General features: G+C 43.3%; 1 protein-coding gene and 1 pseudogene across 1 annotated transcript; both read right to left on the bottom strand.

Annotated features, from left to right (window-relative positions):
- LOC102185126 lies at positions 29,821–30,175 on the bottom strand (annotated as a pseudogene).
- Positions 73,283–142,745, bottom strand: MREG (melanoregulin). Its single transcript, XM_005676924.3, has 5 exons — positions 142,271–142,745; positions 123,264–123,423; positions 77,602–77,692; positions 76,322–76,485; positions 73,283–75,072 (listed from the first exon to the last, which is right to left on the bottom strand). The coding sequence occupies exons 1-5, from the start codon at positions 142,363–142,365 to the stop codon at positions 74,938–74,940; spliced, it is 645 nt and encodes a 214-aa protein (XP_005676981.2). The 5' UTR covers positions 142,366–142,745; the 3' UTR covers positions 73,283–74,937.

The following is a 144,179-nucleotide window of genomic DNA, read 5'->3' as shown; positions in this document are numbered from 1 at the left end:
AATATGTCAGACAGAGAAAGACAAATACCATATGACTTGTGAATCTAAAAAAAAAGCAAATGAAAAACATAAAAAGAAAAAGTCACAGATACAGAGAATAGACTGTGGTTGCAGAGGAAATGGGAAGAGGGGGATGAGTGAAATAAGTGAAGGAGATTAAAATATGCAAACATCCAGTTATAAAATAACTAAGTCACAGGGGTATAATGTACATCATAGGGAATATAGTCAATAATATTGTAATAACTTTTGTGACAGTGGTAACTAGACTTATAGTGGTCTAGTTTTGTAAGGTACAGAAATAGAAAATCACTATTTTGTATACCTGACACTAATATAATATTGTAAGTCACTTATACTTTGCTTTTTAAAAAAGACTTTAGTGGAGGAAGTAACTGCAGATGTGGTGGAAATAACAAAAGAACTAGAATTAGAAGTGGGGCCTGAACATGTGACTGAATTGCTGCAATTGTACGAAAAAGCAAGAATGAGGAATTGCTCCTTATGGATGAGAAAAGAAAGTAGCTTCTTGAGATGGAATCTACTTCTAGTGAAGACATCATAATGATTGTTGAAATGACAACAAAGGATTTAGAATATTATATAAACTTAGTTGATAAAGCAATGGTAGGGCTTGAGAGGACCAATTCCAATTTTGAAAGAAGTTCTTTGAAAGAAGTAGATAAAATACTATCAAATAGCACTGTGTGCTACAGAGAAATTGTTCATGAAAGAAAGAATCAATCCATGCAACAAATTTCACATGGTGACTTATTTTAAAAAATTGCCACAGTCATTCCCATCTTCAATAGCCACCATTCTGATTGGTCAGCAGCTATCAACGCCAAGGCAAGACTCTCCACCACCAAAATGATTATGACTCTCATATGGCTCCAGAGGGTTAGCAATTTTTTTATTAATGAAGTATTTTTTAATCAAAGTATATACATTTTAGATATAATGCTTTTGCACACTTAATTACCTACAGTACAGTGTAAACCTACGCACTGGGAAAGCAAGCAATTTGCAAAACTCACTTTATTGCAGTGGTCTGGGACCCAACCTACAATATCTTTGCACTATGGCCGCATGCTCCAGGGCAGGCAGGGGTGGAGTCCCGAGTTTTGGTACATCCTGACTCATCCACCATGGTCTTCCAGCCCCTAGGGGAATATATGCATTCCCAAGGTCATGTGTTGAACGTAGAACGACAGCCAAGGGAAATTGATGGTTTTCCATGGCAAATTCCATGACAAATATCCCTCAGACTGTAGGAGTGGGGCTGACTATAACTGCTTCACTAAGTACCTCTTTCTCAGTATATGCTGAAAACCACAAGCTCTTCTCTCATCATGACAAATAAAAACAAACCTTACTTGTTTAGTTTTCTTTTTCTAAACTGTATGGAGTCTGACCCCTTCTTTTATACAATTACTTCAGGGAAATCAAAACGAATTAGAGCACCTAGTTTTTGTGTTAACTGCATTTTAATGTCCTCAGTGAGATATGAAGAGTTCTAGCATCCTATGAAACATGAGGATGCTGTTTTCTAGCCTTCTCTTCAAATTATAGAGTTTCTGGCTCCTGTGGAGTGACTACAGTTTAAGAACCCAAAGAAAGCCAAGCATTTGACCAACACTGTTTTATAGAATAGATGAAAGTACAAAAAACATTATAGTTTCTCAACAATTCAGTTCAGTTCAGTCACTCAGTTGTGTCCAACTCTTTGCAACCGCATGGACTGCAGCACGCCAGGCCTCCCTGTCCATCACTAACTCCCGGAGTTTACCCAAACTCATGTTGATTGAGTCGGTGATGCCATCCAACCATCTCATCCTCTGTCATCTCCTTCTCCTCCTGCCCTCAATCTTTCCCAGCATCAGGGTCTTTTTCAATGAGTCAGCTCTTCGCATCAGGTGGCCAAAGTATTGGAGTTTCAGCTTCAACATCATTCCTTCCAATGAACACCCAGGACTGATCTCCTTTAGGATGGACTGGTTGGATCTCCTTGCAGTCCAAGAGACTCTCAAGAGTCTTCTCAAACACCACAGCTCAAAAGCATCAATTCTTTGGCACTCAGCTTTCTTTATAGTCCAACTCTTACATACGTATATGACTACTAGAAAAACCATAACCTTGACTAGATGGGCCTTTGCTGGCAAAGTAATGTCTCTTTGTCTTCAATCACCACCTGCAGTGATTTTGGAGCCCAAAAAATAAAGTCAGGCACTGTTTCCACTGTTTTCCCATCTATTTCCCATGAAGTGATGGAATCGGATGCCATGATCTTAGTTTTCTGAATGTTGAGCTTTAAGCCAATTTTTTCATTCTCCTCTTTCACTTTCATCAAGAGGTTCTTTAGTTCTTTACTTTCTGCCATAAGGGTGGTATCATCTGCATATCTGAGGTTATTGATATTTCTCCCAGCAATTTTGATTCCAGCTTGTGTTTCTTCCAGCCCAGCCTTTCTCATGATGTACTCTGCATATAAGTTAAATAAGCAGGGTGACAATGTACAGTCTTGATGTAATCCTTTTCCTATTTGGAACCAGTCTGTTGTTCCATTTCCAGTTCTAACTGTTGCTTCCTGACCTGCATACTTCTCAAGAGGCAGGTCAGGTGGTCTGGTATTTCCGTCTCTTTCAGAATTTTCCACAGTTTATTGTGATCTGCACAGTCAAAGGCTTTGACATAGTCAATAAAGCAGAAATAGATGTTTTTCTGGAACTCTCTTGCTTTTTCCATGATCCAGCGGATGTTGGCAATTTGATCTTTGGTTCCTCTGCCTTTTCTAAAACCAGCTTGAACATCTGGAAGTTCATGGTTCACATATTAAGTACCTGTTGATTAATTAATGCTTGATCAGTGGTAGGAAAAATGCAATTGTTTTTCAAAGAAAATTATTTCCTAATAAAGTCCTTCCATAATTAACTCCCCCTGGCTAGTGCCGAAGGCCCTTCTGACACTGAGCAGAGCAAACAGCATTTATTGAGATCCCAAAATGCTTACTCTGAGATAGCTCTGTCCTTCCATACAATTAACAGCTCTGTGCAAGGGCAGTGAGCTAACTATCTGGGTGCCCCTTGGCATTGACAGATTTAAAGGAATACTTTTTTTTTCTTTTATTCTAAAATCTACTGTGATCAAAGAAGACTCAAGGGTGTCAAGAAGAAAAACAAGCTAACACAATTTGTAATGAATTATGAAAAATCTTTCCCTGTAGCCATGGGTAACTGGATAAGAAAACACTAAACAAGTCCACTTGGGGATATTACATGATGGTATTCAATTTTATATCCTGCCTCCTGCATTGGGGATTTTTGTAAGCTACAGACAGACTCTGAGAGACAGACTTATATAAATAGAGCATTGCTCAGTGATGAGGTTACCCTTGGCTATAAAGCAAAATGACTTCTAAACAGATCATGACAAAGAAAAAGAAAGAGGAGATGGAGGGAGAGAGAGGGGAAAGTAAGGAGAGAAAAAGAGAAAGGGAGGGAAGAAAAAAGAAGGAAGGAAGGGGAAAAGGAAGGGAGGGAGGGGGGTTGACTTCTTATGTCAGCAGTATAAGAAAAAGCAGTAAGTATTTTAAAGGTTACTCATAATGCTCCAAAGAGTCACATATGAAATTATTTCAGATAAAGCAGGAAATAGTGATGATAAATATTCATTTTACTTTCCAACAGAGTAATGAAATTCCCTCCTACACTCCCTCTGCTCACTCTTACTCAGATCTAAGAGCAAAAAAGGGTAGTTTTGATTTCTTGCTTCAAGAGATATGGAAAAGAAACATTGCATGATTAGATAAAATTTTCCTTCACTGGTGAATAAGGCTCCTATGTAACTATAAAAATCAGAAAGCCTTCTGTTAGCAGACTCTCTACTTAATTAAGATCTGATGTTCAATGTCGATGCTCAATATGCTAATTATATGCTTAAGAACACCCATTATAATTTTTAATCTGTCACTCTGCTAGACATGGTACCTTCTAGATCTATAATTACATACCCAAGGAATCTTAAAATACTCTACAGTTGCCTTTTCCCAGTCGAGTCACATCATTCATGTAGTGAACATAATTTTTGGTTGTGTAACCACAAAAACATATTGGGACTTCTTCCCCATCTATGCTAGAAATTTTCAGACACATCCCTAACTCTACATCTGAAATATTCATCTCTTTTTGGTTGTTGTTGTTTCATCTAAGGAATTCTTCTTTGTCGTCAGGCAGAATAACGTCCTCAGAGACCTCAGAACTGTAAAAAAAGAGTTCCTCCTCTGATGAGGGAGGTAGAAAGGAGGACAACTAACCAGAGAGACTAGAGGGTCTTATCTCTAGTCTAAACTGTGGCTTCTGGAAATTCTAGGACGCCTGCTGTCACAGTCCCTGGGATTTAAAAACAAGTATAAATGTAAGGATGACACTCAACAGGCTCCACACCTCCCCCTGCTCCCAGTGATGCATATTTCAGAAAAGCCAGGATCCCTGTATTCATTAACCATTTCCTATCATCCCCTTTGTGGAGATCATCAATAATACAGCTTTCCGCTGGACAAGCCCCCAGCCCATATTCACAGCATCATGTGTCTGGGGAGACAACAGCATAAACCAACAATATAGTCACCTTTCCCTCTGTCGCTCTCTGAGGCTTCCAGCCCTGGATGAACATTGCACAAAGGGAAGGAGTATTCTTCTGACTCAAACAGACGCTGAAGGAGACCAGGCAGCTGGCGGAGGCAGAGAAGGCAGCACCACTCACCTCAGGCCTCCCACATCCCTTCTCCCCACATATGTGATGGCAGACAACCTCCAGGATGGTTCCAACTGAAGCTTCAGAGGGCGAGGGAGTCAGTCAGTCACCAACTGCCTGGCAGGCCACATAGCAAAATGGAGCAAGGATTTAAGAACCCAGCTATGATCCCCCATCCTGGAACTCCCAGAAAGTCTTTGAGAAGAGAAGCCTGTGAACATAGAAGGAAGAGCCCTTTGAATGGGGCACTGAGCTGAAGGTGGTTGCATTTTTCCTCAGACTGCCAAGACCTGGAACACCTGGCTCCACGAGGGTCTGTAATTGGGATGGGATCCAAACAACCAGGAAACAGAATAAATAAATGAGGTAAGGAAAACAGGGGGGTGGGGACTCAGGGAAGAAGTAGTGAGGCTTAAACTAAGGCAAGAGAAGTATGTAAGAATAGTTCATGAGGTTGACCAGGGCAAGCAGATTCCAGGAAGAGAAAACAGCATCTGCAAAGGCCCAGAAGAACATGACCATGGATGGGTTTGAAGGAGGGAAGGTGAGCAAGTATAGCTGAAGCAGTGAAGGCAGAACAGCTGGCTGGTTGGGGGCGGGGGATGCTGAAGTCATTTAATAAAACCTGGGGTTTTCTGTGAGACACAGGGAGGCGTGACTAGGTTTAGGTAGCAACTCAGCCTCTCTCAGAGATTTGCATTGGGAAAGACTGCAGTGGCAGCTTGGTGGAGGAAAGACTGCAAGAGGACGAGGTTGGAGTCAGGGAGACTGTTCAACCATCCAGGGCAGAGAGGAAGGTGATCTTTGCCAAGGTAGTGACTGCAGGGTTGGGAAAGGGGGCTGTTGAAAACTTTCTCCAAGAAAGAGGAAGCAGAATGACATCTTACCTTGGTGTCATCCTTGTTGGTTTCTGAACTCACACCCAGCTCATTAATCCTCACATAAACACACTCAGGTAAGAATCAGCAATAGAGTTTTACTTCTCTAAAAAGAAATGAAACCCTCCTACACTATGGGTGGGAATGTAAATTGGTAAAACCACTGTGGAAAACCGTATAAAGGTTCCTTGAAAAACTAAAATTATCATATGACCCAGCAATTCCACTCCTAGGCATGCACGCCTGCATATTCAGTTGCTTCAGTCATGTCCAACTCTTTGCAACCCTGTGGACTGTAGCCTGCCAGGCTCCTCTGTCCATGGGATTCTCCAGGCAAGAATACTGGAGTGGGTTGTTATGCCCTCCTCCAAGGGATCTCGCTGACCCAGAAATTGAACCTGCATCTCTTACGTTTCCTGCATTGGCAGGCAGGTTCTTTACCACTTCCTAGGCATATACCCTGTGAAAATCGTAAATTGAAAATATACCCGCACCCCAGGCTTCATTGTAGCACTATTTACAATAGCCAGGATTTGGAAGCAACCTCAATGTCCATCAACAGAGGAATGGATAAAGAAGACGTGGTACATATATACCACAGAATATTGCTCAGTCATGAAAAAAGAACAAAATAATGCCATTTGCAGCAACATGGATAGACCTAGAGATTGTAGACTGAATGAAGTAAGTCAGAAAGACAAGCATAGTATGATATCACTTACATGTAGAATCTAAAAGATAGGATGCAGATGAATGTATTTATAAAACAAATAGAATCATGGTTATAAAAAACAACTTATGGTTAACAGGGGATAAAGTGGAGGAGGGACAAACTGAGAGACTGGGGTTGACATATACACACTACTATATGTAACATAGGTAACTAACAAGAACCTGCTGTAAATCACAGGAACCTGCTCAATACTCTATAATGGTCTTTATGGGGAAAGAATCTAAAAATGATTGGATATCTATAAAGCTGATTCACTTTGCTGTACCCCTGAAACTAATACAACATTGTAAATCAACTATACTGCAATCAATTTTTAATAAATAAATAAAATATAATCAAAAGAAATGGACCCCGGTTGATTGTTTCAGGTAGGAAGTCACCTCCCAGGAAGATGGCACGTGATCAGGCCAGGCCTCTCTCCTCTGTATGACAACGCCTGCAACTAATGAGTTTATGTTTTTGAAGCTGCCAACCGTACTTGGAGAAAATATATGTGATTTGAGAGAAAGCCCACTGGCAAGGAGACCAAGTTAAGGAAGAGAAACTCTCAAGGGAAAAAACAGCTCTTTCTGTTGTTCAGAAAGCATGACCACTCTGAGAAGCATTTTTAGAAAAATTAAGTAACCAAAGAATTGTATGAGAAGTATTTATCTTGAGAATTTTCCTCAACTTTTTAAAACATTACTTTATTTTTTCTTTTCTGCATTTCAATAGCTAGGGCTTATTTTTACCTAAATATTTGATCTGAAGAATTATATGTATATCTTTTTGCCCCAAGAACATCTGCTAAATGTATGAAAGATGAATTATTCTCTTAGACTCTGTAAGGGGAAAATCTCCATAACTATATCTCTGTGGAACTAGCAATATTAAAATAGCTGAATAAATAAATGGTATATCTACCTCAACTGTGCATGCTTTGTAATGAAATAATTCTGTTTCACCAGTTAAATGACTGTCTTACTCAGAAAACATCCAGAGACAGTGTGCCGAAGAAGAGTAAACAATATAGATTCTTATCCCAAACAAATGACCTTTAAGAACAAAAGCCCTACGCCCTTGGCAGTGACCAAAAAGGAAAAGTATAGGGGTATTTCCTTCAAAGGAAACCTTCAGGTGACTGCTCAAATATAGTTAGCATGGCTCGTTTAATCCTTAAGTGTTATCCAGCTAGAATGTTTCCTTATCTGTAGTTTGATATCCTCAAACATAAAACTTATTAGCAGAAGAAAAGCAGAGGACCTAGATAATGGTTGATAAATGGTATCTGTAAGCAGCTGGTTGCTGTCAAAACTAGAACCGAATATAAGACAAGTTATTTCCCAAGAAATGACCACGTTCTTTCATCTTGCCACTGTGAAACAATCACAATATACCAAACAATTCTTAATACCCCAGTCTTCCTCTAGTCTTTCCCACTTTCATAAAAGTCCATTTGAGCAGCCTGCTGCTCATTTCTGCAAGCATTCCTTCATCTTCCTATTTCGTCTATTACCAGGTCTCCAAGCCAATCTCAAACCACTTGAATTACCCTAGTTCAATGCACCATGTCATTGTATCAACTGCAGAGCTGCAAGAACCTCCCTGCTGGTACCCTACCTCTTCTCTCCCCTTCTCTATCTTTCCCCAGCAGAGCAGCTAAAAAGATCTTTACATGCAAATCAGAAATGACAAGTCCCTCTGAGCTTCCCTTTGCTTCTGAAATGAAACCTGGTAGCACGTCCTAGGCTAAGGCATGCATGGAATCTGGCCTCAACTCTTCTCCAGCTTCACCTCACACTTTTCTCCACTTTATGAATTACTCTCCAGAGACACCATCTTTGATTCCAGAAAGTTCTTAGCTTGTGATGTTCCCTTTGTCTGAAATGTTCTGGTACCTGGTCTTCATCTGGCTAACTCCGACTTCTTACAGATCTCAACTAAAACATCCAGTTTTCCCCGACCCATCAACCTAAATTATTTTCAATTATGGTATTCTTTCTCAATGCACTTACATACTTCTTAGCACAGCAATTTGAACCTACCATCCTCATTGTGTGTTTACTTCACTGTGCGTGTTTGATGACAATGTTTTCCATTACACCATAAGCTCCATGAAGGTATGTCTCTCTAGTTCACCTCTGTTTCCCTACCACAGAGCCTAATACGCAACAGGTGTTCAAAAGCTATTTGTTAAACACTGGATGAATAAATGAGCAGAAACCAAGGCTTAGTGATATTTTTGCTCTTCCGAGAGTTTTCACTTAAAAGGTATTCCTATTTATTTCCTTTTTAAATTTTTTATTTTGATTTCATTGAAGTATAGTTGGTTTGCAAACGTGTGTTAGTTTCAGATGTATAGCAAAGTGATTCAGCTATGCATATTCATTTCATTCTTTTAAGATTAGCAGAATATACAGAAATATATAGTTGAGTTAAACAGGCTTGTGTTCAAATACTGCTCATACCAATTAACTGCTGTATAACTTGGGGAAGTTTCTTCCCTCTCTGCATCTTGGATTTTTAAACTGTATAACTGGGATAATATATTCTGTGTAACAGTGAAATAGAGCAGGACCATATGGTCCTGGACCCCCATGTCCTCTGCCTGCCTTTTGTTTGTGGAAAACTTTAGACAAATAAGTTTAATCAGGGGAGTGAAAAAAATGCAGAAACAAAGAAAACAATCAAAAGAGACCAAATAATAATAATATAGTCATTAAGAATGGTCAAAGACCTTTAGTTCCTCCTCAAAAACTATCATACCCTGTGAGCTCTTTTGCAGAAAATGAAACCCCCACCAGGTGGGAAAAGTTAACTACACGAAGACCAGACATAAACTGCCACCGAGAACTGGCCTCAAGAAAGGGAAGCAAACTGATCTTGGAGCTGAAGATTGTGCTGTAATTAGTCACTCAAGCTGGTCCGACTCTTTGTGACACATGGACTGTAGCCCACCAGGCACCTTGTCCATGGGGATTCTCCAGGCAGGAATACTGGAGTGGGTTGCCATGCTCTCTTCCAGGGGATCTTCCCAACCCAGGGGTCAAAACCAGGTCTCCTGCATTATAGGTGGATTCTTTATCATCTGAGCCACCAAGAAAGCCAGGAACTGAAGATTAACTGTACTTAAATCAATCAGGATGACATAGGTCAGACCACTGATGACCAATTTCAAAATGACTATCAGAGCCACCTGTGCTATTTCTACATGTAGCCTATCCGTCTCACCTCCTGGATGCCGGCATCCAAAATAAAGCAAACTTTCCTTTCCACCAACCTGGCCTCTTTGTTAGCTTTTGAGTGGCAAGGATCCAGACCCCACTTTCAGTTACAACAGTAGGTTGAAGATGCTTTCTATTTTTTCTTGCAGTTTTATTGTATGTTTCAATTTTTTTAATCAGAAAAGAACAATAAGTATTATTTTAGAAAATGGCTGTTTCTGCAAATTTATTGTGAACATTACTGTTTCCTACTAACTTATGAATCAGTTAGTATATTAATTATGTAGTGCTGAGTAACAACCCAGCAATCTCAAAAACGACAGAAAGATCTCTGTTCGTTTCTAAGGCAAACCATTCAATATCACAGTAATCCAAGTCTATGCCCCAACCAGTAACACTGAAGAAGCTGAAGTTGAATGGTTCTATGAAGACCTGCAAGACCTTTTGGAACTAACATTCAAAAAAGGTGTCCTTTTCATTATAGGGGACTGGAATGCAAAAGTAGGAAGTCAGGAAACACCTGGAGTAACAGGCAAATTTGGCCTTGGAATGTGGAATGAAGCAGGGCAAAGACTAATAGAGTTTTGCCAAGAAAATGCACTGGTCATAGCAAACACCCTCTTCCAACAACACAAGAGAAGACTCTACACATGGACATCACCAGATGGCCAACACCAAAATCAGATTGATTCTATTCTTTGCAGCCAAAGATGGAGAAGCTCTATACAGTCAACAAAAACAAGACCAGGAGCTGACTATGGCTCAGATCATGAACTCCTTATTGCCAAATTCAGACTTAAATTGAAGAAAGTAGGGAAAACCACTAGACCATTCAGGTATGACCTAAATCAAATCCCTTATGATTATACAGTGGAAGTGAGAAATAGATTGAAGGGCCTAGATCTGACAGATAGAGTGCCTGATGAACTATGGAATGAGGTCTGTGACATTGTACAGGAGACAGGGATCAAGACCATCCCCATGGAAAAGAAATGCAAAAAAGCAAAATGGTTGTCTGGGGAGGCCTTACAAATAGCTGTGAAAAGAAGAGAAGTGAAAAGCAAAGGAGAAAAGGAAAGATATAAGCATCTGAATGCAGAGTTCCAAAGAACAGCAAGAAGAGATAAGAAAGCCTTCCTTAGCAATCAATGCAAAGAAATAGAGGAAAACAACAGAATGGGAAAGACTAGAGATCTCTTCAAGAAAATTAGAGATAGCAAGGGAACATTTCATGCAAAGATGGGCTCGATAAAGGACAGAAATGGTATGGACCTAACAGAAGCAGAAGATATTAAGAAGAGGTGGCAAAAATACACAGAAGAACTGTACAAAAAAGATCTTCAAGACCAAGATAATCATGATGGTGTGATCACTCATCTAGAGCCAGACATCCAGGAATGTGAAGCCAAGTGGGCCTGAGAAAGCATCACTACAAACAAAGCTAGTGGAATTCCAGTTGAGCTATTTCAAATCCTGAAAGATGATGCTGTGAAAGTGTTGCACTCAATATGCCAGCAAATTTGGAAAACTCACCAGTGGACACAGGTCTGGAAAAGGTCAGTTTTCATCCCAATCCCAAAGAAAGGCAATGCCAAAAAATGCTCAAACTACCACACAATTGCACTCATCTCACACACTAGTCAAGTAATGCTCAAAATTCTCCAAGCCAGGCTTCAGCAATACTTGAACCATGAACTTCCAGATGTTCAAGCTGGTTTTAGAAAAGGCAGAGGAACCAGAGGTCAAATTGCCAACATCCGCTGGATCATGGAAAAAGCAAGAGAGTTCCAGAAAAACATCTATTTCTGCTTTATTGACTATGCCAAAGCCTTTGACTGTGTGGATCACAATAAACTGTGGAAAATTCTTCAAGAGATGGGAATACCAGACCACGTGACCTGCCTCTTGAGAAACCTATATGCAGGTCAGGAAGCAACAGTTAGGACTGGACATGAAACAATAGACTGGTTCCAAATAGGAAAAGGAGTACGTCAGGCTGTATATTGTCACTCTGCTTATTTAACTTCTATGCAGAGTACATCATGAGAAACGCTGAGCTGGAAGAAGCACAAGCTGGAATCAAGATTGCCGGGAGAAATATCAATAACCTCAGATATGCAGATGACACCACCCTTATGGCAGAAAGTGAAGAGGAACTAAAAAGCCTCTTGATGAAAGTGAAAATGGAGAGTGGAAAAGTTGGCTTAAAGCTCAACATTCAGGAAATGAAGATCATGGCATCTGGTCCCATCACTTCACAGGAAATAGATGGGAAACCAGTGGAAACAGTGTCAGATTTTATTTTGGGGAGATCCAAAATCACTGCAGATGGTGACTGCAGCCATGAAATTAAAAGACCCTTACTCCTTGGAGGAAAAGTTATGACCAACCTAGATGGCATATTCAAAAGCAGAGACATTACTTTGCCAACAAAGGTCCATCTAGTCAAGGCTATGGTTTTTCCTGTGGTCATGTATGGATGTGAGAGTTGGACTGTGAAGAAGGCTGAGTGCAGAAGAATTGATGCTTTTGAGCTGTGGTGTTGGAGAAGACTCTTGAGAGTCCCTTGGACTGCAAGGAGATCCAACCAGTCCATTCTGAAGGAGATCAACCCTGGGATTTCTTTGGAAGGAATGATGCTAAAGCTGAAACTCCAGTACTTTGGCCACCTCATGTGAAGAGTTGACTCATTGGAAAAGATTCTGATGCTGGGAGGGATTGGGGGCAGGAGGAGAAGGGGATGACAGAGAATGAGATGGCTGCATGGCATCACTGACTCGATGGATGTGAGTCTGAGTGAACTCCAGGAGTTGGCGATGGACAGGGAGGCCTGGCGTGCTGCGATTCATGGGGTCGGAAAGAGTCGGACATGACTGAGCAACTGAACTGAACTGAATTGATTGGAATACATTCTTAAATAAATGTGGTTATGTTATACATCGTATTAATATGCATTTCTCACTTTATTTTTTTTGTTAATGACTTACTATTTGCTATCTATTTTATATTTATTTTAAACTAGAGAAATGATGTTAGACAAAAAGCAAATTCAAGCAATTTTTATACCCGAGTTCAAAATAGGTCATAAAGTAGTGGAGACAACTTGCCAACATCAGCAATGATTTAGCCCGGGAACTGCTAACAAAAGTACAGTGCTTCAAGAAGTTTTGCAAAACAGATGAGAGCCTTGAAGATGAGGAGCTCAGTGCCCGGCCTTTGGAAGTTGTCAATGACCAATTGATAGGATCATCGAAGCTGATCCTCTTACATCTACACAAGAAGTTGCCAAGAACTCAATGTCAACCATTTTAAGGTCATTCAGCATTTGAAGCAAATTGGAAAGGTGAAAAAGCTCAGTAAGTGGATGCCTCATGAGCAGACCAAATCTCTTATTCTGTGCAACAATAAACCATTTTTCAGTTGGATTGTGATGTGCAATGAAAAGCGGATTTTATATGACAATTAGTGAAGACCAGTTCAGTGGCTGGACCAAGAAGAAGCGTCAAAGCACTTCCCAAAGCCAAACTTGCACCAAAAAAGGTCCTAGTCAGTGGTAATCTGCTGTCTATCCAATCCACTACAGCTTTCTGATTCCTGGCAAAATCATTATACCTGAGAAGTATGCTCAGCAAATCGATGACATGCACAGAAAATTGCAATGCCTGCAGCCAGCATCAGTCAACAGAAAGGGCCCAATTCTTCTCCACAGCAAATCCCAACCACACATCACACAGCCAACACTTTAAAATTTGAATGAGTTGGGCTACAGATGCCATATTCATGCGACTGCCTACTTCACGTGCCCAGATACTTCTTCAAGCATCTCGACAACTTTTTTGCAGGGAAAATGCTTTCACAAGCAGCAGGAGGCAGAAAATGCTTTCCAAAATTTGTCAAACCCTGAAACATGTATTTTTATGCTACAAAAAGAAACGAACTTATTTCTCATTGGCAAAAATGTGTTAATTGTAATGGTTTATATTTTGATTAATAAAGATATAGTTGAGCCTAGTTATAATGATTTTAAAATCACAGTCTGAAACCACAATTACTTTTTTACCAACCTAAATATTTAATTATGACAGATTCATGTTGCTGTACAGCAGAAACCAACACAACATTGTAAAGCAATTTTCCTCCAATTGTAATTTTTTTTTTAATTATTGGAAGGAACTCAACTGTTCATCAATAAGAAACTAGTTAAACAAGCCAGAGTCCATTCAGAAAATAATGTTTATTTAGTTCGAAAGGAACAAAGTATATCTTTGTACATAGCTATGAAATGACCTCCAGGATATTTTATTAAGTGAAAACATCAAGATATAGAAAAGTGTGCTTAGATGAAAGCATCTATATATAGATAGATGAAACTATAAGAATATATAATTATATATAATAATATTTAAATATATTAAGAAGGTGAGTATACATTTATACATATAAATATCTGTGATAATATTTTTAAATAATCAATTATCTATGGGGGAGGGAAGACTTGGGGTGAAGGTGGTAGGAATGGAAGCTAGATTTATTTGAATATTTGTAGATTTGACTTTGAAACCACAAATGTTTTGCTTAATTATAAAACAAAATTTAAATTTAGAAATCAATCCCTGAAACTTTTTAACATGAAATGGGAAAATGAGCCTGACTCTGTGTCCAGTAGGTGAGGAGCCCTACTCACATGTCACAGTGAGGAGCCCTTTTGAGTGTCATCAGGCAGAGGCATCCCCTGAGAGTGCATGGGAGCCAGCCAGCCCAGTTCTCACAAGCTGTGCACATCTCTCCCCAGATCTGCATTCAGTGGCATCAAACAGTCACCATGGATGTATTTGCACCACATGCTACGCTGTACTTAGTCACTCAGTCATGTCCAACTGTGTGCCCCATGGACTGTACCCACCAGTCTCCTCTGTCCATGGAATTTTCCAGGAAACAATACTGGAGTGGGTTGCCATTTCCTACTCCAGGGAATATCCCCAACCCAGGGATTGAACCCACACCTCTTGAGCCTTCAACATTGGCAGGCAGATTCTTTATCACTGCTGCCACCTGGGAAGCTCTCTTTGTACCATGGAAGTCAGCAAATGCTATAAATCAGGCTTTTGCTTATTTTGATTTTGTTGTCTTGTTTCTTTGTCTTCAGAATATGATTACTGAACATTTACCAGCATATCACTGAATTCAACTGTACCTACAAAAACAATTACAAAATAAACTCACCACAGATTAGTTTCACTAATCATAGTGTTTGTAGTAGTGTTGGTATTTTATTCTGAGATTGTCCTGTGTGTAGTACAGGATAAACAAATAAGTGATTATGTTGCTATTGTTAAGAACTGGGATTTTGGAGAGTGAGAGAAAGAAGGCACAAATATAAGAGATGAAGTAAAAACCATTAGTACTGAATTTCAGTTGAAATATCAGTGTGGACACATAATGAATTTTATTTTTATCTAACATCATCATTGGAGTGGAATCAGCAAAATCCAAACTGTGGAAACTCTAGGACAAACCACAGTTTCTTCAACAAAAATGATAAGATAACAACAAAATCACAAGAACAATAAAAGGAAATGGAGGAGTGTATCTGTTGATTAAAAGAGATATTTAGCCAATCTCATGGCAGGAACTTTTTTAGATCCTGATTCATTACAAAAAAAAAAAGAAAGAAAGAAAAGAGAATGCATTCCTAGGATATTAATTAAGGAAACATAAATATTGACTGAATACAGATGTTATTAAGGAATTTATCTTCTGTGTGATTATTGTGCATTATTTTGTGTGTTATGATTATGATTTAAGAGCATAGTCTTTGTCTTTTAGAAATACATTCTAAAGTATTTACATATGAAGTTGCATTACTACATGCCTAGGATTTGCTTCAGAATAATCAGGGGCAGGAATAATGAGAAGAGTTATAGAAAAGCAAGGCTGATCATAAATTGACGCTTGCTGAGTTTAGTAACAGATAACAGAACGTTAACATATTAATTGTCTGATTTTGTATTTGTTGGAAATATTGCTTCAAGTGCTTTCAGAAATTTTAAGTTCCTATACTCCTAGGTCTCCTAGACTTTGTCTTTCCCCAGTTTCTTTAAAAATATAAGCATACTTTTATTGAGATAAGTTTCTGTGGGTGTGTTTTTACTGTCATCATCTACTAAAAATTCTTTACTAAGTGCCTCATATGTGGGTCTCAATTTAACAAAATTCACATATCACCAAACATAGATGTAAAACCATGTTGAATTTGGAAAAACAATTCAACTCAATAGAGTCCATTTATAGACCAAAAGACCTTGACAGCTGTTAATGAAATGCTTAATTAGGAACCACAAACACTTTCCAAACAATAAGCAATCAGAACTTCTTACAAAGTCACACACCTTTAAGGGTTATTGCTGCTGTATAACATAGGCCCACAGAGAAAGATTCTTAAAAACATCTGGAATCCAAGAACATCTGCTACAGGTGAGCAAACAGAGGCTCCATAAAGCCACAGAACAGACAAAACAAGCTGATTGACCTGAGGGGCACTTTTATGAATAGCCCTTTAGTAAGAGGCATAGACAACACTTCTACCCACGGTGCACTTCTCAAGAAAACGAAACCACACAGAAGTACAAAGAGGCATCAGCCAAAACCATCTCCATTTGCTTTTGGTATGAAATAACCGTTCCCAGTTCAGACAGACAGCAAATATTTAACAAGGAAAGAAGAGGAGCAGGTGCAGAATTTGGGCCATCACTAAGGATTCCTTGCACCATTTTAGTCATTTAGTGGGACATTTAGGTCAATGACCTTCACACACAGATAGTGCTTTTGATGATTATAAAAAGTAGAAGGTATTTGGAGAAGAGATCCATCCCTGGCCCCTGGCCCCAGAGTTCCACCCAAATACAAAATCCACTCTCCGTGGTAAGTCAGTGGTGAGAAACCTCGGCCATCAGCCAAGGTAAGTAATTAAAGTAAACCTTCAAAGTGACCTGAGGCAGACTTAGGTGAGAATCCACAAGGTATTGACTTTTGGAACTCCTGACTGGTGTTCTGCAAGCTTCAAGTCACGAAAGGAGCAGTTTTCTGGGTGACTTCAAGCAAGTGTCCCTGCAGATATGTTTAGTGGGCATCAGAACCACCTTGAGGTGATGCTGAATACAGACCCTGTAAATCAGAATGGCAAGCATGGCTAAGGAACCTCCATTTTAACAAGCCCTCTGAGTAGCTTTTCATGACCATTATAATTTGAGAACCATTATATTAGACCAGGTTTGATCAGTGAGTGTTATTCCAGAGAGCAAAATGCCCAAGAGCAGAAGCAAAGTTTCATCACTTTTCCTTTATGAAAGTGATGCCATTTTTAATCACGTATCTCAGAGCCATAAAATTTGGTGGGAGGGTGGGAGTAAGGTTTGGGGGTTATTCAGGGACAGAGATTCTCCCTGATTCTCTGTCCTGTAGATAGACTTCTTGTCATTCTGCTCTTTGAGTCATCCAGGTTAAGAGTTCATTTTCATTGCAGGACATTCTGACCAACCATTTGTATTAATTTTCTATGGTAGAGAGTATATTCAAACAAGTATTCAAATATCCAAGAGGGCTTTCATGTTGTTTAGTATGGACAGACTTGAACCCTAGCTCAGATTAGTGAGAACTAGCAAGAATCTAGAGCAGGACACGAGTTCCACTCCTCAGCTGTGTGGCTTTAGATGGGTCACCTAACCTTTCTGAGTACGTTCTTTATGTTTAAATTGAGAGCAAGGGAAATGTTTACCAAGATGTTATGAGGATTAAGTGAGCAGTGTGTGGAAAGCCTTTTGAAATTTACTGAACATCAATTGGGATTTCCCAGGTGGCGCTGGTGATAAATAAGCTGCCTTCCAATGCAGGAAGCATAAAAGACACAAATTCAATCCCTAGGTTGGGAAGATCCCCTGCAGGAGGGCATGGCAACCCCCTCCAGTATTCTTTCCTGGAGAATCCCCTGGACAGAGGAGCCTGATGGCCTACAATTCATAGGGTTGCACAGAGTCAGATACAATGGAAGCGACTTAACATGCACACACAAATATAAATTGAGCATAAACTGTTATAATTATCCATTCATCTGACAGGATTCAGCCATGTAACTAATACAAATCATCTCCTACCTGAAGACTCTGCTGGTAGATACTGGGCTATTGTCATTCAAATAAATCAACTGTAGTACCTACATGACTGTGATAGGCAGGGAGGGATCCTCCCTCCAAAGAGGGATTTTGGAAAGGAAAATAGAAAGAATTATTGAGCTGGGAGAGGGACAAATTGAATGTTACATTTGCTCAGTACATCCCATGGGAAGGACAGTCAATACAGAATAATCAGCCCCCCAAAATTACTTATCCTCAGGACGCAGAATCCTGTGGAAAACTCTGGGTCAAGATCTCTATTTGTAGAGACCGTAGGGATCCAACTTTTAACTCAGCAAGTGACCAGAAGAAGAGAGGGTATTTTTCTCCTTAGCTCAGGGATTTAAAAGAAGGCACTCTCTTCTCATCAGTTTTCAATCAGCAGGCTTTTCTTGACTTTTCAAAAACTGCCTTGTACAGTTGACCCTTAAACAGTGCAGGAGTTGCTGCTCCTTCTCAAAGTCAAAAGTCTGAACTTACAGTCATCTCTACACTTGCTTCCTCCATATCCCCTGTCTGCATCAGTGGCTTCAAACAACCTGAGAATTGTACATACTGTGGCACATATTTATGGGGAAAAATCCATGTGTAAGTGGACCCAAGCAATCCAAACCCTTGTTCTTCAAATGTCAACTCTGTTTCAATCAGGAACCCATCTGTGTTGCTGATGTGACTTTCCTCCAGGTCTCCATTGGAAAGTGGATATAACTGAGCAGGGTAGACTCAGACAGGTTTCCTTGGTTCACTACAGTGCCTGGACCTCCCCTTTCCCCAAATCCTTTCCCACCTCTCCTTCTCCCTCTTCTCAAAGTCCTACATTCTGAATTTCTGCCTGCAAAGGGCAAAAACTGATAAATCCCTAATACGATTTTGATTTAGTTTACTGTGCTACTCCTCTTAGCTCTGTGTATGATTTAAAAGAGGAAACCAAATAATGTACAGATCTTCCTTGACTTACAATGGGTTCATGTCAGCTAAACCCTTCATAAGTAGAAAAGATCGTAAATTGAAAGCACCTTCAATGCACCTAACCTACCAAACCTCCTAGCTTAGCCTAGCCTAGCTTAAACATGCTCAGAACAATTATACTTGCCTACAGTTGGACAGAATCATTGAACAAAAAGCCAACTTTATCATAAAGTGCTGAATATCTCATGTAATTTATTGAATACTGTACTTAAAGTAAAAACCAGAATGCCTGAATGGATGCAGGATGGTTCTAAGTGTATTGGTTGCTTACCCTGATGATCACGGGGCTGACTGGGAGCTGAGTGGTAGCTGCAGCAGCTACCCTGCTCAGCATCACAAGGTGGTACCACATTGGTGGTACCACATAGCCAAGGTGGCTAACCCTGGAAAATGTCAAAATTCAAAATTTGAAGTCTGCTCTCTACCGAACGAGTCGTGCTTTTACACCACTATTAAATAGAAAACGTCAAACTATCATAAGTCGAGGACCGTCTATATTCCCCATAATGGGATTTAAGGAGGGAATGTCCAGGGATGGGGGAAGGGGAGAGATGGTCCCCAATCACATGAGTTAGTATTCTCAGACCCAGAACTCGGAGGCATGCTGTTCCGGTCTCACTCCATGGCCGTGCATGGCACTCAGTGTCCCCGCCATTCTATCCAGCCAGGCACGGCTCCGTCACTGTCAACCTCTGGTCATTTCTTCTTTCAGAAAGAGCCCACTCTCACCATCTACTCTGGAGCCTTCCCATCTCTGCCCCATCCTCTGACTGTTTCCTGAAGAAGAATTCACTTTTGGCTTCCTAAAATTACCAACAGTGACATAAATACATTTGGCTTGGTGCAGGGAAGGGAAGCACTGAAAACATAAGTCCTTACTCAGGGACTATGGCCAAATTTTCCTACTCCCTAAGAATTTCTCTAATTCCCATATCTTTTTTAAGACTTGACTCAAATCTCATCTTCTCATGGGGTCTACCCAGAGCAGTCTTACTGAAAACCACGCCTGTTCCTCACACCTTGCCCACACTCCCAATTTCTCTTTCCTTTCTGCCATAACATTTACCAATATTCAAAACACAGCAAAATCTACTTGCACGTTTTGTATACTGTTCAGCTCTTTCTTTTCCCAATGGCTGTGAGCTTTATGTGGTTTAGTCACTAAGTTGTGTTCAATTCTTGTAGACCCAATGGCAAGTAGCCTACCAGGCCCACAGGATTTCCCGGGAAAGAATACTGGAGTGGGTTGCCATTTCCTGCTTCAGGGGATCTTCCCAACCCAGGGATCGAACCCATGTCTCCTACATTGCAGGCAGTCTCCTGCATTTCAGGTGGATTCTTTCCTGACTGAGCCACCAGGGAAGCCCATAGCTTTATGAAGGCAGGAATACTTCTTTTGTTCATCAAGTGTGCCTGACACACAGGAGGCGCTCAATAAATGCTTGCAATTAATACTAATAATCTAATAATACACATGCGTGCTCAGTTGTGTCCAACTCTTTGCAACCCCATGGACTATAGCCAACCAGGCTCTCTGCTGATAGGATTTTTCAGGCAAGAATGCTGGAGTGGGTTGCCATTTCCTCTTCCAGGGAATCTTCTAAACTCAGGGATCGAACCCATATCTCCAGCGTCTCCTGCACCATCAGGACAATTCTTTGTCACTGAATTACAGCTGACCTGTGAAAAGCACAGGTTTGAACTGTGCGGGTTTACATATACACAGATTTTATTTAATAGTAAATACTATAGTACTACACCATCTATGGTGTATGGATGTGAGAGTTGGACTATAAAGAAACCTGAGTGCCGAAGAATTGATGCTTTTGAACTGTGGTGTTGGAGAAGACTCTTGAGAGTCCCTTGGACTGCAAGGAGACCCAACCAGTCCACCCTAAGCAGATCAGTCCTGGGTGTTCTTTGGAAGGAGTGATGTTGAGCTGAAACTCCAATACTCTGGCCACCTGATGCGAAGAGCTGATTCATTGGAAAAGACCCTGATCCTAGGAAAGATTGAGGGCAGGAGGAGAGGGGGACGACAGAGGATGAGATGGTTGGATGGCATCACCAACTCAATGGACATGGGTTTGGGTAGACTTCGGGAGTTGTTGATGGACAGGGAGGCCTGGCGTGCTGCAGTTCATGGGATCACAAAGAGTCAGACATGACTGAGGAACTGAACTGAACTGAACGCCATCTATGGCTGGATGAATCTATAGATATGAAACCTTGGATATGGAGGGGTGACTACAGATTATACATGGATCTTTGACTGTGTGTAGTGTTGATGACCCAACCTTGGTGTTGTTTAAGTGTCAACTGTAACGATAAAATTTAGGTTGCTAATAATAATAATGGTTGTATGTTATCGATGGGGCTTCCCTGGTAGCTCAGACTGTAAAGAATCTGCCTGCAATGCAGGAGTCCTGGGTTTGATCCTTGAGTTGGGAAGATCCTCTGAAGAATGGATTGGCTTCCCACTATACTATTCTTTCCTGGAGAATTCCATGGAGAGAGAAGCCTAGCACAGTCCATGGGGTCCCAATGGATAATGAGTAATCTTAAAAGCACAGCTGTAAACTGGAGAGCTGAAGGGGCAGGGAGGACCACCCTGTGCTGGGCACTGCACAGATGTTCTTGTTATTGTTTAGTCTGACTAAAGTTGTGTCTGACTCTTTGCGGCTTCCTTGTCTTTCACTGTCTTCAGGAGTTTGCTCAAACTTATGTCCATTCAGTCAGTGATGCCATCCAAGCAACTCATCCTTAGTCACCCCTTTCACCTCCTGCCTTCAGTCTTTCCCAGCCTCAGGGTCTTTTCCAATGAGTTGGTTCTTCCATCAGGTGGCCAAAGTATTGGAGCTTTAGCTTCAGCATCAGTGTTTTCAATAAATATTGAGGGTTGATTTCTTTTAGGACTGCATGGATATCCATGTTTACTAATACAGAGCTCCCCATCCCCACAGAATTTCTAGAACAAAGACCTTTAACTGACAAGACATAACCTAACAGGCAGTCTTAAAGTTTGGTCTGAGTGGTAGCAAACTAACATATCTTCTCCCTAACCCCCTGGAAATCTCTACAGGAATAAAGACATACTTCCCCAGTATGCTCCCCTCCACCACTGCATTCTCAGTTCATTAAGAAAACCTTCAAGGTGTTCAGAAACTCAAGCAGTTCTTGGTCAGGAAGCCCTGGGGAGCTGCTGTCTGCTCACCGAGGGCCCTGCAGCAGTCCTGGATGCCACTGGCAAGTCCATCACCACCTGCCATAACGTAAATAAATCCACTGTGGTCTGGACGATTAAAACTGCATTAAAAACAATATATATGGGCAAATGGAGCCCATGAGACAAGAGCAGGGTTGCTGGAAAATTCATTGGCTCAGAACAAGGGACTGGGTTTGGCCGTTACATCTTACCAGGCCTTCGTCAGCCCCAATCATTCAAATCCTACTTGTCTCCTAAAATCTAAAACGGCAACCTCAGCACTTAGGATCCTCCCTCCTTCTGAGATAGAAGGCAGCCTCTCCTGAAAAAAACTCTGGAAGAACACACACTCAGTCGTCAACAACAGTCGCCCCTGAGACAAGAGCTCCCAGGAGAAGCTTAGGGGCTGACTTTTTTATTTTTAACTTTTTATTTTGTACTGGGGAAGGGACAGGCTTCCCACTCCAGTATTCTGACCTCGAGAATTCCAGGGACTGTATAGTCCATGGGGACGCAACGAGTTGGACATGGCTGAGCAACTTTCCCTTTCACTTTCTTTTCATAGCCGATTAACAAACAATGTTGTAATAGTTTCAAGTGAACAGCTAAGAGACTCAGCCATACATATACATGGATCCATTCTCCCCCAAAACCCATTCCCATCCAGGCTGCCACATAACACTGAACAGAGTTCTCTGTACTGTAGAGTAGGTCCATGTTGCTTATCCATTTTCAATACAGCAGTGTGTACCTGTCTATTCCAAACCCCCTAACTAGCCCTTCCCCCTCCCCCAACCATAAGCTTGTTCTCAAGTCTGTGAGTCTATTTCTGTTTTGTAAGTTCATTTGTATCATTTCTTTTTAGGTTCCATGTATAAGGGATGTCATATAATATTCCACAGAAGGATTGCTTTTAAACTCATGTATTTCTGAATTTTACAAAGGTGTCAAAATAAGTAAATATTAGGATGGAGGCAGCAGCAGTGAGTATGAGGATTAATGGAGCAAGTCTGTATTACTTCTGTAATTTAAAAAAATCAATCGCAAGTCTCTTTTTTTAGGAGTTCTATATGGGAGGATAAAAGTGGACAGAGGTGCCATGACCATATGGAAATTCTCAGTGAGAGGCGGCTCCAGCCTGCTCCGGTGGGTAGCATGGAAAATACAAATCTCATCCACTGGGGGACCCCGGAGCCGCGTCATCCCAGGAACCAGCGTCTCACCTCTCAGATGGAGCTGCACACCTGGGATTCTCCTGTGTGTCTTTAGCCTCAACGAACCCTGTCCCCATCCACTCCTCAAACAATTCTACCCCAGAAGGCAGCCTGCTGTGTCCTCTGCCAGTCGGCCTGCCCAGGAGCGGGGCAACTCCCAGTCTATCTCAAATGATCCTTTGTTTGCAGGACACCCAGATCTGCTGAACACACTGGTTTAAGTCCTCAAGTCTTGTTCCAACGGGATATAGCAAAGCAATTTATGAGAAGTCGCGTCTGGAGGCAACAGGAAAATGTGGGTCATAGAAGCAGCCTCCTCCAGGGGCTGGCTGTGGCATGGAACTAGACGTCTGCCCTGGGGGCAGGCGGGGGACGGGGCCGGGCTACCTGGGCTCCACAGAACCACAGCAGCCCCATTCACAAAGCCACACCCCACGGCCCAGACCCTCCGTGCTGAGGGCACCTTTTCCAAAGTGTGGCAACTCAGACATGTAACCAGAAGGAGTCTGCATTTCCCTGTGGTCAGTGTCTGTGACTGAGAAGGAGGCGAGGCTGGCATTGCACAATGACCTCCAGAACTGGAGGCGACTATGAGGTGGAGTCAACGGGGGATTTCAAACTGGGCTCCACAGAGGCCCAGGGGTCAGAGCAGATATCTCAGGGGACAAGGGTGAAGCCGAGGGGTGCTCTGGGCTGCCTGGTTTGGCTTCATCAACAGCCGATCACTATTTTACCTGTTTTCTATCTGACTTCTCCCCTGTAAATGCCAGCCTGCCTTGTGGTCCAGCCTCAGCATGGAGTCATGTTCAGAGAAACAACTGTCCATCAAAATATATATATAATCCAAAGCAATCCAAAATCTCTACTCAGCCTCTAAAGAAAAGGCCAAAGGGGCAAAGTACATTCTTAACGAACACCAAGATGCGTTTAAAATCCATTATTCCTTATCTCTGCCATATTCAATATCCTCACCATCCTCAACATAGATAGCAGCTGCTTTCTGAAATCTTACTGTCTTTCCTAGTCCTAAAGGCAGGCCAAAACCTTTCCACGACACGCAGGCTGCGTGGTTCACCCACGTCTCCCCTCGCTCGTGCGGCTCAGTTCACCACTCCGCATCTCAGCTTAGCCTCCAGCTCCACTGGCTGGCACTTGGGGTTTTTCCCCTCTTGCCCTATACAGGAAAGCCCAGACACTAGAGCAATAAGTATGAATCCTTCTTCCTTAAAAGGCAGGGGAAATGGAGACAGACTATGAATTACAATACAGTGTGTTTTTTTGTTGTTTTTTTTTTTTTCCTTTTTTGTTTCTAGGCCCCACAGAAAAATTCATTTTTAAAAGGATGCCACTGATCTTGTCCATTCTACACGGAGCCTCTGGGACAAAACTCTAACAGGTAAGCACTCTCCTGTATACATTCAGTGACAAGGAGTTTATTACTTCACAAAGCAACATGCATAATTTGGGGCGAGTTTTTATTTATGGAAGGCCTTCCTTAGCCAGATTTTTGGCAGGGTTTGAGGTCTGGCCAAAGGTCTTTCTGCTTCAAAATATTTCTCCCCGTCAACCAGCAGAAATGTCACCAGTCTAAAGTTCCCGCACTGACTTCCCAAAGACTGGGTAAATATAAATATATTCCCTAAAACAGGTAAAACCTTCAGTCGCTGACACCAACCTCATTCTCTGAACTCAGTTCTCAATTTAGCTAACCAGGCAAGCAGCCATGCCCTGAGGCATTATGTGAAGCGTGAAGAAGGAAAAGATTCCAAAGTGTGAGGTGGCCAGGAGGCAAAGCCCAGAGAGAACACACTGCAAAGTGGAGGAGGGCCTGGAGCAGTGGGAAAGGAGTGATCAGAGATGGGCCATGTGGGAGACCCCAGCCCGAGCCCCAGCCCCCAGAGCAAAGGCCTGACCCACCAGAGACGACCACCCAAGAAGCCTTGAGCTCTCATTATCAGGCGACACTACAGATCCAGGTGTACTTTTTTATTCTTTAATTTTTTATACAATTTTGAGAGGTTATTTTCTAGCTATAGCTATTATATTGTATATATTCCTCACGTTGTACAATATATCTCTGAGCCTATTTTACGTGCAATAGTTTGTACCTACCCCTCCCCCAACCCTTTATTGCCCCCCACCACCACCACTGGTAACTACCAGTTGGTTCTCCATATCTGAGTCTACTTCATTTTTGTTATATTCACTAGTTGGTTGTATTTTCTTAGACTCCATATGTAAATGGTATCATATCGTATGTGCCTTTCTCTGTCTGACTTATTTCACTAAGGTTAATACCCTCCATTGTGCTGCAAGAGGCAATGTTTCATTTCTTTTTAGGACTGAGCAGTATTCCATTGTGTAATAGGTACCACAACTTCTTATTCACTCATGTGTTGACTGATACTTAGGGTGCTCCCATATCTCGGTAATTGTAAATCACACTGCTATGAACACGGGGGTGTGTGGATCTTTTGGAACTGATGTTTTGGGTGTTTTGTTTTGTTTTGTTTTGTTTTTTGGCTGGGGTATATACCCAGGAGTGGAATTACTGGGTCATATGGTAGCTCTGAACTTCCCAGGTGGCGCTAGTGGTAAAGAACCCACTTGCTAATGCAGGAGATGTAAGAGATGCAGGCTCGATCCCTGGGTCGGGAAGATCCCCTGGAAGAGGGCATGGCAGTCCACTCCAGTATACTAACCTGGATAATCCCACGGACAGAGGAGCCTGGCGGGCCACAGTGCACGGGGTCACGAAGAGCTGGACACGGCCGGAGCGACCTAGCGCACACAGGCACGATGGTTCAGCGTCACTTTTTCGAGAAACCTCCATTGTGGGTTCCACAATGGCTGCGCCAGGTGCACTTTCGAGTGAAGGACTTCCTGTGGGCATGTCCTCAGCAAATGCTTCAGCTAACGCACCAACTCTTCTCTCTTCTCCTCTAACAACCCCACCTGCCGCCTCTTCACCTGCTTCCAAACACCGCCCCACCCTGTTATCCCTGGTCTGTCTCCCGCCCCCACCTGCTGCACCTCCTGGTGGGCTCCAGGGCCTTGTCCTGACCCAGGCAGACTACGTCCATGCCCAGTACTCTGGCTCTCCTGACGCTTTCCCCTCGACCAGCCTTCATTCCCTCGCACCGGTCTCTAATTGTCCCTCATCACTAGACCTCTTGTGCCCAGCCTCCAACGAACTTTAGCTCCTGAGTAGCTTGCCCAGGGATACCTTCTCTGCCGAACATCACCAAACCCCACTGCCGAGTCCTTTCACCCCCAGGGTTCCCTAAATGTGTTCACTGAGTGAGTGAGTAAGTGAATTATGAATAAACGAGAAAAAGTATGAGAATAAATGAGTGCATGAATAAATGAGTGAATCGTTGAGTGCTTTACAAAATCGCGCAGGGGATGCTGTAAAAACTACCAAATAGAGGTTCCCTTGAGTGACACGTGTTCAACAGTGGCAACAGCAACAACAGAAAATGTCTAATGAGGTTAATGCCCATTATGTAGCCATGCCTGGAGCCCTATCTGACTCAAGAACTATGGACATTCACTATTTTTGTCCAGCTGGCATCCATTCTCTTTCTTCTGATTTTCCTCGGGGATGGACAGTCAAGGCAAGGGCTTCTCTGTGGCACCATGACCAAGAGATGAGCTGATGGTCCAGTTTGACTGTCCAGGTTCTCCCCGCTTGCACTGAGTGACCCAAGACTGGAAATATTTGGAGCAAATTCCTGCAGAAGTCTGTACCCTGTAGAGACTGGCCAGTTGTTTAAAAGACCAGGTGGCATCACGTGCCCTGGATCAAACAAGGATCTACCACTTATTATCCATGTGTCTTTCGTCTAGAGTTACTTAACTCCCCACTGCCTCAGTTTCCTCTTCTGTATAAAAGCAATATGCAATGCCCATAGTGGTCTACTTAAGTGAAAATATAGATTCAAACTCATAAGACAGCCTTAGGCTGTATACTTAGCATCGGTTTACTCAGAACCATATCAGATGTTTTTCTTCAGCCCAGAAGCCCTGACAATAATCCACACAGAGAGTTTCAAGTACAAGGAGCCAACAACTACTCCAGGCAGAAATTTCGCTGGCTTAAAAATATTATGACCTCCCCTTTGGAAGCTAGTATTTCCTGTAACAATTCCTTAGGCATAGCTTACAAGTCTCCACAGAGAGACATGCCAGTTGTGAGAATTCAGAGAAACTCAAAACGAGAGCTTCCTAACAGGTACACACAGTTCTCCCAGTCTGGGGGCCATTTACCAATCAGGGGTCATTTTTACCTGAAGTGATGCTGCCTGGCATTAGGTTTGACACAAATCATTGTATCTGGTCTTCAGAGTGGCAGTTAAGCAAAGGTCAGATTGTCACATTGTGCGGGAATTTGGTTTTCTGAAAACTTTAACCCAAACAATAATAACAGTACCCACCTTACAGCATTGTAGGGAGGGTCAGATGAATTAGTACATGTCTGGGGCTTAATAAGGGCTGGAACATAATAAGCTCTCAAAAAAAAAAAAAATGCTTCTATTGCTGTAGATTTAGGTATCTGCTTGAGTTTCTCTCTTTTCCAAAACATGATTATTCCATTTTTTTCTTCTTTTAGACAGCAGTAATCCTTCCAGTAAGCTAACATTTTGCCTCAGTTGATCAGCGTAACTTTCTACTGTGATCAACTCTGGTTACCCCAGAGGAACCAGACGAAAATGAGCCTGTCTGAACCAGGTGGTCTAATGTGATCTGACTCTCAGGCCCTCTCCTGAGTGCCAGATTTCTAAAATGACCACATGAGGGACTTCCCTGGTCATCCCGTAGCTACGACTCCACGCTCCCAATGCAGGGGGGCCAGTTTCTATTCCTGGTCAGGGAAGTAGATCCCACATCCCGCAACTAAGAGTTTACACGGCACAGCTAAAGATCCTGCATGTGACAACAAAGATCAAAGATCCTGCATGTCACAACCAAGAGCCGGTGCAGCCGTGTGTGTGTGTGTGTGTGTGTGTGTGTGTGTGTGTGTGCAGTCTGAAAAAATAAAAAAAAAACGCATGAGAGCCTGAAGCATCCAATGTCCTGCTGGTCCAAAGAGACACAGAACCAGAGCATAAGGCGCCTTTGTCATCAAGGATGAGAAAGGCAGAAGCGCCTTACTGGGCTTCCCTCCCTCTGAGGTTTCGGGACAATGTGTTTCTTAGTGACTTGGAGGCAGGATGTTATCAGAGAGCACAAGTCTCAAGAGAGAGTCCCTCTGGGCGGGTGAGTTGTTGGAGCAGCTCGCTAAGGAGCAGGAAGTGAAAACTCAGGTAAGGGAGCCCAAGATGCTCCCCCTGGTGTCCTTCGGGCAAAGCAAAAACCTCAGTCCAGGGAGAAGTCCGTCACAGTAAACCTGTCCCCAGAGGAGACACAACACAAACGCCAGGTCCATTTCTTTCTCCGGCCACTCAGAGGACAGGAATGAACGAGTCAACAGACCTGTGACCCCTGTATTCACTAAGTAACCGAAGCAGCATGACTCACTTGAAGGCATTCCTTCAGTCTCCTTTTTGCAGTCACGGTGTCTGGGTTTGGAACTGATAATTCCTCCCCTGGCCCCAGCATCCCCACGTCCCTTGCCTTCGACACCCAGTGTCAGGCCTGGCTTCCATCTTCCTGCCTCTGACCCTCTGACTCAAACAGGGTGAGAAACCACTGTAGCTTTCCTGCGCTGGTCACGTTGGTGACAGTAAATGTATTTCTCATTAAAGCAAGTTTTCATGCCTGCTCTCTGAGTCTAAGGAACGTTGCCTGAGAAGATGACCTATTTAGAAAAGGTGAGAGGACAAAACGATGTAGAAAACTAGCATGTGTCTTAATACAGGCTGAGTCTCCATCACCATCTTTCCCTTCAGCAAGTCAACCAGAGGCAGCCCACCTGTGCAGCCCACCTGTTGGGCTCAAACTTCTTTATTGTTACACTGTCCTTCCTGGTAGAGACTGGTGCTTCACAAGGGCCACACGTTTTCGTCACGCAGTTGTCTTTCAGTGTCCACAGAGTATTGGTTTCTAGACCCCTGGGCATATACCAAAATCCATGGATGCTCAAGTTTCGTATATAAAATGGCATAGTATTTGCATATAATCTCCGCTACACTTTAAATCAGCTCTAGATTACTTATAATACCTAACACAATATAAATGTTATTTAAATAGTTCTAGAAAATACAATGTAAATGCTATGTAAACAGTTGCAAATACACAGCAAATTCAAGTTTTGCTTTTGGCAACTTTCTGGCATTTTTTTCCCAGGAATTTATATATATATGGGTCACTTTGGCCTAGATGGTAAAGAATTTGCCTGCAACACTGGAGACCCAGGCTCCATCCCTGGGTCAAGAAAATCCCCTGGAAAAGGGAATGGCAACCAACTCCAGTATCTGAAGAATCCAACGGACAGAGGAGCCTGATGGGCTACAGTCAGTCCACGGGGTCAAAAAGAGTCAGACATGACTGAGTGACTAGCACTTTGACTTTCACATTTAATAAACACAATGTATTTACTGTATTTGTATTTATTTAACATGTAATAAATACAATGCAAATGCTAAGTAAACTCAAATTTGTTGTGTACTTGCAACTGTTTACTTAGCATTTGCATTGTATATATATATTTTTTTTTAATTTTAACGGCTGATTCTCAACTTATTAAAAAGGTTGATTTAGGCATCAGCAATTGTGACTTCCACCTCCTCTTGGCTCAGTACTGATGGAAGTGATCTGCTTGACAATCTCAGCAGGACTGTGCAGGCCCATGAGACACTTGTGGATCCTCACCTAGAATCGATCCCAAGTCTTAGAACCTTCACCACACGGAGTTTTCCCTGTAGTTATTCTCAGTCTTGGTAGGCATGGGAACAGGTCCTTTCACTTGGAGATTCCTTTCCTTTGCGCCTCTGATCAGGTCAGCACATACCTTCTCCAGAGATTTCACGTTGCAGCTAGTGATGGTGATCTAATCTGGTGAATGGCCACCTCTGGCTTCACGGGAGTCTTGCTCTTATCTTTAAAGGCCATGAATGCTGTGGTTTCCTGACCAACTTGTTCCTCCACAAGAGCGAACAGCGGTGAGTCAGGAGCAGGGGCGGGTGGCCCAGCATTCCGCTGCAGCAGAAACCATGTTTTCTTCAAAGAGCTCCCAGATACTTTTGATCTGATTTGGTTGAATCTGTGGATACAGAACCCCCAGATACAGATTGCTATCTGTTCTGTTCAGTTCAGTTCAGTTCAGTTCAGTTGCTCAGTCGTGTCCGACTCTTTGCGACCCCATGAATCTGTTCTATTATTTACCCATTAATATTGTATTCCAAAATTATCATCTACCCTTTTAAAACACAAATTCTTCCTTACCTTCTCCAAATTCAAAAGATTCATGCAGTCATGAGTTTAATGTACTATTTTTATTATTTCCCTAACTAACACTTGAAGAATTCTCACTGTATATCAGGTCCCTCTCTAAATACTTTATCAATATTAGCTTATTGAATCTTCACAACAACCCTATGAGTTAGAAGCTACTATTATTCCCATTTCACAGATGAGGAAATTGAGGCTTAGACTGATGAGCAGGAAATCACAGGAGTTAGTAGAACTGGGATTGGAGTCCAGGTAGAAGGGCTCTAGAACTTGAGTTTCACCTGAGTTTAAGTTAACTCCTATGCAATTCTGCTATATCCTTTTTTAATACAAAAATTTTAAGCTATTAAAAAGTTTCCATTTTAATTCATATACTGTCTCAAATCATCTCATAGACCACTCAGTTTTACATCGACACTTGGAGAAATACCAGCTGAGTGTAAAAGAATTCTGGATTCAGAGATGACTTGATTTCAATTCCCTTTTCACTCCTTGCTTGCTTTGTGGCCCTGAGCAAACTTTCTGACCAGTGTAAGCCTCAGTATCCCCTCATGGGGACCTTAGATAGGAATTCCTACTTCTCTCACTGGTGGTTGTAGAGACTGGAGAAATCATGCCACTGCAAACGCTTTGGGAAACATTATGACCGCAAGTCAACATCATCCCCTCTAATGACGAAGAAATGTTTAAAATTAAGGAAATGGTGCCCCTACTTTTTCACTACAAGCAGCCCCTGCTGGTTGAAAAATCTTTCGAATAAAAAAGTAGATTCTTACGTTTCCTTTGTGCTGTAGAGGCTGTTGCTGCTGCTGCCGATCCAAAATAAATTACTTCATGAAGTAAGGTCTGTTTATATTATTCCACTACCTGATGACTTCCTGTGTATAACATTCGAATACGAGCATCTCAGCCAAAGGTCCATAAAGCCACTTCCCCCACACTTTACACTTCACCGTGCTAAACATCTGCTTTTCTTGGCCACCTGAGTTGATGAGTTTCACTTTGCACCATGGTGAGGTCCAGGTGTCAGGCGAGGACCCAGACATTTTCTTCCCTCATTGCCTCAAGCGGGGTCTGGTTTATAGTCCCATTTCCCCCGCAAGAGCTGGTGATGAGGGAGACACTGCAGCTGGGCGTCATTACCCTCAATCAATGGCTGTGACATTTTTTTGAAGGTAGCAGGCAGGGCTGAAGAAGGTTGCATTCTCACATTTTCAGCCAGGTTGGAGCTGTGGCCATCTGGAAAGACGGATATGAGCATAAACTTCAGTGAGGGAACTTCAGTTTTTCCTTCTTTAGGAGCTCCTACAACTTAAAAATTCCTGGTATCCTCATCCTGGGTGGAATGTGTTTCCTAGATGCAACCTGCAAGAGTAGACAGGGGTCTCATCTCTGTTCCTTCTGCTCCTCCTCATGATCCATACGAAGTGAGATAAGGAAGGTGATGCTCATGGGGTGTTTTGATATCTTGGCAGGAACAGTTTTATGTGATGAATCAATGAAACCTGACATTACGGATGCCTTTGGGAGGGTCCAGGGGGGGGTCTCCTACCTGATTGCAACAACCCTTCAGTTTCAAAGGATTTGAGTCCTATGTCCATTCTCACCATGGGGAGCATGTCTCTGTATAACAGAGAGCTTCACCTGATAACTGATCACCGTGAATGAGAGGCAGGATACACGCAGAGGAAACATCTCCTAAATTCCACCTGGCTTGTCCCTGTGCCTCCATCTGCCAAACCGGAGCCTCCCAACATGCAAAGACAGCAATTCTCTTACTGAAACAATCTGGCTTGTACCAGAGCTTATTTAAAAAATGATTCAAAATATGTTGCAGCTGTACCAACACACTGATATCCCAGGCACAGCCCTTCACAGCATTTTATTTAATAACACAGGGACCTTCATGGTTTGATAACGTCTCAAAGGATGGTGGTACAAAGGGAAAATGGACCAAGAGTGCAAGCTTACATTCTCTCCTAAAATAGATTCGTGTACAGGATTTGAGTCCTGTGTCCATTCTCACTACGGGGAGCACGTCTCTGTGTAACAGAGAGCTTCACCTGATAACTCATCACTGCCTGTCTGATGCAGCTCTGTCCTGCATACAGTCACGTCCTGGAAAGAATTGTCCTCAACCTCCATTGCCAGAAGAACAGATCATTTTTTTTAATGGTCCTGGTTGACTATTAATAACTCTATTCATTTAACTGCATGGGATTTCTTCTTCAATTGTTCCTTTATTGCTGAGATAAATTAAAACTGGATTTTTGAAATTGGCTTCAAAAATGTGACCTGTCCAGGAAGTTCCCCAGTGGTGTCCAGTGGCTAAAACCCCATGATCCCAGTACAGGGGTCCCAGATTCAATCCCTGGTCAGCAAACTAGATCCCACATGCTACAACCAAGATCTGGCACAGCCAAATAAATTTTTTTAAAAAACGAGTCTGTCTTTATATAGATACAGTGGAATACTACTCAGCCATTAAAAAGAATGAAATAATGCAGCAACATGGATGCAGCTAGAGATTGTCATACTCAGTGAAGCAAATCAGAAAGAGAAAGACAAATACCTTATGACATAGCGCTTACATGTGGAATCTAAAACATGACACAGATTAACCTAGTATCTATGAAACAAAAACAGACCCACAGACATAGAGAATAGGCTTGTGGTTACTAAGAGGGAGGGAAGAGGGGAAGTGGGAGAGGGATGGGCGGGGAGTTTGGGGCCAGGAGATGCAAACTATTATTTGCATACAGAATGGATACACAGCAAGGTCCTACTGTATAGCACAGGGAACTATATCCAATCTCCTGCGATAAATCATAATGGAAAACAATATTTTACAGAAGAATGTGTATAACTGAGTCACTTTGCTGCAGAGCAGAAATTAACATTACAAGTCAACTATACTTCAATTTAAAAATATTTTTAAAATGTGAACTATCCTTCACATCACCCGATATCACTCATTTTTTCACTCCCCCCACACATCCCCTTTTTGCTACTGTGGTGTATATTCCTAGAGAGCATCCTGTCCCTAAAACCTTCAGGCTTTAGATTCAATCCACCTTTATTTACAAGGGATTCTGCTTCAGGTGCTGTGTTGGATGTCTCCGCATGCACTCCCTCATTTGATCCCCAAAGTTTTAAGATAAGCAGAATGTCTCCATTGCACAAGCAGGAGAACCCAGGCAGGTGGGGGAAACGGACCTTGCAGTGGTTGAGCCAGGACATACTTCCAGCTCTTCTCCAAGTCCCACACTCTGCGTTAAATAGAGAACTTCAGCTCCTCTTCCCTCTGCTCTGAGCTACTTCAACAAGCATCACGAGGTGCTTACTCTCTTCTTTGTAGGAAGGGTTCTCTCTCTTTTCCATCCATGCTTAGAAGTTCAACCTCGCCGGGCTCCTCCAGGACCTGTCTTCCCTGTAGCTCATGTTTCCTCCTTTCCACTGACTCCTTCATCTCCTTTTCTATTGCAGTCAGATTCCTAAAAAAAACCACATTGTTCGATTCCTACCTGCTGCTCACTCCCTGAAAATTGCCCACCAGAAAGACAGTTTCACTTCACTGCTGGTCTTTTCGTTTATTTTTACCATGTTCTGATTTCTTCCAGATTTCAGCCAGACAAGCATATGCTGATCTGTATGCCAAGAGGCGATATATCCAGATATACACTCTTATCCACAAATTATTTAAAGCAGCTTACTAAATATTTTTCCAGGTCTTTTGTTTCCCTTTTAATTGTTAAACTATTCAAGCTGCCTCGAAGTAAGAATTAGGTCCTCTTGCTTCCAGTAGTGAGCACAGCACATGCAGGCAATCAAATCAGAATTAAATAAGAACTAGATTGCAAACCACTTTTACAAAACAAAATCAAATACACTTGTTCTCCAAATATCAAAGCTCCCATAACATCAGAAAACATAAGAAGAGTGATATTATTTAGGAAACAAAAAATTTTTTGCAAGTTGGCTAAGATTACACATGAAAGTGAAACAGTTAGTTGCTCAGCCACATCTGACTCTGCGACCCTATAGACTGTAGCCCACCAGGCTCCTCTGTCCATGGAATTCTCCAGGCAAGAATACTGGAGTGGGTAGTCATTTCCTCCTCCAGGGGATCTTTCCAACCCAGGGATTGAAGCTGGGTCTCCTGTATTGCAGGCAGATTGTTTACTGCCCGAGCCATAGAAGCCCCACTTTCCACAGATGGAGGAGAGATGAAAAGAAGAAATTGTTAGTTCTGTTAAAAACTTGAGGTAACTGTGTTAGCAGGAATATAGAGGGCAAAACACCCCGGTGCCTTGCTGGTGTGAGTGTAAATTACTAACAAGTTTCCAAGGGGCAAAAATGTATTGATATATATGTTAAAATAAAAATGCATATATTCTTTGACCTAGCGGTTCTACTCGTTTAAAACTAATTCCACAGGTTTACTCATATCTTTTCATAAAGAAAGGTGTGCTGTAATATTGCAGCATTTAAAAAATGAGGCAGCTTAATATCAGGTGAAATGATCTCCAAGGTGAGATGTGCAAAAAAAGAATATGCAGAACAACGTGTGTAAGGTGCTAATGATTGTGAAGGTAGGACCCACACGCACACGCAGAGCTGCATTTGAAAAAACTGTAAACCCACGAACACACACGCACACATTTGGACTTGAAAAGATTGTCTCTGGAGCTTATACCAGAATATTCTCTCAGTGCTTGTCCTTGGAGAGAGGAATCAGGAACTGGAGACCTGGGATGGGAAGGAAACTGTTTTTCCTTCTACGTCTTTATGTGATGACCTAAAATATTTCTTTGTGCTGGCATTAAAGTTGTTTTTTTTTTTTTTAAGCAAAAAGCATTGTTTTAAAAAAATTTTTAAAGCTTGAGTTAACATGACTTTTTTTAATCTTCAATTTGGTGTTAAGAATGGCTGTCATTTAAACATTTGCAGTTAAGTGTGAAGAGTTGCTGTAAAATTTGAAAGGCATGCTTGGGCCAGCTCTGAATTGAGGTGCCCCGGCCACGAATCTAAGACAAAAGAGAATTTCCTGTTGCCTCTCATTGGTTTTGAGCTTCACTGTTTTCAATGAAGTGTTACTATAAGAAGGCAAAATTTACTTAATCCAGAGACAAAAGCCAGTCTTACTAGTTCACATTCACGTCACTTTGGTCATAACAATGATCATCAGCTATACTTGAGAGACGTTTCTAGAGACAGTCTCACTGTTCCATGAAACACATTTCTGTCCTACAGGTTCTAGCTCCCAGGATGTGAGCAATAACATCCACCAGCCACAGGCCAGCCTGTCTTTATAGCAGATAGAAGAAGGCATCTTAAGGTCAATAAGACTCAAGTCAGTATCACTCCATCATTTCAGCTATCTTCAAACTCTCTATTCCCAACACTCAACTGCAAGTTTATGGCATCAGGACAAGTCCAGACCTTCCGTTTCTGGCTCGGAATAACTTTGCTATCCTCCCTCAGGGTCCCCCTAACACAACATCTTCTCGGAAATCAGCCTCACACCCCAGGAAAGAAGGGGGAATTCCGGAGACCAGGAACCCCTGAGCCACCCAGGAGGCACCAAAAGACGGCCATCAGCAGACATCCTGGGACCTCGGGTAGCTCTGGTCCTCGTCACGGGGGTGACTGGAGAGGCAAGTTTACAGCAGCCACTGTTGTCAAGTGGAAATAAATTTTTAATAATAAGAATAGCAGCAGTGGATTGATACTTTGGCTCTTCCAGAACAGCCGTCCAGGGATATTCCAGCCTTAAAGTGTTATCTGTTAAAGCCAGAATTGATATTTCCACCCCACCGGGGAACAGTTCAGCCCTTAATCTCTTGCAAGGAGCAATTGACTTGAGAACCAACAGCAGCTGAGGGCCTGGTCAAGGCCAGGTAACCTGTGAGTGAGCGACCACTGAGGAATTGAGAGGTTTCTCAGTGTCTCTGTCTTTCTCACTAGTCTTTCTTTCCAATTTCCCTGTAGGTATGGTAAATCCAAATGCATAGGTCTCAGAAACGGTAACACATTTTATCTGGGCACCAAGCAATCTTAGCATGCTAAGATGCTTTTAACCACCCACTGTTGCTTCTTCACCAGCGCTTCTGGCATCGATCAAGAAAAGGAGACCACCTCATATGCCCTCCTCAATCTTGTTATGTGCCGTCCAAACGCACCTATGGGAGGAGAAATACTCACGGCACATGAAGTGAAGTATGTCTTTACACACCTGATCTACTGACTATTCCTGAGCCCTCGTGCAGTATGAAAGAGAACATGATGCAAGTCAAACCTGAATTGATTTTAGCCAGATTTTTCCAGGACCAGGGGCTTATAAATCACTATATGTGTCAAACTCTGCCCTTTTCCCCTGATTTGGTAATCACTCTCTGAGTAACTTGGGAGGTCTAAACTAGACATGTGTAGCTACCATGGGCTTGACTGGGTTATTTATTTAATTCAGCTGAGAATCAGTGATGTTGGGTCCTATTAATTCACTGACAAACTATTTTGAAGTTAATGCTTCAGAGCCAACTTCTTTTCGAGGTGTGCAGTAAGAGGTAGTTCTCCATTTCTGGTTTCACTTTGTTGTTGTCCTAACTATTCACGTAAGAAAACAAAACCCCCCAAATGCTCTCAAGTTTCACAGACATATTTTTCTTCGTATGTTTACTCAGAAAAGAAGCCAAGCCTACAGTTTCATTTTCATATTTTAAATCAACAGCCAGAGGAAGATTCCAAGGCAACCCAAAATTCCTAGTTATTCTGAATTGAAGCTACAATTATGAAAACTTGTTATAGCCATAAATTATGTCTGGCTTTTAAACTATCTCCATTGCACAGATAGAGAATTTAGCCACACTTTGTGTTAAAAGAGTTTTAATGATTTTTAATAGAGGGTTTGTGTCTTTTCTTTCCGTTTATTCCAACTGACTTGTTCAAGTTCTGTGGTTCTGAGACCTGGAGTTAAGTGAAATATTGATACTATATTATTCATAATGGACTTTGAAAAATTCAAGTGCAAGAAGAGAATAAAAGCTCTCCACTGTTTGCCTTTTGAAGAAAGAGGAGAAACGAGTAAGCAGTCAGAGCTTTGTGATTCAAAACAATGGCCTGTACTAAATTCCTTATAAACAGGTAAATTCTCAATGATCACCTTTTAACCCCACTAGAGGTTCGTGATCCCATGACTCAGAAATACCAGCCTGCTTCAGTCACATTGCTTTCCCTCATCCATATCTACATCTCCATCTTTTAAAAAGCATATATTTCTTTCCTATTTTTACCACTCAACTTCAGATGGCCTCTTTTGGTCTGAGCTACAAGATCAACAAAAACTGGTCAGAACAGACTTTTCAGATGTTTTAGTTTTTCTTTCTTCTTATCTTTGTGAGGATGCTCTGATAAAAAGGAAAAACACATGGCCTCTGAAGACCATTACTTCAAGAATTTTACTGTCCTCCTCCCAGATGCTCCTTTTACCTTAGATGGTGCTTCCTCCACATGTCCAAGTACTTCCCACCCTCAAAATTACATTAAGGATGGTTCTAATGACATTTCTTCCCCTTCTGTGTGTGCTCAGTCACAGTCGTGTCTGACTCTTTGTGACCCCATGGACTGTAGCCTGCCAGGCTCCTCTGTCCATAGAATTTTCCAGGCAAGAATACTGGAGTGGGTTGCGATTTCCCACTCCAGGGGATCTTCCCCAACCAGGGATCAAACCTGCATCTCTTGCGTCTCCTGCATTGGCAAACAGATTCTTTACCACTGTGCCACCTGGGAAGCCCCCTTTCATCCCCTCAGTTCAGTTCAGTTCAGTTCAGTTCAGTCGCTCAGTCGTGTCTGACTCTTCCCGACCCCATGAATCGCAGCACGCCAGGCCTCCCTGTCCATCACCAACTCCCGGAGTTCACTCAGACTCGCATCCGTCGAGTCAGTGATGCCATCCAGCCATCTCATCCTTGATCGTCCCTTTCTCCTCCTGCCCCCAATCCCTCCCAGCATCAAAGTCTTTTCCAATGAGTCAGTTCTTCGCATGAGGTGGCCAAAGTACTGGAGTTTCAGCTTTAGCATCATTCCTTCCAAAGAAATCCCAGGGCTGATCTCCTTCAGAATGGACTGCTTGGATCTCCTTGCAGCCCAAGGGACTCTCAAGAGTCTTCTCCAACACCACAGTTCAAAGGCATCAATTCTTCGGCGCTCAGCCTTCTTCACAGTCCAATTCTCACATCTGTACATGACTACTGGAAAAACCATAGCCTTGACTAGACGGACCTTAGTCGGCAAAGTAACGTCTCTGCTTTTCAACTATACCACAATTTAAAAAGTGGAGAAGAAAAGTATGTTGCTAATTTGTCTTCCCATTAATGAAGAAGGTTTCTGTGGCTCCACTCTATGCTTTCATTCTGTTTCTTTCATGGATGTTAACCAGTTCTGTGAAACACTGAGTGTTTGCTAGATGGCAGGATTGTCCTATCTGCTAGAAGTTCACAGATCTCAAAGGGGTACCAATTTTGAGAGAATCCACGTGAACTAAGAGTCTTAACACAATAGAGACATGCAGCCACTAAGAAACCTGCACATTTTTAGGGTCCCTATCTTAAAGAAAATGTCCAGCCTATGGCAAAATCACACAACCAAAGGCTCGGCAGAGCATTCAAGCCTAAGGTTCTTGACTTCTTTGACATAGATTTGAATAAACCCAACAATTTCAGGCTTCCCTTGTGGCTCAGACTGGTAAAGAATCTGCCCACAATGCAAGAGACCTGGGTTCAATCACTAGGACAGGAAGATCCCCTGGAGAAGGGAACAGCAACCCACTCCAGTATTCTTGCCTAGAAAGGCTGCTGAGTTACAGCTCATAGAGTTACAAAGAGTCAAACACAACTGAGTGACTAACATGAGAAGACAGACAATCTCAGACCAGAACCAATCTGAACACAAGACACTAGAGATCAGGTACTTCTGATGGCTAATTATCAAGTTACTACTAACAGTCCTTTTATTGTGCCCATTTTTGTATGAAATGTTCCCTTGGTATCTCTAATTTTCTTGAGGAGATCTCTAGTCTTTCCCATTCTTTTGTTTTCCTCTATTTCTTTGCGTTGATCACTGAGGAAGTCTTTCTTATCTCTCCTCGCAATTCTTTGGAACTCTGCATTCAAATGGGTACAGCTTTACTTTTCTCCTTTGCCTTTTGCTTCTCTTCTCAGCTATTTGTAAGGACTCCTCGGACAACCATTTTCCCCTTTTGCATTTGTTTTTCCTGGGGATGGTCTTGGTCACTACCTCCTGTACAATGTCACGAACTTCCATCCATAGTTCTTCAGGCACTCTGTCTATCAGATCTAATCCCTTGAATCTATTTGTCACTTCCACTGTAAAATTGTAAGGGATTTGATTTAGGTCATACCTGAATGGTCTAGTGGTTTTCCCCACTTTCTTCAATTTAAGTCCATTGGCAATAAGGAGTTCATGATCTGAGCCACAGTCAGCTCCTGGTCTTGTTTTTGCTGACAAAAGAGCTTCTCCATCTTTGGCTGCAAAGAATATAATCAATCTAATTTCGGTATTGACTATCTGGTGATGTCCACATGTAGAGTCTTCTCTAGTGTTGATGGAAAAGGGTTTTTGCTATGATCAGTGCATTTTCTTGTCAAAACTCTGTTAGCCTTTGACCTTTGAAGCATTACGAACAAAGGTAGGGGAGGTGATGGAATTCCAGTTGAGCTATTTCAAATCCTAAAAGATGATGTTTTTAAAGTATTGCACTCAAAATGCCAGCAAATTTGGAAAACTCAGCAGTGGCCACAGGACTGGAAAAGGTCAGTTTTCATTGCAATCTCAAAGAAAGGCAATGCCAAAGAATGCTCAAACTACCGCACAATTGCACTCTTCTCACAATGCTCAAAATCCTCCAAGCCAGGCTTCAACAGTATGTGGACTGTGAACTTCCAGATGTTCAAGCTGGATTTAGAAAAAGCGTAGGAACCAGAGATCAAATTGCCAACGTCCTTTGGATCATTGAAAAAGCAAGAGAGTTACAGAAAAATATCTACTTCTACTTTATTGACTACTTCTGCTTTATTGACTACTATTGACTGCGTGGATCACAACAAACTGTGGAAAATTCTCAAAGAGATGGAATACCAGACCACCTGACTAGCCTCCTGTGAAATTTATATGCAGGTCAAGAAGCAACAGTTAGAACTGAACATGGAACATCAGACTGGTTCCAAATTGGGAAAGGAGTACATCAGTGCTGTATATTGTCACCCTACTTATTTAACTTATATGCAGAGTAAATCATGTGAAATGCCACGTTAGATGAAGCACAAGCTGGAAGCAAGATTGCTGAGAGAAATATCAATAACCTCAGATATGCAGATGACACCACCCTTATGGCAGAGATCAAAGAACTAAAGAGCCTCTGATGAAAGTGAAAAAGGAGAGTGAAAAAGTTGGCTTAAAACTCAACATTCAGAAAACTAAGATCATGGCATCTGGCCCCATCACTTCATGGCAAATAGATGGGGAAACAGTGAGAACAGTGACAGACTATTTTTGGGGGCTCCAAAATCACTGCAGATGGTGACTGCAGCCATGAAATTAAAAGATGCTTGCTTCTTGGAAGAAAAACTATGACCAACCTAGATAGCATATTCAAAAGCAGAGACATTACTTTGTCAACAAAGATCCATCTAGTCAAAGCTATGATTTTACCAGTAGTCATGTATGGATGTGAAAGTTGGACTGTAAAGAAAGCTGAGCTCCAAAGAATTGATGCTTTTCAACTGTGGTATTGGAGAAAACTCTTGAGAGTTCCTTGGACTGCAAGGAGATCCAACCAGTCCATCCTAAAGAACATCAGTCCTGAATATTCTTTGGAAGGACTGATGCTGAAGCTGAAACTCCAACACTTTGGCCATCCGATGTGAAGAACTGACTCATTGGAAAGGACTCTGATGCTGGGAAAGATTGAAGGCAAAAGGAGAAGGGGACAACAGAGAATGAGACGGTTGAATGACATCACCAACTCAATGGCCATGAATTTCAGCACACACCAGGAGTTGGTGATGGACAGTGAAGCCTGGAGTGCTGCAGTCCATGGGGTTGTAAAGAGTCGGACACGACTGAGTAACTGAACTGACTAACAATCCAAAAAATGTCACTGCTTAGCTTGCCTTTCAGGATGACAGTTTGTGAAAAACAGGGTTAAGAAAGCTATCTCACAGGGCCTGTGAGTGACTGGGACACTCTGCATTGAAACTCCGCATTTGGTTGTGGGGGGCCAGTTCTGGTTGGGGATCCCCTCCTAAAGTAAGTGGGCAATATATTCCACTGACCTCCAAGAGGCTTCCAGAGTTTGTCATGTTTTATGAGTCAGTTTTAGAGTACATCCTAGACCTCCCTCCCTTTCCAAGGTCTCAGGCTTCACAGGGCTTTTAAACTTTCTATTTCGTTACAGTACAAATAACACTACTAGCCTGCCTCCCGCTTCTCCCCTCAGGCTATACGGAATTATTCATACTCAAGGTCTAAAGTGGAAAGGGAGCATGAAGGGAAAACAGACCAGGGAGTGAAAACAAATTAGCAATCCAAACAGCCCTCTCCCTGCCTGTCACAGAGAAGGCCTTTGGTGTCTCCTCCCAGAGTCAAGGGGTTTTCTGAGTCGAAGATTAAAGGATACATTTTCAGGATTCTGAGAACAGATTCTGAAATGTATATCCACCCAAGGCGACCAGGACAAATCGCACATCTACAGAACCAGGGTGTGCCTTCAGCTCTGCAGGAGTCTCCACGCCGGATTAGCCTGGTGTGAAAGTTTAGTATTCTGCACCCACCAGCAACAAGCCAAAAAGCACAGTTCATAGTTTCCTTCATGTTTAGATAGGAAGAAATGAAAGGAAAGGAAAAAACAGAAAAAAGAAGAAAGACAAGCCATTAAGCTCTCTTTGGGTGAGTTGTAAAACCTTATCTTTTAAGATAAGTAATTCTCAATGGGGGTAATCTTGCCTCCCCAAAAGAAACACTTGGCAATGTCTCAAGATATTTTGGATTGTCAAAACAGGGGGACAGGTGGTGCTTCTGGCATTTAGAGGATAGACAACAAAGAGGATGCAGCTAAACACCCTTTAAGGTCCAGGGCGGCCCCCACAATCAAGAATGATCCAGTCCACACGTCAATAGTGATGAGGTTTAGTACTCTGCCTTAAAAAGACTAAGCAGTGGAAATAGAATTTTTAAAAACTTCTCCCCCACTTCCTCTCTCTCTCTCTCTCTCTCTCTCTCACACACACACACACACTTCACCCATGTGAAGATGCACAGGCCCGCACACTCAGAAGAGCCACTATACTTGTTTGAATCCAATGCTGCTGCCACAGCTTCCCAGCTGGCACTAGAGGTAAAGAACCCGCCTGCCAACGCAGGAGACATTAGTGATGTGGGGTCGATCCCTGGGTCAGGAAAAACCCCTGGAGGAGGAAATGGCAAACCACTCCAAAATACTTGCCTGGAGAATCCCACGGACAAATGAGCCTGATGGGCTGCAGTCCATGGGGTCGCAAAGAATCACACACAACTAAAGCTCAACTGAACACACATGCACCCTGCTGCCATCTTGAAATTGTTAACAATTTTGAGTAAGTTCCACATTTTTATTTTACCCTGAGCACTGCTTTACTGCAGCAGAACCATGTGTTCTCCAAGGCACCCCTTTTGCACCCCCAACATTCTACTTCACATTGCAGTGTATGTTACTGTTCTGCTTTTAAGACCTCTTTTTGGCTTACGGTGGAGCTGAAGCTGGAAAATATCCCTGTGCCATGGATTTTAAAACGCCTGCAGATGCCCCTCTCTCTCATCAAACTGTCTAGGAAACCCACACAAGGCATCCAGGGACAGGCAGCAAATTGTGTGACATAAGCAGACATTTTCTCAAGGAAGACAAGCTGTAGGGACTAGAGAGGGTGTTCTTTCCTGCAAGAGCCAGAGGGCTCTGCTCCAATAACCCTTGTAGAGATGACAAAAACCATCCATCCTGGGCAAGCATCTCAATACCTGTAATCAAAATCAGCTTTCACATCTATCCTCTTGTGAGTCACGTGTGTATGTATATACGTGTGCGTTAGTTGCTTCAGTCGTGTCCAACTCTTTGCAACCCCACAGGCTGTAGCCCACCAGGCTTCTCTGTCCGTGGAATTCTCCAGGCAGGAATACTGGAGTGGGTTGCCATTCCTTTCTTCAAGGGATCTGCCCAACCCAGGGATCAAACCTAGATCCCCTGGGAGATTCATTACCATCTGAGCTATCTGGGAAACCCTGTGAGTCACAGAACATATAATGGTCTCCATTGTTAACAAACCTTTGAATGTGCTTAAAACGCACTGTGAAAAACCCCAGTGAGATAAGAAACATCTCTTTGTTTCTCGTTAATCACTTTTAGCCTACTCCCATAGGTCCACCAGCAACAATTTACAGAGCAGCTGTGAAGGGAGCGGAAGATCCTGTCCACAAATAATCTTGTTCACTTTTCCAAATGGATCCTTTACAAGGTCCTATTTGTGGGATTATCTATGATGCTTACATGGGGGTAAAAAAAAAGGACAACAAGAGCAACAAGAAATTCAGTTTTTGTTACGGGGCAGGCTGAGAACCCTGCCTAAGAGGTCCGGGTCCCTTTGCAGGGACCAGCAGTGTGTCTCTGCTGCCATCGTCTGGTGACGCTCCAGTGTCCATTAGCAACTGCCACTCAGGGAATCCACCTGAGCACTTAAGAGCTGCAGTTACAGAGCAAATGGGCTTTGAAAAAATATTAAAGCACTAATCACAGTCGCTGCCACATTAGTAAACAGTTGAGAACATCAATAACAATTTCCAGATCCACAGGCGATCTGGAAAACCTCACAAACAGAGCAGAGCTCAACCCTGTGGTCTGTGAGCAGGCAGCCTGGACTCCAGAGGACCCACACCAGGACAGTGGGGAAAGCCCAGGGAGAGGCCACAGGCTCTGATCATAGCAGCTCGAGGTCTTCAGAGGTTTTTGTTTGCTCCTGTGAAGCAGAAAAGATGAAAAGCCATGAGCCCACTTTTCCAGGTAAAGTAGAAATATGGTCCATCGCCTGAGACATACCTCACTCTCCTTTCCCTTTGTACACAGCAACCCAGACCAGATTTGCAGTAATAGTAATAGTGATGATGATATAGAGTCCACATGGATATGGACTTGATTCCACCCACTGCTGAATTTCCAGAATTAGAACAACAGTTCATAGAGGGTGCTTAAAACATGTATCTACATGTTTACCAAAAAAAAAAAAAAAAGGTCATTATTGAATGCCGTATTTTATGCCCAGTCCTTTACCATTCTTATTTCATCTTTATAATAACCTATGAGATATGTATTACTATCCTTTCATTATTGATCGGGAAAGTGATATTAAGCAGATTTGGTAATAGCCAGACAGAACAGAGGAAAAATTCATATTATATTACCAGTAGTCCACAAAGAGGTGACTGCATAAGAATAGTAAAATTATAGCACTATCTACAATAGCCAGGACATGGAAGCAACCTATATGCTCATCAATAGATGAATGGGTTAAGAAGATGTTGTACATATAGACAACATTACCTAGCGATTAAAAAGGAACAAAACTGGGTCATTCGTAGGATGCAAATGGACCTGTAGTCTGTCATAGAGAGTGAAGTAAAGCCACAAAGAAAAACAAATGTCGTATATTAATGCATATATATGGAAACTAGAGAGATGGTACTCACCCCACTCCAGTACTCTTGCCTGGAGAATCCCAGGGATGGGGGAGCCTGGTGGGCTACCGTCTATGGGGTCGCACAAAGTCGGACACAACTGAAGCAACTTAGCAGCAGCAGCAGCAGCAGAGAGATGGTACAGATGAAGGGATTTGCAGGGCAGGAATAGAGACACAGATATAGAAAACGGGTGTGTGGACACACGAGGAGGGAAGAGGCGGGTGGGATGAATTAGGAGATTGAGATCTATATATACATGCTTCCATGTGTAAAATCATCATGGGAACCTGCTGTGCAGCACAGAAGCTCACCTCGGTGCTCTGTGGTGACCTAGAAGGGTGGGGTGGAGGGTAGGGTGGGATGGGATGGGGTGGGAGAGAGGTCCAAGAGGGAGGAGATACATGTATGCTGTTGTTGCTGTTTAGTCGCCAAGTCATGTCTGACTCTTCGAGACCCCGTGAACTGTAGCCTGCCAGTCTCCTCTGTCCAGGGGATTTTCCAGGCAAGCACATTGGAGTGGGATACCATTTCCTTCTCCAGCAGATCTTCCCAATTCAGGGATCAAACTCTAATCTCCTGAATTGGCAGGCACATTCTTTACCACTGAGCCACCTGGGAAGCCCTGGATATATGCATACATATAGCTGATACACTTTGCTGTACAGCAGAAACTAACACAACATTGTAAAGAAACTATACTTCAATAAAAATGTAATAATAATAAAATCAGTTATTGAGTAGTTCCTCTGTGCCAGGATGGTGCTCAGCATTAATCTTATTTACTCCTAAGAACCACTCAGTGAGCTAAATATATCTGGATGGTGCCATTTAGAGAAGAGGATCAGAAAGTTGAGCACTTTGCTGGGACTCGACCCAGGACTGCCTCACTGGCTTATCCTGACTCTCAGGATACTCATCGGGCTGCACACCTTCCTCCAAGATGTCACCCGTGAAAGTAACAAAAACATGAGCCATCTCCTACATGGAATGCTCACCAGCTGACTCACTGTAAGATACTACTTCCCCCCAACTTTAGAAGTCAAGATAAAGAATAGAAAGAGTCCTGAGAGGTGGCGGTTGTGAGGACTCAGGTTGGTTGGTTTACTGGGGAATGGAGTCTCCTTAGTACAGTGATGAAGGTCAAAAGGCTAGAGGAGGAAAGCACAGACCATGGCAGCAACTGGACTTCACTGCAGTCTGGGAACACTGCAGATTTCATAAATTTAAACAAAACTCAGGGATACCCACGCTAAAACTTGTACGCAAATATTTATAGCAGAATTATTCTTAGTCATCAAAAAGTAGAAATGATCCAAGTGCCCAACAGTTGATGAGTGGTTAAATACAATATAGTATATTGATACAGTAGAATCTTAGTCAACAATAAAAAGGAGTGAAGTACTGGTACACTTTACAACATGAATGAACCTTGAAAACATTATCCTAAGTGAAAAAAGTCAGACACAAAGGCTACATATTAAATTACTCTACTTACACCAAATGTCCCAGATGCATAAATCTATAGAGACAGAAACTACATTAGTGGTTGCCAAGTTGGTAAAGAATCAGTGGTAAAGATTCTGTCTGCCATTGCAGGAGACACAGGAGATGTGGGTTTAATCCCTGTGTTGGGAAGATCGTCTAAAGGAGGAAATGGCAACCCACTCCAATATCCTTACCTGGAGAATCCTATGCACAGAGGAGCCTGCCAGGCTAGAGTCCATGGTGTCGCAAAGAGTTGAACGTGACTAAGCACGCATGCACAGTGTTTGGGGTGGGAGAGGAGGTTCTGATGTGAAGAACTAGGAGGGAGTGACTGCTACAGGGAACAGGTTTTCCTACAGAGGAAAGAGAATATCCTAAAATGATTGTGGTGTAGTTGCACAAGTCTGTGGATGTACTGTTAAGAAAAACCATTGAATTATATACTTTCAGTGGGTGGATTGCATGGTATGTGAATTATGCCTCAATAAAGCTATCCAAAAACAATATTCTATATGCACTTCAAAATAAAATGAGCTATTTAATTATCAAGGGGAAAAAACTTCTGGTGCTCCATGAGAACTGAGCTAGCGCCTTCCTCCAGTCTTGCTCATTTCAGAAATGGCAGCACACTCATGCATAGCCAGAAAGCTATGAGTAATCCTGGACATCTCCTTTTTCCTGTACCATTTCCAAAATCCAAGTCCATCATGAATCGTTGTTCATTATATAATCTCTAAATTATATCTTAAATTTGGCCCATTTATCCCCATCCTTACAACCTCCACTCTATCCAAATCATCAGTCTCCTTGCTTTCAACTGATCTTGCTTCCATTCTTGCCATCCTCCAATCCATTCCCTACAAATTGCCAGAGTGATTGTCTTAGAGTGGAAATCAGATTGTGGCTGTCCCTCCTGCAGACTCCTTCAGCAATTTCCCTATTGCTGGGACACAACATCCACCTGCACCGTGGTCTCAGCATTCCACCCCTTAGGATGCTCTGGGCACACTTCCTCATAAGCAGTGAGATGCTGAGGCTGCAATGCAGGTGGCTCTTGCGCCCCTCTTAACAACAACATTGTGTCCTTAACACAACATTGTGAGTCAACTGTATTTCAATTTTAAAAATTAAGTCAAGACTAAATTTCAAGAATCCTCCTATGCAGGATTGCACAACTTACAGAGAAAAGAGAATCTTCCTCTTTAATTGGGTGGTATTTGTTGGATATATTTCTGTGTGTCCTTGAGAAAAGATTGTGGCCAGTATGTATTCTACAATGGCTTGTACCAATGGGATATAGCACTTTTTTGGTAACGATTCAAGTATTGGTTAGTCATCACTGCTCTCTCAGAAACATGAAATTTTAATATTTAAAACTTTCATTACTGAAAAGGTGAGCATATAAAACTGCTTAAATTATCTCCTTTGATTTTATATAAAATCTATGTATCTGTCCCTCTAGATATATCCTCATAGGTACATAGATTCTTGTCCAGATAAAAGTTTTAAAGTTCAGTATTCAAAAAACAATGCAACCATAACAAAAAGTGCATTATTTTTCTAGCTTGTCTTCCCCTCTGTCCCTCAATTACACCAAACCCTTTATTAACTTCAGGACTCTACACTTGCTGTTTCCTCTGACGGGACCAGGGTCCTTCAGATCTTTGCGTGGCTGGCTGCCACTCATCCTTCAGGTCTCAGTTGTTCTTGCTCGGAGATGTTGCTGATTCACTTACAGAGAACAGTCTCACCTGCTTCCATGTTACCTCACCCGTGTTCAGTTTCACAGTCTTATTGTCATTTGCAGTCACTTTGTTTGTCTACTCTTCTCTTCCCTCCTAGTGACTTAATGTTTTCTTTATAGTATATTTATAATTAATTGAACATTTGTTCGTAAGGAAGGAGTGACTGAAAGCCCATAGAAATCCCTACATTTTGAGGTTTATTAGTGAGGGATCCAGCAAAGGAGACTGAGAAAGAGCTATATTCCTGAAAACATCACCAGCAAAATAAAAATTTAATGGGAAAATCAGGATTATTTGATGCCTGTGAAACTAAAAAATCTTACAATGATTTTTTAAAATATTTACTGAACTAAAACAATAACAATAGCGTACAAAACAAAAAGATTATCAGTAACATTTTGCAGAATTGAAATTCATAATATTGGGTATAATATTGGCACAATTAATTTCCCCACATACTATCCTAACTTGGATTCAACATTCTGGGATTTCCCTCACATAATTCTAAAGAGAATCTTATACATTTGTTCTGTTTGGTGCTAATATAATATGGGTTAAAGAAGCACTTTTCTTCTGGGTGTGGTTCTCCACGCAAAGGTTGGATGGTTTTCTAATATTGAATATCTCAGAGTCAATGAGTCTCTGTTCTCAAGTTATGACTCAAAGAGGCTAGCAACTCATGCATATTCTTCCAAAGTTCTTACTTTTGCAGAAAATGGATAGAGTTTTGTAGCAGCATCTATTGTTTAAGGATGAGAAAGGGTGTCCATACTTGAATTAAATGAGAGGCAAGGAACCAACGATGGATGACTGGAAGTGGTTGGGCAGATGTCCTGGAAGATTCAGATCCATGACTGCCCACATCCCTGTTTTTTATCCCTCCACCATGCCAAACCATGCAGAACCATACTGTCTCACACTGTCTCAAGATTCTGACTCGAGAGGTATGCAAGGAGCTTTAGAGAGCTTTACATTCGTAACTCTGAAGACATTCTGATATGCAGTCAAGGTTGGAAAACACCATTGTGAGCCAGGCCCTGTGAAAAATTTGGGTCACAGAAGCACAAAAATGACCAGATGCTATCCTAGAGGAATTCTCTTCTGGGAGCAAGTTATTATGCAAACAAGTATGTCAATGCAATATGATAAACATTCTGAGCACCTTGTTCTGAAAGTACAGAGCGGGAGCTGACTCTGCATCATATTTGTGCTGAAGAATGAGGGAATTTTGAGCATTAATATGAAGCAAGTGCTCTCCAATATTATGTGCAATGTTCTATGATTCCAAATAACTTTTAGTGATCTGCCTTTGACACCTCTTTATCATCCATCAACAGATCACAGAGAGTTCAAAACTGGTCTTAAGAGGCCCATGTACCTTTAGTGCTGTTTGCTAAAATTATAGTGATAATGAAAGGAAGCTGTAAGAACTTCATAAGTTTTGTTAAATGGCATCCCAGACTATACACTATGTGAAGAAAAGCCAAGGTTGGCACCAAGGTTGGCATGTGAGTGTGGCCTGGGGTTGCTACAGGAGGGGTCAGAGACTTTATTAAAAGTAGGGAGTGATGAGTAGTTTTGAAGATGGATGATGACAAATGATAGACAATAAGAGTTAGCATAGATTTTATTTTAAAATATTTGGGCTCTGTGAATATAGTGAGATGTATAAGGAAATTCGTATAGGAGTATTTTCAAGTTGGAACTGCAAGCTGGAAAGAACCTTGTACAGTCCTTGGCAAGGGCAACCTACAATTGTATGCCCAAGGGATCACAAGTATATCTTGATAGTTTTGGATTTTTTATAGAATAAAATGCCTAAAAATATATACACATTTACAAAACATACAGCTATTGTAAATCTATCTTTGAATTTAATGGTAAATTTTTCTTTCTTTAGATGATTCCTGAAAATACATTTCAGAAGTTTTTGAAAATGTATACGCAGGGCTGGTCTTCAAAAGAGATATGCAAGCCGAGCTGGCAGAAATCGAATTGAAGAGTCCCATCCTAAAAATACTTTTTGGAAAGAGAACTGGGTTTGAATGGGACTGGACCATGAATTAGCTGCATCAATTTGGGCAGTTCCCTAGCCTCTCTGATCCTCAATTTCACTATCTATAAAATGTACCTGGGGACTCCCCTGGTGGTACAGTACTTAAGAATCCACCTTCCATTGCAGAGGATGCAAATTGGGAATTAAGATACCACAGGTTACAGGGCAACTAAGCCCATGAACCACAACAAAGACCCAATGCAGCCAAAATAGAAATTAATTAATTAAATAAAATTGTAAAAGGCAAGGAGTCACAACATTTGCCAAAAAAACAGTAGACTTGTAAAACCTACCAAAGAGGAAGAGGAAGTAGATCATTATGTAAAGTTTGGTGGTTTTCAAAGTGATGAGATAGTTGGCGGGGTTTGCTCTACTAGTCTTTCTACTTTTGTGATCAAACTTTTTTAAAGTGAAAAGTTTGGAGGGTTGCAGTGAAAAACCAGTAATGGAGACAGTAAAAGGACAAGTGGTTGCCAGGGCTTAGGCAGAAGGGAAGAATGAATCCTCGGAAGAAGGAGGATTTTTAGGGCAGTGAAAATGTTCTGCATGACACGGTAATGGTAAATGCATGGCATTATGCATTTGTCCAAACCCATAAACTGCACAACACCAGCAGTGAATCCTCATGTAAACTACACACTTTGGGTGATGATGACACGTCAGAGCAGGTTCAACAGTGGTAGCAAAGGTACTGCTCTGGTGAGAGCTGCTGACGATGCGGGAGGCTATGTGTGGTGGGGAGGAAAGAGCATATGGGAAGCCTCTGCACCTTCTGCTCTGTTTTTCTGATGAACCTAAAACTGCTCTAAAAACTAAAACCTATTTAAAAAAAAAGTCCATAATGCCACCAAAAACCTGGCCTGCTGAGTAATAAATGCAACCATTAAGCAGATATTCTGTTATAATATTCAAATAAATTCCAACGGTGGAAACAATCTAGTACATCAGAGAACTAGACAAAGAAACAAGGAAGATTGGGGCTTCCCTGGTGGCTGAGTCGTAAAGAATCCTCCTGCCAATGCAGGAGAGTCAGCGTTGATCCCTGATCCAGGAAGATCCCACGTAACGTGGAACAGCTAAGCCTATGTGCCACAACTATTGAGTCTGCGCTCTAGAGCCTGGGAGCCGCGACTACTGAAGCCCTGGTATCTTGGAACCTGTGCTCTGCAATAAGAGAAGCCAGTGTAATGAGAAACCCTCATACTGCAACTAGAGGAAAGCCCGTGCAGCAACAAAGACCCAGCACAGATGAAAAAAAAACTAAATAAATTAATATTAAAGAAAAAAAGAAACAAGTAGACTTGAGGGGAAGTGGAGTGTTTTCTTCATCAGAAACTGTTAGATACACCATGGAGAAGGAACTGGCAAGCCACTCCAGTATTCTTGCCTGGAAAATCCTACGAACAGAGGAGCCTATAAGCCTATGGCGTGAAAAGAGTGAGATGCCACCGAGCACACATGCATGTATCTCAACATGATTTTAAAACCCGTGTTTAAAAAGCCTATAGCAAACAGCATATTCAGCTGTGAATATCTGAAAACTTTTCTAAGATGCCTACTCTCACCATTACTATTCAACATATTATTCCCATACCCCATATATTATGCGATTCCTAGTCAGATCAATCAGGCAGGAAAAAATTATACAGGCATTCAAACTGGAAATAAAGACGTAAAATTAACTCTTAAAAAAAAGAAACTGATACAAAAATGATCCTATTTACAAACCCTAAGTGTGAGCTAATTGACATTTATGCATCTACGTCTCTCCATTTTCTGCCAATTGCCAAATGTTCTGTAGAAGAAGACCACCTCTGGAATTTATTAAGAGAAAAAAAAACCCTCTAAATCAGTCATTAAAAGAGAGGAAAATTAACAGAACTTTGCATATTTACTCAGGCTTTTTTTTTCTTTAATTGCATCTCCTGGCAGAGACCAGAGTAAAACTTGACGTTAACAGACAACAGAGTGAGTCAACAGCGGCATCTAGTGTTCAACCAGATTCTTCCAGCAAAGCCTTTGAGTGGCGACTGGAGGAGCCACATGTTATTGTAAGATGCAAATTTGTTACTTTTAACCAACCAACCAAACAACCGAGACCATCCAGAGGCACTCACCTGAGTATTTACGGTGCTGTTTCTACACATGTTCACAGGGAAAGCATGCAGGTTGTCCTAATTCCAGAGACACCCAGCACCTGGAAGCCTTGGACACCTGGAGCTAAGGAGTTGGTTCATCCCTTCTGCCTCAGCCTTCTCTGTATTCAAAGACAGGATGATAAGAGAGTCCCAGGGGTAAGAGCCCAGGGCCATTGCTTAACAGACTTGTCTTGGAGTAAATGGAATAGATCTTGTTTAACTTCGGGAAATAATCTTGGTTTTCCATTAACTTTTTCTTGACATCTTGAACTTCTCAATGAATAGCAAATTCTGAGGGGACCCATTTAACCTATTGCATTCTATAAATTAGGGGTTATTTTTTATCTATGCATGCGTTGGTTTTCCTCTTTCCACGTTTTTTGAAATATAATTGACATCCAGCACTGCATAAGTTTAAGGTTACAACATAATGATTGACTTACATACATTATGAAATGATTACCACCGTAGGTTTAGTGCGCATCTCACATAGATACATTAAAGAAATAGAAAAAATATTTTTCCCTGTGACAAGGCCAGTGGTTTTCAATATTTTTTTAACTAACAGTGGAACCATTTCCGAGAAAAATGAAATATTTGGAAAGGCAATTTACAAAGAATAGATAAATTAGGTAAAATAACCCTTAACCCTTAAAATAATCTTAACCCTTAAGATGTGGTTGTCCCTTTGACCACCTAGGGTATCACCAATCTTTGTGGTGAAATTACAACTCCCTCCCACCCCTTCTGCCTCTGCAAAGCCACAGCCAACACGCTAGGACTATGACCACTGCTGTAGAAGGCACGGACCTTGCACGCAGAGCTCATGCTTATGAGCCGTGGATGCCTCTGGTGCCAACACTGCAGACACCTCCCAGTGTCCCATGGGGGACACAGAAAATAGCTTGTGTAGCTTTTTCTCTATTTTTTGCATCTTCTCACTGTAAAATTCAGAGATGAGGCCAGAGTGAGAAAGGAGAAGGCAAATGTCAGTGGCAAACCTAGCGAGGCTCAGAGTGCCTGTCCGCCATCATTAACCCTTTGTTCTTGAAGCAAACTCTGCCTCTCGACTATCTCATCCCTCAGAATGCAAGCTTCCCTCCTTCATTCTCTCCACTAATATTAACTTAATATCTTCCACATGCCAGCCATCCTACTAGGCACAAGGAATAGATCAATGAGCAAAGATAGATGTGGTGCCCACCAGCGTTGTGGAGCTAGCATTTTATGGAGTAATAAATTAATAATCACATAGCCAAATTCAAGATGATGACTGAGCTAAGAACCAGGAAGGAAAAGAGCATGTTGTCCTAAGAGGACATGTTTTACAGTGGGGTCTAAGTTAATCTCGAGGGTCAGGGAAGGCTGTTAGGAGCAGTAACAAGCTGAGAGGGAGATGCCTGCAGGGAGCTGGAGAGTGTGCCAAATAAAGAACACTAGACGCTCAGGCTAAGAGGGAAGAGAGAGCAAAGGAGTCTATGCTATTAGAAGGAGGCCACTGGAGCCAGCTTGCAGAGTGAAAAGCAAGCTTGCTGAAAAGCAAGCAAGGTCCAAAACTTCAGAACTTCAAGGACACGTTTAGGAGTTTGAATTTTTCCAAAGGATGTTGCTTTAAGGAGGAGAGGACATGAACCTCTTTGCGTTTTTCAGAAAATCAGTTTGCTATGGAAGAATGGAAAGAAAGGATGAAGAAAGGGTATGAACTATTTGTAGAATATAAATATATTGTTAGTGGCAGCTCTGGGAAGCAGGTACTGCTGATTGCCCACCTATCAGCCACACTCCCCTTCTTGCTCACTTACAGGATTATAGTTTTTTTCAAGGTGCTCAGTTAAAATTACTCACCTTCTCAGATTCCCCTGTATTCATGGCTGGCCCAGTGACCCAGTTCTGGACAATCCTATTTTATAAGCAGAACTCTCTTAGAGTAACAGGTACAGATAACATGCCCTTTGTTCCTTTGCTCTTGTACCTTCTGCTTCCCTGGATGTAGACACTAACTCTTGAGGTAGCAGCCCTCTTGGAGTCATGAGGATTAAAGTCATAGTTAAGGAAGAAGAGCTGGAAGTAAGCTATAGACGACTCAGTTGATCCATGGACTGCCCCACCCCAGCCTTTCTTGTTGCATAATACAAATAAGACTTTCTGTGTAGGGGTCTCTGTAACTCACAATTGGGGAATTAGGGTAAAAAAGGGGGGAAATATGAATAAAGTATGGGCTTCAGTAGGTAATAATATATCAGTATTAGTTCATTGGATGTGATAAATATACCATATGTCAGATGTTAATAAAATAGCAAAACTGGGAGTTGGGTATATGAAAACTTTCTGTACTATCTTTACAATTTTCCTATAAATCTAAAATTATTCTAGGGCTTCCCTGGTGGCTCAGTGGTAAAGAATCTGCCTGCCAATGTAGGAGACACAGGTTCGAGCCCCGATCCAGAAAGATTCCACAAGCTACGAAGCACCTAATCCCGTCCACCACATCTATTGAGCCTGTTAAAGAGCCTGTGTGCCACAACCACTGAGGCCCACATGCCCTGGGGCCTATGTTCCACAAGAGAAGCCACTGCAATGAGAAACCCACGTACTGCAGCTAGAGAGCAGCCCCCACTCGGTGCAACTAGAGAAAAGCCCCTATGGCAATGAGCACCCAACACAGTCAAAAATAAATAAATATTAGAAATAAATAAAATGATTCTAAAGTGAAAAGTATATTAAATTAATATTCCCAGTCTCCATGCTACTCCTACAGATCACACTATCATGAGTGGAATTCAACCTTTGTACTTAAGACCCTCAAGTTTGAAAAGTACTAGTTTAGGCCTAATCTGAGATCCCTGCTACATTTGAGAGGCAAGACAATATAGGCCACCTCCTTAGTTGCCACAAAGAAAGTTGCAGACCCTTCCACACACAGGGATATTCTGGATACCCAAAGTAAACGTTCAGTTTCTAGAACAACACTGGCAATTCCTTTTTTGTGTGTATTTTATTAACATCAAATGCCTTTGGATAGAAATCACGAGTTCAGTGTTTTGCCCCCAGATTGAATTTGAACCTCTGCCATAATGATCCTAATAGAGTTACCCCTAATAAAATATCTAGGCTGCAGTTTTGTGCTTCTATGATTAGTAAAGAAAGCATTTGGAGATTTAATTTTTCTTACTCCTTGGCTCCTACTCTTACCACCATAATCTCTTGGAATAAAAGAGTAATAAAACCAATATTTATAAAGGTTTTCCATGACTCTGTGAAAATTTTTCAACAGGCTTGAAAGAGCGAAATAATTACTTTCTGTAATAGATTGCTGACGTGAGCATACAGAAAGGCAGTCATTCATTGGCTGAATTCAGATATATCAGGATCAAATTATCTTGCAAACTGTAGCAACACACGCGACAATAGAAGAGGAAGGTGTCAGGGTAAAATGGAGAGGAGATTAAACCAGGGGTCAGAGGCCTAAGTAGTAGACGGTGGTGCTGTGCTGGCTAGTTGTGTGGTTTTGGAGGAGCAGTCTAGACTCAATTTCACATCAACAAAATGAGCAGTTTGGAATGGACAACTTTTAAGACCCTTCTGAACTCTGAAATTTTGAGTATGGACTCTCAAAACCAAGAGTTAGTTTAACGCCTAATAACACAGTATTAAAACTTGTATTTATAAACTCAAAACAATTCATAACTAATAATTCAGAAACCAATCATGAAATATAGGTGTCAAACGTCAGCAGTCTTAATCCTTGAGAATTATATCCCACACAATAAAGAGACACAGCCAATATCAAAGCCTATTTAAAGATGCCTTTCAATTCATTTTGCCACTGTTACGGATGCTGCCATGTGAGACACTGAAAACGCCCAGAATGAAAGCTGACAGCAAGCAGAGAAAAGAAAAGCCCCATAAAACAGATGTTTTAAACATGAACCAGGTGTTGATGTTTATTTATACCTTGCTTTATAGCTTGACACTGTTACAATTTCAAAACAGGAGTTCACCCTGTAGACAAAGGGCAACAGAAACAAATAGACCAACCACAAAAGAAATAAAAGTGGTAAAGGAGCATATGGAATAATTCTCACTTTAATAAACAGACATGCAAATTAAATCAACAAGGAGGTACCGTTATATTTCTTTGCCATTTTTTTCTTGGTATATCCCTGAATGATGACAACAATATGCTGAAACTATATTCTCATACATCATTTCTGGAAAAAGCATGAATTGGTACAAACTTTTTGGAAAATATTTAATGATGTATATAAAATAGGATTTAGATATTCCTGTTCTGATTCTGTAATTCCATTAAGAACACAGGAGAAAGCAATGCATATGAAGATGTTTATTGTAGAGAAAAATTGAAAAAAACCACTACATATCCAAAAATAGATGAAAGATTATAAAATTTCTTTAGTCAGTGTTCGACTCTTTGCAACCCTGTGAACCGCTGCATGCCAGGCCTCTCTGTCCATCACCAACTCCCGAAGTTCACCCAAACTCATGTTCATTGAGTCGGTGATGCCATCCAACCATCTCATCCTCTGTCATCCCCTTCTCCTCCCGCCCTCAATCTTTCCCAGCATCAGGGTCTTTTCCAGTGAGTCAGCCCTTCGCATCAGGTGGCCAAAGTGTTGGAGTTTCAGCTTCAACATCAGTCCTTCCAATGAACACACAGTACTGATTTCCTTTAGGATGGACTGGTTGGATCTCCTTGCAGTCTAAGGGACTCTCAAGAGTCTTCTCCAACACCACAGTTCAAAAGCATCAATTCTTTGGCGCTCAGCTTTCTTTAGAGTCCAACTCTCACATCCATACATGACCACAGGAAAAACCATAGCCTTGACTAGATGGACCTTTGTTGACACAGTAATGTCTCTGTTTTTAAATATGCTGTCTAGGTTGGTTATGACCAACCTAGAAGTTGTAACTTTCCTTCCAAGGAGCAAGTGTCTTTTAATTTCATGGCTGCAATCACCTTCTGCAGTGATTTTGAAGCCCAAAAAAATAAAGTCAGCAACTGTTTCCACTGTTTCCCCATCTATTTGTCATGAAGAGATGGGACCGGATGCCATGATCTTAGTTTTCTGAATGTTGAGCTTTAAGCTAACTTTTTCACTCTCCTTTTTCACTTTCATCAAGAGGCTTTTTAGTTCTTCACTTTCTGCCATAGGGTGGTGTGATCTGCATATCTAAGGTTATCGATATTTCTCCTGGCAATCTTGATTCCACCTTGTGCTTCTTCCAGCCCAATGTTTTGCCTGATGTACTCTACATATATATTAAATAAGCAGGGTGACAATATGCAGCCTTGACATACTCCTTTTCCTATTTGGAACCAGTCTGCTGTTCCATGTCCAGTTCTAACTGTTGCTTCCTGACCTGCATATAGGTTTCTCAAGAAGCAGGTCAGGTGGTCTGCTATTCCCATCTGTTTGAGAATTTTGCAGTTTATTGTGATCCACACAGTCAAAGGCTTTGGCATAGTCAATAAAGCAGAAATAGATGTTTTTCTGGAATGCTCTTGCTTTTTTGATGATCCAGCAGATGTTGGCAATTTGATCTCTGGTTCCTCTGCCTTTTCTAAAACCATCTTGAACATCTGGAAGTTCACAGTGCATGTATTCCTCAAGCCTGGCTTGAAGAATCAGGAGCAGCGGCTGCACTTTGCTGGAGCAGCCATGAAGAGATACCCCACGTCCAAGGTAGGAGAAACCCAAGTAAGATGGTAGGCGCTGAGAGAGGGCATCAGAGGGCAGACAGACTGAAACAACAATCACAGACAACTAGCCAACCTGATCACATGGACCACAGCCTTGTCTAACTCAGTGAAACTAAGCCATGCCGTGTGGGGCACCCAAGACGGACGGGTCATGGTGGAGAGAGAGGACTGACAGAATGCGGTCCACTGGAGAAGGGAATGGCAAACCACTTCAGTATTCTTGCCTTGAGAACCCCATGAACAGTACAATTGCTTACATCTACTCAATATGCTGCTTTGGAAAAATGATGCTTTCAGAGGGTACTTAGTAACAGAAAATATTTATGATCTGTGAAATGTGGTAAGCTGTCCATTCTTTGGCCATTCTTTGGCTTCAGTTCAGTTCATTCAGTCGCTCAGTCGTGTCCAACTCTTTCGACCCCATGAATCACAGCACGCCAGGCCTGCCTGTCCATCACCAACTCTAGAGTTCACTCAGACTCATGCCCATTGAGTCAGTGATGCCATCCAACCATCTCATCCTCTGTCGACCCCTTCTCCTTCTGTCCCCAATCCCTTCCGCCATCGGAGTCTTTTCCAATGAGTCAACTCTTCTCATGAGGTGGCCAAAGTACTGGAGTTTCAGCTTTAGCATCATTCCTTCCAAAGAAATCCCAGGGCTGATCTCCTTCAGAATGGACTGCTTGGATCTCCTTGCAGTCCAATGGACTCTCAAGAGTCTTCTCCAACACCACAATTCAAAAGCATCAATTCTTCGGCACTCTGCCTTCTTCACAGTCCAACTCTCACATCCATACATGACCACAGGAAAAACCATAGCCTTGACTAGACGGACCTTAGTCGGCAAAGTAATGTCTCTGCTTTTGAATGTATTATCTAGGTTTCTCATAACTTTTCTTCCAAGGAGTAAGCATCTTTTAATTTCATGGCTGCAATCACCTTCTGCAGTGATTTTGGAGACCAAATAAATAAAGTCTGACACTGTTTCCACTGTTTCCCCATCTATTTCCCATGAAGTGGTGGGACCGGATGCCATGATCTTCGTTTTCTGAATGTTGAGCTTTAAGCCAACTTTTTCACTCTCCTCTTTTACTTTCATCAAGAGGCTTTTTAGTTCCTCTTCACTTTCTGCCATAAGGGTGGTGTCATCTGCGTATCTGAGGTTATTGAGATTACTCCCAGCAATCTTGATTCCAGCTTGTGTTTCTTCCAGTTCAGCGTTTCTCAAGAGGTATTCTGCATAAAAGTTAAATAAGCAGGGTGACAATATACAGCCTTGCCGTATTCCTTTTCCTATTTGGAACCAATCTGTTGTTCCATATCCAGTTCTAACTGTTGTTTCCTGACCTGCATACAGAGTCCTCAAGAGGCAGGTCAGGTGGTCTGGTATTCCCATCTCTCTCAGAATTTTCCATAGTTTATTGTGATCCACACAGTCAAAGGCTTTGGCATAGTCAATAAAGCAGAAATAGATGTTTTTCTGGAACTCTCTTGCTTTTTCCATGATCCAGCGGATGTTGGCAATTTTATCTTTGGTTCCTCTGCCTTTCTAAAACCAGCTTGAACATCAGGAATTTCACGGTTCACGTATTGCTGAAGCCTGGCTCGGAGAATTTTGAGCATTACTTTACTAGCATGTGAGATGAGTGCAATTGTGCAGTCGTTTGGGCATTCTTTAGCATTGCCTTTCTTTGGAACTGGAATGAAAACTGACCTTTTCCAGTCCTGTGGCCACCGCTGAGTTTTCCAAATTTGCTGGCATATTGAGTGCAACACTTTCACAGCATCATCTTTCAGGATTTGAAATAGCTCAACTGGAATTCCATCACCTCCAATAGCTTTGTTCATAGTGATGCTTTCTAAGGCCCACTTGACTTCACATTCCAAGATGTCTGGCTCTAGATGAGTGATCACACCATCATGATTATCTGGGTCATGAAGATCTTTTTTGTACAGTTCTTCTGTGTATTCTTGCCACCTCTTCTTAATATCTTCTGCCTCTGTGAGGTCCATACCATTTCTGTCCTTTATCAAGCCCATCTTGCATGAAATGTTCCCTTGGTATCTCTAATTTTTTTGAAGAGATCTCTAGTCTCCCATTCTGTTGTTTTCCTCTATTTCTTTGCATTGATCGCTAAGTAAGGCTTTCTTATCTCTTCTTGCTATTCTCTTCAACTCTGCATTCAGATGCTTATATCTTTCCTTTTCTCCTTGGCTTTTCACCTCTCTTCTTTTCACAGCTATTTGTAAGGCCTCCCCAGACAGCCATTTTGCTTTTTTGCATTTCTTTTCCATGGGGATGGTCTTGATCCCTGTCTCCAGTACAATGTCACAAACCTCATTCCATAGTTCATCAGGCACTCTATCGATCAGATCTAGGCCCTTAAATCTATTTCTCACTTCCACTGTATAATCATAAGGGATTTGATTTAGGTCATACCTGAATGGTCTAGCGGTTTTCCCTACTTCAATTTAAGTCTGAATTTGGTAATAAGGAGTTCATGATCTGAGCCATAGTCAGCTCCTGGTCTTGTTTTTGTTGACTGTATAGAGCTTCTCCATTTTTGGCTACAATTAATAAAATCAATCTGATTTCAGTATTGACCATCTGGTGAGGTCCATGTGAGTCTTCTCTTGTGTTGTTGGAAGAGGGTGTTTGCTATGACCAGTGCATTTTCTTGGCAAAACTCTATTAGTCTTTGCCCTGCTTCATTCTGCATTCCAAGGCCAAATTTCCCTGTTACTCCAGGTGTGTCTTGATTTCCTACTTTTGCATTCCAGTCCCCTGTAATGAAAAGGACATCTTTTTTGGGTGTTAGTTCTAAAAGGTCTTGTAGGTCTTCATAAAGCTGTTCAACTTCAGCTTCTTCAGCATTACTGGTTGGGGCATAGACTTGGATAACTGTGATATGAATGGTTTGCCTTGGACATGAACAGAGCTCATTCTGTCATTTTTGAGATTTCATCCAAGTACTGCACTTCGGACTCTTTTGTTGACCATGATGGCTACTCCATTTCTTCTGAGGGATTCCTGCCCGCAGTAATAGACATAATGGTCATCTGAGTTAAATTCACCCATTCCAGTCCATTTTAGTTTGCTGATTCCTAGAATGTCGACGTTCACTCTTGCCATCTCTTGTTTGACTACTTCCAATTTGCCTTGATTCATGGACCTAACATTCCAGGTTCCTATGCAATATTGCTCTTTACAGCATCGGACTTGCTTCTATCACCAGTCACATCCACAACTGGGTTTTGTTTTTGCTTTGGCTCCATCCCTTCTTTCTTTCTGGAGTTATTTCTCCACTGATCTCCAGTAGCATATGGGGCACCTACTGACCTGGCAAGTTCATCTTTCAGTATCCTATCATTTTGCCTTTTTATACTGTTCATAGGGTTCTCAAGGCAAGAATACTGAAGTTTTGCCATTCCCTTCTCCAGTGGACCACATTCTGTCAGACCTCTCCACCATGACCCGCCTGTCTTGGGTTGCCCCGTGGGCATGGCTTAGTTTCATTGAGTTAGACAAGGCTGTGGTCCTAGTGTGATTAGATTGACTAGTTTTCTGTGAGTATCATTTCAGTGTGTCTGCCCTCTGATGCCCTTTTGCAACACCTACAATCTTATTTGGGTTTCTCTTACCTTGAGCATGGGGTATCTCTTCACGGCTGCTCCAGCAAAGTGCAGCCACTGCTCCTTACCTTGGAGGAGGGGTATCTCCTTACCGCTGCCCTTCCTGATGTTCAACGTGGGATAGCTCCTCTAAACCCTCCTGCACCCTGGTAGCCACTGCTTTTGGGTTGCCCCTCCCGGCTGCCATCCCTGGCCTCCAGGGCGGGGTGGCTCCTCAGGGCCACCGCCCCTGGCCTCGGGCGCAAGGTGGCTTATCCTGGCCGCCTCTGGCCTCAGACGCAGGGTAGCTCCTCTCGGCCGTTCCTGCGCTGTCACAGCCTGGCACTCTCGGCCACTGCCGCTGACCTCGGACGTGGGATAACTCCTCTCGGCAGCACTTAGTGTGCCGGGTTGCATGATGTTTTTAAATTTTAAGCTTAGTAACCATATTTTAAGATGGATAAAATTTACATAAAAATCATGCTTGTTTGGATCTTGCCAAAAAATCAGAATGAGAAACAGAACTGAGCCCTTATTCAATGACAACAATCATTTGAAGCTAAGTAATAGCTGTTCCTTTTTCTTCTTTTAGGTAAGAAGTGAATTTATTTAGAGAGAAACGCTCTACAGAGTGTATGTGGGCTGTCTTAGGAGACTAGAGGCTGTAAGTATTTCCTTTAGAGTAAAGTGAAAAGTGAAAATCACTTAATTGTGTGTGACCCCATGGACTGTAGCCCACCATGTTCCTCTGTTCATGGAATTCTTCAGGCAAGAATACTGGAGTGGATTGCCATTCCCCGACCCAGGGATCGAACCCAGGTCTCCTGCATTGCAGGCAGATTCTTAGTGTCTGAGCCACCAGGGAAGCACTGCTTTAGAGTTAGGAACACATAACTCTCCTTGATCCACAGTTCCTACACAGTTACCCTTGGAAGCATTTGCTCTCATTACCCCTGACCTAAATTAATAATCAGGAAAGAAAATAAGTACATACAAATTTCAAATATGCCCATAAAAAATGAACCAGGGCTTCCCTGGTGGTCCAGTGGTTAGGAATCTGCCTTGCAATGCAAGGGACACTGGTTTGATCCCTAGCCCAGGAAAATTCACACGTCTCAGAGCAGCTAAGCCCTAGCCCCATAACTACTGAGCCCATGTGCAACAACCATTGAAACCCAAGAACCTAAGAGACTGCTCCATAGCAAGAGAAGCCACCACAACGAGAAGCCTGCACACCACAATGAAGAGTAACCCCAGCTTGCAGCAACTACAGAAAACCCACATGAAGCAACAAAGACCCACCACTGTCAAAAGGTAAAATAAATAAATCTTTTTTTTTTAAGTAAACCTTCCCAAATGGTCTTGTTTTTTACTATTTACCTTTATATTTTTTATATAAAAAGTATTTTACTATTACTTTTATATTTTTAAAAGACAGTAGAAGTTGAGTTAAATTACTGTAACCTTTCAGCTGATGTCCAGTCTTTGAGTAAATATCAATGATCTCCAGCAATTACAAGAAAATGAAGGCTGTAGGTCTTGTCTCCCATAACTTGCAACTGAGTGAAAGCAGATCTTAGCCCAAATTCTTCTAAAGATACAACACTCATTAACCAGGAATTATGATCAGGTTCCTATAATCCCAAAGAAGTCTCCCTTTTTTCTTTTCTTAGCACCCACAATATTGAAATAAACATTTGAAAGACACTTGAGTGAAAGTTTCATTCTTAGGCAGACACAACAATATTCCAGTAACAAAGTGGAACAACTTGGTGTGAAGATTTTGAAGTAGACAGACAAAGGACAAAAAGGTGCTCTCCTCCTCGGCACGGCTGGTTATAATGGATTCTTTTTTCATTATTATTAATTAATTTTAATTGCAGTATAGTTGCTTTACAATGTCATGTTAGCTTCTACCACACAACAAAAAGAATCAGTCATGTGTATACGTACATCCCCTCCCTTTTGGATTTTCCTCCCATTTAATAGGACACCACATTATGCAGAGTTCCCTGTGTTGTACAGTCTGTTCTCATCAGCTGTCTATTTTATACATAGTATCAGTAGTGTATATGTGTATATATGTCTTCATCCTGCAAAGAGGATAGTCAGTCAGTCTTTCTAGCTAACCACTTGAGTGGTTTCATAATTCATAAGTGGAAAATCATTTTTTAAATGTAAAATCATGCCTAACACTCTTTATGCAACTTGATGAACTTTCTGGTATAAATTTTGATAAAGATGATTAAAATGAGTAAACAACCCTATTGGAAAGTAGTTTCCTGATTAGGATACTTCAAATGCTAAATACATGTCTCTAGGATATATGATAAAAAGTTTACTTACACATTTCACACTATTAACGTGGAAGTTTTTAAAGTAAATTGCTACCTAAAAACTATTGCTGTTTGTTTTTGAAAGAGTACTGATCTATATGTCTGTGCTTTATTTAGCTCTTATAAATCTCACAATTTTGTTTTTGTTCTTTTTATAATATTAATATAGAAATATATTAATATGTACACATATGCATGTACAAAAGACTGCTCTTTCTAAATTTAACATCACTAAATACTTAGAGATGAATAGCAAAATTAGATAAATCTTACTTAATTACTAAATGATTAAACGATGAGAATCAGGTTAAGACTACAGAAAACGATACAGGGTTCTAAACACATCTGATAAGGAAATTGAAAATTGAATCCCGTATGTCCAGTTGTAGAGTCAAAGAAAAATAGAGAATAATACTCTGCAAGCTAATAATAACACTCTTTGAAACATTGTAAAAGAGAGTTCAAAGTGGCTGGCCATTTTCACTCTATACACAGCAATGATTTAGAAATTATGAGTATGCTCCTTTCAATGCAATTTAAACAGATTTTCTGTGTAAGAAATCATGCAAACTAGTTTCTGAGGCTGTCGGTGCAGTCCTTTCCCAGAAGTTACTGAGTTTAATGTCTTAGGTAAAGAAAAGTTAACTTTGATGATGGTCTTTAAAAAGGATTCCACCGGGCTTCCATGGTGGTTCAGTGGTTCAGAATCCATCTGCCTTGCAGTGCAGGACACACTGGTTACATCCCTAGTCTGGCAAGTTCCCACATGCAGCTAAGCCCATGCAACACTACTGAGCCCCTGCTCTAGAGCCTGAAAGCTGCAACTACTGAGTCCACGCACCTAGAGCTGGTGCTCCGCAAGAGAAGCCACTGCAACGAGAAGGCCTCACAGTTCAACTAGAGAAAATCCCAGGCGCAGCAACGAAGACTTGGCACAGCCAAAATAAATAAATAATTTAACCATTTGTGTTAAATAAATTAACAAATAACTACCTAATTAACCTTTTAAAAAACAATGCCTTAATACCAAGGATAGATACCTGTTTAATACATTTTAATGACTCATAATGAAATAGTATATATTTCAATAGATAAATGCTCCAGTACAGTTCCACTAAAATTAACGTAGAATCACTATGAATGTGTTAGCTACAATTGCAGACTTGCATATTGTATTGTTGACTCAAAACAAATAACTGTCAGGATGTGTTTTCCTGAGAAAAAGATTCTGAAATGGAGATTGGCCTGCAAGAAGTTTGCAAGCAAATATGTACAGCAGGGTTGGGAAAATTGTTACTGAGATGTTGTCGCAACAAAAGGCTCCGTCAATCTAGTGGGGAGCTCCAGAGCTAGGATAACCCTTCCCACCCCTGCACCAGATAACTCATCCGTAGAGGCAGGATGGCCGGAATGGGGGGACGACCTTGGACAAGGCAACTCTCACCGGTTGATGGCAATTCCTACAGAGAGACCTGGCTGAGATCTCAGACACCAATATCTCAGACACTGCCAGCAGCAGAGGGGATGGATATTTCCATCCCAAAGCGGGCAGACTACAGCGTCTCCATGCTGCCTGAACTGCTTGCTTTTCACAGCACATCCTGGGAAAGGCTCCTCCTGGAATCTGGTGTATTTCTTTTCCTGAAGAAAGGCTGATTGGATGATTTACAGCCCCATTGCCACAGTTGGTCTCAAAACCACACCAAAACTTATCATCTCTCCCCTCCTAGATTTCTGAACAGCACTTCTTACAACCGTCAAGGTCACCAAAAGCAAGGAAGGTCTGAGAAACTATCACAGGCTTCCCTGGTGGCTCAGACGGTAAAGAATCTGCCTGCTGTGCAGATCAGGGTTCGATCCCTGCTTTGGGAATATTCCCTTGAAAAGGAAATGGTTATCCACTCCAGTATTCTTGCCCTGGAAATCCCATGGACAGAGGAAACTGGCTTGCTAAGCCCATGCGATCTCAAAGAGTTGGACACGACTGAGCGACTAATATTTTCATTTTCTTTCAAATGCAATACCATGTCCTGGATGGGATCCTGCAAGAGAAAGACACTAGGTAAAAACTAAGGTATCTGAGTAAACTTGGACTTCAGTTAGTAATAATGCACTGATAATGGTTCATTCAGTTCAGTTCAGTTCAGTTCAGTTCATTTCAGTCGCTCAGTCGTGTCTGACTCTTTGCAACCCCATGAATCACAGCATGCCAGGCCTCCCTGTCCATCACCAACTCCCGGAGTTCACTCAGACTCACGGCCATCGAGTTGGTGATGCCATCCAGCCATCTCATCCTCTGTCATCCCCTTCTCCTCCTGCCCCCAATCCCTCCCAGCGTCAGAGTCTTCTCCAGTGAGTCACCTCTTTGCACCAGGTGGCCAAAGTACTGGAGTCTCAGCTTTAGCATCATTCCTTCCAAAGAAATCCCAGGGCTGATCTCCTTCAGAGTGGATTGGTTGGATCTCCTTGCAGTCCAAGGGACTCTCAAGAGTCTTCTCCAACACCACAGTTCAAAAGCATCAATTCTTCAGTGCTCAGAAGGTACTATTGTTACTGTTAGTTGGTAATTCATGCCTGACTCTTTGAAACCCCATGGACTGTAGCTTGCCAGGCTCCTCTGTCCATTGGATTCTCCAGGCAAGAATACTGGAGTGGGTTGCCATTCCCTACTCCAGATCTTCCTGACCCAGGGATCAAACCACGTCTTTTGTGTTTTCTGCATTGCAGGTGGATTCTTTACCGTCTGAGTCATCACGGAAGCCCCACGTACTATACTATGTTAATAATAGAAGCTTGACGTGAGGCATATGGGAATGCTCTGTACTACCTTTGCAACTTTTCTGTAAATCTAAAACTATTCTAAAATTGAATAGCTTATATTGAAAAATAACAGAAAAAATAGATTGATGTTAAATTTGACCTTACACTTTCATGGGTCTGACAAAAATCCAATTCATGATGAGCAGTTTTTCAAGTAATGTGTAACCATCCCTTAAAAATGCCATGGCCTTACTCCAGGACTCTTGGAGTCTGTATTGTCATTTTCCTATTGAGCTGTCCACAAATTCCACATGGCATCATTTTTTTTATCACCAACTTTCAATACCAATGGGTCTGTAGGGTCCTAAGCTACAAGTGTCAGGCCACTTGGCCACAGCCTTGGACCTGCTTGGGAGCCCTTTCCTGCCCTGGACCTCATTCAGAGCTGGCAGCTTTTCACATCATCCAGTTAAATGGGATGAGTGGTAGTTCCAGGTGGCAACATAGAGAGGCCTACCTAGCATTCTGGTGGCTCCTTAGAGTTGTACAATGAAGTAACTCAACATTCCTTTTGAGGGGATGTTTCAGCACACCGCAATTTGATCTCTGCTTCCTCTGCCTTTTCTAAAACCAGCTTGAACATCAGGGAGTTCATGGTTCATGTATTGCTGAAGTCTGGCTTGCAGAATTTTGAGCATTACTTTACTAGCGTGTGAGATGAGTGCAATTGTGCGGCAGTTTGAGCATTCTTTGGCATTGCCTTTCTTTGGGATTGAAATGAAAACTGACCTTTTCCAGTCCTGTGGCTACTGCTGAGTTTTCCAAATGTGCTAGCATATTGAGTGCAGCACTTTCACAGCATCATCTTTCAGAATTTGAAACAGCTCAACTGGAATTCCATCACCTCCACTAGTTTTGTTCAGAGTGATGCTTTCTAAGGCCCACTTGACTTCACATTCCAGGATGTCTGGCTCTAGGTGAGTGATCATACCATCGTGATTATCTGGGTCGTGAAGATCTTTTTTTGTACAGTTCTTCTGTGTATTCTTGCCACCTCTTCTTAATATCTTCTGCTTCTGTGAGGTTCATACCATTTCTGTCCTTTATCGAGCCCATCTTAGCATGAAATGTTCCCTTGGTATCTCTAATTTTCCTGAAGAGATCTCTAGTCTTTCCCATTCTGTTGTTTTCCTTTATTTCTTTGCATTGATCGCTAAGGAAGGCTTTCTTATATCTCCTTGCTATTCTTTGGAATTCTGCATTTCAGATGCTTATATCTTTCCTTTTCTCCTTGGCTTTTAGCCTCTCTTCTTTTCACAGCTATTTGTAAGGCCTCCCCAGACAGCCATTTTGCTTTTTTGCATTTCTTTTCCATGGGGATGGTCTTGATCCCTGTCTCCTGTACAATGTCACGAACCTCATTCCATAGTTCATCAGGCACTCTATCAGATCTAGGCCCTCCAATCTATTTCTCACTTCCACTGTATAATCATAAGGGATTTGATTTAGGTCATACCTGAATGGTCTAGCTGTTATCCCTGCTTTCTTCAATTTAAGTCTGAATTTGGTAATAAGGAGTTCATGATCTGAGCCATAGTCAGCTCCTGGTCTTGTTTTTGTTGACTGTATAGAGCTTCTCCATCTTTGGCTGCAAAGAATAGAATCAATCTGATTTCGGTGTTGAACATCTGGTGATGTCCATGTGTAGAGTCTTCTCTTGTGTTGTTGGAAGAGGGTGTTTGCTATGACCAGTGCATTTTCTTGGCAAAACTCTATTAGTCTTGGCCCAACTCTATTAGTCTTGGCCCTGCTTCATTCCACATTCCAAGGCCAAATTTGCCTGTTACTCCAGGTGTTTCTTGAATTCCTACTTTTGTATTCCAGTCCCCTATAATGAAAAGGACATCTTTTTGGGGTGTTAGTTCTAAAAGGTCTTGTAGGTCTTCATAGAACCATTCAACTTCAGCTCCTTCAGCATTACTGGTTGGGGCATAGACTTGGATAACTGTGATATTGAATGGTTTGCCTTGGAGATGAACAGAGATCATTCTGTCATTTTTGAGATTGCATCCAAGTACTGCATTTCGGACTCTTTTGTTGACCATGATGGCTACTCCATTTCTTCTGAGGGATTCCTGCCTGCAGTAGTAGATATAATGGTCATCTGAGTTAAATTCACCCATTCCACTCCATTGTAGTTCGCTGATTCCTAGAATGTCAACGTTCACTCTTGCCATCTCTTATTTGACCACTTCCAATTTGCCTTGATTCGTGGACCTGACATTCCAGGTTCCTATGCAATATTGCTCTTTACAGCATCAGACCTTGCTTCTATCACCAGTCACATCCACAGCTGGCTATTGTTTTTGCTTTGGCTCCATCCCTTCATTCTTTCTAGAGTTATTTCTCCACCAATCTCCAGTAGCATATTGGGCACCTACCGACCTGGGGAGTCCCTCTTTCAGTATCCTGTCATTTTGCCAACATCTGCTAGATCATGGAAAAAGCAAGAGAGTTCCAGAAAAACATCTATTTCTGCTTTATTGACTATGCCAAAGCCTTTGACTGTGTGGATCACAATAAACTGTGGAAAATTCTGAGAGAGATGGGAATACCAGACCACCTGACCTGCCTCTTGAGAAATCTGTATGCAGGTCAGGAAACAACAGTTAGAACTGGACATGGAACAACAGACTGGTTCCAAATAGGAAAAGGAGTCCGTCAAGGCTGTATATTGTCACCCTGCTTCTTTAACTTATATGCACAGTACATCATGAGGAATGCTGGACTGGAAGAAACACAAGCTGGAATCAATATTGCTGGGAGAAATCTCAATAACCTCAGATATGCAGATGACACCTCCCTTATGGCAAAAGTGAAGAGGGCTAAAAAGCCTCTTGATGAAAGTGAAAGAGGAGAGCGAAAAAGTTGGCTTAAAGCTCAACATTCAGAAAACGAAGATCATGGCATCCAGTCCAATCACTTCATGGAAAATAGATGGGGAAATAGTGGAAACAGTGTCAGACTTTATTTTTGGGGGGTTCCACAATCACTGCGGATGGTGACTGCAGCCATGAAATTAAAAGATGCTTACTCCTTGGAAGGAAAGTTATGACCAACCTAGATAGTATATTCCAAAGCAGAGACATTACTTTGCCGACTAAGGGCCATCTAGTCAAGGCTATGGTTTTTCCAATAGTCATGTATGGATGTGAGAGCTGGACTGTGAAGAAGGCTGAGCACCGAAGAACTGATGCTTTTGAACTGTGGTGTTGGAGAAGACTCTTGAGAGTCCCTTGGACTGCAAGGAGATCCAACCAGTCCACTCTGAAGGAGATCAGCCCTGGGATTTCTTTGGAAAGAATGATGCTAAAGCTGAAACTCCAGTACTTTGGCCACCTCATGCGAAGAGTTGACTCATTGGAAAAGACTTTGATGCTGGGAGGGATTGGGGGCAGGAGGAGAAGGGGACGACAGAGGATGAGATGGCTGGATGGCATCACTGACTCTATGGCCGTGAGTCTGAGTGAACTCCGGGAGTTGGTGATGGACAGGGAGGCCTGGTGTGCTGTTGATTCATGCGGTCACAAAGAGCCGGACACGACTGAGCAACTGAACTGAACTGAACTTCAGCACACCGCTGGACCCCTAAGAACTGCAATGAATTGACGGGCTCCTGAGACTTTGTAGAATTTCTCTCTCATCCTCTGAAATGTCTTTCTTCAAGGCCTCCAATGCATTTTCCACTTTGCATTTATCAGAACTAATGTTACCAATTTATCTAATCTTACCATTTATCTAATGTTACCATATAATAACCAAAGTGATACTGTGCAGAATCCAGAGGGTCCAGATCCTTTTTATTATAACAAAGGGTAGGAGAGTCTTAGCTCTGGAGCAATACCAAAAATGTATAGTGTTGTCCGTCTCAAGTGAATGCAGTTTCGGACCTTCCTTTCTGATGGGTATGGAGAGAATGCATTTGCCAGATCAATACCCACATTGTAGCTGAGACTTGTTAATTTACTCTCACCAAGATCCCACATCTAGCTCAGCAGCTGCAATTAAGGCTTCTAATTAGTTGAATTTTCAATAATTCACTTTCATTCTCCAATATCCATCTAGTTTCAGGGTCAGAGTGGTGAATTGAACAGAATAATAATTAGGACCGACACTCCTGCGTCCTCCAAGTCTTTAAGGGTGCTAATCTCTGTTGTCTTTCTGGAATCCAATGTTAATTTGGGTTTACTGTCTTGCCCAGGGAGTGACGCAGTTTCAGAGTCTTCTACTTAGCTTTCTCAGTAGGTTAGTTTTTAACCCATAGGCCAAAAAACAAATGTTGGTTCTGCCAAGTCCCGAGTATGTTCCGTCCAGGAATTTAATCTGGACTGGAGAGATGACCACTAGGTAGATCCATGAACTCACCTGACTGACTGTGAGTTACACGTGGGGTAGGACACCATTTATTATCTGCATTCCATGTGCCCCACTCTAGACGGCACACTGTAATGATCCTCTTGTCCCTGGGTATCTATGTCCACTTGGACCTTCTGTCCCCTGTCTGGAGTGTGTCTGTGTAGACTCCTTTCCCTAGTGTAGTTATCCCAGTAAATAACCACAGGTCCTTTTGAGGGAGGAATAGAGGAAGCATTGCCATGTCCCCTTGCAGTGGTGTTTCAAAGTTTTCCTTCTTTAGGGATCCAGTCTTTCCTTCAGTCTGTAGTTCCTGGGTCTGGAAAATATCAAGGTCTGGAAAGCTAGCAAGAGATCATAATTTTTATTAAACTGGCTGTGTCTGTGCCCTACTTCTCTCTTGATCATCCATCTTTGAGGTTTTTTTTAATCTTTTTCTTCATATTCGTACATTTTTGGCTGTGCTGGGTCTTCGTTGCTGTGCAAGGGCTTTATCTAGTCGCGGGGAGCGGAGGCTACCCCCTAGCTGGCAGCACGAGGATTCTCACTGCAGTGGCTTCTCTTGTTGCGGAGCCCAGGCCCCAGGATACACGAGCTTCAGTAGTTACGGCTATCAGGCTCAGCTGTCCCATGGCATGTGGGGATCTTCCGGGACTGGGGATCAAACTGGAGGCCTCTGCACTGCAAGCTGGATTCTCAACCACATGATCACCAGGGAAGCCTTGTCCTTGAGATCTTTAGATGGTAAAGTGTGAGGAGTATTCTCATTGGCTGCCCATGTATTTTGCCCCTAGAGAGGCCATGTCCCATCAACCATCTCCAAATCTCTCTACAAGTACTCTTCAGATCTGGTCACTCATTCTAATTGTGCCCACTTGGCCTCTGACGGTGAAGCCTTGCCACTGAGCCCCTCTTCTTCCAACCCCACTGCTACCAGTGAGTGCATTTCTGGAACAGCCCCTGCCCTACAGGGATACACCAAACTTTCAGTGATGTTAGGGCCTCCTCACCAAAGCATTCTTTATTCCTTTGGTCAGTGTGTCCACTCTACCTTCCTTGGGACCCCTTTAAGGAAACATAAAATACTTTTTATTGTTGGTTGTAATTATATTCATGGAATAGGAGATCTCGTGTTCTATCTGCTAAATTACAGCACCCCCACCCACCTTGCTGCTGCTGCTTAGTCACTTCAGTCGTGTCCAACTCTGCAACCATATGCAGTGCAGCCTATCAGGCTCCTCTGTCCATGGGATTCTCCAGGCAAGAGTACTAGAGTGGGTTGCCATGCCCTCCTCCAGGGGATCTTCCCGACCCAGGGATTGAACCCAGGTCTCCTGCATTGAAGGCAGATTCTTTATCACTGAGCCACCAGGGAAGTCCCCACCCCCTTGCTTCCTTGGTGCATGTTAAAATACATAACAATTACTATAAAAATTTCCATCCATCATCTGAAACTGCCCTGCATACACACATGAACCCCTGGATCCCGTTCCTGAAGAGCACCTTGTGACTCCTGAAGTGGTCACTTCCGCCACCCTCAAGCCCCTCTCACGTACTTCTCAATGGACCTGAACTCAGACTGGCCCCTTGACTGGCTTTAGAACGACCAGAGGTCCTTAAGCCCATCTCTCTCAGCCTCTTTACTTTTAATTTAAAGGGATTAAGGAAAGAATATCTATTTCCTCTTTATTCTCGGAAATATAACACACATTCAACTGAAAAGTAAACATAGAAACCTTTTAATTCTTTGCAATGGAAGTTTAACCTTACTTATTCATTACCAAAAATAAAGACTATCATTACAATTTATTCTCTATAGATGCAAACAATCTCCTCTATTTTGACATCAAAAAAGTCAGAAAGACAAAACACAAATTCCATGGACAAAGATGAAAACAGTATGATCTTCAAATGTATTTTGTTAATTTATTGTTTCTTTTTGGTTTTATTTGTTTGTCTCACTGTATGTTTATCTTGCAAGAGCCTACAGAGGTGAGAGAAAATATCTGCAGGCTGATTTTAAACAACTTGAGAGAGGTATTAAGAACTAAACAAAACAAAATAAAAATGTATTATTTATTTTAAAAAATAAAACTTTTTCTTTACTTATTCAACTATGAAAAATTTTCCTGAAACATGTCAGTTAATTGGTCTGCAATGCACTCGTAAATGGATAACATGGATCTCCTCTAACAAATATTTTAAACAAAGTATTCACTACCAAGAGAGCTAGTTGGGGTAGGGAAATCTTCAAGTCACAATCCCCTGCACAGGACTACATACAAGTTACTTTTAAACTTGAAGTCAGAAAAGCAAAATCTGTAAAAGTAATAATATTGCCATTATTTTCAGCAATCTACTGATAAACCTGAAAAGCTCTTTTCAATACAATGAACCCTGATTTCATGACAAGCTCCTTGCTTAAGGGGCTATTAACTTTTGAAGCTGAGCTGCTCAACCTGTGGCAAACTTATTGACAGAAATGCTCCATTCTGAAATTCATCTTCAGGATGGAAGAAAGTCCAGCAATGACTTTCTTCAATACATGGCCTACAGAGTTGCAAATATGCACGAGAGGACTTTGGGCAGGTGTAACTCTCAGTCAATAAGCTGGAAATAGGCTAAAGAGAAGAGAAGACAGTGAAGGTCAAATATCCCTGATAAAATATCAGGCAGGGGCTTGTGGCCCAGAACTGGACACTATGCAAAAATGAGGTAACCAGATCTCAATAACGTTAAGAATTTGAGATGCCTGTACCACAACTGAAGACAGAGCTTTTTACATGGAGTTCTGCTTGGGATCATTCTACTTAGGGCTCCCTCCTGAGCAGCACTCCTAGATATTTCTATTGTTTTGTACACCTAAACTTCTGGATATTCTCCAACTGATGCTCTAAACACCTCCAAGGATATGTAGGTGCTCCAAAATCAAGGAAGGTCACATCATGCCTGGTCGTGTTTTGGTGTTAGCCTATATTATATAAGTTATTTGAAAATTGGTAATCCATATTTAGGCTCAATGATGGCTCCAGTAATCTTATTAACTGGAATATCCCATTCTCCCAATAGGATCAGTGGTCAAAGCTCATTATATAACCAAAACCAAAATGGGGGCAATAGAATCTAATCACCCATGATAAAACAGCCCACTGACCAATGCTCTGATGCAAATCACCAGGATGTTTCAATGCAACCTCAACATTTATATAGTTTCATGATGACCAGCTATCCAAACTCTTAGGTTTTAGTAGGATTCAAAATCCTTTTTCTCTTAGCTAGCTCTCTTCTTGCTCATTCTTGTTTGCACGTATTTGCCCAACTTTGGTTGGCTGTTGAGGTCCAGTGGAAAAATTCCCATTCTGCCTCGTAGCTTCTCCTTTAGGGACTTGGAAAAGGAAAGTAGCGCAGTTCTCTCTGGCCATCTGCCAGACATGGGACCCCAGCCTTCTTGGGGTAAGTTCGACTGGCAATTTTAAAGAACTCTTCCGCAGCATCAAGTGCAATGAGACGGTCCTGCCAAAAAATTAAAAACAAAAGTGCTATCAAAATGGAAACAAAGCCATGTCTGTGGCAAAAATTCATCTAAAAATCACATCCATCTAGAAATAACAATGAGTGAGTAGAACATTTATTAAATTTTTCTCAACAAATTTAGAGACACTCCTTAATCACTTACATTCTCCAGGAAACATTCCCCTGCTCTTAGAGTACTTTCAAATCATTTCTCAATCTTAGGCTATATACCCACTATTTCTCACATCACTTTGACCCCAAAATAGCTCAAAAAGCTGACTGCCCAACAAAACTGGCTGAAAAATACAGATTCTTGAACTACAACCCAAGTCTCAACTGGTCTAAGTATATTCCAGAAACGTGAATTTTTAAAGCCCTCCAAGTGATTATGATGTGCTGGCTACTGAACACCAAGGCATAAGATGCCAGCACCATCTCCCACACCTCATACCACGGTGAAGTTCATGGGGTTAGAATGTTGAGTAAGTTTATGGACTAATAGAGAAGCAAAAAATTAAAGCAAAATCAGGAACCTAGATGTCCATCAACAGAGGAATGGATAAAGAAGGTGCAGTACATCTATACGATGGAAGATTACTCAGCCATAAAAGGAACAAAACTGGATCATTTGCAGAGATGTGGATGGACCTAGAGACTGTCACTCAGAGGGAAGTAAGTCAGAAAGAGAGAAATAAGTATTACATATGAATGCATATGTGTGGAATCTAAAAAATGGTACAGATGGTCTTATTTGCAAAACAGAAATAGAGACAAAGATATAGAAAGCAAGTGTATGGACACCAACGAGAGGGAAAGGGGAGTGAGTGGGATGAATTGGCAAGCTGAGATTGACATATATACACTATTGATACTATTCAAAAAATAGGTTAACTAATAAGAACCTACTGCATAGCTCAGGAAACTCTACTCAGTGTTCTACCAACACAACATTTTAGAGCAACTATGTGAGAGAAGTTGCTTCAGTCGTGTCTGACTCTGTGCAACCCTATGGACTATAGCCTGCCAAGCTCCTCTGCCCATGGGATTCTCCAGGCAAGAATATTGGAGTGGGTTGCCATTCCCTTCTCCAGGGGATCTTCCCAAACCCAAGGATAGAATCTGGTCTCTGAAATCTTCTGGATTGCAGGCGGATTCTTTATCATCTGAGACACCCTCCAAAAGGACAAAAGCAACTATAATAAAAATTAATTTTAAAAAATCACCAAAAAATAAGCAGATGGACACTTACCATAACAAAGAGATATCTCTCCGAGAGCTCCCAACTGGTTGGGAAAATACTGGTCTCTTCAGCCAGTCTCAACAGTATTTCCCGAGCCTTCCTTATGTTTTTAGAATCACTGATGGTGCTCAGTTTTGTCACTGACAACAAAGAGTCTGCTTCTCTTTGAAAACCTGTGTAAAGAAATTAAACCCTCATGTGAAGCAGTCACAACAGACCTGCAAGGGGTGAGGGGACCCGTCGATGGCTTTGGAGCAAATACGAGAAAGCTGAAGCCGAAGGCACCACTCCCTTTGCTGCCCTGCAGCTCACTGAGGTTGGCCGGGTCTTTAAAACGCTTTTGCGGTTTCTTCATATCAAATTCTCTTTGTTAACTTTTCCCTCCAAGTTAAGCCTCTGCTACTCACCCACTGACGGCCTGCCACCCACTTTATCAGTTTGGAAACCCTCCTCCCATTCCCTACTCTTCACCTCCTCCTCTGTCCCCAGAATTCTTACTTGCCCCCTCAACCTGCAAAATGGTCATCTTCAGGTCCAGACTCCTCCAAGCCCAGGTTACCTCCCCTAGGGCAATATCGTTGGCTGGCTAAATTACTTGTACGAAGGTCTAAAAGACTCATAGATTTAATACGAGCATAATATAAGCAACAAGGGATAGCAACTTGGTACCCACATTTGCAAAGTTATAATGCCAAGGTGTAATGTTCTCTTTCAAAGGGGAAGGACTGAAGACTTCAAAATTGATAAATTCATTTTTTTCTGAACATGAAAACAAGCTTCTTTATAATGTGAGGGTCATATTTACTGAATTACAACCCTGGCAGAATTAAGAAAAATCAATATCCAATAGCTACTCTAATACCACAGGTATTTGCTGTCTCTCTTACAAATAATATTTCTCCCAATGTGCTCTATCTTATAAAGCTATGAGTAATTGGCCAATCATTCCATTTAAATCAATCAATGTACAGTGCCCCCAAATTCAATGATCTTGATTGAATGAATATCCCATGAAAATGATTTCACTGCCCTGTGCTACTTGATACTGAAGACAGATGGCGTAACACATGGCAAAAAATATCCTCAAGACAAGGGCTGATGATAAGAGAAACATCAGATGTTTATGCTGGAGGATACAGAGATGACGGCATTGGGAAAACAATTAGTACACAGTAGCCTTAATCAGTCAGTTACTGACATTCCTTTTATAAAAACCAGGCTGGAAAAAGTAAAGAGGAATAACCACAACTGGTTTATTTTTGCCATTTTATAATCACTTTTAGACTCACCTAAATCTTCTAAAATGCGTTTCCATCTATTTCTCACTTCCCTTCGAATCTGTCGCAGGGTATAGATATCATAATTGAGTTTTTGCCACTCCTGTAGGAAAAATTAAACTTCAGTTTTATTTTTACACTTTGGCCTAAATCTCTATCTAATTCCCAAAGTTAAGTTGTTAATGTGTGTGGTTCTCCTCTTCACTAATCTTCAAGGCATATTCCAAAAGGAGAAAAGGAGCTAGGTGAGATGAAGTCAGCAGGAATACATCACCTCCATGTCTGGGATATCAGCTATGTACCAGTGATGTAACACATTTCAGAAACTATCCCAATTAACCTCTTCACATTATCTAATCTCCCAACTACAATGATAGCACCTATAAAGTGGGGATAACAACAGTGAATATTCCATTTAAGGATGTCATAAAGATTGAAGGTATAAAAAACTTTTATATATAAAATACCTGCACGTTTTTATATATAACATACCTGCACACAGTATTACTAAAGACTTTTTATAGATAAATAAACTGATGCCCAGAAAGTTTACCTAGCTAATATAATATCATCCAGCTAATAGGTATCGGAGAAGGCAATGGCACCCCACTCCAGTACTCTTGCCTGGGAAATCCCATGGACGGAGGAGCCTGGTAGGCTGCAGTCCACGGGGTTGCGAAGAGTCGGACACAACTGAGCAACTTCACTTTCACTTTTCACTTTCATGCATTGGAGAAGGAAATGGCAACCCACTCCAGTGTTCTTGCCTTGAGAATCCCAGGGACACGGCAGCCTGGTGGGCTACCATCTATGGGGTTGCACAGAGTCAGACATGACTAAAGTGACTTAGCAGCAGCAGCAGCAGAATCTTTACTGAGCTACAGATTTCTTTTAAACAGAATGGAAATTTATTTTCAAGGAGCCTTATCTATATGAAAAAGTCATTTTATAGAGTATACCTTTTCTGCTTCGCAAGAAATTAATCACACAATTATGCTAAAGTATAGCTTAAAAGAGCATCATTCTAAATGCTCAATTTGAGACTCAGATTATATGGCATTTTGACTCCTGTAACTGAAAACGTTTCAGTGATGCCAGGCTTGCCTTGCTCATCCCTAATCAACTTTCATGACTGGTTAAGAGAAATCAATTCAGCTGCCATTCCCAAACATTTATAGATGCCACTCTACGAAGGAAAAACTAGCAAAACAGAGCATATTTGGTTATGATTGTATTTTAAATCTCGTATCTGAAGGTACAAAGCCATCAGAAGGTCATGAATTTCACAAAACTATAGTTCAGAAAGATACATGCACCCCTATATTCACAGCAGCACTATTCACAATAGCCAAAACATGGAAACAAACTAACTGGCCATCGACAGAGGAATGGCTAAAGATGATACGGCACAAATACTCAACAGAATACTACTCAGCCACGAAAGAGAATGAAATAATGAACAGAATACTACTCAGCCACGAAAGAGAATGAAATAATGAACAGAATACTACTCAGCCACGAAAGAGAATGAAATAATGAACAGAATACTACTCAGCCACGAAAGAGAATGAAATAATGAACAGAATACTACTCAGCCACGAAAGAGAATGAAATAATGAGCAGAATACTACTCAGCCACGAAAGAGAATGAAATAATGAGCAGAATACTACTCAGCCACGAAAGAGAATGAAATAATGAACAGAATACTACTCAGCCACGAAAGAGAATGAAATAATGAACAGAATACTACTCAGCCACAAAAGAGAATGGAATAATGCCATCTGCAGCAGCATGGATGGACCTAGAGATGACCACACTAAGTGAAATAAGTCAGGAAGAAAGACAAATACTCTCGCGTATCACTTATATGTGGAATCTAAAATATGGCACAGATGAGCCTATCTATGAAACAGAAACAGAATTGTGGACAAAGAGAAGAGGCTGGTGGTTGCCAAGGGGAGGGCAGTGGGAAGGGATGGATTAGGAGTTTGGGCTTAGCAGATGCAATCTGGTATATATAGAATGGATGAACAAGGTCTTACTGTATAGCACAGGGAACTCTATTCAATATTTTGTGATAAACCATAATAGAAACGAATATGAAAAAGAATGCATATATATATATAATGAATGAACTGCTTTGCTGCACAGCAGAAATTAACACAACATTGTACATCAACTGTACTCCAATAAAATAAAACTGTTTGAAAAGTTGATGAATTTCAGCTGTTTTTTATAGTCGGGAAGTGGTGAATCTGAGTTCTCTTGCCTGGTCCTCCGCTTTTGATCAAAGGTGTGTCTGCACATGCGTATGCATGAGTGTGCAGAGGCTGGAGTCAGGGGGAAGCCTGTGACACTGGAGGGCAACGTAACTGGGTCATCTCAGAAACGCGCAGTCCTCACCATGTCCTTAGCACCGTGTTAAAGCACTCCTATCCAAGGCCCTACAGACTGTCTGAGTATTCAGTACGGCATTGCCATTTTCACTGGATGTGCCATTCAGCACACACAGCATCTTGGAAAAGAGCACAGAGGGTTTGAATTCCAGTTCCATTACTCATTAAGAGCTTAACTTTGGGCAGGTTCATAAAGTGACAGCATGTCACTGGCCTAATCTGCAGCATGGGATAATAATATTGCCTTCCTCTCGGGCTTATTATGAGGATCAAATGCTTTCAGGCAAGCCCTGAAAATAGAGCTTGGTGCACATTCTCCTCCAGAGCAGTGCAGGCACAGCTGCGAAACAATATTCCAAGACTCGTGACTGATTTCTATTACAAGGACTGAGGACATTACGCATGGCATGAGGCAGCACCTCATCGGTGAGGACCTTTAGAAGAAACATTTCTCTGTTCTTGACATCAGGTAGGATTTTGCTTTTCTCAAAAATTATTTCACTGTTCTGAACACTGAATTTTTATAACTGATCGGTTCCCATGCTTTCCTGAAAACACAGAGTCCTATCATGGAAAATGTACAGAATCTTGAAAACATTTTTGAATTAACAGAAGTTTTTTTTACTACTTTTCATATCTTTTTTTTTTTCTCTTCTAGTTTGTGCTCTCTCATTGTAGTTTCATGTAAGTTAACTTAAGTCCTTTCTGATTTTAAAAAAGATTATAAATATATAAAAGATTACACAGAGCAACGCTGTGCTTCTTCTCAATGAAACTGACCCTCCTTGCTGGACTAAATGATAAGTGATCAGAGTCCTATTCATGCGTGATAGAGACCCATTCAATCAATTCACAAGACACTTTATACATTCACATAAATTATCTAACAAACCACTAGGTGGCTTCATTACCTTGCGATGAAAAGTCTGCTAATTTTTCTTTTGCTCCTTGGGCTGATGGTCAGAACTTCTGTCCTGAACTAAGTGTAGCCAAATCTCTCTTTTTCAGATACCCACTCATCATTGGATAACCCAGGCTTCAGATTTTTTAAATCTTTCTTTTCTTGCTGTCCATATATTGGTTATTTTGCTATTCCTAAACACTAACAATGTTACACAAACTCATTTCATTTTACTGTCTGTTCCTCTGATAAACTGTCAAAGGAGAAGCAACGATGCAACATTTTAAAATCTGCTGAGTATGGATGCATGTGATAAGTGCCTGTTAAAGATTAACAGAATGAAACTCAGCATTTCATAAATCCACATTTCTTCTTTTGACAGAATAGTCATGGATAACCATACATGAAAGCATCCTGAAAGCTCTGTGCAAAACTTAAAGCTCTAAAACCAGAAGTAGCTTGGGCAGAGTTTTAACAAAGAATTGGCTTTTGAAAAAATAAATGATGATAACAGAGGATTTGAATTTTTTTTTAGCATATGATCCCAAAGAACAGAATCTAAATGTAGCAAATAAGAAATGATGATGAACAAAATCTTACCCACAACTAAAGAAACTAACTCATTTATTCCTTAGTATTAGAGAAAAACAAGTCTTATGATGTCCTTCTACATTTTAAAAATTGCACCAATTTTCTTCAGACAAATGACTTGAAAATAACAAGTCAAATATTCTTCACAAATGACTTGACACTCAAATCTACTAGACATTAAAAGTTAACACTCTTATTTTCTAAAACAATCTGTGTTTACTCATAATTTCTGAAGTAATGCAATATGGTCATTGTGTCGCTGGGGCCTGAAAGTTGAACAATGAGTACATTAGCAGAAGTATAATCAAAGAAATCATGCAAATTTAATTTCATAAGATATCTGGGAACCAAGTCAAACCGAAAAACACCTGATTGAAAAAGAGCAACTGAAGATACTTAGCTGAATCCTTGAGGATTTTCTCCTCTCTAGTTGTTGGCCAGATCAGATTAGAGCTGCTAGATAAGAAGGCTGAGGTCAAACACGAAAAGCAGAACAAAGAGCAATCGGCTTCCACAGTCAGGAGCCAGCTCTCCTGCAGCTTCTCCATCCCATGAGCTGGTCCTGACCTTGAGCTCTGATTTAAGCTCCAGGGGTCATTTTCTCATACATAAAATTAAAACATTTTATTCACACCTATTCTGTATTATTGTGAGGTTGTGGATACATGGCACAGTTAAAATATACTTCTTTCTTCTTCTTAAAATGGAGATTTGTACATCTAAAGAAATGTACTCTAACAATAGATGACATATACTTTAAAATCATCTTATACTTTTAGAAGCAACTTCAAAAGAGATTAATTTATTTTTAACTATACAAATATAATTAATATAATCACAAAGAAATAAAAATTCAAAGAGAACAGAGGGCATAAAATGAAAACTTGCTGCATCGACTTGGCTTGAGCTGGGTTACGTGCCCATCCTTGAGCCAATGGGATATGCTGATTGCCTTATGTTATTGGATTTCAAGCCAAGCACCCGTTCAAAGGATTCTGATTTTGTTGCTCTGAGAGGTGGGTCCCATGCACAGATACTTAAAAATAGTCCCTTACTGATTCTAATATCCAGCCAGGGTTGTTTATTAGCTTAAGCCTATCAGTGTCCTGTTTGAGCTGTGGTGCTGGAGAAGACTCTTGAGAGTCCCTTGGACAGCAAGGAGATCAAACCCGTCAAAATCAGTACTGAATATTCATTGGAAGGACTGATGCTGTAGCTGAAACTGCAATACTTTGGCCACCTGTTACAAAGAACTGACCCATTGGAAAAGACTTTGATGCTGGGAATGATTGAAGGCAGGAGAAGGGGATAACAGGATGAGATGGTTGGATGGCATCACCGACTCAGTGGACATGAGTCTGAGCAAGCTCTGGGAATTGGTGAAGAACAGGGAAGCCTGGTGTGCTACAGTCCATGGGGTCACAAAGAGTCAGACACGACTGAACGACTGAACAGAACTGAATCAGTGTCCACTCTTAGAACTGAGAATGTAACTTTTTTCTCCAAAGGAAATTTGGGACAAACTTGATAGATTGATGAGAGAAGGGGAAAACAGGTCTTGGAGAAGCAGGCATCAAGCATCTGCAGTGGCAGACAGATCAGTTACCCCAGGGTCTGTATTTTGTCTTTCTTTGTTGCTACCGGAACCCAAATTTTTATTTGGGGCTGCAATGTGCCCCAATGTGTTCCCCAGGGAACAGATCGTGATCTGTGCAAATGCTAGTGAGACTCTGTGTCCCCACTTGTCCTCCTCCCTTGCAATGAGAGAGAGAGAAAGATGGAAGAGCTATATTGCCCCAAGTATCCACATGTATCATACACTGTGTACATTCCTATGGGAATTCCCACTTCAACTCAACATCCACATTAAAAGAAGACTCCATATGACTGTGGCTATAATAACATTATATTGCAAATATTAAACATCTAACTCAAGGAACTACAAGGTGCAGAGTAGTCAAATACTTTTACTTGCAAGTGATAGCTTTTTGATAAAATGAATTCTTTAAACATTGTAACTGCTATCTCTTTCCTTTCAACTTTCACCAACTGTATCATCTTATGCTACTTTCTATTCAAAATGGAGTTTCCAAAAGATATTTTAAATATATATATATTGACTGTTTCTCCCATTTCATTTTCTTTCATTCTGCAAGTAGATAAGTAAGAAAAAGATATGTGATATATGGGGGTGGGGGAATATCTGTATTTTAACAAGCCTCTAACAGATTCTCTCATGCTTGCTTTTCACAGAGAAATGTGAAGTGGATAACACAGACTAGGGTAGTCTTCCAGCTACTGAAGAGCATTTAAAGCTGTTGACATCAGCCTGGAGGAAGCTTTTTAGTGACACAGGAAAGGGCTTGGTTTGTGAGCTTAGCCATGATTCTCATCAGGTACTGCATGGGGGTCAAAGGTCACAAAAGTAGCAGAGATGACTAACACAGGGAATGTAAGAATCGAGGCTTGAAACCTGTAACAAATAAGGCCTATGATATAAAATCTACAAGTTAAAATTTATTAGCAGCAGTTCATGCAAGAGACACGTCCCTGTATCTGGTCCTTTGGCTATGTTGACTTTTTTCAACCTAAGAGTTGGGTGCATTTTTATTTGCTCCTAATAACAAGAACTAATAACTTTATTTATTCCTTGTTCCAGTAAGACTTGTCTGCACTAGTGGAAGCCGCAGAAAGAGCGAAATTAGATGGAACTTTCCACCCCGGATGAAGCTTTTCTAAGACAATGGGCTCTCCATCACTGGAGCCATGTGATAGTTGCTGTACTTTAGGGGCTTGCCTGGTGGCTCAGACAGTAAAGAATCCACCTACAATGCAGGAGACCTGGGTTCGATCCCTGGGTTTGGGAGATCCTTGGAGGCAAGCACGGCAACCCACTCCAGTATTCTTGCCTCGAGGATCCCCATGGATAAAGGAACCTGGTGGGCTACAATCCATGGGGTTACAAAGAGTCAGACACGACTGAATGACTAAGCACACAGCACAGTGAAAATACACTATATAATTTATCATTTCTAGAAATATAACTTCTGTAGGCTCTTTCAACATAATATATTCCTTCTGTGTCACCTGGAAAAATTAGAAAAGGATTTGAAGGCATTTCCAAAAAAAAGAGAGTCAGACAGACAGTAGACAGACAGAAATAGATAATACTGACGGAGTACTTACTCCCAGGTACTACTCTAAGCTCTTTATAGGTATTTAGTCAATTCCCATAATATGACATGTAAGAGATGGATTTTCTAAAATATTTTTATTTATTTATTTCACTTATTTGCAGCAGGATCTTTAGCTGTGGCATGCAAACTCTTAGTTGCAGCGTCTGGGATTTAGTTCCTGGACCAGGGATCAAAACACTGGCCCCCTGCATTGGGAATGCAAAGCTTTAACTACTGGGCTACCAGGGAAGTCTCAATGAGATGGATATTATTATAACATTTGAAAAATGAGGAAACTGAGGCTCAGGGAGATGAAGTACTTGCCCAGGTGTACACCTCAGTAGGTAAGGAGCTGGGATTTCTGACTCAGGCAGTCTGGTTGCAGGGCCAACACGCATAGCCACTGTCCACCCTGTCTCTTCAAACAAGAAAGTGGCGGGGGGTGGGGGGTGGTGAGGAGTTGCCGATGAGCAAGGGAAGAAGGGAGGTAAAGAAGAAACAGCAGATGATCAGAACAGAGGTCAACCTGAAGGAGGAACTAAGAAAACACAGTTAAAATCATGGGAGAAAAAAGAACTTTTGTAAAAGCAAAGTATTGCCAGGCTTTAGGCAAGAATGCAGCCATGCAAGAAGATCCTTCTCAAGGGCTGACTCCCTGGGAGTCCTTCCTCTGGGGACTTCCGTTCCGCCTCCCCTCCTCAGAGCAGGTGGAGGGACCTCAAGCCCCTCACCTACCCCTCTCCCACACCCTCCTGTCCACCTGGCTACTGTCATCTCTGAGGAGTGAGACAAAGGCAAAACCACTCCCTTCAAGATGCAGACGGGCTGGGCCGTGAGAGGTGGCAGAAGCCAAGGTCTGAGATTCTGAGGACAGAGGAGAAAAGGTCAATGTCTGCGACTGGGCTATGCTTGGATGCAAGGCAGAGACAGCTGATAAACTGCCCACACTTTGCTGAAACTAGGCTTTGGAACTGAGAAAGGCCCCAAGTTTCTTAGACTCACCTACCTACTGGGTGCTTCCTTCGCTCTTCCCCTTGAAGCCCCATCACTCATTTCAGAAGGAGACCGGTCATACTGTCTCCCTTCCCTTGGAAAAGTCCCCAGAAAGCCGGTGGCCCTCTCCTCTCAGGTTTTCGAGATGACTGGGTCACAGGACATCTAATTCAGAAAGCCGGCCGGGGCCCCAACGGGCTCACAAGACCAACCACAGTTTCCCTGGCTCACATGACAGACTTCTTCCTTCCACAGTGCCATCGGCTGGCATCTCTGAATAAACACCGAAAGCTTCAACCCCAGATGCCAAGAAGTGGAGTTCTGCCAGGAACTAGCTCCCTCTTCCTGAGAGGTCAGAGGGTTTCAATGATGCACTACCAGGACGTCCTTCCCTTTACCCTGCTTCCTCTAATGCCACGTGGTTCTCCACACCCTCCCTTCTCGGCCACGTGGCTTCAAAGGGAGTTTCCAGAGCCTTCTCTCTTCCTCCTCATCCCCTTATTCATCAGCGCCTGGCCACCAGCTTTTCAGACCTGCTACCCACGGCAAGTGCCAAGGTCCATCCCCCACCTCCTCAGCTCAGGAGTAACCCAACAGGAGTGTCCTTTCCTAAAGCACAGGATGCTGATATGCCCCCCTCCCTACTTCTTCCCATGCCTCCCCAGGTCTCTGCAGGAAAGAAGCAATAAGCATCTACTAAGTGCCCTTCAGGACACCTGGTGGGGTAGGGTGGACATTAGTCCCCCCATACGGCAGTAGAAAGGTCTGGTACTTGCCTGGAGTCAGCCAGCAGGAGGTCGGGGGTTCAGACTCATTGCCTCTAAAGTGCCTCCTCCGGCTCCACTTCCTCACTCTCCTCCCTCCCTCTGCAGGTCCTCTTCCTCCTCTGCCTCTTCTTGTGCGGTCCTTTCCCAAGGCTCTGTGTGGGTCTTTTCCTTTCTACCTGCCTGGATGATCTCCTCTAACGCCCCGCCTCTGCTGTCACTACTTCCCGGCCGGTGACTCCCAGGCCTCCTCTGGTGCCCTGAGCCCAAGCCTCGGGTCCAGGTTTCCATCGTCCCCTTTCTGCCAGATGCCTCCACACGGATGGGTGGCTGACCCGGCCACTGGATAGAGCCCAGTCTGACCCCCCCGCCACGCCAGCCTCCACCAAGCCAGCGCTGGCCCTCTGACACTCCCAACGTGGCCGTCTACCGCTCACTCCCTGCTCACTCACCCTCTACCGCTCAGCCCACCTTCGCATCCCATCCAAATCAGTCACCCAGTCCTGGTCCTTCTCCCTCTGTCACAAGACTCCGCTCTTATCTGTCCCCACTGCCTCAGCCTTCATTGGCCTAAACAGCTCCAGTAGAGGTCCCTCTGCTTCCAGAAGCCAACTACTCCGGTCTCCTCCCAACCAGCTATCTTCCTAAAGGTCAGATTGAGTCATCTCTCTCACAGAGAACTCCAGTGGGTACCACTTACTGAAAAAACAGTGTCAGTCCCAGACACGGCTCTCCATCTTGACCCTGTCTGCCTCTGACCACATTCACTCCTGCCCTCATTCCACTGTCATCTAAATCTTACCCCATCTTCCAGGATGATGCTGTGAAAGTGCTGCACTCAATATGACAGCAAATTTGGAAAAACTCAGCAGTGGCCACAGGAATGGAAAAGGTCAGTTTTCATTCCAATCCCAAAGAAAGGCAATGCCAAAGAATGCTCAAACTACCGCACAATTGCACTCATCTCACACGCTAGTAAAGTAATGCTCAAAATTCTCCAAGCCAGGCTTCAGCAATACGTGAACTGTGAACTTCCTGATGTTCAAGCTGGATACAGAAAAGGCAGAGGAACCAGAGATCAAATTGCCAACATCTGCTGGATCATGGAAAAAGCAAGAGAGTTCCAGAAAAACATCTATTTCCACTTTATTGATTATGCCAAAGCCTTTGACTGCGTGGATCACAATAAACTGTAGAAAATTCTGAGAGAGATGGGAATACCAAACCACCTGACCTGCCTCTTGAGAAATCTGTATGCAGGTCAGGAAGCAACAGTTAGAACTGGACATGGAACAACAGACTGGTTCCAAAGAGGGAAAGGAGTACATCAAGGCTGTATATTGTCACCCTGCTTATTTAACGTCTATGCAGAGTACCTCATGAGAAACGCTGGGCTGGAAGAAGCACAAGCTAGAAGCAAGATTGCCGGGAGAAATACCAATAACCTCAGATAAGCAGATGACTCCACCCTTATGGCAGAAATTGAAGAGAACTAAAAGGCCTCTTGCTGAAAGTGAAAGAGGAGAGTGAAAAAGTTGGCTTAAAGCTCAACATTCACAAAACGAAGATCATGGCAGCCAGTCCCATCACTTCATGACAAATAGATGGGGAAACAGTGTCAGACTTTATTTTGGGGGGCTTCCACAATCACTGCAGATGGTGACTGCAGCCATGAAATTAAAAGACCCTTACTCCTTAGAAGCAAAGTTATGACCAACCTAGATGGCATATTGAAAAGCAGAGACATTTCTTGGTCAACAAAGGTCCGTCTAGTCAACGCTATGGTTTTTCCATTGGTCATGTGTGGATGTGAGAGTTGGACTCTAAAGAAAGCTGAGCGCCAAAGAATTGATGCTTTTGAACTGTGGTGTTGGAGAAGACTCTTGAGAGTCCCTTGGACTGCAAGGAGAGCCAACCAGTCAATCCTAAAGATCAGTCCTGGGTATTCATTGGAAGGAGTGATGTTGAAGCTGAAACTCCAATACTTTGGCCACCTGATGCGAAGAGCTGACTCACTGGAAAAGACCCTGAAGCTGGGAAAGATTGAGGGCAGGAGGAGAAGGGGATGACAGAGGATAAGATGGTTGGATGGCATTACCAACTCAGTGGACATGGGTTTGGGTGGACTCCGGGAGTTGGTGGTTGACAGGGAGGCCTGGCGTGCTGAAGATCATGGGGTCGCAAATAGTCAGACATGACTGAGCAACTGGACTGAACTGAACTTCCAGGCACAGCCAAATGCCACCACCTTGAGAAGTCTTCGCCTTTCTTACCAGCTCAAAGGAACTGCTGCTTCTTTTGAAATTCCTCAGCCCCTTTATGGGAACTGCTGTAGAGTTATTTACTGTCAAGATATTGTCATACAGGGGCTTCCCAGGTGGCTCAGCAGTAAAGAATCCGCCTGCCAATGCAGGAGACACAAGAGACATGGGTTCAATCCCTGAATCAGGAAGATCTCCTAGAGAAGGAAATGGTAATCCGCTCTAGTATCCTTGCCCGGAGAATTCCATGGACAGAGGAATTCTCCGGTGGGCTACAGTCCATGGGGTTACAAAGAGTTTGATGCAACTGAGCACACACGTTGTCAAACAGGCACTTTCACTACTAGATTGTGAGCTTTGTGGTTACAAGAATCTGGATTCATTCATGCCGTACACAGTCCTCTGCACACAGCAGGCGACCCAGTGGGCTGGCTGAACGCAAACGAAAATGACAATTCACAGAAAGGCCACCTTCTGCTGATGACTGAATGCCTGCTTTGAATCTGGAAAGCAGCACTAAATTTTATCAGAAAGAGCCACGTGAGTTCTACTCCATGTGGATTCTGAACAAGGCAGGTTTATATAATCAAGATATTTTGTTCCCCATATTTTGGGGAAGCAGAATGAATTCAAGAAAGATTAAATAAAACAAAATAACCCATTCACCTCTCCTGCTCTGTGCTGATCAAGCAGCTGACATTTGAAAAGTACTTTTCACATATGTCTCTTTAAGTAACAATAGACATTGAGGCGAGACGGTGAGGCAGGCCCTGTCCTGATCACTCTACATTCGTCCTTGTTTTCATTAGAGAATCTGATGAGATGGGTTTGTGGATCCTTTTCTAGACGTGTGTTAAGTGAGACCCTAGGAAGTTAAACAACTCAGCTGCGACCTCACAGCTGTTAAGTAGGAAACTAAAATTTCAACCCAAGTCTCTTTGACTCCTTAACCCAGGCTTCTCCCAGTATGCTAAGCTGCACCAATTAGGCCCAAATTTAGCTCACTCCATGGCCCTTCCCTGTCAGCAATGTGGAAACTGGGACACAGAGAAAGAAAGGGAGCATAATGCAGGGACGTTCATTCCCGAAGCGGCTCTGGCAGGGCCACACGGACCCAGAGGACAGACAGGCCCTGCCCTGCTCTCCACATACCCCTGACCACACACCCCTCACTGCCCAGCAACCGGGTCCCAGGGCAAGGGGCCGGCGGGGAAAGGAGGAAAGAGGAGATTATGCAGAGGAAGCTCAGAGCTTGGTCTGGACAGAGTCAAGGCCACCCACCCAAGAGAGGCACCCAACGTCGGGACTATAAAAGCCCATTCTCTCCACCCTCCCTCCACCCCACGGTGTGTGAGCAGCAAAGACAGGACTGTATTCCACTGTTCCTAGACTGCTGCTACACTCATCAGCATTCTGCTTCCACCTCGGCCCAACTGGCACAGATCAGATGAGAAAGTCGGAGTGTTAGAGGAGAAACCACAGACCAGAGGAACACTGCAGGAGGTGGCGGTAGGGAGGGGAGGCCAAGGAGGAGCCAGTGCCTGGGGCCCTGGCGCTCAGTCCTTGGAGGCTCCAGAATTTGGAGGGCCCTCCAACAGCTCCCATCAAGGCTTGGCCTGATCGAGGCAGGAGGGAACGGGACAGGGCACAAACTTTAAATGAATGACATAGGGGGGCTTCCCTGGTGGCTCAGTGGTAAAGAATCCTCCTGCCAATGCAGGAGACACAGGTTTGATTCCTGTTCTGGGAAGATCCCACATTCCTCAAAACAACTAAGGCGTGAGCTGCATCTACTGAGCCGGCGCTCTAGAGCCCGGGAACTGCAGCATGGAGTCCATGTGCCGCAACTATGGAAGCTGGCGTGCCCTAGAGCCCATGCCCCACAACAAGAGAGGCCTCTGCAGTGAGAAGCCCGCACACCTCAATCAAGAGCAGCTAGCTCTCCCCTCACCGCAACTAGAGCAAAGCCCTTGCAGTGACGAAGACCCACAAGAGCCAAAATAAATAAATAAATAAATTTTTTAAAAAAAGAATGACATAGTTGTTTAGGATACAACATGAACTGGTTAGAACCTAACAGGCCCAAGATGGCAAAAGATTCAACTTCCAGTAGACCTTGAGCCTCATTATATGCTCATTATAATACATTAGCATATGCTAAATGACACACCCACCAGCACCATGACAGTTCCAAAGCCAACCATAAAAGTAAGCACTGGCCCGATTCCTGGAAATCTCTACCCCTGCCCCAAAATAGTTGGGATAATTCCCCCACTCATTAGCCTATGAAATTACCCAGCCCATAAAAACTAACCAACCTCACACCTCATGGCCTCTTGACTTCTGAGACGGCCCACACTCTGTCTGTGGAGGGTGTCTCTCCTTGAATGAACCTGCTTTCCCACTTAGCTCTCAGGGCAGAGCCCTCCTGCCTGCCCGTTTGTGTCTTTCACAAGCATTCTATACCATTAATAATAAATCTACTTCTTGCCTATCACTTGGCCTCTTGCTGAATTCCTTCTGTGCTGAGACATAAAGAACCTGCTTCGTTAAGGCCTGTGATTAGACGTGGGGTTTCCTTTCCTTCTTTTTTTAATATTTATTTGGCTGCATCGGGTCTTAGTTTGCAGCCTGCAGGATCTTTAGCCAACTCTTAGTTGCCGAATCTAGTTCCCTGACCAGGGATCAAACCCAGATCCCCTGCACTGGGAGCATGGAGCCAACCCTGGACCACCAGGGAAGTCCCAGACTGTTTCAGCTGGGAGACTGTGGGTTCGAGTCCCCTTCTAAGCCAGAGATTGTGGGTTCAAGTTCCATCTCACGTGTGGCTGAATTCCAGTCCCTTCCAAAGGAGAGAAGTTAGAAGACTTGGGCTCGAGTCCCAACTGAGGTGAGCCTGGGTTCGGGTCTCAGTCTGAAGTGTATAGTTTCATTACTGCTTCAGCCCAGCCATCTCGCTACTCTGGAACACGCGCTACACAGAAGACCTATCGGTCAGTAACTAAGGCCTATGGAAACAACCCTTTTCAGTTGGGAAGGTCAAACTCTGATGAGGTTCGCTCTCCCCTAGTCTCCTCAGACCCATCAATCCAGGGAGATAAGAACAAGCCTCTGGGGACTTCCCTGGCATTCCAGTAGTTAGGCAGGGTGTGCAGGTTCAGTCCTTGGTCAGGGAGCTAAGACCCCACGTGCCTTGTGGCCAAAACAAACAACAAACAAACAAACAAAAAATTGAACAGATGCAATATTGTAACAAATTCAATAAAATTTAAACTTTTAAAATGGTCCACATCAAAATAATCTTAAAAAAAAAAAAGCTCATATTAAAAAAAAAAAAAAAAAAGGAACACGCCTCTGACTTACAGGTTTGCATCTCTGAGCAAACTCTGGGAGATACTGAAGGAGGGCAGGGGAGCCTAGCACACTGCAGTCCATGGGGTCACAAAGAGTCAGACATGACTGAGCGGCTGAACAACAGCTCCTTCCTACTGACCTTCCAGAGCCATCTACTTACCTTTTCTCTGAATCCCAGAGAAGGCTGGGCCTTAGTCAGGTAAGCTTGCTGCACTGACTGCTAGGCTCTGAGACCCCCACCTCAGATGCTCTAATTAATAGGAGTCCCCAACCTCCAGGCTGCAAAGCAGTACCTCCTGTCAGATCAGAGGTGGCATTAAATTAGAAATAAAGTACACAATAGATGTAATGCACTTGAATCATCCCCAAACCATCCCCCATCCCTGGTCTTTGGAAAAACTGTCTCCCATGAAATCAGTCCCTGGTGCCAAAAAGGTCGGGGACCTCTGCTCTAATACTTAAAAGACAATAAAGTGAAACTTGTCCAAGGTCTGGCTGTTTGACCCAACCTACCAGGCAGAGCTTCAAACCCCAAACAGCATCCTGCAGTTCCTGCCTGAGGCACCACGGAAAAGTACATCCTGAGATGGCTGGATGGCATCATTGACTCAATAGACATGAGTCTGAGCAAACTCCAGGAGATGGTGAAAGACAGGGAAGCCTGGTGTACTGCAGTCTGTGTGGTCGCAAAGTCAGACATGACTGAGCTACTGAACAACCACCACCCCTGGTTGCTAACGTAGATCCACTGCCCTCTGCGAGCTCTTGCGTTAAGACCTAGAACCAGGGCTAGAAGTCTGACCCAGAACAAGTTAAATGCAAGTACCAAGTAATGCTTTGCCAACTCTCCCTGCATTCTGGAAACAGACGGCCTTGCAGCCAGTGGCCACTGACCTAATTCTTTATCTGATTTTAACCAGATTAAGCCGAGGGATAGCTTGCAGCTCCGGCTGTGGATGGATGCCAGCAAAGCCACAGATGGGGCTGTTAAGCAAAGAGATTTCAAGTCAGTCCTGTCGAGTTTGCAGGGTTCCAGCCTACACACAGTTTTAGCAATGGTAGAAGGGCCCCTCTCAGGAGGCGATCTGGCCAACACAGCCAATGCAAAGAACTGGGCCTCGGTGTTTTCCTGTGACACTGTAACTCCTAATCAACTCACTGGAACCCATTCTCGGTTCTGCTGCTCAGGCAATGGCAAAAAAAGAGACAATTAGCTGTTGTCACTAAAGGCATAGGATAATAAGTCAATTCCTGTGCTTGGAGTGGAAAGGGGGGCCTTGAATTTCTGGCAAGACAGAAATAGCCAATTACTTTAAGTGTGTACCTTCAAGGAAGGCAGCATCTTTAAATTATGTAGGCAAGTCTGGATGTAACCATGGATTGTCTACATGCAGAGTCTAGAGGGCATCGCAAAGGTCAGCCCCCCACCCTCAGCCTCTAGCCCTGGGCTGCGCAGTATGGCAGCTGCTGACCATGCCTGGCGAGTCATCACCTTCAGTGAGGCTCATCCAAATGGAAAGATGCCGTAAATGTAAATACACGCTGAAGAGCGGCAGCTTGCAAAAGGACACTTCTTTATCCAGACCTTACCAGAAAGCGTTCCTATGTGGGCCCATAAGAACTGCAGGTCCTTTCCAGGTGACAGCTGCGGGAGAAGTCACTGCCCCTATCATTGGTAGTGTGTCTTTCACTGTCTAAAAATGCTTTTGTACCATAATCTCATTAAACTGCTTCCTATACCTGAGCAAATGTCATACTACTTTGAAAGACCTCCAAGGTAACAGAAAAATATATAATTTAACTAAATAAAAACTTGAAACTTGGTCACGGAGAAAAAATAATAATATTAAAAAGGCAAGTAACATAGTGGAAAAAGCATTTGATACAAGTATGGTGTTTAGTCACTCAGTTGCGTCTGACTCTTCGCGACCCCATGGACTGTAGCCCACCAGGCCCCTCTGTTCATGGGTCTTCCCATGCAAGAATACTGGAGTGGGCTGCCATTTCGTTCTCCATTGATACAGTATAGCAAGGGATGAATATAAAAAGAACATTCATACTAAAGAACAGAAACCATGGATGGATAATTCATGAAAGGATCCATTAGGAAGTAATTATCTACCCTTCAAGAATTCTCAATGAAACAATAAATTCTGTCTTGTTGTTGTCTAGCCAAATTGTATAAGGGCTTCCCTGGTGGCTCAGACGGTAAAGAATCTGCCTGCAATGCAAGAGACCCAGGTTCGAGCTCTGGGTTGGGAAGATTCACTGGAGAAGGGAATGGCAACCCACTCCAGTATTCTTGCCTGGAGAATCCTATGGACAGAGGAGCCTGGTGGGCTACAGTCCGTGGGACTGCAAACAATCGGACACAATTGATCAACTAACCAGCACTATGAACCCTTACATTTAGCCAAATTATCTATTAAAAATAAAAGAAAATGAGAACATCCAGTGCTGGGAAGGATGTGGTGTGAGGCACTCTTTTATATTAACATTGAGAGTTATGAAATTGGTGTTATTTTTTTCACAGATAGTGAAAACTATTTGGCAGTATATATCAGAGTATATAAAAATGGATAAAATCTTTAATCTATGAATTACAGTTTGAAAAATCTAGCCTAAGGAAATAATCTCAAATGCAAAGAAGGTCAATGCAAATAATGTGCTTTAAAGCACTAATTAAAAGATGATGGATGAAAAAAGACATATGATAACATTAGTGATCAGTGTTAAAGCAGACTATATATATTTATCATAACATATTTTTGAAACAATAGTGTATATATTCACATTAGTATATATACTATACATATATATATACATAATATATAATAGTGTATGTGCATAATATATATAATACATAAGTGAATAAGTAAGTGAAGCCGCTCAGTCATGGCCAACTCTTTGCAACCCCGTGGACTGTAGTCTACCAGGCTTCTCCGTCCATGGGATTCTCCAGGCAAGAATACTGGAGTGGCTTACCATTTCCTTCTCCAGGGGATATAATATATATATACATAGTATATGTATGTATAGTCTATATACATAATATATACACTATATAAATTATGTATATATGTATATATATAATATTATGTGTGGTGTATGTATATAATATATACATATTCTCCCTTCTGGAGAAGGGAATGGCAAATATTCTTTCCTGGAGAATTCCATGGACAGAGGAGAATAAATACATACATGTCTGTGCATCTCTATATATACATATATTTTGTCTCAAAAAAAGCAAAAGAAAAATGCAATAAAGTAGAATAATAGTGTCTAATCTAAGGATAAGATTATATATAAATGATTTTTTTTCTCTATATGTTCCAAATTTTCCATAATGATCAGGTACTGCTTTTATATTCAGAATAGAAACTTTAAAATCCCCAAGGATTATTTTTATTGATTTTTATTATTCTTAATGATTTCCTTTATTAACCTAACCAAGTATCTAACTGCTTCAAAAATAGAAAAATCTAGCTATGGATATTACTGTAAGTTGAATTTATTTTTTAAAGGATTTACCGTGTTCTGGATTGCAATGCACAGACCTTAGGTCACCTGATGCTGAAGTGAAAAGCCTGTCAATAAGTCTGCAAGTTCCTGTGCATGTTACAATATTTAGCTGAAAACACTGTTGCTTCTGTGGGCATTCACTCTGAATTCAGGATCTCTGCCACCTTCAAAGAGGAGGAGGAAAAAGGGGAAGGAGCAAGGACAAGATGATAACCCAGAAGGGGGTGGCCGGTACATGCAAAACTCAGCAGAGCCAGGCAGAGAGACAGCAGAGAGGAAGGAGAAAAAGGAGGAAGTTGTCATTTGCTTTGAAAACTAACAACCCCCCAAATCTGAATGTTTTCTATTTTTTTTTAATGAAAATACTTCTCTTTATAGTGATAACCCTTTCTGTAATTACTCTTTTTCCATACTTTATTACCAGGAACCCAAATTATAATTGCCCTTCCTTTATTTGAAAGCTGCCAAATTGCTTTTATTTCTGCCTAACTCTGAATAATTCCACTTCTTTACACCTTCAGGAGTTAAATAGCTGGCCTTTGGTCCATTTACTGGCTATGTGTGTATGTGTGTGTGTTGAGGGTAGGTGTGGGTAAGGCTCCCCAAAAAAGGAAAGAAGGCAGGTGTGTGCATGCATGCTGTGTTACTTCAGTCATTCCCGACTCTACACTACCCTATGGGCTTCCCCAGGTGCTCAACAGTAAAGATCCTGCCTGCAGTTCACAAGCCACAGGAGACACGGGTTCGAACCCAGGGTCAGGAAGATCCCCTGGAGAAGGGAATGGCTATCCACTCCAATATTCTTGCCTGGAGAATCCCATGGACAGAGTAGCCTGGCGGGCTACAGCCCATGGGTTCACAAAGAGTTGGACACTACTGAATTGATATGATGGACTGTTTCGTGCCAGGCTCCTCTGTCCATGGGGATTCTCCAGGCAAGAAGACTGGAGTGGGTTGCCATGCCCTCCTCCAGGGGATCTTCCCGACCCAGGGACTGAACTCGCTGCATTGGAAGGCGGGTTCTTTTACCACGAACACCACCTGGGAAGCCCAAGAAGGCAGGTAAATCTATCTGATTTTCTTATCAAGTGAACCTCCAGGTAACTAGACTAACAATATTTGCTAGGAAGAAGGTTTGACTATAGAATACCCTTAGCAGGATGTCTCTGGCCATAGGATGACTTGGACTCAAGACATCAAGTATCTTTGGGGTATAGTCCCTGGAGAATGTCACAAGTCTACAGAATAACGAGGGGGCATACACCAGAGCTCTTTCATAATTTAAATGCTTTGTACTGTGTGAGGTAACCCCGTGAACCTCACCTAGTATTCTGAGTCAGGGGTACATGTCCTGTGGGGTGCAGGGGGCCCTGGGAGACATTCTCAGTGTTCCAGACTTCTCTCTGCTTCTCCTGAGCCTCTCAATTGTCTGTGTCACTGAAAGTGCTAGTAAAGCCTGGAAGAGGTGCTGGTTTAGTTGCTCAGTTGTGTCCAACTCTTTGCGACCCCATGAACTGTAGCCTGCCAGGCTCCTCTCTCTATGGGATTTCCCAGGCAAGAATACTGGAGTGGGTAGCCATTCCCTTCTCCAGGGGATCTTCCCGACCCAGAGATCAAACCTGGGTCTCATGAATCACAGGCAGATTCTTTACCAACTGAGTTCTCAGGGAAAGTTTGATGCTGGGTAAAATCTATGATCCGTGTGAATCTGATTTAACAATCTGCATTCACCCCACCTGTCCCCTCACTTGACTCCTACTTTCTAATTGTTCTGTGTTTTCATTGTCTACTCCAGACCTGCTCTAAGTGATCTATGTCCTTTTGAAGACATGGACCTGTACACTGAACCACCGGCCAATCACTCAAAGAACATCTCCAGCATGTTATACCCCCACGGGCACACCGCGGAGTCACACAGACCCTTTCAAAAGGGGCGAAAAATGCTTGCTCTGTCACCTGTCAATGACGACAGGGTTCCTGTAACAATCGGAAGTCATTATTTAGAGTCAAGCCTTGTAAAACATTTTTGCTTACAATTCCAGTATCTCGCCTGCTGTCCATGTTTTTCTCCTCTTCCATCTTCAGCAGAACCCAAAGATGCTGCTCCCCCGACTCAGGTGTTTGGAGGTGACTCTGACAAAGCCCCAAGCGTGATGTAATGCCTCCGCCTCAAGGCAAAATAATGGGTTAAGTGGAAGCAGTCCTGTAATTGCCTGGAAACCCACTGGTTAACACGTGGTTTATAATTACTCCAGTCTTCACTGGCTGTCATAGACACACGGATGACCCTTTGTTAAGCCAATTAGGAAGCTGCCTTCATGAATCCTAAATTCGGCAGTCATTTCCAATTTTCCAGACCTCTGCCTTGTCAGTCACCTGCCTGTTACCTTATCAACATGGCAGGCTTTAATTAATTCAAACAAAGCCCCTAAAACAATCTCTCTGCATTTAAAATTCTCAGAAGGTTAAAACAGCGGCACCCATCCATGGTAAAATTAACATGTTTAGAAATGCTAGGGTGTTTTTTAAAATGTTGACTAATCTAACATGATACATAAATGTATAGGCATTTTTTCAAAAGAAAAAAGCATCAGGAATTGAAAGCTGTTTTGCAGCCATAAATGAAAAGGCTGTAAAGGTCTCTCAGGTTCCAAAGAGGACGTCTTCTTCCAAAGCATCATCAAGCAGTGTTTGTGGGGAGCCCTCCTCAAGGGCGGTTGGTTATGCGTCCTTGTTGTTTGAAAAATTGCATCTGCCACACCAGCATCTGAGCCAAGTATGTTGTTGTTTGGTTGCTAAGTCGTTTCCTACTCTGTGACACCATGACTGCAACAAGCCAGGCTTCCCTCTCCTTCACTACTTCCCAGAGTTTGCTCAAATTCATGTCCACTGAATCAGAGATGCTACCTAACCATCTCATCCTCTTCTGCCCTCTTCTCCTTTGGCCTTCAATCTTTTCCAGCATCAGGGTCTTTTCCAATGAGTTGGCTCTTTGCATCAGGTGGCCAAAGTATCAGAGCTTCTGCTAAGCACCAAACCACAAGCAAAGCTTGGATGGCATCAAGCCAGATAACTAAATATGTTAGGGTTTACAAGACACATTTAATAGCTTTTCATATTTCACAACACATATTTTACAAAACATATTTCATATGTTTACAAGACATATTTAATGGTTTTTCGAGTAGTCATGTATGGATGTCAGAGTTGGACCATAGAGACAGCTGAGTGCCAAAGAATTGATGCTTTTGAACTGGGGTGTTGGAAAAGGCTCTTGAGAGTCCCTTGGACTGTAAGGAGATCAAAGCAATCAGTCCTAAAGGAAATCAGTCCTGAATATTCATTGGAAGGACTGATGCTGAAGATGAAACGCCAATACTTTGGTCACCTGATGCGAAGAGCTGACTCATTAGAAAAGTCGGACACAACTGAGTGACTGAACTGAACTGAACTGACAGAACACAAGGTCTCCATCACAATTACTCATCTTTGTCACTGAAGCACCAAAGCATCCAGAAAACACATATAAACAAGTGGGAGTGTCTGTGTTCCAATAAAACTGGAATTTGGCCCATGGACCACAGCTTGTCAAGACTGTAGAGAGAGACGTGGCATGGAGGAATCCAGTCCTCCTGACTTACTCTCAGAAACACTCCCACCCCCATTCCCATAGTGCACACATCTCACTCAAAGGAGGTCTGAATCCTTAAAATACAGATACCCAGGATGACAGCACTTAACGTTTCTTGCGTTAAAAGCTGCATCAGTGCTCCATCAGGCCTTTAAGCACAGAAACTTCTGAGACCATGTCCTCACCTCGCCCTCTAAGTTCTTGCCTTTCCTCAGGCCAGGGCAGTTTCAATTAGATCTGTTTTCTGGTAGGTTTCATGGAAGAGGGAAGTGTGAAGAGTTCCAAAAGTAACATAAAAAACGTTTAAAAACCACACACATACACCAAAGCATTGACCCATGGTCAAGCTCTCAGTCATGATGCCAACATGAGAACTATTTTAAGGGTGTTGAGAATTGTGAAGCATCTGAGATTTGACTCACAAGCTTAGAAACTAATATGGTCTCCCTCCACAGTTTCACGAGTGCTGGCAAAAGACACAAGCCTCCAGGGTTAGAAACAAAGAATCCAGCAGGAGGAGATCAGCATTCTTCATGCCCAATCCCACCCAGTAATGAGAAGAGAGCTAAATGATGGCTACATGTGCAGTAGGCTACATTACAGGGAAGGAACCCTAAACTCAGGGAACTTGACTTTTTATAATGGGATAGACCCACCCACCCTTTGTTCCAGAAGGAGACCTGGCTCTACCTCCCAAGGCTGTTCACTGTAAAACACCCTGACAAGACAGTCCAGACAAAGGGCAGACAGTGTCTCTGCTCAGGGTCTGTGCAGAGACCAGGATTCCCGTGGAGATGTATCTCGCAACGGGGGGGAGAGGCCCCGTTCCAGAGGCACACTGGAAGGCCAGGCCTGCTCAGGACTCCCAGGGAATGCAAGCTGCCCAGATTGGAAGTAACTGGGGCCAGAGAAGAACAGATCTTGCCAAGGAACAAATTAGCATTTCCTATTTGATTAATTCGAAAGCACTCCCTACCCCTCTTAGAATTCAAAGCCCTCACGGTGCCTACCAGGCCTGAGGGGTCAGGTCCTTGCCAGTCTGCTCAGGGTCACGCAGCACAGATCCTCCACTGGCTCCCTCTGCTGCAGCCACCCTGGCCTCCCCCCTGTCCCCAGCACGCACCGTGCTCATTCCTGCCTCTGAGCCTCTGCACGTGCTGTTCCCTCTGCCTGGAATGCCCTTTACAAGGCTCAGTTCCCAGCCCAGCCAGGTCTCTGCACTGAGCCCAAAGTCACTTTCTGTTCCCTCATATTATCTTATTTTTCTTCCAAACGTTTATCACAACTGAAAGGGGAGAAGATTCTGTTACCCTAAAACATATCTCTTTGGCATAAGGATTACTGGGTTGGCCAAGAAGTTCAAGGTTTTTCCATAAGATGTTCCAGGAAAACTTGAATGAACTTTTTGGCCAACCAAATATTTGAGGGTAAAGGCAATCAAAACCCATCAGACTTAAGAGAAGTTTTTTAATTTCCCTTCAGCCACCTAAATTTATATTGGAAAGGGGGCCTGTACCCGTAATTATTTTTTATCTAGGAAACTTATCTGCATAACAAGGAAACTTGTTTTTCAAACATCTCCTCTGCCTTCCCATGAATGGCTTTCCTCCAACTTTGAACTCCCAGACTCCTACACCCCTTTTCTTCACTCAGGATGTTACATAAACTTTAATTATGTGGTTGCCCTTTGAGTCTTCCTATCTTTATGGGAATCTCATATATACATAATTAAGTTCATTTTTCACATGTTAATCTGTCTTATATCAATTTAATTATCAGTCCAGCCAAAGAAGGGAAGAAGGGAAAATTTTTCCACCGCTATATAACCTTGTGTTGTTGCTCAGTCACTAAGTTCTGTCCAACTCTTTGTGACCCCATGGACTGCAGCACGCCAGGCTTCCCTGTCCTTCACTATCTCCTGGAGTTTGCTCAAACTCATGTCTAATAAGTCGGTGATGCCATCCGACCGTCTCATTCACTGTCGCTCCCTTCTCCTGCCTTCAATCTTTCCCTGCATCAGGGTCTTTTCCAATAAGTCAGTTCTTTCCATCAGGTGGCCAAAATATTGGAGTTTCAGCTTCAGCATCAGTCCTTCCAATGAATATTCAGGGTTAATTTTAATTTTTAGGATTGACTGGTTTGATCTCCTTGCTTTCCAAGAGACTCTCAAGAACCTTCTCCAACACCCCAATTCAAAAGCATCGACTATTTGGTGTTCAGCTTTCTTTATGGTCCAACTCTCACATCCATACATGACTAATGGAAAGACAATGGCTTTGACTATACGGACCTTTGTAGGCAAAGTGATGTCTCTGCTTTTTAATACACTATCTAGGTCTGTTATAGCTTTCCTTCTAAGGAGCAAGCAAAATTTACCTTATTTGTTGTCAGTGTCCTTTTAATAGAATGTAAGCTCCCTGAGGGCAGACTCTTTAGACACTGCTATAGCCACAGGGTCTACATACATATGATGACCAAACAAAGTAACTATTTTTGGTCCCCATTACGGGTTCAGCTGTGTCCTCACAAAATTTGTATGCCGAGTCCTAACCCCCAGTGCCTCAGAGTGTGACTTTATTGGGAAACAGTGTCTTTACAAAAGTGATCAAGTTAAAATGAAGTCATTAAAGTGAGCCCTAATCCAATATGACTGACGAGCTTGCAAGGAAGGCGACATGTGCCAGAAGCACACTGCACACTGCCACAATAGGTTAAAAAGGTGACACATAGTGCCAGACTTCCCTGGCAATTCAGTGGCTAAGACGCCACACTCCCAATTCCAGAGGCCTGAGTTCAATCCCTGGGCAGGGGACTAGGTCCCACATACCACAGCTGAGAGTTCACATGCCACAATTAAAGATGTCATGTGTCTCAACAAAGATCAAAGGTCATGCGTGAGGCAACAAAGACCAGGTGCAGTCAAATAAACACTTTAAAAAAAGAAAGGAAGGAAGGAAGAAAATAAGTCACTGCAAAGAAAAAAAAGCAGCAATAGTGCCAACTACTCTCCACCCAATAGAGAATCGTCCCTCTGAAACACTTCAGCATGTACCGTCTAGTGCTTTATGTTCAAAGTGTTAGTCATTCAGTTGTGTCTGACTCACAGCGACCCCATGGACTGTAGTCTGCCAAGCTTCTCTGTCCGTGGAATTCTCCAGGCAAGAATACTGGAGTGAGCTGCCATTCCCTTCTCCAGGGAATCTTCCCCACCCAGGGATCAAACCTGGGTCTTCTGCATTACAGGCAGATTCTTTACTGTCTGAGCCACCAGGTAAGCCCAAATATGTTTGAAGATGCTTTCTATCCCCCGAATGTCACTTTAAAGCAGGTAAAAGATAAACAGCATGTCATGGATCAAAATACAAAGGTGAGAACTGAAGCATCAATGAAAATGCTGAGAGTTCAAAAACATTCAGCAATGAAAAACCTAGATACATGTGGGCTTGAGCCAGTTCCTCTCAGTGGCTAAATCTTAGCCAGCATCAGCCGAGACATTCACTTTAAATACAAGCCCAGACAGGGGTGAAAATATGAGCAAGCAAAATGCAGAGAAGGATGGACCAAAAAAATCAGGTTCTGCTTGTTTCCCTACTGGGACACATTACAAAGCCCTGCCCTCTGCTTTCCACGGCTAGAAGAGCCAGGAGCAGGAGAAACGAGAGAGGAAGAAAAGACCTCTCCAAACTAGGGCAGAAGAGCAGGCAGGGTGAGCGGTGTGAACGGCAGCCAGTGTTTCCACATCAGCAGAGGATCTGCCAGCTCGACGGGAGACAGTGTTCAAATGTCCCCGCCTTACCCGACCTCAGTCAGACGGCTAGCATATCCAGGCACCCCCAGCTCACTGTCCACATTCTTGTCCAGCTCAAGGCTGATGCTTGCTGTGCTTGATGCTGACTGCCAGTCCATGCCAAAGTCCACTCCTTTCAACAACTCAGCCCTTGCTACTGCTAAGTCACTTCAGTCGCGTCTGACTCTGTGCGACCCCAGAGACAGCAGCCCACCAGGCTCCCCCATCCCTGGGATTCTCCAGGCAAGAACACTGGAGTGGGTTGCTATTTCCTTCTCCAATGCATGAAAGGGAAAAGTGAAAGGGAAGTCACTCGTCGTGTCCGACTTTTCGCGACCCCGTGGACTACAGCTTACTAGGCTCCGCCGCCCATGGGATTTTCCAGGCAAGAGTACTGGAGTGGGGTGCCATTGCCTTCTCCAAATTCAGCCCTTAGGCCCCACAAAATCCTTTGGGCTTAAGAAGCAGACTGGCTCATCCAGTGCCCTGGCCTCCACCCTCAGGGCCCTCAGACAGGATTCTGTCCCTACCCGAGGAATCACACATGGCATGCTTCCGGCCGTGTTTCCAAGGTGATGAGGTTGCCCCAACCCCAGTTCAGGACCAAAAACCACAGTGACCCCAGGCATGAATACATCTGGACGCCCAGCAAGAAACCACTACACTGAGGGACCTCTCTGCTCAGAAGACCTCCGCCCTTCCTCATATTTCACCAGTGATGATGAGTCCGGGGTCGCACATTTCTTCCTTCAAGCCATTCATACTCTTCACTGAATTCCTCTAGCTTTGACCTAATACTTGTTTCTTTTTAAATTCCCAGTTGAGCTGAGCCTACAGAGAGTAAAAGGATGTTGAATTGGGTGGAAAGATGGGAGAAAAAAAATGTTAGTGATGGGATAACGGGGGGTAGGGGGAACCAGGCTTGATGAGGAGCCAACAAAAGGGGCACAGCCAGAGGGTACCATGAGTAGAATCCTGGCGGGGGCGGGGTGTCGAGAAGTCAATGGGGCCCCAGAAAGGCAGGGAGAATAGTTCTGCACCCGAAGGTTGCCCATCTTGGGAGTGACAAACACATCCCTGGGTAGCTCAGTCTTACTGCAGTCTCCTGTTTGCACCTTTCTCCTCACGCTCCATCACCCTTCCCCCTCCGGGCTTCTGCCTAGAGGCCAATGGGCGATGGCTGAAGAGCATGGCCTACAGTCATCTCCCAGAAGGAAGAAATACAGACACTGCACTGACTTTACGCAGATGATACTCTCTGCAGTGTAAGACGACAAGAGGGCGTTTTACAACTTATTTTCGCACATTGCCAAGGCTGGGCTGGAAGAGCAGACACGCTGACCAGTCCCTGGTCTGAGGGTCTATCTCTTCTTACAAGCTGTTGACACTCCCACCCATAGCTCTCCTTGGAATCCACCAAGCTTTAAGTGACTGCTGGCAAAGAGTCAACAGATAAAAGCTCCTGTCCCTGAAGTATGTCCTGTATTTAACAACAAACTCAACCGCAGGGACATTTTATTTCGACCACTTGTACATGGTTTCAAACTTCCTGGTAAACTCGCCAAGGCTGGCAAAAACAAGTAAGAGTAAAAAGTAAACTCCGAGAGACTAAGGTGCGTTCAACTGCACCATGAAACAAAAAGTATCCTGGTGGGTCTGTGAGGACCTCCTCCTGCCTGGCCCCTCCCTGATGACTGCCCAGCATCTGGGCCTGGGGAAGCAGCAGGAGCACAGGATCTTCTGGTTCTTGGATCCACAGCCAGGACAGACGACGTGGGGCCCAAATACACACTGCTCACTACGTGTGGCCTCCTACCGCAAACCACATCCATCAGAGAAGGAACCAGGTAAACTTGACTCAGGTCCACTGAAACTAGTCACAAGTTATTTACTTTTTTAAGGTTTTGTCTATGCTTACTCAAAAATAATAATAATAACTTGGAGCCAGTTTCAGTGGACTTTTCTTCTTAAATCTTTGTTTATGCTTACCTACCCACTCCAGTTATGACTTAAATCAAATCCCTAACGATTATACACTGGAAGTCAGAAACAGCATATTAAAAAGCAGAGACATTTCTTTGCCAACAAAGCTCCATCGAGTCAAGGCTATGGTTTTTCCAGTGGTCATGCATGGATGTGAGAGTTGGACTATAAAGAAAGCTGAGTGCTGAAGAATTGATGCTTTTGAGCTATAGTCTTGGAGAAGACTCTTGAGAGTCCCTTGGACTGCAAGGAGATCCAACCAGTCCATCTTAAAGGAAATCAGTCCTGAATGTTCATTGGAAGGATTGATGTCGAAGCTGAAACTCCAACACTTTGATCACCTGATGCGAAGAGCTGACTCATTTGAAAAGACCCTGATGCTGGGAAAGACTGAAGGTGGGAAGAGACGGGGACGACAGAGGATGAGATGGTTGGATGACATCATCGACTCGATGCACGTGGATTTGGGTGGACTCCAGGAGTTGGTAATGGACAGGGAGGCCTGGCGTGCTGCAGTCCATGGGGTCGCAAAGAGTTGGACACGACTGAGCGACTGAACTGACTGATCCACTCCAGTACTCTTGCCTGGAGAATCCCATGGACAGAAGAGCCTTGTGGGCCACAGTTCATGGGGTCACACACAGTCAGACATGACTGAGCAACTAACACACACACACACATTTAATTTTCAAAAAATATTTTAATGTTATTGGAGTATAATTGATTTACAATGTTCTGTTAGTTTCAAGTGTAAACTGTAAAGTGATTCAGTTACACATATGCAAATAGTCATCACTTTTAAAATTCTTTTCTCACATAGGTTATCACATAATTCTGGGTAGAGTTCCCTGTGCTATACAGTAGGGCCCTTCGGTCATCTACCTTATACATAGCAGTGCTGGTGTGTTCATCCCAAACTCCTGATTTATCCACACACCCCTCAACATTTCCTCCTTGGTACCCATGAAGTTTTTTTTCAACATTTATAAATCTGCTTCTGTTTTGTAAATGAGTTCATTTGTCTCTTTTTTTAAAATTAGATTCCACATATGAGTAGTATCATATGGTATTTGTCTGTCTCTGTATGTCTTACTTAGTATGATAATCTCTAGGTCTAGGCTCCAAGTTACTTAATAATAACAATAACAACAGCAGTGTGGTAAACAAGCTTGGGAGTGACTTTACCTCACCTCATTTCTAATTAAACAGGAGGATTATTTCAAGAGGGCAGACCCAGTTTGTATTCATTCATAAGCCACCTGACCTGCCTCTTGTATTACAAACCGGCAAAGGGCACAGCTCCCTCCAGGGCTGGGGGACAGCATGGTCACGTGGTCTAATTATGATGTAACAACAGTTACCCAGGGACTGAATACCTACATGGAAGGGTGGTTTCATATCAAGAAAAACATGCTCTCCCTTCCAGAACACTCTGGGGATTTTAGGGTCGGGAAGCCACAGATCTGGGCCCCCAACAGAACCAGGCAGGTGCTGCCATCCACCCCCACCTCCCCTCCAGCTCCCACTCCCCACATCCACTCAAAACCAGAAAGCTGTTCTTACAGAGGACTCCCCATAAGCCTTCCGAGATTCCCCAGCGGAGCACATTCACACCCTGCAGTCCCAGCACACCAGTATCCAGGGCTCTGGCAGGCTCTGTGCAATTAAGAGCCATTTTCAGTTACTCTAAGACAAGCAAGACCAATCAAAAGAAGCGGTGGGGGAGGGGTAGCGGAGGTGGGGGTGGGGAAGGAGCGGACAACCGCGGCTCTGTTAATTACCATGTGAATTCACAGGCGGTTGGAGAGGAGGTAAGCTCCAAAGAAAGAGCCTGCCTTATCAGATGAATGTTAGAATGTTAAAAAGATAAATACCAACTGGCTGCTTCATGCACATTCTGCCATTCAGTGCATTTTGGCAGGATTCCTCAAAGCCTGCTCCAGTTCCTCCTAAACTAGCTCTCATTTTCTCTTTTAACCTCTCCTGTCTCTCCCTTCCTCCCTCCCTCCTTCTTCCCACTTCTTCCCTTTTCTTCAACATACCCACACTAAAACAAGACAGATTAGAAAGACCCAGGGAAATAGCCTCCACAAAGTGTGCTGTGAAATAATGATTTTATACCAAGCAGATGTATACCGAAGCAAAACACACATAGGTACTGCTCTCAGATAGTAAAGAAGATCATGAAATTAAAAGAGAAAGTATCCTTCTTTCCGCCCATGTCTACTCCCCAGAGGTCACCAAGGCTACAAAAAGTTCACAGGTGACCTTCCTATGAAAAAATTGTTAGTTATAAATTAGCATACATATACTTTTATACAAATGGGACATTTTACACATTATACATACCCACTTAGCAACAGATCATAACTATCTTTCCAAGCCAGGATCTGTAAATCCTACCTCATTATTTTTCTCAAGATAAATATTTTAATGCAATATTTTTAAAAATAACATTAAAAAATACACAATGAACAAATAAAATTTTTCAATACAAACAGTATAAATGACCTTTCTTTTTGCCTCAAGCTTCAGACTGGCTCATCACAAGCACTGCTTTCTTTTTGTTTTAAACCTCACTATTTTTTTAACCAAAAAAGATTTTTATTTCAGTTTACTTTTCAAAACACTACTGCAAGGAACACGTATCTTTGTTTCACGGTATAACACTATGTACAGGATGGACTGCCAACAGCAGAACTGCCCGGTGAGTTGATGTAACTTGGATTTGATACTTAGGCTACTCCACCTTAAAAGAATTTCAAGCCAATGAATGGGGCCACAAGGACTGATGAGGAAGCCAGGAGCTATTTTGATCACAAGGGATACCACTCAGAGGCCACCACTTCCCCTGGGCTCTCTCCTTTCTGCCAAGAGGAAAACATGTAACTGCTGAAGGCTGCCACAGTCTGTTTAGGCGGAGATTCCTCAAAGCTCAATAGCCTCCTCAATTTCTGTGCTCTCAGTCCAGCTTTATATATTAAATAGCAAATTAAGAAAATGAATGTGTCTTCAATTTTAGAAGTGTAGCTGTCCATAGGCAACACACATGACATCACTACTGGACTGAGAAAAGAGTCAAGAGGTTCCATGGGAGAAAATGGGATAGGGAGGGCTTGCTGAGCCTTGGCAATGCACTGAATCCTATCTGCAATAAATCTACATAGATTATTTCACTGGAACTGAAATGTCTAGAGATCTTACCTTCCATTACTAATTGCTGGCTCTGTTGGGTACCTGCCTAGCCTCTTCAGTTTAAAATATCTGAAATATCTCCCTTGCTCTCTGGAGAAGGAAATGGCAACCCACTCCAGTATTCTTGCCTGGAGAATCCCCTGGACAGAGAAGCCTAGAGGGCCACAATCTGTGGGGTTGCAAAGACTGGGACACGACTTAGTGACTAAACAAATAGCCCCTGCTCTCAGTCTGCTGCTGCTGCTGCTAAGTCACTTCAGTCGTGTCTGACTCTGTGTGACCCCATAGGCAGCAGCCCAGATTCGTCTAATGTTACATTATTCTGGATCTCCCTTGATTCCATATCCTATTGCCTGCCCTCCCAAATCCCTGCTTATGTCAAGTTCCTGAAGCTACAAGTCTCCTGGGGGTGATGTTCAGAAACCTCTATCCACTACCATCAAGGGGCCAGGTGTCCTAACCAAATCAGAGGAATAACTTTATACCGGGGGTGAAAGTTCTAGGTTATCACATCTGGAGGACAACAGCTGTCAACACGGTATATTGATGGCTTCCCTGGAGACTCAGTTGTAAAGAGACATAGGTTCAATCTCTGGTCTGGGAAGTACCTCTGAAGAAGGAAATGGCAACCCACTCCAGTACTCTTGCCTAGAAAATTCCATGGACGGAGGAGCCTGGTAGGCTACAGTCCATGGGATCGCAAAGACTGAGCAACTTCACTTGGCTTGGCCTGGAGAAGGAAATGGCAACCCACTCCAGTATTCTTGCCTGGGAAATCCTATTAGGAGCCTGTCAGGCTGCAGTCCATGGAGGTGAAAAGGGTCAGACACGACTTAGTGACTGAGGAAGAGCACAGTGTAATGTACTGAGAGCAGCAAGTGTTCCTCTGATGTCAGTGGCCGCTGATCTCGATCCCTCTTCCCCAGTCACCTTCCAGTGTGGTCACTCGCTTCCTTTACCTATTTCATTATATGGGAGAGGCTGGACAGATTAGTCAAGTTTATGGCCCATCAAATGGTTACATACATTCGGGTTTACATGGCAGTCTCTTGCAAATGGTTAGTGTTAGTAAAATCCTCTATGATGGTTCATCTTTGTGTCAAGTTGGCTGAGTCACAGTGCCCAGATATTTGGTCAAATATTCTGGATGTTTCTCTGAAGGTATTTTGTGTAACAGATTAATATTTAAATTAGCACACTGGGAGTAAAGCAGATTACTCTCTATAATGTGGGTGAAGTCAAAGTCGCTCAGTCGTGTCTGACTCTTTGCAACCACGTGGACTACACAGTCCATGGAATTCTCCAGGCCAGAATACTGGAGTGGGTAGCCTTTCCCTTCTCCAGGGGATCTTTCCAACCCAGGGATCAAACCCAGGCCTCCCACGTTGCAGGCGGATTCTTTATCAGCTGAGGAAGGAAGCTCAATGTGGATGGGCCCTACTTAATCACTTGAAGGTTGTGATTAAAACAAAGATTACCCTCCTCTCTGCAGGAAGGAATTCTGCCTTTGAACTTGAATTGCAACCCCTAAATCTCCAGACTCCCCCATCAGATGCTGACTCACCAAGCCTCCACAATTGTGTAAACCATTTCCTTAAAAAAAAAAATGTAAACAGGTAAATATGATAGAATGATAGAGATAGATAAGATAGAGAAGTAGAGATAGATAGATATAGGGATAAATATACAGATATAGAGATATAGATACACACACACATCCTCCTGCTTCTATTTCTCTGAATGATATGCCCCCTAAGTTCAAACAGCCCTGTGTGCCCTGAAAAAATCAAGTGCAGAGACCTGCAAAGCTGAGTATTAGATCTGGGGCGGAAGTGACACACCCATGGTATCATAAGCCTGTGAGATTTGCATGAGCAAACTACCAGGCCCCCTGGCGTACATGCCCATCACGTGGACCTAAGAACAGTTGTGAAATTGAAAGCAGGTCCTGACTTTGATGAAAGCAGAAATTCTAACTGCGTGGCAAATAGAAACCAGTTCGTCCTTGTATTGAGTTGAGAGGAAGGAGATGCAGGAAGAGCATAAAGGAGTGTTCTGCATTGTTAACTCTAAATAAACATCAAGCCTAGAAAATACTAGACTCTCGGGGCTATGAAGAACTGAAAGTACTCATCTGAAATCAAGCTTGCCTAACTGAACATTAGACACGTTGTTTTTAATAAAATTAACCAATAAATAGGTTAGACACATTAGGCAGGATTTTGTTGAAACAAATCCTAAATAGCAGATAACCTTGAAAAATTAGACACACTGGTATTTTTTGAAGAGGGAAATAAGCTGGAAAGTGTTTTACAATCTTCTGTATAAAGTTCTAGGCCCATAGACTTACTTTACCACATGATTATTTTTGCTCCCATTTAAAATAAAGAACAGAGACAATCATATAGCTATCTGCCCTCAATCCTCAGATCCTGTAGCTCTTCTTCTCCTCCCCAGAGGGAAGGGCATCGAACCCGGAGTCACAAGCCCATTTCTGGATGCTATCAGGAAGAGAAAACCTCTTAGGGTCTCTCTCACATTCTTTTTTTTTTTTTTAATTTATATATTTTTTTGGCTGAATGGGGTCTTAGCTGTGGCAGGCAGGATCTTTAGTTGTGACATATGGGATGTAGTTTCCTGACCAGGGATTGAACCCGGGGCCCCATGCTCTGGGAGCTCAGAGTCTTAACCACTGAACCACCAGGGAAGCCTCTCTCACTTTTTTTTAAATAAATAACTCATCTACATCAAAACACTGCTGTGAAAATCCAGGTATTCTGTGGAGGAGTCTCCGTGACTCTACACAGGCAGGTATTTCTGATGATCTTATTTGTTCAAGGAAAAACCAAAGTCATCACGGAGGTAGTTCACTGAAGGCTTAATTTGCTGATAATCCCTCATGTTTCAAATTTATAACTTGGTTAACTATAACCCTTATGGCAGAAACTGAAGAGGAGCTAAAAAGCCTCTTGATGAAAGTGAAAGAAGAGAGTGAAAAAGTTGGCTTAAAGCTCAACATTCAGAAAACGAAGATCATGGCATCTGCTCCCATCACTTCATGGGAAATAGATGGGGAAACAGTGGAAACAGTGTCAGACTTTATTTTGGGGGGCTCCCAAATCACTGCAGATGGTGACTGCAGCCATGAAATTAAAAGACGCTTACTCCTTGGAAGGAAAGCTATGGTCAACCTAGATAGCATATTCAAAAGCAGAGAGATTACTTTGCCGACTAAGGTCCGTCTAATCAAGGCTATGGTTTTTCCTGTGGTCATGTATGGATGTGAGAGTTGGACTGTGAAGAAGGCTGAGCGCCGAAGAATTGATGCTTTTGAAGTGTGGTGTTGGAGAAGACACTTGAGAGTCCCTTGGACTGCAAGGAGATCCTACCAGTCCATTCTGAAGGAGATCAACCCTCGGATTTCTTTGGAAGGAATGATGCTAAAGCTGAAACTCCAGTACTTTGGCCACCTCATGCAAAGAGTTGACTCATTGGAAAAGACTCTGATGCTGGGAGGGATTGGGGGCAGGAGGAGAAGGGGACGACAGAGGATGAGATGGCTGGATGGCATCACTGACTCTACGGATGTGAGTCTGAGTGAACTCCAGGAGATGGTGATGGACAGGGAGGCCTGGCGTGCTGCAATTCATGGGGTCACAAAGAGTCGGACATGACTGAGCGACTGAACTGAACTGAACTGAACTATAACTTAAAACAATACAACTTGAGGCAGTTGGATCACAACAAACTGTGGAAAATTCTTCAAGAGACAGGAATACCAGACTACCTCACCTGCCTCCTGAGAAATCTGTATGCAGGTCAAGAAGCAACAGTTAGAACTGGACATGGAACAAAAGACTGGTTCCAAATCGGGAAAGGAATACGTCAAGGCTGTATATTGTCACCCTGCTTATTTAACTTATATGCAGAGTACATCATGTGAAATGCCAGGCTGGGTGAAGCACAAGCTGGAATCAAGATTGCTGGGAGAAATATCAATAACCTCAGATTCGCAGATGACACCTCCCTTATGGCAGAAAGTGAAGAAGAACTGAAGAGCCTCTTGATGAAAGTGAAAGAGGAGAGTGAAAAAGCTGGCTTAAAGCTCAACATTCAGAAAACGAAGATCATGGCATCTGGTCCCATCACTTCATGCAAATGGATAGGGAAACAATGGAAACAGTGAGAGACTTTATTTTGGGGGGCTCCCAAATCACTGCAGATGGTGATTGCAGCCATGAAATTAAAAGACACTTCCCCCTTGGAAGAAAAGCTATGATCAACCTAGACAGTGTATTAAAAAGCAGAGACATTACTTTGCCAACAAAGGTAGGTCTAGTCAAACTATGGTTTTTCTAGTAGTCACATATGGATGTGAGAGTTGGACTATAAAGAAAGCTGAGCACCAAAGAATTGATGCTTTTGAACTGTGGTGTTGGAGAAGACTCTTGAGAGTCCCTTGGAGTGCAAGGAGATCCAACCAGTCAATCCTAAAGGAAATCAGTCCTGAATATTTATTGGAAGGACTGATGCTGAAGCTGAAACTCCAATACATTGGCCACCTGATACGAAGAACTGACTCACTGGAAAAGACCTTGATGCTGGGAAAGACTGAGGGAGGGAGGAGAAGGGGACAACAGAGGATGAGATGGTTGGATGGCATCACTGACTCGTTGAACATAAGTGTGAGTAAGTTCTGGGAACTGGTGATGGACAGGGAAGCCTGGAGTGCTGCAGTCCATGGGGTCACAAAGAGTTGGACACGACTGAGCGACTGAACTGCACTGAAGCGAACTGAGGCAGCTTTATGGTTTCTGTGTCTTCTCAGGCCTAATTGATTTATGCAAGTTTTAGAAAAACTAACGGAGAGATACAGTTCTTATCATCAAATGATCCTGCACATGAGCACCAATAAACATGTGGTCTGCCTTCTGGAAATTCACCAGCACAAGCACGGTAACTTAGGAAACCCAAAAATGCAGCCACTTGTTACTGCGACAGTGAAGTTCTAGTAATGGAAAGAGATAGACAGCTCCCTACCCTTCTCCTCCAGGCACTGAATCTTCCTGGAGGTCCCCAAGGCATTGTCCATCTTCTCTGTCACTGACCTGTCAGAACTCCCAAGGTGTATTATCTACTACCTTTCTGGAGCTCCAAGGAAGGGAGGCCAGTAGGGACAATCTAAGGAACAGGAATAGAAGGAGGGCCTGGCCACTACACATTAGCATGTGGATGCTCAGGAAAAAAAAAGAACTAAATTCACATACAAAGAGCTCTCCCAGTCTTCTGATCTCTCTATTTCTCTTCCATGGACAAGCAGCTCAGAAGGAGGCTCTGCTAAGACATCAGTTTCTTCTGGGTTTATAACCCTAATGCTAATATTCAGTGGTGGTGAGTGGCCCACAGCTGCAAGTGTCTCTATCTGGATGTGAAAACTGATCAATCTGAAGTCATCAGCTGTTTCACTGATCAGTGTGGAGGTTAAGAAAGGTGATCTTACTAACAAGTGTTGGTGAGGCTGTGGATAAATTAGAACTCTCATGCTTTGCTACTGAGAAAGTAAAATGGTACAGACACTGTGAAAGAGTATGGTGATTCCTCAAAAATTAAACATAGAATTATGATATGATCCAATAATTCCACTTCTGGGTATGCACCCAAAAGAATTTTAATCAGGGACTCAAGCAAATATTTGTGTAACCACGTCCATAGCAGCATTACTCACACTGGCGAAAAGTTGGAAGCAACCCAAATGCCTGCTGACAGAAGAATGAATAAACAAAATGTGGTTGATACATACAAAGGACCTCCCTGGTGGCCCAGACGGTATAGCATCTGCCTACAATGCAGGAGACCTGGGTTCAGTCCCTGGGTCAGAAAGATCCTCTGGAGAAGGAAATGGCACCCCACTCCAGTACTCTTGCCTGGAAAATCCCATGAACGGAGGAGTGTGGTAGGCTACAGTCCATGTGTTTTCTATTCATACAATAGAATGTTATTCAGTTTTAAAAAAGAAGGAAATTCTAACACCTGCTACAACACGGATGAACTTTGAGGATCTTAGGCTAAGTGAAGCCAGCCAGTCACAAAAAGACAAATATTGTATGATTCCCTTAATACACCTAGTACAGTCTCATTCACAGAGACAGAAAGTAGAAAGGTGGGTTCCAGGGGCTGCGAAAGGGGAGGAGCGAGTTATCGTGTAAGGGATATGGAGTTGGAGTTCTAGTTTGGGAAGATGAAAAGTCCAGGGGGTGGATGGTGATGATGGCTGCCCAACAATGTGAATGTACTTAGTTGCCACTGAACTGACATTTAAATATGGTTAAAATGGCAATTTTTATGTTATTTATATTTTACCACAATTTTTTAAAAAGGTGCTCATACATCCCAGCTTATCTAGAGCAGTTTCCATTTCTATGTTTGGCCTGGCATACTCAGTGGCTCGGTGGTAAAGAATCCACCTGCCAATGTAGGAGACTCAAGAGACATGGGTTCGATCCCTGGGTCAGGAAGATCCCCTGGAGTCGGAAATGGCAACCCACTTCAGCATTCTTGCCTGGAAAACTGCATGGACTGAGGAGCCTGGTAGGCTATATTCCGTGAGGTCACAAAGAGTCAGACATGACTAAGCACACATGCCTATACATATTCAGTATTAGGAAACTTCTTTCTTCTTCTTTTTTTTTTTTTTTTTTTTAATTTTTTGGCCACGGCACGCAGCATGCTGGATCTTAAGTTTCCCGACCTGGGGTCGACCCTCGGTTCCTGCACTGGAAGCAGAGTCTTAACCATTGGACCACCAGAGAAATCCTCCCCCGTCCTCTTAGTTAAGACCTTGCGATCGTGTCCCAGGTGGGACAATAAACAGTAAGAACTCCCTGAGGTCACATAACTAACTATTCAGTGTCATCTCAGCACATGGCAGAGGCATGCCTCTCATCCCGAACTGTCTAAGTCCAAAACGCATGCCTTTCACCACCTCACATCCTACTGAAAGCTACAATGATTTTCCCTTTGCCTGCTTCATTTTCTGTCTCTGTTGGCTTACACAGAGTTTTGATGTGCTACCTACTTGCTAAGAAACACGTATCACCTTAATGCTAATATCCAAAATGCTTACATTTTTGAAGTCAGGGGTGGGCAAAGAATAGAAAAGAACGTTACAGACAGACAGACAATGTCTTTGGTGGAGCCCAACAGATCTTTTGTACCCAGAATGGTGCCCGGGGTGTTAAAACTTCCCCAGGCGGCAGCACTGGAGGCTGCTGCATGCACTGCACAACAGAGGCTTGCTGTTTTGTTAGTCGCTCAGTCGTGTCCAACTCTTTGTGACCCCACAGACTGAAGCCCACGAGGCTCCTCTGTCCATGGAATTCTCCAGGCAAGAATACTGGAGTGGGTTGCCATGCCCTCCTCCAGGGGATCTTCCTGACCCAGGGATCAAACCCAGGTCTGACGCGCTGCAGGCAAATTGTTTACTGTCTGAGCCACCAGAGCGGCTGATACTAAACAAATACCAACATCAGCCACTCTGTGATTCAGCTGGTGCAGGGTGAGAAACAGCTGACAAATACACAGCCCAGGGCAGCTGCTTTGGCAGGAAGTCAACACCCATTTGGCTTCCCTGGTGGCTCAGAGGGTAAAGCATCTGCCTGCAATGCAGGAGACCTGGGTTTGATCCCTGGGTCGGGAAGATGCCCTGGAGAAGGAAATGGCAGCCCACTCCAGTACTCTTGCCTGGAAAATTCCATGGACGGAGGAGCCTGGTAGGCTACAGTCCGTAGGGTCGCAAAGAGTCGGACACGACTGAGCGAGTTCACTTCACTTCAACACCCATTTGATTAACACCCATTCACTTTGTCTTTGACCAAAAAGATTCCACTGAAGCTCTTTCTAAGCTCGAGAGAGACGGCAGCAAGTGTTTCTGTCCATAGGGACTTCCAGGTCATACACACAGACTGAACTATGATCCCAGCTGCACCACTCTCGGTGCCTGGGACAGATGGTCAAAGTCTCTGATCTTATGTGTCAAAACCCCTTCTTCATAGGTTACTGTGAGGCTTGAGCTTTTGTCTGGAGCACACACATCAAGAAGGGCGCTTCTGCTCAGCACCCAGCATGAACCCCCATAAATATTATTACCTAGAACACAGAGGGTAAGACGACTTGATTCTCAGATCCTAAAGAGTGTTTTTATTCTCTCCCCCTCTAACCCAAACAGTCACTAGCAAAGTCAAATAAAGAATGCTTGCATGCCTGGATGGGAGAGGAGTTTGGGGGAGTATGGATACGTGCATATGTATGGCTGAGTCCCTTCACTGTTCACCTGAAACTACCAACATTGTTCATTAATCGGCTATACCCTAATACAAAATAAAATGTTTTTAAAAAAAAAAGAATGCTTACATTCAACAATCTGGATCATCTGCATCCTAAACAAAGAGGCCTTTTGAGAAGCCCAGAATTGTCTAGAGAATCATTTCCATTTTCCACTGTTATTTTGCTCCTTGACGCTTGACTTGAAACTTACAGTCCTATCGCCAACTGTAGCCAGTGTTCACCCACTTGCAGAGAAGTCAGAGGTCTGACCAGAGCAAGCGCCAACCAGCAAGTGAAGACTTGGAGGGAGTCATGCAGAGCCCAACCAGAACATCCCGCCTCCAAGTGCTTCCAAGTAATGTGGCTGGTACCCAGTCAACTCAACCCTCTCTCCACCTCCTCACATCCTCTGACCAGACATTCCACTTAACTCTCTTTTGTCCTTTCTTTCAGTACCAGGCATATGACAGGCTGAGCGTATAATCCAGACGTTGCAAACAAACCCCTGGGAACATCTGTCACTCTTTTAAACATTTTATAGGAACTGTTTACAATGCCTGGCAACACTCTGCCAGCAGGGAGTCCTGACACGCAGGAAGAACAAACAAACTGTAAACAGGAACGTTTTATGTTTTTGCCTGTAAAGTTTTGAAGAACAATAACATACAGCCCATTCCCTGGGGCTCAGCAGAGGGAGATTTCCAAGTTTTCACAGGATCCCTTGAACCACATAGCATCTGGTGTTCACGTGGCTCCCACCAGTGCATAAACACTACTTCACTCAGTGATAGAAGCTCATCATCAGAACGAGGTACGTTTCCGAGCACGTAATTATTTAATAGATTTAAAAACAAGCCTAGCATTTCTATCACCAATTGTGCCAAATAAACATTACCTATTTTGAACCAAAATAGTCCTTAATCATGTTTATGAGAACAGTTTGATTTTCAGCACTCACATTCTTAATAAAAAATGTAAGTATTTTTGAACAGAGTAAAAAGTCTTAAAGCCATGCACAAACTCCTAAAAGATCTATTACTGAACCATCGAAAGAGGCACCAAATAACAAGACAAGAGAACAGGCTAAGAAGAAGCACGATGAAGAATCTTGGAACTAATAAAACCGAAACACTTGGTTGGAGTCTTAACCAGCTGTACTTAACCAGTCTTAACCAGCGTGTAGATCCATAATGTGGGAAAGGTGGATTTTGACAGGGACCACTTTCTGAACTTCGGTCACAATTCCCAAACCAAACACAGTTCTCATCCCACTGATGTGAGCCTGCTTTTCACGTTACTGGTTTCAAAAAGTCACAGAAATAGACTTTGGATAGATTCCGTCTGTGCATTTTGAAATCTTCATGGAATCACAGACAATATCTAGTCCTCTCTTACAACTTCAATCATGGTGCTCATTACATTTTACGTCTCTAGATTCACAAAGTCCAGATTCAGATCCTGGCTCCATATTTCAATGGTGTGGCCTTGAACAAGTGGATTCAAAACGAAATAATAATGGCATCCACCTCACAGCTGTTGTGTAGAGGACAATGTATGTCAAGCAGCTGAACAGCACTTGGCACAGTTTTCATTATTATCTTGGAGGGCAGGGTCAGTCAGTATGACTAGAATTATTTATACAAAACAAATAAGGTGCAATGATATTTCATTAACCATTATTAGGCCCCCTAGAATACAGAGTGTTATATGAAGTATACAGCTAGGTTAATGAGAATGACCATAAGGACAATGATTTATTGACATGATTTTGTGGTTGTTTACTATTAAAAAAAATTTTTTTGGTGGTTTGGAATGTGGGGTGTTAGTTCCCCAACCAGGGATTAAACACACACACCCCTCCATTCAAAACACACTGGACCGCCAGGGAAGTCCCTATTACTTCTTAGTTAAGCATAAAATATTTTCCAAAATTAAAGACGAGAGCAAAATTTTTCCACTACTTGGAGGTCTGTAAATGTGTCAGTTCTGCTGTCTTCAAGCTTTTGAAGGCTTGTGTAAATGAAAGTGGATTGTGTTACAATTAAATAGTGTTACTATCTCATTTTCTGACACTGCAAATAACTTTAAATTCAGGCCATGTTTCATTATTTGTCCTCCTATATATTGTCTCTTCTGATTTTTTTTCCACTTTGGGACAACACTGCAAATTTAGCCATAGCCCTATACTCATAGCCCTTCTCCCACCAGCTCCAGATTCAGTAAGGGAATGTAGGTGATACACACACTGTTTTGAAATTACTGTTCAATTTTCAGAGAATTCCAAGTCCAGACGATCCTAGGTTTTTCACACTATTGCTACTCAAGGAAAAACACAATGTTCAATTTTCCTTAATGCCTTGCTTGAGTTTCTAAATCATCCTCATGCAAAAATATCTAGGGTTCCTTATTCCTTAGTAGGTGGAATTTGTTTTTCTCTCAAAAAACGAAAATCCTCTGTTTTATTAAAATCTGTGCCAATTTTATCCTGCATGAAAAAGAAAATAAGCAATAGACACACCCACCACCAGATTTCCACTTCTACCTTCTAAATTCACAGTTAGTTCATTTTCAATCCTATTGAACAAGGTAACAATGATATTGAGTAGTAGTAGTCTGTATTCTTGTCTGGAGAATCCCATGGACAGAGGAGCCTGGTGGGCTGCTGTCCATGGGGTCACACAGAGTCGGACACACTGAAGCAACTTAGCATGCATGCACTGGAGAAGGAAATGCCAACCCCAATCCAGTGTTCTTGCCTGGACAATCCCAGGGACAGAGGAGCCTGGTGGGCTGCCATCCATGTGGTTGCACAGAGTCAGACATGACTGAAGCGACTCAGCAGCAGCGACTCAGTCTATATCGTAAACATTAAGTATATAGCCCATAAACATATTTTGTTTAGCTGACACATGTTTAATGTGAGCTATCATTTAATAATCTGAACAAATATGTAAATTTAGGGCTTTCGTTTCTCTTAAAAATCCAGAGTTCTGGCACTTCCAGATCCACAGTCTCAGCATGGCAAATAGCTATCTGGAGATCAGCAGCCGCTCCTCTTAAACACTGCGTGAATTTCCAGTGTTACTCAGTTCTGCACCCTAACGTGGTTTTCCTAGGTTCTTCCACAAAGGAAGCATTAAGACAATTCCTACATTTTAAATACACATGTACTCTTTGATCTAGTAATTCTACACCTGAAAAAAACAACAAAAGATCAAAGAAGTATACATGGATACCCACTGAGGCACTGCTTCTGCTCCTAACAACAAAAAACCTGAATCAACCTGAATCAACCTAAATAACAGGGACTGTCTGAATAAACGATGGGAAATCAATGCAAGAGAACAGAGAGCCCCTCAAAACAATAAGGGAAATATACACATGGTGAAATGGAAATATGTCCAAAATATATTATTAAGTGGAAAAAAACAAAGTACAGAATGATATGTAATATATGATCCAATCTGTGTAGAGAATGATGCTGGGAAAGATTGAGGGTTAAGAGGAGAAGGGGGCAACAGAGGATGAGATGGTTGGATGGCATCACTGACTCAATGGAAGTGAGTTTGAGCAAGCTCTGGGAGATGGTAAAGGACAGGAAGCCTGGCGTGCTGCAGTTCAAAGGGTTGCAAAGAGTCAGACACGACTTAGCAACTGAACAACAATCCTTTTAATATGCGTATCATACTTTTGGTAGAAAATAAACTTCTTTTAACCACGTGTATATATATTCTTGCCTGGAGAATTCCATGGACAGAGGAACCTTGCAGGCTACAGTGCATGGGTCGCAAAGAGTTGAACACGAGAGAGCAACTAACACTTACACTTTCTTTATATATTATGTATATATGTGTGTATGTATGTGTGTATGTGTGCATGTGTGTATGTGTGTATGTATGTGTGTATGTATGTACGTATGTGCAGATGCCGCTGCTGCTTAGTCACTTCAGTTGTGTCCAAATCCATGCGACCCTGTGGACTGCAGCCTTCCAGGCTCCTCTGTCCATGGGATTCTCTAGACGATAGTACTGGAGTGAGTTGCCATGCCCCCCTCCAGGGGATCTTCCCATTGCAGGCAGGTTCTTTACCACTGAGCCACCAGGGAAGCCCATATACCTTAAAATACCTACTTTATAAACACCTTTATATGTATGGGGCTTCCCTGGTGGCTCAGCTGGTAAAGAATCCATCTGCAATGTGGGAGACATGCAATGCAGGAGACCTGGGTTCGATCCCTGGATTGGGAAGATCCCCTGGAGAAGGGAAAGGCTATCCACTCCAGTATTCTGGCTTGGAGAATTCCATGGACTCTATAGTCCATGGGGTCACAAAGAGTCAGCCACAACTAAGAGACTTTCACTTTCTGTGTATATATGTGTATATATGCATGTATAGACATAGATATAGTGTGTTAGTCACTTCAGTCATGTTTGACTCTTTGTAATCCCATGGGCTATAGCCTGCCAGGCTCCTCTATCCATGGAATTCTCCAGGCAAGAATACTGGAGTGTATAGCTATTCCCCTCTCCAGGGGATTTTCCTAACGAAGGGATTGAACCCATGTCTCCTGCACTCCTGGCAGACTCTTTACCATCTGAGCCACCAGGGAATATATTTGTATATATATTTTACACCTAAAAAGAAGGAAGCACTATGAATAGACATTTCACACCATTTCATCATCATCATCACATCATGTTGTTGACCGATGGCCTGTCCTGGTTGCAGGGTGTCTTTCTCTAGAGTTAAACTTGACTTTACTTCTTAGGCAAGCCTTCTGGAAGGCCCTTCACACAGGCCCAAGCACAACACAGAATGACACAATGGCCTCTTTGGAAGCTGTGCTTATTCAGAGCGATTTGCAGCTCACATTGCCTCCTCCACGGATTCTTCAATAGCAAAGGCAAACAGGGCAGAGAAGCTGGAGCTCCTCTGAGAGAGCTGCCAGGCCCAGCGCAAACACCCTTCAAGCCCCTTTCCTAGTTGGCATGAGACCCTGTGGGGGGAGAGGGAGCGGAGTACTATATGTTTCCCTATTACAGTCACAGCTTTGAGCAGAGTGGGGAAAGAAAAGGGAAAAAAAAGAACTGGTTCCATTCTCACCAGCAGAAACCCTAAAATGGTCAGCCCTATACAGTAGGGTAAGGACTCTCTCTTCCCATTAAAGGAAAAACTAGGTCATGCATGCATTCCCATCCATATGCTCGGGAGGGGCAGCCAGGACGGCTGTTCCTGGCCTAAGCAGCCTGTATGAGGTCTTTTGAATGTTGCCAGTGGAGGAGGGGACTGCAGTGGGCGTAAGGGACGCCGGGGTAGCAGGTGTGTGGCCACTAGTAGGATGCTGGTGGTGCTGCTTTAGTAGCTAAGACATGTCTGACTCTTTTGTGACCCCATGGTCTGTAGCCCCCAGTTCCTCTGTCTATGGGATTTTCCAGGCGAAAATACCAGAGAGGGTTGCCATTTCCTTCTCCAAGTCTTTGACTTAAGCCCTGTGACCAATATTTTGCAGAAGTGGTCCCTCAGCAAGACCCCACAGCCAAGAAAGGATGCTCATCAAAGCCACCGGGGGACTCTTCAGCTACCCTTCCCTCAGGTCTGAAGAACCAGAGGCAATTGTGATTCCTCACATCTAAGTCTGCTCTGTCCCCCTAAGGTGCCCCAGGTCACACCAGAATAAAAGGGCTGGGATGTGTGGCTCTTCTAAGCTATTGGGACTTCCCTGGCAGTCCAGTGGTTACAACTCCTCACTTCCACTGCAGGGGGTGGGGAACTGATCTCTGGGCTGGGGAGCTGAGATCCTACAAGCCATGTGGCCAAAAAAAAGAGGTTATCATATCCTGCTACAGCATGTTTTGGAGAAAAAACAATTAATAATCAAAAATATAAAGAAACCTACCTAAGAAACAGACCTCCTTTGCCATAACTGCCCCATACACACACACTCTGGTACTTTACTTCAAAGCAAGAGCCTGGCGTTTTAAATGTCCCTATTCTTCTTGATTACTATAATATACAAAGGAACACACAAAAGTCATATCTAATATAGGTATCTACTCAGAACTAACAGTTGAACACAGAGGTTAGAAAACAGGCTGTATTATATGGAAAAAGACACCTATAATATAACATTATACTGTATTGTTATAGTATATAATACTACTTTTGAAAAAAAAAAGAGAAAGTAAAATATGATCCCTTTTGCTGTTTTCTCTTAATTTATGAAGTCATCTCCTTTTCAATAGTCTAATGTTCCTGTATCAATACCTTGGATTAAAAGTCCATTAAGAGTGATTTCAAGCCTTATCACACAAATCATTTCAAATACGCCAGATACACTATTTGATCAATAAGCACAATTCAAGAAGATAAAACAGAAAAAAAAAAATTCAGGCTCTATTAATTCAAAACTGGGGATGATGCAAAGTACCCTCCAGCCTTCAGTCTGAATGTTGAACTGTGGCTTGCCAAACAACTGGAAAGCTTTGACATGGACTGGTTAAGCTATTTAAGACCATAAAGTATCTTCATGATCTGAGCAGCACTGCCTTGCTCTTTCCATACAGCTGTAATTTATATCATTAAAGCAACAATTAGAAATCAGTCTTATCTGTGTATTAAGCAGGTATACGAAAACCAGCTATACTTTGTGACTAGATGCTGCTAAAAGGCCTGCCCTTCGTTTCACACATATCATGCTTCATTCTTTTCTCTGTTTCAAGCTGTTCTTCTCTGTCATTGCTCTCTTTTGCTGTGCATTACCATCTGCACACAGCAAGATCTCAAAAGCTGCTTACCTCTGAATCTTTGGCCTGCTGATTGCGAACGACGATCAGGTTGTACAGGATCCTGTCGTCGTCTGCCTCTGTGTGGGACACGTCGTGAGGCATACTCCACAAATTCTTCTCATCATCCCTCGCCAGCGTGGCTCCAAATGAAGAATATGGGTTGCTACCACTATGGGATAAGAAAAGGGGGTATAAGGGCTTTGTACTACATATTACACGTAATACATACATCAGGCTTCCCTGGTGGCTCAGTGGTAAAGAATCCACCTGTCAATGCAGTTGGATTGACACGTACAATCTCTGGTCCGGGAGGATACACATGTCACAGAGCAGCCAGGCCCAAGAGCCACAACTATGGGGCCTGTGCTCTGCAACAAGAGGAGCCGCAGACCACAACCAGAGAGTAGCCCCTGACGTCCACAGCTAGAGCAAAGCTGTGCAGCAACACAGACCCAAAATACTTAACTAAACATATATATACACCACATGTAAGTAACATATAAATTAAAATATATTACATATTTCAGAATGTAATGACAGCTTGCGGGAAACAGTGCCACTGGATTCGTGGTCTCCAAAGCAGAAGATTTAACTCTGGGACCAAAGACAGGTCTCAGTCACTCAGAGCCTGGTGTGCAGAATTTTATTTAAAGTGACAGGACAAAGAAAGCTTCTGACATAGACATCAGAAGTGGGTAGAAAGAGTACCCGCCTCACTAGTTTAGCGGGGCCTTATACACTTTTCTGCTAGCTGCTAAGAACAGAAAAAAAATACCTCAAGGCTGTGAGAATTTTGCCCAGACTGTTTCCCATAACATACATCCTAGGATGACATCAGCATGAGATTAGCCAGAAGAAACAGGTTAACTCAGAGCTCAAGGCTGTGAACGTTTTTACCCAGATTTTCTCCCATAACATACATCCAAAGCTCAAAAAAAGGCAGGTCCTTGAACAAGAGATACTGCTGCCTATGAGGCCTACTTGTTTAAGGCAAAAGAGTGTGAAAAAGAAAGAATGTTCACTTCTTCCTTAAAGGGGCCTTAGGCTTGGACTTCTTATCAACCTGCCTGTTAACTCTCCTTAATGCTTAGCGCTCCTTGGAAGAAAAGCTATAACCAACCTAGAGGGCACACTAAAAAGCAGAGACACTACTTTGCCAACAAAGGTCTGTCTAATCAATGCTGTTTTTTCCAGTGGTCATGTATGGATGTGAGAGTTGGACCATAAAGAAAGCTGAGTGCCAAAGAATTGACGCTTTTGAACTGCGGTGTTGGAGAAGACTCTTGAGAGTCCCTTGGAATGCAAGATCAAACAAGTCAATCCTAAAGGAAATCAGTCCTGAATATTCATTGGAAGGACTGATGCTGAAGCTCAAGCTCCAATACTTTGGCCGCCTGATGTGGAGAACTGACTCATTGGAAAGGACCCTGATGCTGGGAAAAATTGAAGGCAGGAGGAGAAGGGGACAAGAGAGGATGAGGTGGTTGGATGGCATCACCGACTCGATGGACATGAGTTTGAGCAAGCTCCGGGGGGTTGGTGATGGACAGGGAAGCCTGGTGTGCTGCAGTCCATGGGATGGCAAAGAGTCGGACACAACTGAGTGACTGAACTGAACTGAACTGAAGTTAATTCTCTCAGTAACATATAACAGTTGTGGTGGGAGGGTTCACCTGTTGTGGAGCACGGGCTCTAGAGCACAGTGGCGCTAGTGGTAAAGAACTCGTCAGCCAGTGCAGGAGACTGAGAGATAGGGGTTTGATCCCTGGATCAGGAAGATCCCCTGGAGGAGGGCACGGCAACCTACTCCAGAATTCTTGCCTGGAAAATCCCATGGACAGAGGAGCCTGGTGGGCTGCAGTCCACAGGGTCGCAAAGAGTCAGACACGACTAAAGCGACTTAGCATGCACACACAACATATAAATATATATTCCAAGCAAAAGAATCTGCACTGTTTTTAATAATGAAACATAACACAACAGAACAATTAAAAAAATCACTTTTAAAACAACAGAGGACAGCTAAAATATGATACCTGGCAGAGGTAATCTTACCATGTTAAACATGAAATCATCATGAATACCCTGACAGCTACGACAAAAAAAAAAAAGGAATTCCAATGAGGAATGTTATTCTCATGTGATTAAAAGAAGCAAACAATTAATATGAAGAGATGAAATTTTTACCGGTTCTGAATTCAAGGAAATAAGAGTGAATTCAAAGTACAATGGTATGTGTTAATATTATCTATCAAATTTCTTACAACAAGAAAATTAAGTAATAAACATGCACATCTGAATACTTTCAATAAGCAGTACTGGATGCTGAGTAAGGATTTCAGGAGCCACATGCTGACACCTGGGTCATGATTTACCCTTTATGAGGCAGTATCTATGTTTACGAGGAGCTGAGTGGCAGAGTGTCATACCTAGAACATGCTTATACAAAGACCTGGTTAACTTCCGTGGGACTGGTCAGGTCGGGTCATGGGGTCATCCCCTTCATCTGACGTTAATAATATGTACAAGTCCCTGACTCCATGTTACTCACAAGGCTTATAAAATTGTGAGCAACACAAACGTGGTCCCTATCCTTGGACCTTGGGAGTCTAGGGAGGGACAGACAGTAATGAATGATCACTTGACAATCTAATTAAAACCAGTGTAAGTGCTACAAAGGGGGAGTTCACGGAGCTGTGAGAGGCAGTTAGAGTTAGTCAAGTCGCTCAGTTGTGTCCATATCTTTGCGACCCCATGGGCTGTAGCCCACCAGGCTCCTCTGTCCATGGGATTCTCCAGGCAAGAATACTGGAGTGGGCTGCCATTTCCTTCTCCAGGGGATCTTCCTGACCCAGGGATTGAACCCAGGTCTCCCACATTAGAGGCAGACGCTTTAACCTCTGAGCCACCAGGGAAGCAGCTTCCCTGCTGCTGTGAGAGGCAGTAGGGGTAGGCATTAGGTAGGCGTTGTGGGAAAGGGATTTAAATGAGTTTTAAGCTGAAAGACAAGAAACAGAGTTTCAAAAAAGGAGATGGCATGTTCAAAGGCCCTGGGGTGGACTGAAGCAGGGTGAAGGTAGGAAAAGAAGGGGGATGTTGGCTCGTGAGTGAAAGAGAAGCTGAGGAGACAGCTGGGGCCAGATACTCTTGGCTCTGTAGGCCATATTCTCTAACATTCTTTAGAAATGTGGTCTTTATTCCTAGGAGCTAGGTAAGATGCAGGAGGGCTTTAAGTAGGACTGTAATGTGACATGATCAATACTACACCTTTAAAGATTTTTCCGGCTAACTTATACAAAGAACGTGGCATCTGATACCATCACTCCATGGCAAATACAAGGGAAAAAGTGGAAACAGGGACAGATTTTCTTTTCTTGGGCTCCAAAATCACTGCAGATGGTAACTACAGCCATGAAATTTAAAGACACTTGCTCCTTGGAAGAAAAGCTATGACAAACCTAGACAATATATTAAAAAGCAGAGATATTACTTTGCCAACAAAGGTCAGTATAGTTAAAGCTATGGTCTTTCCAATAGTCACATATGGATGTGAGAGTTGGACCATAAAAAATGCTGAGCACTGAAGAATTGATGCTTTTGAACTGTGGTGTTGGAGAAGACTCTTGAGAGTCCCTTGGACTGCAAGGAGATCCAACCAGTCAATCCTAAAGGAAACCAAACCTGAACATTCACTGGAAGGACTGATGCTGAAGCTGAAGCTCCAGTACTTTGACCACCTAATGTAGAGAGCTGACTCACTGGAAGAGACCCGGATGCTGGGAAAGACTAAAGGCAAAAGGAAAAGGGGGTGGCAGAGGATGAGATGGTTAGATAGCATCACCAACTCAATGGACATGAATATGAGCAAACTCTGGGAGACAGTGGAGGTCAGAGAAGCCTAGCATGCTATAGTCAACGGGGTTGAAAAGAGTCGGACACAATTCAGCGACTGAACAGTGACAACAAAGAATACTCAAATTCACAGAGTCAGAAAGTACACTGGGGACTTTCTTGGTGGTTCACTGGCTAAGAATCCCAGCTCTCAATTCAGGGGATCCAGGTTCTATCCCTGGTCAGGGAACTAGATCTCAGATGCTGCAACTTAGACCCAGCCCAGCCAAATTATATATATATATATAATATATATATATATATATATTTTTTTTTTTTTTTTTAAATAAAAGAAAGTCATTGGTAGATGAGAAGGGCCAGGAGTGGGAGGAGGTGGGGAAGGGGAAGGGGGTCTTAGTGTTTAATAGGGACAGTGTTTCAGTTTAGGAAGGTGAAAAATCCGGGAGATGGATGATGGTGAGAGTTGTACAACAATGTGAATGTACTTAGAGCCACTGAACTATACAGTCAGATATAGTTAACATGAAAGTGAAAGGCGCTTGGTCGTGTCCAACTCATTGCAGCCCCATGGACTGTACAGCCCATGGAATTCTCCAGGCAAGAATACTGGAGTGGGTAGCCTGTCTCTTCTCCAGGGGATCTTTCCAACCCAGGGATCAAACCCAGGTCTCCCGCATTGCAGGCAGACTCTTTACCAGTTGAGCCAAGAGGGAAGCCCGAGAATACTGGACTGGGTAGCCTATCCCTTCTCCAGCGGATCTTCCTGACCCAGGAATCTAACCAGGGTCTCATGCATTGCAGGCGGATTCTTCAACTGAGCTATCAGGGAAGACCATAGTTAACACAGTATGCTTTATATTATGTGACTTTTACCACAATTAAAAGAAAAAATCTTCCTGGCTACAGTGTGGAGAATGCTTCAGAGGGGTGAAGAGTGGACCTGAGGGATTCACTAAGATGGAACTGAAGCAACTCAGGTGAGACAGGATAGGTATTACCCTGCATAATCCAGGAGCAGGAGAGGGTAGACGCTCTCTGGCTTTCCACCTGGACAGTGAGTGATGCCCTCGTCTCAGGCAGAGCTACAATGCCCCACAGCCACAGGGTGGCCAACTCATCTGCAGGTGTGACAGGAGCAAATGGCAAAGGAGGACAGACAGTGGGCGCCTGATAAGCAGACAGCATCTGGGAAGGAAGGATAAGAGAAACGGACAACTGGGCTGAAGGTAACGTTAAGGCTTTAAAACAACATGAAATATTCCGAAGTTGGCACTAAGGAGATGTTGCAACAGGAAGCAAAGTTTGGGTCTCCCAACTGGTGTTCAGCACAGGAACCCTCCCAGCCAGGGATGGACTCCAGCACTCAAGTGATGAGGTCTGGGTCAGGCTTGGGAGAGCCAACCACGGCCCGCTCATGAAAACTGGGACACAGAGGGGAAGGGAGCTTGGAGCCAAGGTCTACAGGAGGCCAGCTACCTGAATGGATGCTGAAAAGTGCTCTTGAAGTCTCTCCAGTTCAGAAGTGCAGGGATGAGACTGGATAGGGTGATCAGAACTATGGAGAAGGAGCGACTTTCAGGGAGTCAGACACAGCTCAGCCACAAGACTGTCAGAAACGCCCTGTTTTCCCTTTTGACACTGCAGAAGCTGAACAGAGAGACCCACCACTCGCTCCTTTTAAGAACGATGAGCCAACAAACAGGGAGGCAAATGATGCCCAGGGAGGCCTTGGTGCCCATACGAGCTTTACCAAGCATGTCCATTTCATTCATTCATCCACGCATTCACTTATGCAACTGTGTACTGCTACTGGGCTGGATGCTCTAGGAACTCACAAATAAACAGGGCATTGCCCCTGTTGCTGGTGTGACTATAACGCAAGGAGGCAAGTGAATTTTCTTTTTAAGTGCAAACAGAAAGTTGTAGGAACAGAGAGAGAGACACACATTATGTGTGATGAGCAGGAAGTGGAAGAAACGTTACATGGAGTAAATACTAACCCAGACCTGAGGAGCACACAGCCTTTCTCCAGAGAAGCAAAGGGAATGGTGTTCCTGACAGAGGGGACACCACCTACAGCGTATGGAAACTGCAAGTGTCCGCAGGGTGGGGGAACTCCCAAATGTTCACGCAGGGCTGACCACACAGGCTCCCAAGCAGGGAAATGGACAGACAGGAAGAAAAGGACATGGGGGGTCCTCTGGAGTTCAACTTTGGTTCTGAGAACGGGGATAAGTTATCGAAGTGATTTTGAGCCTTGTCAGGTCTGAGTTTTACAGCAACAACTCTCAATAAAGAAGGAACAGGGCTTAGGAGGCTGTCACAATCAACGGTCACAAGAGGGTAGGTGTGGCTTTCCTGCCGCGGTCTTTGAGTTCCTAGTGTCAGGGGCCTCGGGGCCACTGTGGGGGAGCGGTGGGCCAGGAGATGGGCAGGGCTGCTCGGCAGAGAGAGGAAGATGCCACAAACCAACCGCAACCAGAACAGCTGGTTCAAACCTGTAATTCGTGAGAGCTCCAGAAAAGATTCCTTGGGGGCAAGGAAAGGTGGTATTCTATTGCTAAATAAGTCCACGTTTAATTCGAAACATTTTGAGATACTGGTTGGGGCACGAGTGAAGGAGGGCGCAGGCTTGAGAAACAGAGGTGGGAACAGCAAGCGTGCGTTCCTGCAGCATCAGAGACTCAGCCACGCCTGCCCTATTGACCCCAGATGGGTGACACGGAGGTGGGAGGAGGGGAGTCAGTGCTGACCGCGTGAGGGTGACGCCTTTACGGAGGACGGGAGGAGCCACGGCTGACCTGCACACCTGCAGGACACACAGAGAGCACTCAGGATCTGGGCTTAGGACCAAGGACAGGGCAGGAGACCTAGATGTGGGGGAAATGCTCATGGATCTCCATCACCGCAGAAGCCAGGGGACCAGAAGAAGCATCTGGGAACAAGGAGGAAGGAAAGCGAGGGAATGAAGAAGGGCCTCAGAGGAATGGAAAAGGAGGCTACAGAGAGCAGGAGAGCCCAGGGAGCGAGAATGCTGGGCAAAGAGGAACTCTCCAGAGCAGGCGGCACCGGACAGCGTCAGAGCGTGAAGAGCATGAACTCCAACATCTTTATGCCTAAACGATTTTGCGGCCAGAAAAACCACACAGCACTTTACTCCAGGCCCTCCACACTCTATCCCTCCCTCTGTACAACCATCTGAGGTCTCAGGGGGGCAGGTGACAGTGACGCTATCCCACCTGGCAGATGGGGACGAGACTCCACAGTTGTCTGACTTCTCCCAGGACAGGATGGTCCCCACCCTCCAGCACAAGGTCCCTGATGGGGCATCTCTAAGCAGCCACAGTCATAGAGTTCGTAGAGTGCGTCCAAGGGCTGTAATGGGATGGGTCCTCAAACATAGCGGCCCAGATACTGACTCCAGGTGTGAAGTGGTTCCCGACTTCCCTGGGAAGCAAATTCCCCTGGGACTTCTCCTCAAGGCATCCAAATCCCGGGGGCACAGCTTTCACCAGGACAGTACACATCCCTCTCAGATCCTGAAACCTGAGTTACGTTCCAGAAACTCAGTCTTTCATTTTTCCCCAAATCTGTTTCATTCACTGCTCTAACGTAGGGATGAAAAGTGAAAGTGTTTGTTGCTGGGTCGTGTCCAACTCTGCGAACTATGGACTGTAGCCCACCAGGCTCCTCTGTCCATGGGATTTCCCAGGCAAGAATACTGGAGCAGGTTGCCATTTCCTTCTCCAGGGGATCTTCCCGACCCAGAAACCAAACCTGGGTCTCCCTCACTGCAGGCAGATTCTTCACCATCTGAGTCACTGGGATGTACTCAGTATTTCTTCACAACCCACATCACCTGGTGGGGGCGGGCACAGAGAAGCTGCTTTACAAGTACTTTTAAAAGTTACAGAGCTGTGACCCCAAAGTACTAAAGGAAATCCCAGACATAACTCATTACAAGTTCCCTAATGCAGGAGGTTTAGACATTAGCCAGTATCCACTTGAATGGGTGTGTGCTCAATCGCTCAGTTGTATCCGACTCTCTGTGACCCCATGGACTCTAGCCCACAGGGCTCCTCTGTCAAATGGAATTTTCCAGACAAGAATACTGGAGTGGGTTGCCATTTCCTTCTCCAGGGAATCTTCCTGATCCAGGGATCAAACTTGAGTCTCTCACGTCTGCTCTGGCAGGCAGATTCTTTACCACTGTGCCACCTGGGAAGGTGATAAACAGCATCTGACCTTGAGTAATCTAGCCACTTTGGGCTTCATAAGCCACAATTTCTTGGCTTGTTTTCAGAAGATTATGACAGGTGCCTTCTTGGCCAGTCACTCATTGTTGTTTAGTAGCTAAGTGATGTTCGTCTCTTTGCAACCCCCTGGACTATAGCCTGCCAGGCTTCTCTGTCCATGGGATTTCCCAGACAAGAATACTGGAGCAGGCTGCCATTTTACTGTCCAGGGAATCTTCCCAACTCAGGGATCAAATCCCCATCTCATGTACTGGCAGGTGGATTCTTTACCACCAAGCTACCAGGGAAGCCCCCTGGCCAGTCAGTCCTACCCTCTCACAATCAGTTAATCAATATTTCTGTCTTCTCTCTCTTCTCCCCACCCCACAAGCACGCACACATACACACACACAGACACACACATATGACTCCAGCCAACATCTAAGAGTACCACCCATCCTTAACCTAAAGTCCTGAAGGCAGCTCTGTAGGAAGGTCAACACTGGCCTGTTAGGATGTCTCCAGACAGGCAGTGCCTCCCCAGCATTCCCTAATTAGGAGCAGTGCTCCCCTGACAACCCCTGAGTCTCAGACTCTGCCTGCCTAGTCACTGATCCTCTCCCCAGGGGACAATTTAAAACAGGGGAGAGAACCAAGGGCTTCTGCCCCAGGGTGAGCAATGACTTTCATCCGAGTGATGCTCTCAAGCTCGGGATCTGGGTGGCTGTCCTCTGCAGAGCAGCCCCCTACTCCACTTGGCTGCCTCCCTCACCTGGACCTCACTCCCACCACCTTCTTCTTATCTATTCAAGTTACAAACCTGGTTTCTTTGAAGACCTAGAGAGGTGGGGCACACCACTAAATAAATCACTAAGTTAATAATTTCACCAAAACACAAATCAAGGTAAAAGTGAACGAGAGCTTGAACTCATTAGAGAAGGACCTGTCAGACCAGCCTGGTTCCCAAGATCCCTGCTCCCCATTCCTTTCATCCTGCTCCATCACCCAGGCAAGGCAGCATCTGCTTTGTTTTAAAACTTTGAACCCTTAGGGTGGAGAGTCCAGAGCGAAGAAAAACCTAAAGCAAACAACTAAAGCAGCAGCTTGGGAACCTCTGTGCACTCAAGCCTATAAAGCACTGTGGGACCTTTGTGTAAAGAGAACTCCGTGCAAAGGCCCTGGGGTCTGGGACAGAGCCCAAGAGGACAGACGGCAGGGAGAAGAGGGCACTGAATCGGAGCTTCACTCTCCCTCCCTCCCTCCCTCCCCTGTGAAATGATCTCTAAAGGTTTGAGGAAAGTGAGAGAGGCCGTTTCGCCCCTGGCTGCCATCTGCTGATGATAAATATTTTATGAACTTCAGGCATCTGAGAGGTGACTCTGAAGTTACACATGAAGCGAAGCAAAGGCTGCTCTTTTCTCCCAGAAGGTAAGATGAGCAAAGTTTCAGCTTCCATCCCCAACCCCACCTAGGGTGTGAGGCCAAACCTCTCGGGATTCTTTTCTTCCAGTATCAATAGGGCTAAGGGAGACTCCAGGCCTAGAAACATCAGTATTAATCCAATGTTTGAACATGACGGAGTCCCGAGTCTAAACATCATCCCAAGGTTTCTGGCGCTTTCCTCAGTGTTTAAACACCTGGTCTCGTGACATCCTTCAAAAGCAGAGGTATCTACCATCCCAATATGTAAGAAGAAAACTGCAGGTGCTTTTCTGGGCCCCTCTCGCTCCCTGACATGCTCTCACCCTTCATGCCTTCCCATCCCAAGGCTGAAACAGTCCCACATCATCATGGGTTCCATTCACTGCTTTAAATGCTTTAAAGGCCTGAAGACGGTTCCGACAAGAAGTCTGTGAAGAAGGCAGGGGAGGCATGATTTTTCTGTCTCCCAGATGAGGAAATGCTGGGGTGCAGGAAGATTAAACTCAGCCCTTGGTCTCTGCCTTGTTTACACTAACTCCTGGTCTCACGGCTTTAAATGCCATCTTCCTGAGGAAGATTCTCAAACCTATAACTGAATCCCCAGCTCAGACCACGCTCTCAAGTCCCAGACTCCTGCACGGCCTGCCTTCTTCCCTTCTCCATGAGGATGCCTGGTCCACAGCTCAAGTTCAACATGGTGCACCAAGCCCCTGACCTTCCCTCCAAAGCTCCCCAACCACAGTCTCCCCACCTAGAAGATGGGAAACCTATCCTTCCTCAGGCCAAAACCCTTCAAGTCATTCTTGGTTCTCTCACCCCCAACATCTAATCCAATAGAAAATCCTATTGACCACACATTAAACAAATGCCCATCTCTACCAGTACCACTCCCCAGGTCAAAGAACCTCTGTCTTACAAAAGAATCCCTGCAATTTTTTTTCCACTGATTTACCTTTTTCCAGGTCTGGAAGATCCCATGGAGAAGGGAATGGCTAGCCACTCCAGTATTCTTGCCTGGGAAATCCCACGGACAAGACAAGTCTGGAGGGCTACAGTCCATGGGCTCACAAAGAGTCGGTCGGACACGACTGAACGACTAACGCTTTCTTTCACTTTCACCTTTTTCAACCACTACCTCTACCAATGCTCTTCTTAACACAATTAAAGTGATCTTTTCAATATGTCAATCAATTCCTGTCACCCCTCCCTCACAACCCTCCAGGGGCTCCCATCTGACACAGAATATAAGCCCAGGTCACACCGTGGTCCATAATCCCCACGACATGCCAGCCACTCTGGTCTCTTTGTTGTTCCCTGAACCCACTAGTCACACGGCCATCTCCAGGCCCTTGCACTGGCTGATTCTCCTACCTATGATAGTGCTCCCTCCCCACCCCCACCCCTATATCCACATGACTTGCTCCCTCCCCTCCGTCATATCACTGTTTAAATACCCCCTCTTCAATGAGGCTTACTCTGACCAATCTATTTAAAATTGCACGCATGCTCTTCTGCCCCGACTCTACCTCCATATTCATGGGGTCTACAGCCCTGGGTTGGGGGAGGTGCAGAGGAGATGGTGCTTTCTGGAATCAACTCCCTGCAGATACCTAGGGATAACTGTGTTTGTTTACCTTCTGATTTATTTGTCAATACTATGTTTACTGTTTGTTGTGCTTCCCCAAAACCATAATAAAAGGCCCCTGAGAATAGGATCTGTATCTCTTTTGCTCAATGATGTATGTGGAGTGCTTAGAACAGGACCTGACACTTAATGGATGCTCAATTTGTTGAATGAATGAACTGTGACTTCCCAACGTCACAGGGCTCTGAATGGCAGAAACAAGGCTGGAATCCCACTCTCTGGACTCACAGACAAGCTCTTAACATCTTTGAGCTGTTTAAATTCATGAAGGTGGGGTTCAGAGTCTTCCAGAGGAAGCAGACAGTAAGCATATATATTCATGTCTAGTGGTGATCAGCCTCTGAAGGAATAAGGGTCAGAGTGAGGGTGAAAAGTACTGTTTGAAAGAGGGTGGTCAGGGAAGATCTTTCTGATAAAATAACTTTAAGTAGAGACCTGAATCGAGGGAGGGAGTTTCCCGGGTAAGTGAAGAAAGGATATCCTAGGCAGGGAGGGCACTAAGAGTGTATCTGAGGACCCAGGAGAAGGCCCGTGTGGCTGAAGAATGAACAATTTGCCCTTTTGTGCTGACTTTAAAATCTATACCGTAAGTAATAGCCCCAAACTCGAAACCACCCGAAAGTCCACCAACAGAAGAATGCGTGAACCAAAGGGAATACACCATAAAATCCACTAACAGAAGAATGAGTGAATCAGTGGGAATACACCATCAAGCAGTGAGAACCACCAACTGCATGCCCCAGCTGGGACCGAGCTCACAAAGTCAAGTACACACACAGTTTGATCCTGCGTATGTAAAGTTTAAAAGCAGGCAAAACTAAAGTCCATTTTTAAGGTGCATACATAGGCGGAAAAGCTATCAAGAAAAGCAAGGAAATGACTATCACAAAAGTCTAGATATAATCAGGGGTCGGGGGTGGGGGTGGGGGTGGGGTGTGAGTTGCCCACAGCTATCTCTTGCCTTGGGCGGTGATTATAGGAGTATCCATCTTGTAGTTGTTCTTTTTTTTTTTTTAAGGTTTTTTTTTTTTTTCATGTGGACCATTTTTAAAGTCGTTATTGAATTTGTTTCAATACTGCTTCTTTTTTATGTTTTCGTTTTTTGGCCACCAGGCATGTGGGATCTTAGCTCCCCAACTAGGGATTCAACCTGCACACCCCCCTCCATGGAAGGCAAAGTCTTAACCACTGGACCACCAGGGAAGTCCCTGTAGTGTTTTACACTGTTTATGTGCTTGTATGTTTTCAGACTTTGATATACAAACACAAGATTTTAAAAGTTGAGAAAAAAATAATGAGAGGCAATACAGCAAACTCTTAACTCCTTTCCAGGCAGTACAGGGGTTCTTTAGATACATACAGCCTCACCAAAATTATTTTCTAAAAAAAAAAAAAGACACCAAAGAACAGAGTGCAGGGCCTGTTATTGGTTGCAAAACAAACATATACTGTTGTTCAGTCGCTCAGTTGTGTCCGACTCTTCACAACCCCACGGACTGCAGCATGCCAGACTTCTCTGTCCTTCACTATCTCCCAGAGCTTGCTCAAACTCATGGCCATCCAGTCAGTGATGCCATCCAACCATCTCATCCTCTATCAACCTGTTCTCCTCCTGCCTTCAATCTTTCCCAGCATGAGGGTCTTTTCCAATGAGTCAGTTCTTCGCATCAGGTGGCCAAAGTATTGGAGTTTCAGCTTTAGCATCAGTCCTTCCAATGACTATTCAGGACTGATCTCCTTTAGGATGGACTGGTTTGATCTCCTTGCAGTCCAAGGAACTCTCAAGAGTCTTCTCCAACATCACAGTTAAAAAGCACTGATTCTCTGGTGCTCAGCTTCCTTTATAGTCCAACTCTCACATCCATACATGATTACTGGAAAAACCATAGCTTTGACTAGACAGATCTTTGTCGGCAAAGTAATGTCTCTGCTTTTTAATATGCTGTCTAGGTTGGTCATAGCTTCCAAGGAGCAAACGTCTTTTAATTTCATGGCTGCAGTCACCACCTGCCATCAGCTATAAGCACACAGAACCCCTCCCTCTTGGACCTCCCCCCCATGCTCTCCCCATCCCACCCCCTAGGTCATCACAGAGCAACAAGCTGAGCTCCGTGTGCTATACAACAGCTCCCACTAGCTGTCTGCTTTACGCATGGTAGTGTATGTACGTCATCCCCAATCTCCCAAATGATGCCACGCTCCCCTTCTCCCACTGTGCCCACACATCTCCTTACTATGTCTACGTCTCTATTCCTACTCTGCAAACAGATTCATCTGTTCCCTTTTTCTAGATTCTACATATATGCCTTAATATACAGCTATCAAGTTTGTGGCAACTTGTCGCAGCAGTCCTGGAACCTAATAACAGGTACCCCACTGTTTCTTTTAATTAGCAACATGAAATCTTGGGTCAAAACGTCATTCGCTGTTTTACAGACAAATAAACGACGATCCAGCCATTCCAAAACGATGCATTTGCATCATCGTCCTGTCCTCAGCGCATATGGATATTTTGTTGTCATTGTGATCATTACTTAACCTCCTTGAGAAAAACAGTGCGGAGAAGAATGACTTCAGAACTTCAAACTTTACATAGATGATGGACAAGATGGACATTACAGGATTCATTCCTAAACCTGGGATGAAGGTGAGGAAATGGTGAGACTGAATGAAACCTTTGGCTTTTTTATCACAGAGGCCTGGTGTCAAGCCCATATCAGGCCATGGATCATTTCTCCAAGCCTAGACTTGTTCTAAGCTTCCTGCTGTTAGAAATGCCTACTCACATATTTGCTGGTGAAGCCGACCTTGGCAGCTGGATCAGTCATGACTCACACATCATGGTGGCTCTGATGGTAAAGCATCTGTGTACAATGCAGGAGACCTGGGTTTGATCCCTGGGTCAGGAATATTCCCTGGAGAAGGAAATGGCAACCCACTCCAGTACTCTTGCCTGGAAAATCCCATGGACAGAGGAGCTTGGTGCAGGCTACTGTCCATGGGGTCGCAAAGAGTCGGGGGGCACAACTGAGCGACTTCACTTCACTTCACATATCATAGGCCTTCAGGCTCCTTCCCAGGACTACACACAACCTTGCTGCCCCTGTATTCCATGTCAAACAGAATTTCAGCTGACATAAGGCCACAGAAAGAAGACAGTCTGCATCATGCCTGGAACAGCTCTTCCAGGCTGCACCTTAAAGTCAGATGCCTTCCCTGGACAGAAGAAGAAACAAAGGTTCAAGGAAGTTACAAGACTTTCCCAAAGTCCCACAGACAATTAGTAGTTGGGACAAGGACTCAGGGTTTCTTAACTCCTCCTGGGCTTGGCTCTCAAGGTCAGGCTGCCCCTGCATCCAGGTAGAAGAATTAAACTAAGCAAGGACATGGAAGAAAAGCGAAAGGAGAAAAGAGTCACAATGGACAGGAGCTAAAGCTAGTGACATCTACCAGCGTCTAGGATATAAACACTATCAGTTAAACTTGGAAACTGTTTGGTAGCTTTCTGAATTTTCTGCAATGCAAGGAAAAAACTCTGAAGTCAAACAGAGATGGATTCAAATTCTGACTCTCCAACTTACCAGTTGTGACTGTGAACTAATTATTTAAACACTCTAAGCCCTGAGTTCCTTACCTATAAAATGGGGAATAAATAACACCTATTTTATCTGGTCACTATTGCTGTTCAGTGGCTAAGTCGTGTCTGATTCTTTGGGACCTCATTAACTAATTAACTGCAGCACACCAGGCTTCCCTTTCCACTATCTCCCAGAGGTTGCTCAAACTCATGGCCGTTGCCGATGATGCCTTCCAACCATCCCACCCTCTGTCGTCCCATTCTCCTCCTGCCCTCAATCTTTCCCAGCATCAAGGTCTTTTCCAATGAGTCAGCTCTCTACATCAGGTAGCCAAAGTATTGGAGCTTCCGCTTCAACGTCAGGACTTCCAATGAATATTCAGGGTTGATTTCAATCTTTAGGATTGACTGGTTTGATCTCCTTTGCTGTTCAAGGGACTCTCAAGAGTCTTCTCTAGCACCATAGTTCAAAAGCATCAGTTCTTCAGTGTTCAGCCTTCTTTGTGGTCCAACTTTCACATCCACAGATGATTACTGGAAAAAACTGGAGTTTGCTCAAATTAATGTCCACTGAGTCAGTGATACTATCTAACCATCTCATCGTCTGCGATAGAGCCAACAAAAAGATATCTAACTAACAATTATGCCATTGACAGCAACACCACAAGGGAAACCAGCAGGATTAGATGGATCACAGGCACAGAGACAAGAGAATGAGAAATCAGAGGCCAGAGAATGAGGAAATGGGAAATCAGGCTCAGATGGTCAGCACAGGGGCACTCCGTGTACACCAAGCAAAGAACAGCAGCTTTCTTTCTCTTGTAACTTTCAACAGAAGAGTTTTCTTGTAATCATGCAGGGGAAGGAACCAGATCTCATGATGAGTAGGAGGCGAAGGAGGAGGTAGGGGTACAATTGACTGCACTTTAAAGACATCTGCGCGACACAAGGGAAAGCAGAAGGTGCCAGCTAAAGAAAACAGCAACATGGGGGTGAATTTATTGTCAGGGGAGGCCCCAGCATACTTGAGAGAAAGGGCAAAGAAAGAACTCATGGGAAAATATACATGCAAGCCAGACAACTGACAGCCATTCCCTTTAGGTACAAAATTCCAGAAAAAGCAAACAAGGCAAGATCAAAAACACAGGGACTTTCCTGATGCTCCAGTGGTTAAAAATTTGCCTTGTAATGTGGGAGACACCAGTTGGGTTCCTGGTCAGGGAACTGGAATCCCACATGCTGCGGGGCAGCAAAACCCATGCACTGCCACAATTCCCAAGTCTGTGTGCCACAACTAAGACTCAACACAGCCAAATAAATCAATAAATATTTCCTAAAAACCACAAGTGGCAATGTCAGGTTGGCATAGGAGCTGAGATTAAAAACTAGTTTTGCTGAACTAATGAGGTTCCCTGGTCTGTTTTGGAAAAGGACTGCAGATGACCACACACACAAATGACAAACGTCTTCCTTTCGACCATATCTCTTCCAGCACTACTGCCTTGGGGGATGAAATAAAGCTTGATAACCACTGTTCTGGGCTTCCCTGGTGGCTCAGAGGTTAAAGCGTCTGCCTGCAATGCAGGAGACCTGGGTTTGATCCCTGGGTCGGGAAGATCTCCTGGAGAAGGAAATGGCAACCCACTCCAGTATTCTTGCCTGGAGAATCCCATGGACAGAGGAGCCTGGTGGGCTACAGTCCACAGACTCGAAAAGAGTTGGACACGACTGAGTGACTTCACTTGTTCTTGTTACTTGTTAACCACTGTTTTATGATGGAATAAAGGATTCAGTTGAGGGCAGGCAATGTCTGTATAAAATCTTTTTTTATAAATGAAGAAAAATGACATGAAGAATGAAGTTCTTAATAAAATAAAAATTAAGACCATCTGGCCATATGACTTCACCACGTCAAGATTTCAAATCAGTCACTTTGGAAAACAGCCTGGCAGCAACTCAGAAAGTTAAAATGTACAATTTACTATGTGACCTAGCAATTCCACTTCTAGGTATATACCCAAGAGAATCAAAAACATATATCCACACAGAAATTTGTACACTAATGGTCACAGAATCATTATTTTAAAAGCCAAAAAGTGGAAATCACCCAAATATCTATCAATTGACAAATAAAATGTAAAACATCTACACACTGGAATATTATCCAAAGATAAAGAGTTAAGTGCTGATAAACCTACAACATAGATGAAACTTGAGAACATTATGCTAAGTGAAAGTCAGATGCAAAAGGCCACATATTGAAGGATTCCGTTTATACAAAATGTCCAGAAGAAGTAAATCTCTAACGACAAAAAGTAGATTAGTGGTTGACTGTGGGCCTGGGGGATGGCAGGGAATGGGCAGGGAAGGGAAGGCAGCAAGTGACTGCCAATGAGTATAGTGCTTCTTTCTGGAGTGATGAAAAATGTCTGGAGTTAAGAGTATTGATGACTGCACAGCTCTGTGAATGTATTAAAAAGCACTGAATTTCACATTTAGAAAAGATTTCAATCTAGACCTTCTAATGATTTGGGCAGGAAAGAACATGCAGGTATTTGCACATTGCATCCCTCTGAGGTCCATACTATTACGATTCCCATTTTACAGATGAGGAAATTAAAGCACAAAAAGTTTCATAACTTGTGCCAGGTCACCCAGGCTGGAATTTAACCCCAGGCAATCTGGCTCACGAGCACTATGCTATTCTGCCCCAACTGACTCTAAAGTCTTAAAATTGCTTGCAAATTCACTGACTTACAATGTAAACCAAGGCAGGAGAGGGTTGAGATTTTTTAAAACAACCAAAACTATTATCTTAAATAGCAATTCCCAACAGAATATTGGAAAGACCCAAGGCTCTGAGAATGAGACCAAGCTGAAGGCTGTTATTTCATGTTACTATGAATATTGACAAATTGAGGGTATAATCCAAGCCTGAAATTCCAGATTGCTATCCACTATTTGAAGACTAGGGGTAGATTACTGGGTTTCTCCCTGTCCACAACAATCTAATAATCGCAGTGGGAACACCATTGCATTTGGTGTGTATATTATACACAGAAAACAAACAGGACATACATGTTTACATCCATACGTGCTCACTAAACCATGAGGAGCAGATAGCAAGTTCTAAACCCTAGCAAGGAGAGAAAGATGAATAAGAACGAAAAAATCAAAGACGACTGACTGTTTGAGGGAGACTTGAAAACAAGCATTTAAGAAGGGGCAGGAAGAATAAAGGTCACCACTTGAAACAAGCTTGGAGGGAATAAGAAGCTTAGATTGTTCCTAGAGCAGTAAGGATGCCTGTCTGATTAAATCAAAGAGTGCACAGTGTGTAATATACTGGAAAACAGGAGTGGACAGGAGGGAAGGGGTTATGTAAGATCTCAAAAGTCAAGGGGAGTGTTTGGACTTGATAGAGTAAGAAAAGGTAAATCGTGTTTTTAAAAAGTTGTGAAAGCTTTATCATATTAGTTGCATATTTCATAAGAAACACTAGCTTCCATGTTTTTGCCTAGAAAACCCTAGAATTTTGCCTCATCTACTATTTCCTAATTTCATTTTAAATCTTTTGTTTGTACCCTACCTACCCCCAAGTCATGCCGAAATGAAACCTTGATTTCAGCAGTCCAATATAAAATAATTGCTTACAATCACAGCCCTGAACAAAGCCGTGTTGTGTGGTTCCTTCACAAAGGCACTTAGCACATTGCTACCGTGCATTAATTTCCTCACACTTAATAGCTTAAGCTGTCATGAATCAACGTTCCACTATCCCTTGAGAAAAATATGTCCTTTTTGAAATGTGAAAAATATTTCCTTGCTCTCCGTCACTGTAAATGTCTTCTCTTCCTAATAAAATTGAATGATAAGGTATCCAACTTTTTTCCCGGGTGAAAGAAATTCACAGTCGCCCATTTCACTGAAATATGCCTATGAATCAGACAATCACAGTTGTATTTAATAGGACCCCTGTGCAAACTTCTCTCCGATAGTTCTCTGCCCGGGAAACTGCACCCGAGCTCTTGCTGTTTCCCACACGCATCTTCTTGGGTCTCAGGCGCCTCCAAGGATTCGTGCATTCTGGCAAAAACTTTACCCAAGGAACAACCCCCAAGGAGCAGGATCTTCTTCAAGGAACCAAGGGGCTTAGTCTGTGCCTCCGTGTGAGCTTAAAACAAGCGCACTTCCCCAGCTCAGAGGAGCACACGGGTACCCCGAGTCTGTGGTGCCCGGCGGCGGCCAGGGAGCCCCAGATTACGGCCGGGGCGCGCGCACCCACCTGACCAGAGGCTCCTTCTCCGGCACGGCGGGCTCCTCCAGGCACTTGCAGGGGCAGCAGCAGCACGCGGTCCTCAGCCAGTCTCTCAGCCCCATGGAGAGCGAGGTGCCCCGCCGGCGCCGGGCGACTCGGGGGGAGCCGCGGCGGCGAGCGAGCGCGGCTGGGGCGCGGCCACCCGACCGGCGTCCAGGTGCGGGGACAGTGGCGGCCGGGGCGTCGCGGGCCGGTCCGTGCGCATCCCGCCGCGGCCGGCGACGCGGGCGAGGCGGGAGGCGCCTGCACTGCCCCGGAGCTGCGGAGCCGCGCGCTTTCTTCCACTTGGGTTTTGTTTGGGGCGCGGGTTTCGGTGGGGCTTTTCTTCTCGCTCTTTAATTCCCCGGGCGCAAATTGGGGCGCATGCGTCCCCGAGACGCTCCGCTGCTGCCCTCTAAGGAGGAAGCCGGGACTCCAGCCGCCAGATGGCAGAATCCGAGGGCGCAGCTGGGGATGGGGCTGGGGGAAGGAGGAGCCCGCCCCCGAGACACAGAGCACGAGGTTGGGCTGATCTATTCATACGTTTTATTGGCTTCACTCCCCGAGGAAATAAAAGGTCCTCCTTCCCACCCCCACCCCTTGCCTTCAAAGCAGAGATTAGGGCATATTTTTAGCGTGTCAGCGCCACACAGGGTAAAAGTTAGCAAAAAAGGATTCATGCATTATAGAAGTGAGCTTTTTAAGTACTACGTTCACAACGAATTTTAAAAAACTGTTTTCAAGTCTCCCAGCCCTTGAATAATTTTCTCAAAAAGAGGCAACCTCTGTCATTAGCTTTTTGGCTTCCGCAGTGGCTCAGTGGTAAAGAATCCGCCTGCCAGTGCAGGAGAGGCAGGTTGGATTCCTGAGTCAGGAAGATCCCCTGGAGGAAGAAATGGCAACCCATCCAGGATTCTTGCCGGGAAATCCCATGGACAGGGGGGCCTGGGGGGCTACAGTCCATGGGGTCCCAAAGAGTCGGCTGCGACTGAAGATTTTACTATTTTCCAGATTTTAAACACACACACACACACACACTTAATGCTTATGCAAACGTGTAAGTATAGGCACCCATAGCCTTTTCCCTTTATACTCAGTGCCATACTCCACACATTTCTGTCCCTGGCTTTTTTCACTCAGTTTACAGCGGAGACTGTCCCACCAGCACATGAAGAACTTCTCTATGATCTTTAACAGTTGCATTTATGTAGTTGATGCCCTTATGTTTTTTTAACCAGATGCCAATGGATGAATAGCAAGTTCATTATAGCCTTTTGTTATTAAAATAATGCTGCAGTAAATATCCTTGAACTATGTGTTTGGACATGTATATCTCTTGAATAAATATTTGGCAGTTGAATTTCTAGGTCACAGGTAAGATGCCTTTTTAATTTTTCATGGATCTTGCCAAAAAGTGAAGTGAAGTCCCTCAGTCATGTCTGACTCTTTGCAATCCCATGGACTGTAGCCTACCAGGCTCCTCTGTCCATGGGATTTTCTAGGCAAGAGTACTGGAGTGGGCTGCCATTTCCTTTTCCAAGGCACCTTCCCACCCCAGGGATCAAACCCGGGTCTCCTGCATTGCAGACAGACGCTTTACCATCTGAGCCACCAGGGAAGCCTGGATCTTGCCAAACTGCCCTCTAAAGAGGTAATTCCAATTCACACTCTGGCCACATCTGAAAGTATATTTCCCTAGAGAACCACCAATACTGTGGAATTTTCCTCTTTATCAATCATGTTTATTCAACAAATGTTTATCAAATATCTATAGGTACCAGGCATGTTCTAGGCTCTGGGGACACTGCAATGAATGAAAGAAATAAAAATCCTTACTTTTTTGGAGCAAACATTCTACTTGGGGAGTTAGACAAATGAAATACATTATTGAGTGTGT

The sequence above is a fragment of the Capra hircus genome, chromosome 2 (assembly GCF_001704415.2).
Source record: "Capra hircus breed San Clemente chromosome 2, ASM170441v1, whole genome shotgun sequence".
Lineage (NCBI taxonomy): Eukaryota > Metazoa > Chordata > Mammalia > Artiodactyla > Bovidae > Capra > Capra hircus.
The sequence above is the reverse complement of the archived record's forward strand: the minus strand, read 5'-3'. Positions and strand labels throughout refer to the sequence as shown.

Coding starts and splice junctions, on each gene's coding strand:
- MREG (XM_005676924.3), bottom strand. CDS start 142,365: ATGGGGCTGAGAGACTGGCTGAGGACCGCGTGCTGCTGCTGCCCCTGC. Junction 123,424..142,270: donor GAGAAGGAGCCTCTGGTCAG/GTGGGTGCGCGC, acceptor CTTATCCCATAG/TGGTAGCAACCCATATTCTT. Junction 76,486..77,601: donor ACGCATTTTAGAAGATTTAG/GTGAGTCTAAAA, acceptor TTCTTTACACAG/GTTTTCAAAGAGAAGCAGAC.